At 41.5% G+C, this 121,702-nt stretch overlaps 15 protein-coding genes and 2 long non-coding RNA genes across 33 annotated transcripts; 7 read left to right on the top strand and 10 right to left on the bottom strand.

Annotated features, from left to right (window-relative positions):
• Positions 1 to 4,100: 4,100 nt before the first annotated feature.
• On the bottom strand, positions 4,101 to 12,657 carry mfn2 (mitofusin 2). Its single transcript, XM_049755138.2, has 18 exons — positions 12,339 to 12,657; positions 11,587 to 11,768; positions 11,327 to 11,462; positions 11,000 to 11,162; positions 10,790 to 10,914; positions 10,593 to 10,701; positions 10,370 to 10,477; positions 10,121 to 10,274; positions 9,478 to 9,545; positions 9,051 to 9,172; positions 8,701 to 8,827; positions 8,438 to 8,542; positions 8,227 to 8,329; positions 7,878 to 8,098; positions 6,660 to 6,815; positions 6,063 to 6,259; positions 5,822 to 5,956; positions 4,101 to 5,136 (listed from the first exon to the last, which is right to left on the bottom strand). The coding sequence occupies exons 2-18, from the start codon at positions 11,762 to 11,764 to the stop codon at positions 5,067 to 5,069; spliced, it is 2,277 nt and encodes a 758-aa protein (XP_049611095.1). The 5' UTR covers positions 11,765 to 11,768; positions 12,339 to 12,657; the 3' UTR covers positions 4,101 to 5,066.
• Positions 12,658 to 13,102: 445 nt separating this feature from the next.
• LOC125989117 (zinc finger protein PLAGL2) lies at positions 13,103 to 20,143 on the bottom strand. The gene is made up of 2 exons (XM_049755139.2): positions 19,983 to 20,143; positions 13,103 to 18,469 (listed from the first exon to the last, which is right to left on the bottom strand). Exon 2 carries the CDS (start codon positions 18,113 to 18,115, stop codon positions 16,811 to 16,813), a length of 1,305 nt encoding a protein of 434 aa, XP_049611096.1. The 5' UTR covers positions 18,116 to 18,469; positions 19,983 to 20,143; the 3' UTR covers positions 13,103 to 16,810.
• LOC125989118 (uncharacterized) lies at positions 20,049 to 20,503 on the top strand. The gene is made up of 2 exons (XR_007488606.1): positions 20,049 to 20,166; positions 20,285 to 20,503. It is a non-coding gene; the product is annotated as an uncharacterized lncRNA (long non-coding RNA).
• Positions 20,504 to 21,379: 876 nt separating this feature from the next.
• Positions 21,380 to 31,573, top strand: asxl1 (ASXL transcriptional regulator 1). The gene is made up of 12 exons (XM_049752738.2): positions 21,380 to 21,744; positions 23,359 to 23,441; positions 23,635 to 23,637; positions 24,235 to 24,352; positions 25,587 to 25,764; positions 25,899 to 26,059; positions 26,234 to 26,318; positions 26,574 to 26,740; positions 26,985 to 27,081; positions 27,298 to 27,403; positions 27,764 to 28,715; positions 28,797 to 31,573. The coding sequence occupies exons 1-12, from the start codon at positions 21,688 to 21,690 to the stop codon at positions 31,239 to 31,241; spliced, it is 4,452 nt and encodes a 1,483-aa protein (XP_049608695.1). The 5' UTR covers positions 21,380 to 21,687; the 3' UTR covers positions 31,242 to 31,573.
• A 302-nt stretch (positions 31,574 to 31,875) lies between these two features.
• LOC125988017 (myelin transcription factor 1) lies at positions 31,876 to 43,954 on the bottom strand. Of its 3 annotated transcripts, none has more exons than XM_049752734.2 (22): positions 43,722 to 43,954; positions 41,976 to 42,030; positions 41,863 to 41,905; positions 41,714 to 41,782; positions 41,409 to 41,632; positions 40,082 to 41,101; positions 39,870 to 39,989; positions 39,545 to 39,635; positions 38,887 to 39,000; positions 38,569 to 38,783; positions 38,024 to 38,226; positions 37,731 to 37,946; positions 37,476 to 37,633; positions 36,800 to 36,862; positions 36,407 to 36,475; positions 34,984 to 35,046; positions 34,828 to 34,911; positions 34,490 to 34,711; positions 34,281 to 34,372; positions 34,108 to 34,211; positions 33,513 to 33,656; positions 31,876 to 33,441 (listed from the first exon to the last, which is right to left on the bottom strand). In XM_049752734.2, exons 2-22 carry the CDS (start codon positions 42,028 to 42,030, stop codon positions 33,301 to 33,303), a joined length of 3,510 nt encoding a protein of 1,169 aa, XP_049608691.1. In that variant the 5' UTR covers positions 43,722 to 43,954; the 3' UTR covers positions 31,876 to 33,300. The 3 variants fall into 3 exon arrangements, with proteins under 3 accessions (XP_049608691.1, XP_049608690.1, XP_049608687.1); XM_049752733.1 differs by having other exon boundaries at positions 31,876 to 33,444; positions 43,722 to 43,953; XM_049752730.1 differs by having other exon boundaries at positions 31,876 to 33,444; positions 34,828 to 35,046.
• On the top strand, positions 36,002 to 48,670 carry LOC125988020 (uncharacterized). 2 transcript variants are annotated; one of them, XR_007488203.2, is made up of 4 exons: positions 36,002 to 36,269; positions 36,777 to 38,252; positions 45,853 to 45,955; positions 46,835 to 48,670. It is a non-coding gene; the product is annotated as an uncharacterized lncRNA (long non-coding RNA). The 2 variants fall into 2 exon arrangements; XR_011086046.1 differs by having other exon boundaries at positions 45,814 to 45,955.
• On the bottom strand, positions 44,551 to 49,787 carry LOC125988018 (protein-serine O-palmitoleoyltransferase porcupine). Of its 4 annotated transcripts, XM_068649377.1 has the most exons (13): positions 49,502 to 49,787; positions 48,879 to 49,021; positions 48,556 to 48,748; positions 48,172 to 48,215; positions 47,706 to 47,887; positions 47,504 to 47,634; positions 47,125 to 47,250; positions 46,847 to 46,947; positions 46,587 to 46,663; positions 46,198 to 46,261; positions 45,831 to 45,916; positions 45,536 to 45,643; positions 44,551 to 45,104 (listed from the first exon to the last, which is right to left on the bottom strand). In XM_068649377.1, exons 2-13 carry the CDS (start codon positions 49,012 to 49,014, stop codon positions 45,003 to 45,005), a joined length of 1,350 nt encoding a protein of 449 aa, XP_068505478.1. In that variant the 5' UTR covers positions 49,015 to 49,021; positions 49,502 to 49,787; the 3' UTR covers positions 44,551 to 45,002. The 4 variants fall into 4 exon arrangements, with proteins under 4 accessions (XP_068505478.1, XP_049608694.2, XP_049608692.2 ...); XM_049752737.2 differs by lacking the exon at positions 49,502 to 49,787 and having other exon boundaries at positions 47,125 to 47,283; positions 48,879 to 49,040; XM_049752735.2 differs by lacking the exon at positions 49,502 to 49,787 and having other exon boundaries at positions 48,879 to 49,040.
• A 189-nt stretch (positions 49,788 to 49,976) lies between these two features.
• suv39h1a (SUV39H1 histone lysine methyltransferase a) lies at positions 49,977 to 53,700 on the top strand. Its single transcript, XM_049754423.1, has 6 exons — positions 49,977 to 50,094; positions 51,272 to 51,417; positions 51,628 to 52,287; positions 52,471 to 52,617; positions 52,736 to 52,865; positions 53,024 to 53,700. The coding sequence occupies exons 1-6, from the start codon at positions 50,076 to 50,078 to the stop codon at positions 53,155 to 53,157; spliced, it is 1,236 nt and encodes a 411-aa protein (XP_049610380.1). The 5' UTR covers positions 49,977 to 50,075; the 3' UTR covers positions 53,158 to 53,700.
• A 171-nt stretch (positions 53,701 to 53,871) lies between these two features.
• Positions 53,872 to 57,309, bottom strand: lactbl1a (lactamase, beta-like 1a). The gene is made up of 7 exons (XM_049754422.2): positions 57,124 to 57,309; positions 56,882 to 57,047; positions 56,137 to 56,240; positions 55,919 to 56,076; positions 55,305 to 55,519; positions 55,078 to 55,183; positions 53,872 to 54,967 (listed from the first exon to the last, which is right to left on the bottom strand). Exons 2-7 carry the CDS (start codon positions 56,985 to 56,987, stop codon positions 53,989 to 53,991), a joined length of 1,668 nt encoding a protein of 555 aa, XP_049610379.1. The 5' UTR covers positions 56,988 to 57,047; positions 57,124 to 57,309; the 3' UTR covers positions 53,872 to 53,988.
• A 1,010-nt stretch (positions 57,310 to 58,319) lies between these two features.
• On the top strand, positions 58,320 to 83,710 carry vps13d (vacuolar protein sorting 13 homolog D). Of its 5 annotated transcripts, none has more exons than XM_049753057.1 (71): positions 58,320 to 58,596; positions 58,690 to 58,794; positions 59,390 to 59,568; positions 59,638 to 59,715; positions 59,790 to 59,980; positions 60,128 to 60,208; positions 60,465 to 60,581; positions 60,778 to 60,882; positions 61,182 to 61,352; positions 61,539 to 61,639; positions 61,726 to 61,894; positions 62,039 to 62,140; positions 62,257 to 62,449; positions 62,581 to 62,760; positions 62,871 to 63,001; positions 63,109 to 63,163; positions 63,279 to 63,461; positions 63,550 to 63,680; positions 63,761 to 63,893; positions 63,981 to 66,215; positions 66,276 to 66,424; positions 66,774 to 67,823; positions 67,993 to 68,083; positions 68,192 to 68,318; positions 68,412 to 68,592; positions 68,706 to 68,930; positions 69,245 to 69,359; positions 69,467 to 69,683; positions 69,773 to 69,944; positions 70,146 to 70,249; positions 70,445 to 70,669; positions 70,744 to 71,039; positions 71,196 to 71,329; positions 71,417 to 71,572; positions 71,651 to 71,807; positions 71,967 to 72,041; positions 72,119 to 72,325; positions 72,671 to 72,760; positions 72,993 to 73,133; positions 73,228 to 73,353; positions 73,575 to 73,649; positions 73,749 to 73,851; positions 74,000 to 74,152; positions 74,576 to 74,711; positions 74,811 to 74,858; positions 75,032 to 75,182; positions 75,295 to 75,511; positions 75,597 to 75,841; positions 75,916 to 76,107; positions 76,184 to 76,310; positions 76,650 to 76,792; positions 76,987 to 77,117; positions 77,408 to 77,583; positions 77,722 to 77,845; positions 78,081 to 78,316; positions 78,398 to 78,500; positions 78,660 to 78,817; positions 78,882 to 78,990; positions 79,337 to 79,507; positions 79,600 to 79,704; positions 79,840 to 79,989; positions 80,085 to 80,234; positions 80,334 to 80,430; positions 80,651 to 80,799; positions 81,035 to 81,169; positions 81,249 to 81,416; positions 81,538 to 81,670; positions 81,881 to 82,076; positions 82,189 to 82,320; positions 82,406 to 82,646; positions 82,849 to 83,710. In XM_049753057.1, exons 3-71 carry the CDS (start codon positions 59,472 to 59,474, stop codon positions 82,978 to 82,980), a joined length of 13,077 nt encoding a protein of 4,358 aa, XP_049609014.1. In that variant the 5' UTR covers positions 58,320 to 58,596; positions 58,690 to 58,794; positions 59,390 to 59,471; the 3' UTR covers positions 82,981 to 83,710. The 5 variants fall into 5 exon arrangements, with proteins under 5 accessions (XP_049609014.1, XP_049609015.1, XP_049609013.1 ...); XM_049753058.1 differs by having other exon boundaries at positions 62,578 to 62,760; positions 68,706 to 68,888; XM_049753056.1 differs by having other exon boundaries at positions 62,578 to 62,760; positions 73,752 to 73,851.
• Positions 83,711 to 83,998: 288 nt separating this feature from the next.
• rcc2 (regulator of chromosome condensation 2) lies at positions 83,999 to 89,388 on the top strand. Of its 3 annotated transcripts, none has more exons than XM_049753487.2 (13): positions 83,999 to 84,137; positions 85,376 to 85,591; positions 85,685 to 85,778; positions 86,597 to 86,740; positions 86,844 to 86,975; positions 87,089 to 87,177; positions 87,255 to 87,369; positions 87,495 to 87,661; positions 87,752 to 87,932; positions 88,025 to 88,130; positions 88,207 to 88,279; positions 88,365 to 88,442; positions 88,670 to 89,388. In XM_049753487.2, exons 2-13 carry the CDS (start codon positions 85,391 to 85,393, stop codon positions 88,772 to 88,774), a joined length of 1,485 nt encoding a protein of 494 aa, XP_049609444.1. In that variant the 5' UTR covers positions 83,999 to 84,137; positions 85,376 to 85,390; the 3' UTR covers positions 88,775 to 89,388. The 3 variants fall into 3 exon arrangements, with proteins under 3 accessions (XP_049609444.1, XP_049609445.1, XP_049609446.1); XM_049753488.2 differs by having other exon boundaries at positions 84,108 to 84,239; XM_049753489.2 differs by lacking the exon at positions 83,999 to 84,137 and adding an exon at positions 84,351 to 84,598.
• Positions 89,389 to 89,491: 103 nt separating this feature from the next.
• LOC125988372 (large ribosomal subunit protein eL22) lies at positions 89,492 to 91,784 on the bottom strand. 2 transcript variants are annotated; one of them, XM_049753491.1, is made up of 4 exons: positions 91,619 to 91,784; positions 90,591 to 90,701; positions 90,342 to 90,466; positions 89,492 to 89,677 (listed from the first exon to the last, which is right to left on the bottom strand). In XM_049753491.1, the coding sequence occupies exons 1-4, from the start codon at positions 91,628 to 91,630 to the stop codon at positions 89,533 to 89,535; spliced, it is 393 nt and encodes a 130-aa protein (XP_049609448.1). In that variant the 5' UTR covers positions 91,631 to 91,784; the 3' UTR covers positions 89,492 to 89,532. The 2 variants fall into 2 exon arrangements, with proteins under 2 accessions (XP_049609448.1, XP_049609449.1); XM_049753492.2 differs by having other exon boundaries at positions 90,591 to 90,698; positions 91,619 to 91,774.
• A 2,264-nt stretch (positions 91,785 to 94,048) lies between these two features.
• icmt (isoprenylcysteine carboxyl methyltransferase) lies at positions 94,049 to 96,694 on the bottom strand. The gene is made up of 5 exons (XM_049753490.2): positions 96,437 to 96,694; positions 95,945 to 96,033; positions 95,688 to 95,857; positions 95,387 to 95,604; positions 94,049 to 95,314 (listed from the first exon to the last, which is right to left on the bottom strand). Exons 1-5 carry the CDS (start codon positions 96,653 to 96,655, stop codon positions 95,135 to 95,137), a joined length of 876 nt encoding a protein of 291 aa, XP_049609447.1. The 5' UTR covers positions 96,656 to 96,694; the 3' UTR covers positions 94,049 to 95,134.
• Positions 96,695 to 96,941: 247 nt separating this feature from the next.
• Positions 96,942 to 106,738, bottom strand: rtel1 (regulator of telomere elongation helicase 1). 4 transcript variants are annotated; one of them, XM_049752239.1, is made up of 32 exons: positions 106,470 to 106,738; positions 106,017 to 106,215; positions 105,593 to 105,686; positions 105,226 to 105,307; positions 104,939 to 104,999; positions 104,769 to 104,844; positions 104,555 to 104,639; positions 104,281 to 104,346; positions 103,988 to 104,117; positions 103,745 to 103,783; positions 103,575 to 103,650; positions 103,381 to 103,478; positions 103,134 to 103,189; positions 102,808 to 102,882; positions 102,481 to 102,553; positions 102,210 to 102,342; positions 101,939 to 102,052; positions 101,655 to 101,695; positions 101,448 to 101,533; positions 101,282 to 101,359; positions 101,091 to 101,168; positions 100,616 to 100,768; positions 100,247 to 100,362; positions 99,873 to 99,996; positions 99,291 to 99,468; positions 99,078 to 99,220; positions 98,632 to 98,727; positions 98,120 to 98,327; positions 97,911 to 98,048; positions 97,727 to 97,801; positions 97,341 to 97,532; positions 96,942 to 97,241 (listed from the first exon to the last, which is right to left on the bottom strand). In XM_049752239.1, exons 1-32 carry the CDS (start codon positions 106,569 to 106,571, stop codon positions 97,105 to 97,107), a joined length of 3,402 nt encoding a protein of 1,133 aa, XP_049608196.1. In that variant the 5' UTR covers positions 106,572 to 106,738; the 3' UTR covers positions 96,942 to 97,104. The 4 variants fall into 4 exon arrangements, with proteins under 4 accessions (XP_049608196.1, XP_049608198.1, XP_049608197.1 ...); XM_049752241.1 differs by having other exon boundaries at positions 97,341 to 97,529; XM_049752240.1 differs by having other exon boundaries at positions 97,727 to 97,798.
• A 402-nt stretch (positions 106,739 to 107,140) lies between these two features.
• Positions 107,141 to 108,544, bottom strand: ndufb11 (NADH:ubiquinone oxidoreductase subunit B11). The gene is made up of 3 exons (XM_049752250.1): positions 108,245 to 108,544; positions 107,540 to 107,670; positions 107,141 to 107,356 (listed from the first exon to the last, which is right to left on the bottom strand). The coding sequence occupies exons 1-3, from the start codon at positions 108,527 to 108,529 to the stop codon at positions 107,227 to 107,229; spliced, it is 546 nt and encodes a 181-aa protein (XP_049608207.1). The 5' UTR covers positions 108,530 to 108,544; the 3' UTR covers positions 107,141 to 107,226.
• Positions 108,545 to 108,701: 157 nt separating this feature from the next.
• On the bottom strand, positions 108,702 to 115,242 carry tbc1d25 (TBC1 domain family, member 25). The gene is made up of 7 exons (XM_049752245.2): positions 114,761 to 115,242; positions 113,717 to 113,826; positions 113,464 to 113,618; positions 113,262 to 113,389; positions 112,990 to 113,178; positions 112,552 to 112,827; positions 108,702 to 112,430 (listed from the first exon to the last, which is right to left on the bottom strand). The coding sequence occupies exons 1-7, from the start codon at positions 114,803 to 114,805 to the stop codon at positions 110,832 to 110,834; spliced, it is 2,502 nt and encodes an 833-aa protein (XP_049608202.1). The 5' UTR covers positions 114,806 to 115,242; the 3' UTR covers positions 108,702 to 110,831.
• A 37-nt stretch (positions 115,243 to 115,279) lies between these two features.
• ccdc22 (coiled-coil domain containing 22) lies at positions 115,280 to 121,315 on the top strand. Its single transcript, XM_049752247.2, has 16 exons — positions 115,280 to 115,679; positions 116,120 to 116,297; positions 116,461 to 116,593; positions 116,923 to 117,029; positions 117,166 to 117,250; positions 117,687 to 117,856; positions 118,200 to 118,415; positions 118,511 to 118,669; positions 119,060 to 119,179; positions 119,255 to 119,371; positions 119,454 to 119,555; positions 119,660 to 119,767; positions 120,030 to 120,125; positions 120,260 to 120,319; positions 120,399 to 120,473; positions 120,629 to 121,315. The coding sequence occupies exons 1-16, from the start codon at positions 115,630 to 115,632 to the stop codon at positions 120,740 to 120,742; spliced, it is 1,890 nt and encodes a 629-aa protein (XP_049608204.1). The 5' UTR covers positions 115,280 to 115,629; the 3' UTR covers positions 120,743 to 121,315.
• Positions 121,316 to 121,702: the final 387 nt, after the last annotated feature.

The raw sequence follows: 121,702 nt of genomic DNA, 5'->3' as shown, positions 1-121,702 counted from the left end.
TCTTTCTCAATAGCTCAGTTAATTTGCGGTATCCCTCAAGGCTCGATTCTGGGTGCATTGCTATTTTCAATTTCCTCAAAACTGTCATCAAAACCCAAGTGTCCCAGACAGTTATCTTTTAATCTATCCGCATCACAACATTTTATTTTGGGCCTCGCAGCACAGTGGATGAGTGGTCAGCACATATGCCTGGCAGCTCTGAGCTTTGGGATTCAAAGATCAACCAAGGCCTTCCCATGTGAAGTATTCATGTCCTCTCTGTGGCGTTCTCCTACATTCTACATGAATGTTAGGTTCATTGAAGACTCGAAAATCATCCATAGCTGTGGTTGTTTTAATGTAGTCTGTGATTGGCGAGCATCCAGTCCAAGGTCTATGCATCCTCTCATCTCATCTAAATTCAGGGTCCAACACTTGTTTAAGAGAAACCAGCCATTTTAGAATCTTGGACAATGGCTCCTCTATAAGGTTTTGGGCTTTGACAATGGCTCAAGCTTCGAGACTCACTAAATTCAGAAACTAAGTCTTGGAGAGATGCTAGTCTGCTTCCTGGCTACTGTCGAGGTACCCTGGAGCAAGGAACCTTTCTCACTAATCTTAGCTCAAGAGGAGCAGCCTGTTTGTGAAACCCCTTTCCTTGTATGTCCCCATGTATGTGATCAGATTCACAGTGTGGTGTGCAAGACAAATATACAATAGAGTGTCAGTTGAATTTTCAAATGCAGGATTCTACACAATATAATAAAGACATTTCTATCATCTCAATTTCTGTCACTCGCTCCCCTGGTAACGTGCAGTGTCAAACGTACAGTGCTGAAATACATAGTTTTTTTTTTTTTTTTTTTAAAGCACACTTCTGCTAGGCAGAGGCTAAGCTGCACTGTTTTTGTTTGCAGAGTAAATCGAGTGGCTGCAATGCAAGGTAGTTACTTTTCTTGTCCCTTACCTAATATTTTCAGAGTTGAAACTCGGAGGCCTGATTGTCCCAAGATATTCAATATTTGAATTTAATAGTCATTGTTTCCTGCTGGTCTACAATCTGTTTTTGTAGGTAAGTGGGAATGCGCTAACTTATGCTAATTACAGTAAATCACAGGTGTCAAACTCAAGGCCGGGGAGCCAGATACGGCCCGCCACATCATTTTATGTGGCCCGCGAAGACAAATTGTGCATCAAATTCGTGTGTCATTACTAGAATTGCAAATCGTCTTCACTTTTAATAATATTCTTTTTTTTTATATATATACGTATATTTGACCAGTTTTTACTCGTCTGATTTGAAAATGAGTTGTCAGTTTGTTTTGTAGCTTTTACTGTTTATAATATGAGGTGCTCACACATTTATTTGGGTTGACAGTCATAATGGCCCTCCGAAAAAAGCTATGACTACAATGCGGCCCGTGAAAAAAATGAGTGACACCCCTGCAGTAAATACCGAAAACGCACAAATGGAAAAAGAAAACGGAAAAACTAAACTTAGCCTACTTTTGCAGCGTGACCCAAATCACCAAACTATGATGTACAACTTTTGAAACCATTAAATGCCAAGGAAACAACCTGTATTTTTTTTCTTCTTCATTAGCTGTCCATAAAATGGCCTGCGACCCACTTTTTGGGCCCTGACCCACCGTCTAAGAATTACTACCTTCGGTGTTCATAGCAACAACTTGGTCTTATCTTGTTTGTCTTTGCCTGCTTGTTTCTTTCCTCAAATATTCTGAGAGCTCACACACCATTTCCTCAATTAAGACGTTTTATTCTGCCGCCTCAGTCTATTGCCTGGGTTTCATGGGGTGGTCCATATTGCATATTGCAAAGCATGGAGATTGCTCAACAAGTGAAACACAAACATTAGCTCAAACACTAATACCATTTTAAATGGAGGTAATTTTTAACCCACCCCATATCATTTCAAACTTCTTTTACAAGTTGCGGGGTGTCACTGACAGTTTTGCCCACCATAGCCAAATCTCAGTAATCGAGATTATTGGCTATTTGCTAGACAAACACAGTGCTTAGCTTTGCAGAGGCCTTTTGCCACTTCTTTGAACAAAATCCAATGTGTGTGCCGAGCAATCGGAGTCAAATTGTTTTGCATCGTGGCCCCAAATTGCGTGAGCACAGAGGTTAAAGGGAGAAATTAGGCAGAACATGTGCTACATTGGTCAAAAGACGATAAGTCTCATCCATTTGTGATGCGCCTCGATTTAGCATTGCTCAACAAATCATTCTGAAGCCAAAGCGAATCACAAAAATAAAGATAGCCAAGACTTGTAGGCAATCCTGTGGAAACATGTCTAATTTCTCACGGTTTAATTCCTTTTTTTTTTATTTTAACTGTGTTGGGAGGCTGTGTAAAGCATCGCTAACTTGTTTTTCACAGGCGATTACAGCGGGAACAAGAAAGGCTCACAAGGCCAGCAGACCATGGGACCTTCATGAGGCTGAGGGCCACCTCCACGATCAATGTTGCCATTTTGTTGATCGGGTAACGCGTATCCACCATGCAAGATGCATTTTGTTTGCTAAATAGATGTGTGAAGCATCTATTCATCCAGCAATTTTTCACAGGAGTATTAGTGGATAGCATGATGACGATCAGGCTGCTGATTTGTTGAATGGCAAGTCTGCACGAGATACATTTGGTGCATTTGGTACAATGTTTGTATTATATGACTTCTTTTGGACAGTTTTTTCTTTTTTTGTAATGTCAAATATAATTTTAAACATCAAAGATATTTTGACTTTGTAGCTACAAAGCATATCATTACAAGGCTAATGTGGACGCCACAACAGAAAAATGAACTGATACAACTGCTTCCAAAAGATAAAAATACAAAAAAAAAGCAAAGCTAATAAATAGAAGTTTGTGTCACAGTATATTTAGGCCACATATCGCATCTTGGAAATAACTAAAGAACCATATTTAGAAGACCACATACTAAATGCTAACATTTCCGCTGATGGAAATTAGCCGCTAACGTTTTCCGCGATTAATCTCAAACTTGTTTGAAGAGAAAAAATAAAATCAATAAGTAAATCCTGGCGACCCCACCGCCCCTTCTCCTTTTACTTTCAAAATGTTCAGAGTGCAAGAATAAACATTATGATGTAAATATATAGATGTATTAGACCACCTATCACTAAATGATAATCTGGCATCATTAAATTATTTGATGCCCTCTTTAATTTTCAATTAATTCCCAATATTTTACAAAATTACAGAGTATGAACATACTGATGTAAATATACAGATGTATTAGACTACCTGTCATTAAATGATAATCTAGCGTCATTAAGTAATTTGATACCCTCCATAATTTTCAATTAATTCCCAATGTTTTACAAAATTACATAGGAGGAAAAAAAATCAAACTTAATTGATATACCCAAATTTGAGCCGACTGACTGGGTGGGGCTCTCTTAACTAAAGAATAATCTTCAACCACTAAAATGTATTTTCTCTTCAGGAATGCAAGCAAATGATATCTGATCACAGAATAATGTGGTTTACCTTGCGATAAGATAATGACCATCAGATTTGAACATATGTGCTGTATGTGTTCAAATGGAGCTAAAATAAAGAAAAGGTCTTGATCCTAATACATGTAAAAAAAAACCAATCCACCAGCATATAAAAGTGCCAGAGAGAAAATAATTAATTCCAGTGACCCAAGACATTCTCAAGTACCCCACAACCTACTTTCACTCAGCCAGCTGTGAGGTGTGATTAAAAGCAGACAAAAACTACTTGTCGTCAAGGCTTCTATTTGAGATGATAGGGTCACTTGTCTGTTTCCTTTCTAATGTGCCTTTGTATGTGTGCGTGCGTGCGTGCGTGTGTCAATGGGGTTCTTTGTAGGGATATGAATAGAAAGAAATGGCAAAGACTTGCAAAAACTCATTGAAGCTGCGCTGACAGCTTGACCAATGTTATCGCCAAAGGAAAGCAGCAGAACGTGCATCGTGACAAAAATACCTGCAAAGAGCTTCGTCTCGTGTTTAGACAAAAGACCAACGCAAGTCATAAAATAGGATAACGTGATTTCACGAACAGACAATAGAATTGGCTACCTCCAAAAACGGCACTGATACAATCATTTCAGAGTGGCATTTTAATTGTGGGCAAAATCCTTTAGATATGTGCCATATCATTTCATGTTGACATACAAGTCCTGTATTTTTAAATATTTCTACACCTATATACAAAACCAAAATAATGGTTGGAAACTCATCTAAGAATCCAGTGGGGAAGACAATACGCAAGGACAAGCTAAACATATCTGTCCAACCAACTTTGCATAAATACAGACAACAGGCAGGTGAAAGGTGGGAAACGGTGCGAAAGAGGCTCAACAGGTTAAGGAGACACTCAGGGGAAATATCTACAGTGCTCAACAAATTCATTAGCAATGGTACTAATCACCGAAATCATTTTTATGCTTCTGTAATGAGGAGAAGCTCGTTAACCAAAGTTGGTCTATTTCTTTGAATTCTTCAGATGCGGTCGAATGTTATGCTTAATTCAAATTTGTCAAGTCTGTATTAAAGCACTTTCATGTGCTCTCTGAGACAAATAACGATTATGGTCTAAAAAAAATTTGGTAAGCACTGCATTGATTTGAACTTAAAACATGTGCAGAGCAAAGTTCATGAGCATTCAGGATTGTTCTACGTTGTCCTTTAATAGTGACTATTATTAAATGGATGCACCCTGCTGCTTTTTCTTCTTGCACCTCATGTGGTTATTGTCCAATGACACCGGGCTCCCTTTCTTAGCGTTTCCTATTCCCACAAAATTCGACACGTTCTTTCCCTTTCCGTGTCTCATCATTTACATTTTTAACAAGTTGCGTTCCAAGCTAGTCCCGATTCCTTAAATAACTTTTAGCAGCATCACATTTGCCAACTAGACTGGAACTCATATCATAGTCACGAAAGTGTCCTCAATAAATAATCAAATGGGCACCCTTTCTTGGAAGAAATAAGAGGCAAACATTTTAGTAGATACGCCCAAAAATTCAGGAGTGTATTGTTCGATTTTTCAGGTGGCTGCTGTGTTAGCTTTACTTGCTTTGATGAAGGTACTGCTGGGTGAACATATTGAGCTCGCTGTCCAACCAGCCCGCCTTGTTCCTAACAACAAAACAAATACACACACACACGGTGGGAATGATGCAGTGACTTAATTTGAACCGAGTCATCTTAAACATACTGTGAAATTTGGTTGTGACAGCTTTTGGTTAATGTATGTCAGTTGTACAGAACTTCTACCGAAAGTGACAAACAGCTTGAAGCAACAACAGTTTGCTTCTAAATTGGTGAACTGTTAGTTACTCGATGAACTAAACACTTCATGCTCAGGAAGGCAGAAGAGAGGAAAATTGAAAACGGCAACTTTGCTGCAAGAATAAACAGCACACACAGTATCAAAGAGACAGAATTCGTGTGAGTGCCACTGCAAAAAAAAAAGGTCCAGAACATTAGGATTCGATGGCCTTCGACTTGAAGTTCGCACTGAAGGCATGATGAGTGCGAGCGTGCAAACGTAGCAGATCTGAATACCGATTTGAATACTTAACATGGATTAAATGTGCAAACTGTGAACATGGTTTGGGCTAGTCAAAGGGAAGAAGAAATAAAATTCCCAAAAATAAGCAGCATTGCTGTTTATGCCACAAGCAAAACGCTGGTTAAACCGTCACAGCGTATTGTCCGGACTTTCCGGTGACATGGAGGAATTAAAACACTTTCCAAGTCTCTTAATGACTTGATCATTTGCCCAGCTGACCTCCACGGGTGTTTCATTCGTGCTTCTTACCGTAGCAGCTTAGCTTTGCTCTGCATGGTATCCAACAGCTCAATCTTGCTATTCATGTCAGTGATCTCATCTTCAAGATTCTGCCGAGTCACGTCTACTTGCTGGCAGAGCTGTGCAAACACCCCGGCCAACTCTCTTGATGTCCGCACGCAGCACGCAAACAAACACATCCACAAAGAATGGTTAAAAAACAATCACGACTCAAACCACATAACTAAAAAGGGCGTGTTTGAATGCTCACTGCTGGACTTGGTGACTGCAGTTGGATCCGGTGTAGCTGACGATGAGCTGCAACTTCTCACTGGCGTAGTCAACAAACTGTTTCTTGAACGCACGCTCTTTGGCCTTTGTCGTCCAGGTGAGTCGTTCATAGACGAAGAGGAGCCCGTAGAGACCCACAGACAGAGCGATCAGACGCCAGCCCACGGCCTTCCAGATCTACACACACCAACAAAACTATTTTGACGCAAGAAGACTCAGCCAAATGTCCATCCAGCCATCCATTTTCTATCCTGTTGGTTGGGGTCACGGTTAAGCTGAAGCGTGACCGGTTGCCAGCCAATCGCAGGGCAAATACAGACAAGCAATGGAGTAATCAATAAACATTCTATTTTTGGACTGTGGGAGGCCTCAAGCAAGAACAGAGAGATCATGAAAACTTAGAAGAAGGACAGATCCCGGATTTGACCCCACACAAACAAATTTGATAAGACTTTAATAATATTGTATAAGCATTAACAAAGGCTATTATAATCGCTGTTTCTTCGCGGGCGGGGGCAGTTGTTCAATGTATTTGTTGTTAATCATTCAAATTAGTTTTGAGAGATTGTTTCCTCACCACACCACCAACGACAAGGACACCCATGGAGGTCCGTGAAGTGAGGGAGGCAAGTCCGGTCACCATGGAAACCATCAGCTCCTCCTGAGTCATGGAGTTTTGTGGAAATGGAGGCATGCTGGCGCTGGCAGGAGTGAGTGCCAAAGTTCGAGGGATCTGGAAGAGGAGCATTTAACGAGTTGGTTCCGAATAGTTAATTAATGGCAAAAACGAGTGATTGTCTGTGACTGTAACTGACTGGTTCCATTTTTCTGGACTTTTGTTCTGCTTTCCATCTATTTCCAACTGAAGGACAATTTTAGTTTCAACAACAATCTGACTCTCTTAGTTTGCGACCAAACTAAAGACCGTTGTGTCTTTTGTTATTTCCACTTTCATTTTGTCCAGACAAGGTTACAAATTTGAATGTGCTTAATAGTTTGAATATGAATGTAATGATCAAAATGTTTAAATCCATGCGAAAAAAAAACAAGAAAAAAATTACAAGAAAAAATAGCTGTGGAAACAAATGTACAACAATATTTAAAAGTATCCACTTTAACAAATACTGTGCTTTAACATCATTACTGCCATTAGTCTTAACATGACAATATTTGAGCAGCCTTCATTGGGAATAAAACTAAATATAAACCACAGAGTTTGCAACAGCAGTCAGCCGAGTGCTTGAAACTAAAATTTATGCCCCACCTGTGTACAAAAATGTGAGCACAGGATTTTCCAAATTCCAACTTGTAGTTCTTTATCAATTAGTTCTTCCAGCAGTCTGATGCAGACCATAACAGACAATTCAGGAGGACAGAATTGTCATACAACAACGAGTGTGTTGCATCACCACCACTGGAAAGCCTTGTCTTCTGATTCCTCAAATGAGGAGAGTGTAGAATGTGTCCAAACTCATTATTAGAATAGAAAGTAAATGACATCCATCTTTCATTCTGCCATGACTTTTTACACCTGGGAGAACGCCAGAAAATGAAGATAAGTCTTTACTGCCATCAAGTGGGAATTAAAAAAAGGAGCCCTGACTCCGAACAGTGTCAGATGATACTTTGTAAAGTGTTCCCCCTGCAGGCCAAGTTGTGCAATTAAACCTGTTTTTTTTTTCTATTCATTGCAAACTATTAAAAGTTTGTACATTTGACCTTAATTACACCTTACACATAAAGGCAGCAATTTTTTTGTGTACATTATCAAATGTGTGTTACTGTAGGGCGTTACCTGGTCACTGTAGCCCATGAGGGCCCGTCGAGTGTTTTTGGGCCCTAAATAGCGGTTGACCAACATCGTCCAGCCCAAAGAGAAGTGAAAGCTGATGTCCTCCTGGAAGTCACTGCAAAGCTTATCGCAAGCCAGGTCATAACTTAGACTGAAACACTGGCGAGGAACCAGCTTGTCCACCTGCTCTCTGGCTGGGTTGGGTAGAAGAGGCTTCAGACCCTCTGCATGACACACGGAGGATATAAATATTTCACTGATTAATGCACAAACAATGTTGAATACAGGCTGCAAATCATTCCGGTGCTATATTCTGTCATTCTAGCATTTGATACTATGGTATGACACTTACCTATCATTTCTGCCTGTGTGGTCTGAAGAGCTGTGCTAATTGTGGTGGAGCACCTGTCTGACATGTTCTTGCCCAGACACTCTTCTATGTGCCGGTGGAGCTCCTAGCAAAATATAATATTCAGAATAGAATATATTTGACTGTGTGGATAGGAGTATCCAAATTTGTTCACATTTCATCAATTTTAGGAAAGAGCTATGCTGAAACACACTTTCTTGTAGACTTTGAGAACAACTTGTGATGGGTGGAAGTCCATGTGAAAATCATCCACCAGCACGTGAAGCTTCCTGATTTCTTCTGCCATGCAATTGGAAACCTGGAGATAAGCAGGGAATTTGGCTTAGAAGTATTACATTACTTCCAATCGATGAAATAGAGATGCTCGCCACTTCAACGTAAACATATGCAAAGACAAAGTTAGTTCATTTAAAGTTTCCATTCGAAGCAAAGTGTTGGAAGCATGTTGGTGCTCACCTGTCTCTCCACCTCTTCTGTGATTTTCTTGATCCTGGACTTACAGTCCATAGTCAGAAGATCCAATTGCTTGTCTATAAACTCCAGTCGATCCTGACGGTCATCTTTGGTCTCAAGGCAGTAGACCCTATAATCATACACAATTCGGACCAAAAGCGTTATTTGTGTTCCAAAGAAATTTGCGTACATCTCAATATTCATTTCCACGAAGGGAGGACACCAAAGATGTCCTGAAAATACAACCGATTGTTATGCAACCAATACTATGTTTTACAATTGAACAAAGGTCACAGAATTAACTCAATGCCAACTCTACGTTTACAGGTGAGGGATTAAAATGCCACACGGACCTCTGCTCTTGTGCAGCAATGTGCACGGCGTCCATGATGTGCCGCAAAGCTTCCGAGATCTGCTTGGCCCGCACTGTATGCTGCTCAAACTTTGTCTTCACCGCTGACTGAGAGATACATTCCTACACACAATAGTCACGTCAGCATACAGCACTGATGATCACTGACTATTAAAGATGCAGTTGAAGTTTACGTCATATAAATGTGGTTTAAAATCGACTACGATATGAATTGTGACACTATGGTGTTAAAATCAATTTGATCCAAATTAGCTTAGGAGTGAAAAATAAATAAATATGATTAAAATTGCTTGGATTAGACACCTACATTGTTTGGAATATTTGACGCAAACATTTTACAGCAAGGCTCTTGAAGGTTTCCCCTTATGAAATAAATGCTTTTATGTGGTTACAAATTTTAGCCTTACCTCAAATCGCCTCTCAAAGTTCTGAAACTCAAACATTCTAGCTTGAAATCCATCAGCAAGAGCGCCACCTGAAACAGGACAACAAAATTCCATTTAATAGACAATTTGGGTCTGGGAAAGGCTTTTCAGGAAAATTACTTCATATTGATCACCATGTTGTATGATAAAATCATTTTTAAAAAACTGCACAATACACTTTTAGGCTATACATACAATTCTCAGTTGTTCTGACATTTCAAGGTTACAAAGACTTGACAATAAACTACAGTAGTAGTGACTTATGAGTTTAATGTGTTCCGTGAGCTAGCGCAATATTTGTATATCAAAATAATTTTCCCCATTGAATTGCAAATAATCCAATCCAGCACCCCAAAACACACTATTTGTTACATAATCACCGTAAAGAAAATAATGAAGAAAAATGCCACTATATTGTGCAAACACAAAAAGAATAGAGAGAAATAAACTGGCTGTATTAAGTGTAATTAAGGACAAGCTGAAAGCCACAACTGCAGCATTGTGTGTTTGCCTGTAAATGACATGTTCTCAACTCACAGTTAAAGTAGGGAACTCCCCACTGACCTTTAAACGGTTAATTGGAATAATTAAATCTGCCGATTTGTGAATAAATGTCCAATCTCACCCGTTTCAGGCATTCCTTGAGCTTTCTGCACACGTGCCTGGAGAACCTCCTTGGCAGAGACGAAGAAGATGCGGTCACTGGCCTGAGCTTGGTCCACAACACCGAGCTCGTGCACGAGGAAATTGGTACAGCGGTCCATATGTTGTCTCCGCACCTGGCAATAAAAAAATGATTTAGGAGCTGTGCACACTTGAGTAGCCATATTGTTTATACAGTGATGTGATTTTAACACAAGTACATCTGACTAACCTCATCCATGTATTCAGGTTCAGAGGCTGAGGCATCCCAACGGTTATTAAGGATAAAGACGTTCGGACTGGAAAGTCGTTCGTTGACTTTGTGGAAAAATGACTTCTCCTGCAGAGACATAGTTGACGCTGAAAAGCATGACCAAGGAAGAAAGGAAAGGAAAGGAAAGAAGGGACGGCAGGAGGCAGGGATTGATGACCAGACAGAGCTTGTCTCGTCTCACCGTCTGCATCAGTGTTGACTCAGAGTTTGCCACAAGTACAAACACATCTGCATCCAAGCAGAACTTGTCGATCCAGCTGTCAAGTTCTGTGGTCACGTCAATACCCGGACTGAATGTATATGAATAAATAAAAAAAAAGAAAAACATTAAAATGGCATACCAATTGATGCATGTCTACAATATAAGATATGCCTCACCTGTCCAACAAGACCAGATCATCCCTGAGCAAAGCACACTTGGCTTTAGGCCACATGACACAGACCAAGCTGCCTGCATCCAGGTCCTCATCCTGGTGGAGAGCGTGTGCCAGTTGGTTCACTGTCTGGAAATGTTGACACAAGCAAAGTTGGGTTGTGATGCCTACTTCCATTAAAAGATAGATAAATAAATAACTCAGTTCTCCCAACCTTAATGCTCTTCTTCTCCTCAGAGCCTTCAGTCAGAATAAAAGCTTCGTTCCCATCCGTTCCCTCCACCCTCAGGAAACAGTTTGTGGTGTGTCCAATACCAGAAGGCAAAACCTTATCACACAGCATAGCATTGATGACCGAACTTTTCCCATTACTGGTCCTAGAAAACAAAAATTAAACTGTAAGAAAAGAAAAATTTTGCATGCCTTAAAATTGTCAAATACAATGAGATGCCTTAGTCTAATGTCATAACACTTGAAAATTCACAGTTCTTAGAACACATGAAACAAGTTGTGATGTGAGCTTGTGAAAAGAGATACATACCTCCCAAAGAACACCACCTTCATGTGTCTCCGAGCGAGCACTTCTCCAATCCCTGCTACCTTGGTAAGGTAACTTCGAACCTCCTGCACCTGCTCTTCCGTAGTGATTGGATCCAGCTCTTCATTTTTGTGAGCATCTAGCAGAGTGGACAAAGAATAGTGTTATGCACAACTAAAACATCTGCAAAACTGTACACGTTTTCTGACTTGATAATCAAAGAAACAATCATAATGCCCAAATTACAAAAGAATCAAAGTTACCATCGAGAAATGATGAACTCTCCTTAATATAGGCCCCTAACTGTTCAAAGATCCCATTTATCTTCTTCTTCGCGGTGACAAAATGCTTGAGTGGCGACGCGTTCACCTCCGCCATTAGTCTCTTATCCTTCTTGCCGTGGACTGCGTTGGTGTTGGGTCGTGAGAAAACCAGAGACATGGCACTGGACGGAGGAAAAGCAAGTGAAACAAACTTGTAGGAATCATTTGTAAGCTGTCATTGAAAAACGGGCAAAACCTGAGTATATGTTAAGTTCGAGCACTTGACATTCCAAGTGTTTTTATTGGGCAAGTTACAATCGGAACATTCTGGACCTGTCAAATAGCATGCCTGTGAAATAACACTGAACATGCAGACACACACATTTGGAAAAATATTTGCCCACGTGAATCTGGAATAATTGCAACTTTCAATAAAGTTCAGTTGAAAGGAAGTATGCAGCGTCACAAATAAACTTTTCGTGACGTACATTAATTTGAATAAGCCTAACGCCATACCTTTAGACAATGAGAAGCTGGTCGTGCAGCCACAGCAAAAAAGAAAATATACAACAAGGTCTGACGTTTTAGTTGAAATCATACAAGAGATAAATATTGTCGTGTAATTTGCGATTAGTTTCTGAGGCCCAACACGCATGTCAATGGGGTGAATATTTAGAGGGCAAGCCGCAACTAGCAGCAACTTGATTTGCGTCAGACGGCAATTAATACTATTGCCATCCCGGCCGACTTACCGTAGATAGGGCTCTCACTTCACGAATAATCCACTTGCATCCTGGTCTCTTTACTTATCGGTGACTACGATGGATAAACGCCTGCCGATTTAGAAGTAGCGTTAGCACGTACGTCCGGGTATAAGCGAAACGGACACAAAGCTATTCTTGGCGCACAATGCACAGTGCTATCGGGTCCAGTCAAAAATAAGTTGGTGGGAGCCGGTGTTCCACTGCGATGCCCTGAAAGTGAACGATAACGCCACTTGTGTCACTTTTGCCGCACCTACACAGACGCCCCCTCGGCCTTTTCCGGGAAGGTTGTGTTCTCTATCATCCACCCATTACAAATGCCGCCACCTGCTGTTCCGGAGTATGAACTACGTACCCTCGTTTCTGTGGGATCATGGGAAATGAAGTACAAACACTCCTGCTTTTCGAGTATTTATATTTCTGACTTGTTTTACATGTTAACACAGATGTACTATATAAACATTTGAAATCTGCATATCTAGAGCCCATCGCTTCTGACTTTCGGGAAAAGCTCGAGTGAGCTGTTGGGCAGTAAACACGCATTATAGGCTCGTTTTAAAAATAATAAACTCATTATAATCCCAGGTTATTTCTCAGTTATGATGTATGAAAGTTTATCAGTTATGTTCCTTGAGTTAGTTTGTGCTCTCCAGAGTTATTTTTCAAGTATGTTGTCCCCTTTCACCCCAATCGTCTTTTGCAAAGCAACTCGTTGGCCCACACTGATCCAATTTAAAAACACAGCAACTTGGTGTAATTCTACATATTTATTTTGTTTTGCTTAGACAAGAAAATAACAATTAACCTTCCTTCCTTGGTCTAAATTGCTATGAAGTGATAATGCAAACAACTAAGAAAAATGAGAACGCTTTGTTCACAGCCAACCTTTTAGTATTCCAAAGACTAAACTGTATTTCACAATCACAGATGGAAAATGAAATCTGGCTCGTGTTTTTTACATAGTCAGGAGAAAGTAAACATGAGTTCAGTTGTTTACACACGTGACCATGGACCACAGTATGTATTGTTATACACAATGCAGACAGCTCAAAGTGTTACATGTTGGCATTACATAATACTTGAAATCCTTGCAATTTATCAAGTACAGTACCTCGAACCAAAGCCTGGTTGACATTCATTTGCTACATTTGTAGCATATTGGTGTACAGTAAGTGTACAATGTTCCTATTAAAATGACTTTCTGCAAGGACAGCATGACAAGTTTTTTTTGTTTTTGTTTCTAGCTTTCATTGTGTACATTCAAGACAACGAAACAATTTAGTTGTATGCCTTGTTAAAATGCTAAATACAACCAAACCCTATTAAAGGGTACTGCATTTATAACTGTTTTCACATCTGAAAATATTCTGTTCCTTTAGCTGACACAAAAATACTAAAACATGATTCAGTTAAAAGATGTGTAACACAGGTGGCAGTCATGTTCATTACAGGCATCGCCCACCGCGAATCCAAAGTATCTGAATTCTCCCCGCTTTACTACATGTAACAATTACATTTACAGGTTGATGAGAGGAAAACAGCCTGTACTTGATATTACGCTAAGCGGCACTCTCATTAATCTATGGAGCTACTGTACAGCAAACAAAACTTTAAATCCTAGACATTTTCTCCGCAGTTAGATAAGCAGTTGCCTGTCACTTCTGAGGTAGTAAATAAGTAGATATATCATTAAAGGCAAGTACACAGAACAATGCTTGATTCAGTGGACTACACCTCTGATCAGAGTGTGTATCCTGTCCTTCAAAGTTCAATTTCAACAATTTCGGTGGTAAAATGTCTGTTACAGCTTTAAACACTTTATGATATTGCAGAAAGATATGACAAGATAGAGGTAGAATGTTTATTATATAATAATAATGTCTGCCACTATATTAAAGTTAACTCATAAACGCTACCATCAAAAGTTTAAAACTAAATGGAAAAAGCGCCCAAACGACTAGAACTAAATCAAGAAAACCAGAAACCCTTATTTCTGTGTTTGAGGTATAAAACAAAATTTATATATAAGAAATGTCATAAGTGCTTTAACCCTGTCAAGAGATTAGACACTCTCTGAGAGAGACACACAGCAGTAGCATTTTGACATTGGTGCAACACCGAGGCTAGTGACAATGCTAGTGGAACAGTCAAATCAGCAGAGTTAACGGATTTAAAAGAGATAAATAAGCATTCTCTCTTTGCATGCCTTCATTCCGGTATCACAACAGTCGTTTTGACTTGCGGCAATGTTCGTGACGGGAGTTCCCACTACTGGAATCCCGCTTGGGATCCGTTCATCTCGACCGTGTGACTAGATTATAAAAGGAATGGATTGCTATTGTCTTCAATATGGAGGTGGGTTTAAGTCCCGATTTCATTCAAAGCTCCGGAGAGCCAGCAATTTGCTGAAGGGAAAATGGCCGACAATGTCATGAATAATATTAGAAAAGGCTACACATAAGTCTAGAATAGTTTTGCTGTGCTATGTCAAAACAGCAATGATCATAATTGCTCACACCAAGAGGACCTATATTCCTAAATTACACTTTAAAAAAAAAAAATCTTTCAGCTCACCTCAAATCAGTTTAAGCGCCCATTTTTTTGCCTCAAAACATATACAAATGGCAAACAGATCAGAATCTACTATAAGTTGTAGGGGAAAATTATGTAAAATCGAAGCTTCAAATCTTGGCACTTTAGAAGAAAAACATTCCAATGGGTTTGTGAGGCAGATATAGTTTGGACACTTCCAAATATCTAAAAGTACAATCCCTATGAAATCAAAATTTGTTCTTTAAACTTTGGACTGCTGTAACTGACCCCATGGCAGCTGTAGTTGGATGAATGATAGGATTTGCGAAAGAAACTACGCATTTTATTTTAAGTATCACTCAAGCTCACGAGGGGACCTTCCTGATTTGCACAGTGACCAACTACGTTCCCTGTAAGACATTTAGGCATTATAGACAGAAGTGTATAGTCACGCTATGGGCACGGTTGCTGGTTGCAAGTTCCCTGAAGGCTTGCATGGTCAGAGATGGAAAGGCATAGAACAGAAGCTTTAAAGTGAAAGTCAACTCAAAGTTGTCTATGTAATAAATTGTTCTGTCCAACCCAAATAGTCAAAACGCAGTGTTCTGATTAATGTTTTGACTGTGGAATATGATTTAAACAAGAAAAATCCACCTGTTTTTATCCATTTCAGGGGGGCAGCCATTTTGGCACTTGCTGTCGACTGAAAATGACATCACAGTTGTGCTCGGGTCACAACCAATCATGGCTCACCAGTTTTTTTAAGATGAGCCGTGATTGGTTGTGACCCGAGAATAACTGTGAAGTCATTTTTTATCGACAGCAAGTGACAAAATGGCCGCTCCCTGGGATGAATAAGAGCAGTTGGATTTTGCCTGTTCAATTCATATTCCACAAATGCAATATTAATCACAATGCCATGAGGACACATACATACCCACGTTGGGGTTGACCTCCTCTTTAAAGAAAATAAATACACGGACCGCCACTTAAAAGGTAATCGTAACATTATGACTGTTTGCACAATATGTTATCCAAAACAAGGACTGTATCAAATATTCTGCCAAAACCAATATAAAGTTCAGTTCAGTCACAACTCTCATTATGACGCAGTGCAACTGTTCATTAGCATCGCCCTTGTAAGAGTAGCATACAGCTCTAGTATTGGATATTCATTGCTGTGCAAGCGATTATAATGTTTTGGGTGGTCAGTTTATATTCAAAGGTATTTGGTGTCAAAGAATAACCATTGTAACTAACAGATAATCTGTCACTAAACAACATGGTCAAAGTCTGCAGAGAATCGAACAAAAATAAATGCTATGCCATCACTAATGCGAATTAGACATTTAAAATGAAAAGGTATGTAATGGTGAAAACTAATCTTAAGTGCATTCTATATTTGTGATTACAGAAACAAACCGTTACAAAAGGTAAAAGTATTTCAGTGGAATTTGTGTCACCATGCTGATGTGGCCTCTTTGAACGCAGTGCTTCAAGCTGACTTTACATGTGTGACATGTGTGAGTGTGCGCTATACTGGCTATTTGTTATGTTCAAGCAGGTCGCCACCACATAGCACATGTGATAACTGGATCAAGTGCATTAACTGTTGTAGATTTGAATGAATTACTCTGTTGATTGTAGTGAGATAGACAACATTTGTGCATTCAAGCTACTTTTTTTTTTTTTTAAATAATGAGGTAATACTGATGAGGTGATTTGTTGTGTTCACCAATAATCTATCAGAGCAACAAAAGGAGAAGACACATAAATGTTGTATAGTTAACTCATTCACTGCCAGCCCAGTTAAAATGGAACTTTGACGTCTATAACCGTCAACGGCAGTGAATGAGGTAATGATCTCATTTGACCTTTGACAGGAAAAAGACACGCAGGTGAAGAGTAGTTTGTGGACATAAAACCGCTTATTGCTGAAAAGCCTGGTAGTAATGAGGTAAGGAGCTAGAAGTGCTAACAGCAGAAGTGCTGTATGCCTGAGGTAGTTGGCTATGGTTGTGGGCCACGGGGCCCTGGGGCACATGAGCCTGAGGAGGCTGGAAGAATGTAAAAGGCCCTGAAGCCTGGGAGGACAACCCACTGGAAGAGGTTGGCGAAGAGGTGGCGGTGGTAGCAGGGGGATAACCCATCATCAGCCCACCCATTCCTACATGAGAGCTGTAAGGTGGCAGGCTGAAAGGCAAGAAGCCCAACAGTGGCCCAAGTTCCATGTTAGTGGTGCAGGAAAGCTCAGCTGAGGAGATAGCAGCATTCCTGGGCACTAGGTGGGGATCACTGCCAACAGGCATCCCTTCAGCGAGCATCTCCCTTTGAGGAGAGGTGGACGTCGAGGTAGAAGAGTTGACTGAGCTGAGGTGAGGAGGAGGGGCACCCTGCAGATCCAGCAGGAAACTGTCCACGTCAGTGCGAGGATATGAGGTAGATCCTTGCTGGTACCTGGGCATGCTGCCGTACGACTGCTGCTGCGGCGGCGCCGACAGAGGCTGCAAGTGATGATGGTGGTTGTGAGGAGACGGCGGAGGCATATGGCGACCGACGCTCATGCTTGAGGACAAAGACACCTGCATGAGGCCGTGCGGATGACTCATCCCGGGGACAGGGTTGGTAATGGGGTAGGAGTTGAACATGTCCCTGGTGAAGGTCTCCACGGGTTCCTTGGAGGCGGACGAGCTTCTATCCGAGGCTAAAGGGCTGGATTCCTTTATGGGACACTGGGTGGTTGTGGTGGATGTCGCCACGGGAGTACTGGCTGTAACCAGCGGTATCAATCCCGCGTCATGCGCGTGGCTCTTCTTCAAGTGACGGGTCAAGTGGTCTCTGCGGCCGAAGCGCTGAGCACAACGGGGACACAAGAAATCGCGCCGTCCTGTGTGCACCACGGCATGGCGACGTACGTCCTTGCGGGTGTAAAAACGGCGGTCGCATCGCTCACAGGAGTATTTCCTCTCTCTGACCGCCACGACCGCATTATTATTGCCCTCTGCTGGAGGTGGCCGATCAATATGGCCGGCACCCAGGTGCTCCAGCAGCGACGGTGTCCCTTCCGAGCAGGGCAGGCCCGCGCCGGCACTGTGAGCCTCCACCAGGTGGCGCCTGTAACCCAGCTGAGTGTTGTATTGCTTCCCACACTCCTGGCAGTGAAATCCAAGCTGCCTACTGGCTATGTGGCTATCCTGCAGCTGACCCTTTAGTTGTTCTTGCTGGTGGAACATTGTCCCAAGGGGACGATGCCGGTTGCGTTGAAAAACTGAGTGTGTAGGAGCAGATGTAAGCAACACTCATGAGGATTCTACAGGTCACTGGCCATCGACTCTCTGATCTCAGGCTGTTGGTTATCTCCGTGTGCTTGCAATAATACTAAGTGCAGTTTGTTGACTATTTAATGATCTCTTGTGACAATGACGTGTGGTCTGTCCTGTCTCGATGGGACAGGCCTGTGTCCAGCGCTTGGTTTCGGTGACAGCACCTGCCATAGCAACCCTAGTGGGCTGCAATTTGGATAATTTCTGCTGTTGACTCAAGAGTCGGTTGGTGTTCAGCAGAAGAAGCTCAACATCTTAAAAGACCTGAAATATAAAAAAATATATCCCCATATTGAGGAAATCACATTTTTGAAGTAGGGTGTGGTGACACAGTAAGAAGAATGCAGATTAACAGTCATCACGAGAGACCCGTCTATCTCCTAGCGGTTGTGATAGAGCTATGGTGCTTCCCATGCCACTTTGTGTATGTTCATACACCAAAATCTATCTGATTTAAAAAAAAAATAATAATACTTTGGCAATAACTTTTGATTACATTCAGAACAGAATAATTGCAATGCCTTCAATGAACTATTTTTGAGAATATATCACTGTCCTCAGTGAAAGTCAATTTAGCGGGACATTGCATAAAATTTGTATGGGTTGTTCTTTACGTTCAAACTGATTTTGTAATTTTGCACACACCAGTAAAATGTTGCAGTAACATTGTGATAGTATGACAATAATTGTGATGATTATTTGGGCCAGGATAACTATTTGGCTCTTTAAACATTGACCAAAATCATCATCCAATTTTGGCATTAATGTACTGCACCATTTACAGCAGTTGACACTGATCTCATTCATTATTATACATAAATCTATACCATGTCCTTGGAACCTTGTCATGAACTCTTTTGTTAAGGTCATTCTATGAACCTGCCGTTCTGCTTGAGTTCACAACATGATAGTGTCTAGAAAATCACAGATCCATCCCGCCACTCTAAACGTCTGTAAATGTTTGGACAAAAGTTGCTAGCAACACGGGTTTCGTCAAAGTTCACGCTCCACCTTTGTCCCATGTGTACTGTAAAGCAAACATTGAATTTGGTCTTCAATTTAAACACAAACATGGTGGATTGCATTCCATAAGTCTCAACCGACAAGTTGACAATTACTACTCGACAGGAATTTATCTTAGCCTAGATCTCAAATGCATGATTTATGCATCTCTAATAGGGGCAGCCTGGCCGCAATACTTTCAACTTTTTACAAGATTTACAAGTAGAAAAGTGAACAATCTCTATGAGGAAGAAATCAATTACAGCGCCATCCTGTGGAGACAAGCAGTGACGTTCGAGTTCACTTTCCTTGCCTCCGTCAAAAGTATGCAACTTGTGTTAAAACGATCGGCAACTATTATAGAGCACACGGGATAGGATTTCTTTAATAAATTTATGTGTCATTATAGCTGACTAGTGCTTGACTGGAAGGGGCGAAGTCCAAAGTTTCAGCGAATGTGTGACCACAACTTACCGGACCCGGGCTAAATTTGTCTGCTAACCGATCTTGTCTTCGTGAATTTCGGTGGCGGATGTAAGTTAGGTTCGCACTTCTGGTTGACGTGAAAAACACCACATCGAGTTACATTTGTGCAAACAAGGCTGTAGGTAAATGTCTAAAGTTTAACCGAGAGAGAATGACGAATTAAAAACAATAGACGTGCGCTTCACCAAGTTGTGTCGGAGTTTGTGTTGCGGGAGCTAACTCTCTGTATTAGTTTAGCAAAAGCTTTAAAAAGTCTTAAGTCAACATTTACACAGTGGATGTTTCTTACCGCCTGGCACAACGCCGCGATCTTCCACCGCGCTCCATTTGGCCTCCACGTGGACATTTTGGACAGATTAAGGCTTTAAAAGATGTTTATTCGAGTCTGGGCCTGGCCGCTGGCGCCGCGCTGGAAGCCGTGCATTCTGGGAGCGTGACGTCACACTCCGGGCCCACCGCAGCGCCAGCAGGAAGTACGACTTCTGGAACTCCGAAGCACGACTAACTTTTTCTTTCTTGTGTCAGTGCTGACAATGAAATTCTGTGATTTCACTTTTGCTTGTTTATTTAAGTGCGGTTAAATTCTTGTAGGAAGAGCCTACCAATGTGGTGCCCACCAGCAGTCTGATGGCCTGTCCCAAAAGTGATCTCACCAGTGAAGGAGCAATGTCATTTTATAAAAATGTTGAATACGTGATCATTTAAAAATGTCCAAACTGGAAAAAAAAATATTTTTAAAAGTGTTACATTCATTATTGTTGAGAAATCTATAACAGTAGTTAATAAAAATCACATATGATGATGATGAAACAGTGCTTCTCAGTTATTTTTCTATTTTGCCCATCCAAGAAGGAAGAAAGCAACCCTCCAACCGCCCTGCCATAAATATAATAGTAGTTTATAAAATGTTATGACTACCTTTTTGTAAACTATTTTATTATTAACATTAAAGAAAACAAAAAGAAAAAAGATGGAAAGCTCAATTTACAAAAAAAGGAAAACATTAACAAGTTTTCTCATTCTGTCAGAAAATATTTTAAGTCCATCAATTTGCCTAAAATTAAAAAATGAGAGCCCCACTGCCACTTACTGTAGTGGGTGTGCATTTACACTTTATATCTGTAAGATTGTGTTTAATATTGGTGAAAGTTGCCCAAATCTCAATGCGAAGGGACATTGTATATTTTAATGATAAATTGTTTATTTATAGCAAAAAAAAATATGAAAAGAAATAAACAGGTTTTATAAAGTGTAATAAAATGGATGAATGTACTGTAGAATGTATGCCTTTAAGGGGTGTGGTCGTGTGGTAATAGCAAGAGCTGAAGTCTGATTGGCCAAGTAGTTTGGAGCGAGCGTGAGCTGTGACCTACAGTAGGTCCTCAGGAGTGTTCTATTTTTATATTTGTGTTTGGCTGTTTGTCCTGCTCAGTCAAATTGCAACCGTGCCTCTCCTTGACCACATGCATCCAAATACCTTAATTCCCTGACACACACACACACATCAGTTGCTTATACCTCAAATTAAGGGGGGAAAAAATTAACCTAGTAACCCAACAAATTCAGTATGAATAGCCACGCCAGGAGTACATCAAAAACTAGTCCAGTATATGAACTGTTTTTGTTTTGTTTTGTTGTTGTTGCAGGCCTTGGGCGCTGCTGACCTTTGACCTGATTGTAGCGTTCCTGCAAGGCTTGTTGTGCCGCAGCACTCCACGGAGAGCCTTCTTTCCCCACAATCGCGCTGCCTTCATGCTGCATAGCCACAATGTGTGTTGCGCTTATATAGGAACAGCCTACGACGTATTTTCTTCATTAGCGACATACATCCGGACGTGGTAGGCGTCGTAAAGGGGCGACAGCACAAAAAGCACGCGTTTTGAGGCTCCACACACACGGCCAACCGAGATCTTCGTAGCCGTGTTAGCTGCTAGCTAAACCGCCACCGTCTTCTTCAGGGCGCTTTGTAGGCACGGCAGGCCAGTGCGGAGGAAATGAAGGACAAACAAAAGAGAAAGAAGGAGCGGACCTGGGCGGAGGCGGCTCGCATGGTAAGTCGTTTATTTTGAGGATTTTGTGGCTTGGGGGGAGTTGTGTCAGGATTTGTTTGAGGTGACTGCGTCGCGGTTGTCTTTGGATATTCCCGACTACACAAGCAGGACTTACATTGACGCTAGCCTTTGGTGTAGCATTGCTAACCCGTATAGCGATCTGGTTAAATATACATTATTGAACTCTTCTTTGCATTGATTGTATAGATCGAAGGCCACGAAAAAAAAAAAATGGAATTCCACCCACCGTGCTAACGATAGCCAAGATGCCAAATGTTGCCTGTTATGTTTAGAGCTCTTTGTTTGCTAGGCTGCATATTAGCCACTTAGCATCTCGTTTACAACCCGAGTTGGTATGAAGACGTGCGCTCGAGAGCATTAAAGACTAAGAAAATTAAAGAACGCTCTCTGTATTATTTCAAACACCCCTCCCTTTGTTTTACTATATTGCAGAGCGTCGTGTTCAAAGCTAACGGATGCGTTGTGTAGCAGCAACACATAATGGAGCAAGCTTTCAAATATATACTGCAGAACACAAACGAATACACCCCCCGTGTGAAAAGGTTTAATCAATTTCTCAGCGATCACGAGTACAATTTTAAGAATTTTGTAGCTGATCAGCTTGACCTGTAGTTAAATTCATGTCATTTACACATTTTGTTGTAGGCGCGTGTGTGAGAGAATCAATGACCCACATTTGTGGCACTATTTTTGTCGCATGGGATGCCAGAGAATAATTCTGAAAGGAAGGTTTTCTTACAAATCCTTTGTGTGGCGCAATCATTTATGTTGAACACTATGTGCTGATCAAATGTACAGCCTGATAAATCGGGTTTGCAAGTAACAAAAAGAATACTCAAATCAATCATTTTACTGATTGCAGAGAATTGCAACTATTCGACATGTAGTTTTGTTTAATTCAACGAATGTTCTGTAATAATATAAAAAAAATGTGAAAGTTTTAAAGACAAATGTTTACTTGGTTACACTCACTTGGACATATAGACCATTGATGCCCATTGAAATGCATTAAAGAGGGAAAATATTTAGAAACTGCCAAATTTCTTTTTAAAAGGTGATAGACATTCACCATGCGTTTTCCACTTGCCTAGTAGCTGGTCACTATTCACAATCCTTTCCCGTCCTTTGCTATTTGCCATAAATTTCTCTTATCACTGTTTTACTCTTTCTATAACACTCAAAGTCAGATGCTGTCTAATAATTGGTCACAAGGAAGTAGGTTGAAGTATCGAATACTTGAAGATCTTTGTAAGTTTGCATTGCTGTGCTGAGTGGCTATTGAAAGCCCAAGTTAAGAAATGGCGGGGATCTCATTTATTATTTGTGGTGGTTGCAAACCCTAAGCTCACTTTGTCTGCATTATTATTATTATTTTAATCATTTAAAATAAGTTTTCTTTAAGGTCAATGTGAGGCAAATTTGAAGTAATGGGAACTTGGGATCGTATAATTTGTGGTATCGTTAAAACCATGAGAAGCATTTTGGGTGTTTGCAGTTGCGTGTTTTTCCACTCTTTGGCAGCGGGGCCTGGTCATCCAACATTCTTGTGTGTGTACCATAGTTATGTATGGGCTTTTCTTTTTTTTTTGGCAGGTGCTGGAGAACTTCTCAGATGCTCCAATGACTCCAAAACAAATTCTTCATGTCATCCAGACCAAGGGGCTGAAGGAAATGCGGTCAGACAAACACACACACACTACAATTTTATCACATCACCTGGCAAGTTAAATTTTACCCAGGAATATTTTCACTTACAATATTTTACATGAATGAATGAATTATTGTACATGTGCAGCAATGTGTTTTTTTAAAAGTATTTTTTTCTTTTTCATGTCTATGGACTCTTCCACCCGCTGATGCACTGAGCAGAAGGTATGTTTTAGCAAAGTTTACATTCCGTGATTGTTCGTGCTGTAAAAGACGTTCAGTCATCATTTCAATACCATCGGTGACACAAAGACATCACACTAAACCTTAGAAAGTTCTCTGTTGAGAAACAAAACAAAATTTGCATACCTGTACTAAAGCTGCTTATGTCATCAAAAAAAGGCATCCGCCTTCTATTCTCAAATAATAAGAGATTCTATGAAGATGCAATGTTTTATTTATTTTTGTAGGCCTGCAACAATGTATTCATCATCAGTGAGGTCACCTCAGAAAGTAGATGGCAGGGCATACAGTCATGGCCAAAAATCGTGCTTTTGTCAGATAATGCGCCACTTCTGCCGGAAATGTTTTGAAATTACAAATTGTTTGGTCTTCACGTTTATTTCTTCTCTTTGCATTGGACCCAAAAAGCCCACCAAATGTGATCGCAGTTCTGACCGAAGCACAGGGGTGCCATATTTTGTCTTTTTTTTTTTTTTTTTTTAAGCATAAAGTGTATAGCACATTAAGGTTGAGTAGGTGTAGTTTTGCTCTTTGTATGTGCCGATACTCAATATATATTGTGTGAATGTTTCCACACAGTGGTACAGCACCTTTGGCCTGCCTGGTGACAATGCTTCACTCCCAGGTGAGGGGAGATCGGGTCAAAAACAGCATCTTCTTTAAGTTGCCCGGACGGATGAGCCTATTCACTCTAAAGGTCTGTATAGTATTTTTCAGACTATAAATTACACTTAAGTTCATAGTTTGGCTGGTGCTGCAACTTGTAAATATTAAATTAGAGCTCGGAGAGTGTATCATCTATGATCAATTTTCCAAAATCTGAAGACGAGCGTATTATCTCTCTCACCTTTTCCTTATTTACACAGATGTTTAAATTTTTTTTTTTTTTTTTTGAATGGCATCCAGCAGAATGTGTATCATCCAGGTTTCCCATCCCAAGATAAAACCTTTCGGACCAGAAAGCTATTTTTAACAAGCCAGTGCAAATTGTGGCCTCAATGTTGGTGTTCTTCGTTGACAGGAGTGGCACTCGATGTGGTCGTCTGCTGATGTGTTAGGCGTTCAGGCGTACTGCCTCGGTTGTAACAGGTGGTCATTTGTGAGATTTTCTATCAGCTTGAACCCGTCTGGCCATTCCCTCAGACCTCAGCCACTTGAAGACTGCTATTTACTGGTTATTTTCTATCTTCTGGACCATTCGCTATTCCGTAACCCTAAAAGTGGTTGAGTGCGAAAATCCCAGTAAATCAACAGTTTCTAAGACGCCCATACGAGCCCGTCTGGCACTAACAAGTTCATGCCACATTCAGCCACACAAATCACCTTTTTTAACTTATCCACTCTCAGATTGACCTACATTCCTAAGTGCATTAAGCTGCTGCCATGTAAAAGACTGATTTCATACTTGTGTTACTGTGATACTGCCCAATGTTGTCTTCTGTACAATCGAGTTGAGTTTTAAAAGTGAGTAAATCTCTAAATCTCTCTAATGTTGTTTATTTACAGACATGAAAATGCATTTGAGTGGCTCATTCTGTTCCAAAATTCAAAACATAAACAAATAATTGTGTATTATTGCTTAGATGCTGAAAATAAAATGGCCACGTCTTGGAGGTTCCCACATGATTAACAATCTAGAGCGACCGACCCAATTTTAAGATCTTAATCTTGACTTTACATAGCTATGATGTATGAATGATTATCAAGTTTGATTTTGTAACGTTGTTTTGATTTGGAATAGAATGTGCCGAATTACCAATGTTATAAAAATACATGTATTCCATGGATTTGAGATTTACTCACATTTTAAACACTAAAATGATCAATGTCATGTTTATACTTGTGATGTCTTTTAGCTTCAGAGAGCAGGTGATTCACTATCCCATTTCTCTTCCCCTACCCCCCCCCCCCCCCCCCTATCTGATCTGTAGAAGAATGCACTTCAGTGGACAAAGACTTCAGAGTCAGAAAGACAATCTGAGCTGGGAAGCAGCGCCGCTACCCCGACCTCCAGCACCAACACTCCCACAGAGGGTGCAGCCGTTGGCCCCTCTGAGACAACTGAGCAGGAGAGCTGCAACTCAACTGAGACCACTGCCTCCAATTTGGGTAACATTACACGTAATAAGTTTAGGAATCACGAGTTTAGACAATTGAATTAAGTGAGTTATGAGTCTACAGATTGCAGCAAGAAATATGGTATGTGCTGGCATTCTGAGTCTTCTCTTTACCTGACTTGACAGCCTTAGCGGATGAAACATCCTCCAGTGTTACCGGACCCACAGAGCTGCAATCTACCAGCCAGCCCCAGACCCGTCTCAGCAGAGCTGCAGGGTTGCAAGGACGGACTGAGCAGGTCCAACATGTTCCACACACCCAGACCAGACTGAGCCGATCTCGACAGGTCAGAGAGAAGCTGCCCATTTTAAAGTGTTTATGATATCAATTTTGACTGTCCGCTTGTTTGGACTTGGAATGTCAGATGGTCAGAAAGATGCAAACCATTTTAAATGTGGAATTTTCACTTCTTATTTCCAATCCATCACCATCGTCGTTATCATCATCATCGCTGCCACAGTCAGGACGGCAGCGGAAGAAAGCAGTCATGATGCCACGTGTTGTCCTCACTCCGCTTAAAGTCAATGGAGAGCACGTGCCGTCAGGTAAGCCACAAAATGTCGCTGCTTGCTACCAGGCTTAACGACATAAGAACATCTTGAAATAACATTCAATCGCTGATTAAGGGCGCTGAAGAACAACTTCAACCAGCATTTAGCTAGAGGCTAGCAGCACTTGTGAGAACTGTCAGATTACTCATCAAAGGCAATTTATTAGATGTAAATGACTCTGTGCACTTTCTTTCAACCATCATATTTTATAATGTACATTGAGACTGTTTTGGTTTTGCCGCTGTTTAGGACCGATGAAGAGGACCCGGGGAGGGGTGGATGTGGACTTTGAAACACCAGGCTCTATCCTTGTCAACACCAACATCAGGGCTCTCATTAATGTGAGAACCTTCTCGGCATTCCCAGCCCAGTCCCAGCAGCAGCTCCTGCAGCTTCTGCCAGAAGTAGACCGCCAAGTAAGCAATTCCCTTCTTAAGACTACCATATTTCCAAATGTAGTCATTCGAAACTAGGAATGCGCCGTCAAACAAATTTGAAAATGTCCTCCACTTCTTAAAGAACACTGACCACACATTGGCCTATTTATTTTACGGTTGGGTTACCCGTGCTGATACGTCCCTTACTTGATTTGATTTTATATGTCCCTTATTGGATTTTACTTTTTACGCTAGTGCTTCATTTTGACTGCTTTCTATTAAGGTTGGACCAGATGGAATGGCCAGACTCAGTAATTCAGCCCTCAACAACGAGTTCTTTACACATGCCTCCCAAAGCTGGAAAGAGAGGTTAGCTGAAGGTAAGTGTTGCCTCCTCAAGGGAAAGCAAATGCTTTATGTCTTGCAAGGAATCAGTGAAGGTTTTATTTTCTGCAAAGAATAAATAGAGCTGTCAAAATAATGGATTTTAATGCCACTGGTTATGAAAATGGTCCTCGTATAAAGTGCTGCCGATTGACGTTCGTGCAGTGTCATTCGTCGTACGGTTTGAGCATGTTTGTGCTTCATCGTTTTAGGAGAGTTCACTCATGAGATGCAGGTGCGATTCCGGCAGGAAATGGAAAAGGAGAAGAAGGTGGAGGCGTGGAAGGAAAAGTTTTTTGAGGAATACCATGGACAGAAGTAAGAACCAGATCAGTCCTGATTAGGGGTGTGGGAAAAAATGATATGCAATTTATTGTTTGTAGGAATAAATAATTGACGGCTGACTGCAAAAATCGCAACTTTATGATAACGAACTAGCACACCGCGCATAAGTACCTGTCAGTACCTGTTTGTGGGGTCACTCATCTTGTAAATAGGGGTAAAGTCGGCAAAATCTACAATGCCGTCTCGTTCACGATCACGAATTTACACGAAGGCAAACCAAGTCAGCCGACAATAACTAATGTGGAGATGTTCTCCTTTTGGGTCCACACTGGGCCTACTTTTGACATCAAATAAATCTATTTTCATACTATAATGCTGGATGTGTACCTGCAGGTCTGGCCTGACTAGAGAGGAATCCCTGAAGCTCACGATGGGTGATGCGAACGAAGTGGCAACAAGTGTCCTGGACAGTGACAGCGTCTCTGTGGTGTCAACCGGTGCCCCTAAGAGACGCAGTGTGGGTCGGCGAAGGAGAGATGGTCGGATGAGGAGACGCACTCGGGCCGATCTGCGTCGCCGGGCCCGTCGGCCCCTCTGCAAAACCAGCTCTCCGGTGGTGCAGTCTGCTGAAGCGGCTGAAGATGTTGCTTCTCTGGAAACCTCCACTGTCTCCATTGGTTCTCCCATGTCAGAAAGCACGGTTATTCAAGGTGAGGTGGTGCTGCAGGCTGAATGCGACGAGGAGCTTCCACCAGACCACGTCTCCATTGAGCCAAAGAGCCCCATACCTGAACCAGTCCTACTGCCAGCCCCCACTCCAACTCCAATTCCCAGCCCAGAGTCCACCAGCGATGACAAAGAACCAAGCATTTCAGGCTGTCTGCTGCCCGAGGAGGTTGCACCTGTATTAGCTTCCACCTCATCCCCGTCTTCATCCTCTTCTTCCTCTGATTCGTCACCTTCGTCCTCGCCTTCCTCAGCTTCTGATCAACAGGGAGCATTTACCACTGGCTTGGACTCTTCGTCATCCTCCTCAGTGTCATCTGGTGCCGCAATCACTACGGATCACCTGGATGACACTGCGTCTGCGGTCACCTCAGTCACCGGGGGAACTGCCACCAGCAGCCGTGAAAGCAGCCCCTCTGATAGCCCGGCAGGCACCCCTGCACCCAGCACTCAGCACAAGGAACAGAAACGAAGGCCCGATGAGACGCGAGCGTTCTCCAGCTTCCCCGAAAAGAGGCCACGGTTGAATGACCAGCAGTCCTTTCGTACCACAATTGACAGGGTCCATTCAGAGAAACCGCAGCCGACAACGGAGGAACCCAAGGTGCCTCCAATCAGGGTAAGCGCCTGCTCTATAGTCGTTAAAACCTGTAAGTGTATGTGCAACGTCATACTTACTTGGATTTTTTCTTTGCCGCAGATTCAACTGTCCAGAATCAAACCGCCCTGGATTAAAGGGCACCCCACCTACCAGATCTGCCCCCGCATCGTGCCCCCTGGAGAGGCCTCGCGGAGGTCGGGGACGGGGGGCGCGCGGACGCTCGCAGACATCAAAGCCCGCGCCCAGCAAGCCCGCGCCCAGCGGGAAGCCGCTGCTGCTGTTGCAGCCTCTGCCGACGGGCCAGGGCCGAACAGGGTCCGGCTGCGGCCTGCTGCTGGGTTACCGGATAGCAACAGTGGACAGCGAGCACAAGAACATCCAGGACCGATTGAGCCAGGAGGAGGAAGTGGAAGGGGAGGTGGCGGGACACAGGAACACGGAAAGACTTGTGAAACGAATCCATCTGGAGCACAGCTACAGCATCCCAATGTAGAAGGCAAAGCCCAGCCTTCGCCATCCCCGCCTGCTACCTCAACCACTGTGTTCTCGGAGCACCCGCAGACAACGAGCCCCTCTCAAAAAGCGGTGGGAAGGCTTCCTGTGGCCGAGGAAGGATTTATTCCAAAATCATCCGGTATTCAAACCCCTTCCGACAGACCTGCGGTCCAAGCAACTGACGAGACTGACACGGCGGCAAATTACGTAATGTCTTCTCGCGAAAGGCAAAACAAGATTACAGTGTCTGCGACTTCCCCTTCAGAGAGGCTTGAACCAGTGAGGGAAATTAAGCCGCTCGCGCCAACCTCCATCCCTGATTCCCTTCCCAGATTTGGGGCTCCGGGTGTGGTTGTTCAGAAGCTGGTCAAATCCGCGATGCCCGTGGTGGTTGAGCATGAGAAAGACAGAGGCCTTGGTGGTGTAATTCAACATGTTTCCCTTCACGAGGATTCCCAGGACACTGACACTGACTCGGCCATAACACACCAAGCAGAAGCGTCATCTCCTCGTGTGGACTCCTCTGGCAGGGATGATGACGCTGGGATGCATAGTGATTCCACAGAAACCGCTTCAGACTGTGAGAATGAGAGCCACCTGGATGAGCAGCAGCCCGACCAAGATTGGTGTTCCCAGATGAGAGGCTACCGAAAGGTCGTTTGTAGCCCTTCTCTGAACCACCAGCCGGTCATCCAAGCGCACGAGTCCGCTTGCCACGGTCAAACGGTCATTCAGCCGTGCTTTCCCAACGGTGTGACTCATGCTCCACAGAGCCGGACCTTTTCTCAAGATCGACGGTCTCACAACAACGTTGTTGTTAAAGTCGAACCTGTGGATGATTGCCGGAACACCAGACAGTGTTCTACGGAAGAAGAATATAATGGACGTAGTAAGCCCTCTACGTATCCTTTGAGTATTTCTGGAACCTCCAAGAAAGTGTCCACTTCCACTAGACCAGTGTCCAGTGTGGAAGCCAACAACCCTCTAGTGACACAGCTTCTACAGGGTAGCCTTCCCCTTGATAAAGTCTTACCCCCACACTGTGCCGACAGGCTGGAAGTCAGCCGACCCGCAGGACCCCAGCGAAGACCCTACAACAGGGCCGAGGCGGCAGTCCAATTACCTAACTCGGAAGGAAGCGTAGCTCCTCAAGTCAAGTCCCAGAAAAGCTACCCTGTATCGTGTTTAATGGAGACCCCAACTACACCACAGTATCAACCTCAGCAGGCATCCGGGGCCATCCCGGTCATCACCTCGCCGCCGTTCACCACGTCCAGCTCTAATCATGGTGTTGGGATGGTAGTTATTAAAGAGTCTACTGTCCACCAGCCCTCGCAAGGAGCTATACCAAACAGGAGTCAGTCTGCTCACAGGACCATACTGAATGGCCCATCGCCAACTCACGCAGACCCTTGTCCCACGGAAGTTGTGCCTAGTCTTAAAATCAATTGGCGATCCCCTCAGTCACAGATTCCCCTTGCCAACCACCAAGAGCCAGCCCCTGCTCCCAATGTAAAGACTGAAGTTGGTTCAAAGCCCTCTTGCCAGGCAATTGCTAAAGCATCCGTTGTTGTCACCAAGAAAGAGCCGCTGAGTTCTATGGATGGATACCCGAGTGGAGGAGCGATGGAGGGACTCATTAATATGGAAATGAATTTGTCTCGGATGGCCAAAAATGAGCTCAGCAAAGCTCCGTACCACAGTTATCACTCGTCGTCCTCCTCCCTCCCCTTCCAGCTCTACGGGAAAATCTCCAAGCAGGGCGGGGGTCTCGGTGGCGTCAGCTACACCGCCAACGTATCTGTGATGGACAATAGCAGCTTTTCCCGAAACATGACTGACGGCGTGCTGCAGCTGCGGCCTCGTTTGGCCACCAGCCAAGCCACGCTCAGCATCCAGACCTTTACTGACAGTACGGCCGAGGAGGTGTCGCTTAAGTGCTCCTGTCGCCTCAAAGCCATGATCATGTGCCAAGGCTGCGGGGCCTTCTGCCACGATGATTGCATTGGGCCCTCCAAGCTCTGTGTGTCTTGTTTGGTGGTGAGATAATGTGTTGAAGAGCTGCCGTTACCAGGTCAAATCCACACAGGAGTGGACAGACAGGCAAGAGTTGCCTTGTAAATTATAACTGGGCTGTTTGTTTTTGTTGCACATTTTCAGATTTCCTCTTTAGCTGTAATTATATATTATTGATATTCTTTTTATTGACTCTTATTATTTTGAGGCATGGTTGGTCATTTGCTAACGTTTCGGTTATCACGCCTCAAAATCATTTACCTCATCTTATTCCACCAGTCATTATTAGGTGGCCATTGTTTTTTGTTTCATGTTGTCTGCGCAAAGAAATATTTTTTTAACCATTAAAGGAGTAAACAACAGTATTATGGTTTCCATCATTTGAAGTTGTCTATACTGTATGTAGTGCCTGAGGAACCTCTACAATGCTGAATGCTAAGTCCATCTGACTCTTGTCTGTGTTCTACTCTTGTCCGGTAGGGGGCAGTGATGCGCATCACGAGGAACCGATACAGAAACCTAACCAAGCATGAAGAAAATATCTATCCATGTTTGATAGTTGTCAGGCTCCCCAGACACTCAACAATTTGTACCAGCAATTAAAAATGAATTTCCCCATAATATGTAATCAGCTAAAAATGTTACGTTTGAGAGACACCGTCCAAAATGTTGCTCAACGTTTATTTGAAGAACTAGCAAAGAGAATCCACACAGTCATCATCACACATTGACAAAACTAAATAAATATTCACCGTCACTTTGTTTCACACATCACTTTGTTCATCGACATATCTGTGCACTTCAATATTCTCAGTGGATTGCAAAATACTCAACACATGTATAGTTGTCAAAATCATAAAAACAAGCACCAATAAATTAATAAATAAAAGTCATCAGTAAATTATTTCAAAACTTTCATATACAAAATGTTCGCATTTCCTGTAAAAAGATTGCAGTTTTAAATAAATAACTTTATAAAACAATTCATAGGATATCTTAAAATATTTCCTTTGTTCATCAGTGCAGAGAAAAGTGTTTCCTATCATGTTTACTTGAGTTTAGTCTCCTGGTTTCAAATCTTCTCAAGTAACACGTTAAAAATAAATAGTGAATAAATAGTTAAAGACCCTGTAAAGTGAAATTAGCAATTTGTTTCTAAATACATGATACTTGCTTGGTTAATTAATAAAAATGTGCAAAACTCAACTGTAGTACTTTGAAAAAAGAAGTTGTATAGAGTGGAGTTGACCTTCAGCCACTATATATACATAAAAATGTCATGCCTTTGCTAATTTTCGCAATTACTAGTTATTTGATTTAATTCTACCACTGCAGCTTGCTGTATTTGATGAACTAGTAACTTTCCCTGAAGTGTCTAGTTAAGTGTTCCTATACCAAGGCCCACGGTGTCCCGTTCGACCACGAGCTAGCTGATCGCTAGCACCTCTCGGTGTAGCGTGGAAAAGCTTCGTGATGACCAGGTGGAATATTTTCCAAACATGTGTAGGCATTAAAACGACGGAGGACGTATAAATATATTTGAGCGACAACTAACATGGAAACAACCACATCTGAGACCTGAGAAGGGCTGGGTTGTTCATGATTTTGATTTGACTTTGTATTTTTTTTTTCTTTTCATTAAAATTCAACAGGTTTTTAAGCTGTCAAATTTCTGACATTAGTTTCACTTTACGGGGGCTTTAATAAATAATAGACAAACATGATAATACGCGCAACATGAATAAATATTCCATAATGAACCCAACAATTGCAAATGACAAATAGTTACACAGCAATAGTACCAATCAATATAGAAAAGACTAGTCCAGCAGGTGGAACGTCACTATGATCTTACAGAATACTACTAACATTATCGAGCGGACGTCGGATATGTTCTGCTACACACTTCAGTGTCATCACCTCGCAGTTTAACTGCAGTGTGTCATCATCCTCTCGTGTGTTCCCACTCTCATTGTCCTAAAGCAACATGCAAACAGGAGAAGTATACACAAGAACAAAGAAATATACAAAGAACAGATGGTAATGGGAAGATTCCTTCACTAACTATCTCTGGAGGACTTTCTGGGATCTCTCACACCTCGATTCCCTTGACTGCCTGGTTGATGGACTCGAGCAAAGCCCTGTTCTCAGGGTTCTGGTAGCAGTCCTTATTGGTGAACATCTGAGTGAGGGTCTCCACGTAGCTGTCAAAGTTTTGCTCCGACAACGGCTCCTGCTGAATGCAGACATTATAACAATTGGTTCTTTTTAAATCCTTAACTTCCATCCAACCGTTCATCTCACCATGGTCGGCAGTCGGATGTTGGCCAGGCTATGGATCAGAGCTTGGCTCAGGCCTGACAACTCCAGAAACAAGGCCTCGTTTTTCTCTTCAATTTGCTTGTTCTCTTCCTCCATGCTCTTCAGGTTTTTCTCCATGGAAGAAATCTACAACAGAGAAGAAATCTATAAGTCAACAGAAGATCTGGTCCAGATCACGCCGCCGTGTAGTAAATAAAGTGAGCCTGTCCCAGAAGAAGTCAAGCGAAATGTTTTACAGAGCTTCAAGATCAAATCTGATTTTCTCAAGACTTTATCCTTCACATCACTTTGGTTTATCTTCTATTCCATCACTCCACAAACCATCTTTCATAACACACTATCAAAGGACATCAATACAAAACATTTTTTCTAAATGAATTTGATGGATGGATGGATGGATGGATGGATGGATGGATGGATGGATGGATGGATGGATGGATGGATGGATGGATGGATGGATGGATGGATGGATGGATGGATGGATGGATGGATGGATGGATGGATGGATGGATGGATGGATGGATGGATGGATGGATGGATGGATGGATGGATGGATGGATGGATCAAAATCACTCACCTGAGTGTGCAGGTTCACCATGTCGGCCTCCATCTCCGAATTTGACTCGTTCAGATCGTTGATCTCTTCATTGAGTTGCTTGATATCTTCATCGTTATCCAGAACTTAATCCAAGAAATGACACGTCAGTACATAATAACTTTGGTTTTCAAAAATAATTTTTGAAGTCTTACCATCACTAGCTCTGAATTTGGCAGTGATATACTCATCTCCAGGGAACTTGGCTTTCTTCTTACTGGCAAGTGCTCTGGGACAACCAGACAAACTAAGAAAAAGCATATAAATTTCATAGTCGTACATTTTTATGGCATCAATAGTTTATTTGAACTAATCTTACGTAACAGGCACACAAATATGTCCGCTTTCGCAAACTTTGCGATACCTGCGGTGTGTCAGAAAACTCCCATTCGCATGACCGGAGCCATCACAGCCAGGTGTCGGACAAGTGGGGCCCTCGCTCTTGAAAGTCTTCCAGGAGAAGGGAGCGCCGTTGAGAAGACCCTCCTTCTGTCGGCGCGCTGCCAGGGGACAGCCGTAAGCGCTGCGGTGGGTGGCATACTTGCCACTGATGTGCCCAAGACTGTCGCAGCCAGGGACGGGACACCTTTACACAATACCACAGGAATGTAAAGAAAAATCATCTAGTAGTAACCCACCATGATCAATAATCAATAACTACTCAATGCCAATCAGCTTCAATCGTTGCGTTGGTTCCCTCACCTTAACAACTCAGAGTCTTCTTTGTCATCCTTTGTGGGGTTTGATTTGACTCCACCTTTCTTGGCTCGGGGGCATCCAGACAGACTAATAGAGAGGACCACAAAGGCATTAGCAGATGAAAGATCCAGAAGAACACAGATGAAGACCATTTCATACCTTCTATGTGAGGCATAGTTTCCTGTGATATGGCCTGATCCATCACAGCCGGGAGTGGGACACCTAGGATGTTCAGCGACCGTCTGACTTAAGTTATACGCTTTCATGATCTTTTGACACAACCTATTTGTCCTCCAAATTATCATTAAACTGAAGAAGCCATCAAATTGGATGGGATATAGAAAATGGGAAAATAATCATAACGTTAACTAAGCGATAAGAGGCATATTCTCCCATTCACGCTTGAGTCTTTTTGTTTTGTTTTTTTACACGCTTGCGCACATTCAAGCTGCAGCGATTCTCCCGTCTTGGCCTCCGACACACCCACCATGCGTAGCCTGTGAATTCCAGCGCAGTGCATCAAATTTCCCCAAAAAACAATGACAGGTCATTTTAAAGAAAGACCTATATATCCCAATATAGCATTTTTCCTTAAAATTGTTTATGATCTATTATTCTAATTTCTGCTTTCAAGATTCTGAGCAGCCATAAGATACTGGTATCGGCCTCATTTGCTCGTTATCTGGTATCAGTACTTGCCCTTCCCTACGTTATTACAATGACTGTATCATTTGTGATCATCATATATCCTCACACATAGTTAGGAAGTATATAGTATGGAAAGGCTGTGCCCCCCCCATTAGGCCGCATCCACGTGTCAGCACAAATCACCTGGTGACAGTCATCACCCACCATCAACGACTACAAAATGAGCCAAAACATGTACTATGACGCTTAGTACAACCTCCAGAGCGCGCAAGAGAAAAGATTAAGTCAACCCCAAAAATGTTCCTTGCAATATTATGTCAAATGTACCCCCACTAGTTTAAACATGGCATTCTGACTAATATTTCATTTGTGGAATATGAGTTAAGCAGCAAAATGTACCCCTTTCTCCCCTCTCAGGGGGCGGGACATCCATTTTGCCACTTGCTGTCGACTGAAAATGACATCAGAGTTGCCTCCAGGTCACAACCAATCACAGCTCAGCTTCAGGAAACTGTTGAGCCGTGATTGGTGGTGACATGAGACCAGCCAACTGTGATGTCATTTTCCATCGACAGCAAGTGGCAAAATGGCCGCCCCTGAGATAGTTCAAAACAGGTGGATTTTGCCTAGTTAATTCCTATTCCACAAACATTACTCGAAACACTGTGTTTTGACTAGTTGGGTTGTACAGAACATATTATTACAAAGAAAATCTTTGGGTTGACTTCTATGGGAGATTAGAATAGATTGGAAATAGATTCACCAAGGAATCACCAGAGTGCGGGCATTTCATGAAGGTATGTTAATTGGCACTCACTCACAAAGTACGCAGCAGCGCACCTTTTTTTTTTTTTTTTCCTTGACTTAAGCACATAGGAGAATATGCCCCTAGGAGAACATGATGAAGTTGAGAGGCAAAAGACAGCACACATACTTAAGTTCAGCTGTGTGGGCAGCCATGAGTGTCCGTAGTGATTTATCTGCAAGAGGACAGCCTGACAGACTGGAAGATTAGAGAGAATCTATCAGAAAACAGGCCAAGAGTAGGCTTTTTGGAACGGAAGACTGAATGAAGCACAGCCTCAATTAAACTAGACAGCCAGACAAGACAGAGAGAAACACGCTTGTCTCTTTTCTATCTCATCCCTTTTAGAGCAGCACTTGTTGTCGTCACAATTACAAGCATGCAAAACCTATTCAGTCATGATGTCATCAGTTTTAGCAAGACTGCGGACTGAGTTTTACGTAGCATGACACCAGGATATCTGAGAATACTGAGAATACCGTACCGATTGCATTCTCAGGCCGCTATCGCTCTCTGGCTTACCTTCGATGCGATGCGTAGTTGCCAGTGATGTGTCCGCTGCCATCACAGCCTGGAGTTGGACATCTACAATGTCAAGGAGGAAGGGAACAGGTCAGTGTCACAACTACAGCTAAAACATTCCCCAAATGAAAAGTGTTAGCTTTGATAGTAAGTTAGCTACACTTGACCTCAATGTGTGTGTTTGTGATGAGCCCATGTCATAAAGAATGTGTTGTATTAGTGTAACAATGCAATGAAATAGAAAAAAAAATCTTTGCGGAAGAAAGTTATAATCAACTCAAAAAGGTATAGGTAGTAGTCATTTTGATTTTAAGTTCAAATTTAGTCTTATAAAATGTATTTATTGTGAACTAACAACTTTATTCTTCTTCTTGACCTAAATAAGGGTGAGCAGATTTTCAAGTCAATGCCCTCATCATTATCCAAAAATGTTTTTGCTCAGTCCCAGTGATATATTTTTCATTGGCATAACACATTGTAAAATTGTAAAACGTGAAAAATAATGTTCATTCTGACTACATTTCCCATGATTCTAAGATACAAAAGCAGGAAGTAGTTCCCCTTCTGGTAGTTCCAGTTGCAAAAACATTATTTGGGCAAATTTGGGTGATAAATTGTGGGAACTTCCAGTGGTGGGAAAAAAGTGGAGCGGACAGTCATTTGCAAGCAAACTTACACAAGGATCTCCTTTTTGCTGTCTTTAGGCTGAAACTTGACTTTGAAGCTGCTGGTAGTAACTTCCCCAGGGTACTTCCTCTCCTCTAGGTTCTCCGGGTTCTCCTGGTCCTCGTCCTCAGCATCAGAAGACGTGTATGAGGTGGCTGTGTAATCTACCTGATGACAAGTTGATAAGACAAAATTCTCCAGTGTACAGTTTCCGTACATGATTTCTATCCAACGTGCTCAGTGAGTGACTTTAGAGTGGCTGTACCTCATCGTGGCCTTCCTCCTTTGCTCCACTTGATTTCGTAAAGTCGAGTGGCCCCTCCCACTCAGGCTGAGCGTGGCCCTGAGATGACACACCTATTGTGTGTTGAGAAGACGAGGAGGACGACGACGAAGGCTCCGGAGACTGCATGCTCTCTCGCTTGTTTTTTTTAATGCTGAGGTCCAAGGTGCCGTTCTCATCCACTTCGATGTCAGGCTCCTACACGAACAAAAGAGAAGCTTGTCAAAGAACAGCAACCGCCCCGTCGGCTGTAATGCGAGTGGAATCCGTCAAACCTCGGCGCAGGGCTCCCTGGGATTGGCGCTGAGGCTCTCCGGTCGTTCCCAACAGCGAGTGGACAGGTTGAGGATGGCCGTGGCTGCCATGTGAGCCGCCTCGGCGTCTTGACTGCAATCATACTCATTGGAGGACAAAGTGCTGTTGGAAATGCCTCCTGACCCTGTCCCGCTTGGGGAAGAGGCCTTAGGGAAGGATTTTGCTGTGTGAGGAAGTGGCAGAGCCGAGGTAAGCTTCAACATTTCTTCCAACTACGTATCAGTAAATAATGTACTGTAACAGACACATCACAGCACAACGCAATGATCTCCAGACAAGAGACACAATGTGAGAGTGATTGAGAGAGATCAGAGCAATCTCATTAGCTGCTTTGTAAAAGCTTTGTATGATGTCATTGCCACATGGTCAGCTCCTATGAAGAATATTTGATCAAATGTTAGCCCAGATAATGAATCTTTGACGATCAAGAAAATGTTTTCCTAAAATGGACCTCATTAACTTGTATTGCAATATTGTATTGTGTGGTTTAGGATGTTTCACTTACATTTGAAGGCTTTGGGTGATGTTTCAGTGGTGGTTGTCTTTGGAACAAGCATACGCTTTCCAAACACCTGGACATCAAAGCTTGCATAGTCAAAAGACACCTTGGAATATTTCTCCAACTCTTTGGCCAGGTTTGCTCGTGGTGTGGTGGTGACCGCATTGGGCCCGTAATTGCCATACTGAGGAATCTCCAGCTGTTTCACAAAACACATGGGCCTAGAAAGACAAAAATAGGAGTGACTAATCATTGCTCCCTAGCAAATATTATTGGATAATAATCATAATAATAATAATAATGATAATAATAAAGATGCCTGACCTGAGCACCCTGTCCGAGTTAGATGTGGGTTCACTGACTGAAGTTTGTAGATGGACCTGCTTGTCCTGGTTCTTGTTCAGCTTAGATGCTGCAGCAATAGGGCAGCCGGACAGACTGACAAAATTGACACACCCCGACGTTTAGACCATTGAAATAAATTAAAAAAGAATGAACTAATACAGAATTGATGACAGGTTTTCACGAGAGAACTCGCAATGCATATCTGCATGCAATTCCTAAAACTTCTAATTAAAATGGAAATCATCAAATCCCAAGATGACAATAACATTCTGCAAATCCGACAATACAAATTGTTTAACTTGATTCAAATGGCTGCATTTTTCTGCTAAAATCATATTTTGCAAACTTAACATTAATCAGAATACATAATTAGACTAGACTGGCCACATAGAAAATATTGTAAAGATTTTTTTTCCTTAGCAAAATCCTGGATGATAATCAGTTCAGCAGTATATGGTTAAAATGACAAACACAAAAATTAGATTTTCTTCTTGATACTGTAGCATGCATTGTAAAAGAGCTGTCTAAAGACTGTGAGTATGTGTAGTATATGTTAGTAATTTAATATTAATTGAAGCACCACGATGTCAATAAAATACTCATTATTCCCCGATATAAGCATACAAATATTAATAACCTGCGGTGTGTGTTGCGGTTACTGTTGACATGGCCTTGACCCGTGCAGCCCGGAGTGGGACACTTCAAGACGTTCTCATACATGGCCAGGACTACAGACACACAACGGATACAAACTGTTCAGTCTGGTTAAATCGAAAATCTGAAACTGTTAACAGGAATTAAGTAGTAGCACACACAACAGACAGCTAGTGGCATACTTAACAAAGTTAGTAGTGTATTAATTTCAGTAGTAGTGAATACTCTTCGATGCTAACCGGAATGTATAGTTCATGGTCAGCGTTGTAGTAGCAGATTAAAACGAGCGTGCGGTCTTGTGTTCTTACCCTCTGGAGGAATTCTATCCTTGTGAGGACATCCGGAGAGACTCCGATGGTGAGGATACAGTCCAGTCACGTGACCTGTCCCATCACACCCCGGGGTTGGACACTTCACTTCCTTCTTCTCTGAATGGGGGAAGGAGGGATTATATGAATCTGCACATTTTGATGTGAATATTAATATTCGTACAATCCCGTGAAAGAGAAACACGGGCTACCTTTGCTGTAGTGGGCGTTGCGTCGTATCGCTGCTTCTGCGCTTTTGCCCGGGCTGTTGTATGACTGGTAGTCTTGGGAGCTTTGGGCCTCCTGGCCCTCCTTGCCCTCCCCAGCTTTCAAGGCGATAGCCTTCTCCAGCAGCACCAGGTTCCCTCGAGTCATATCCCAGTTCTCAGAATCGTCGGTGATCCCCGAGCCCTCCGAGACGCAGTCGCGGTCGTCGTCGTCTTCTTCGTCGTCCTCGTCCTCGTCCTCTTCAGAGCGCACCTCGATCACCACTGTGGTCGGAGAGGCTTTGCTAGAGCATTGGTCGTCAACCCCGTCGTCCTCTTCTTCCTCCTCCTCTTCCTCTTCTTCTTCCTCCACCTCTTCCACTTTGCCTCCTTCATCCTGAGGCTTGGCTGCTTGGTTCTCCTGCTGCGTTTCGTCTGGCTCTTCCTCACTCGTGGGTGTGCAGACTTTTTCTTCCTCAAGAGACTCCTGAGATCCTTGACTGCGTGGACTTGCTGAGTAAGGCGTGTCACCCTCTTGGATCCTCTCCTCTTCTTCTTCTTCTTCCTCCTCCTCCTCTTTCTCCTCGCTCTTTCCCTGGTCCTGTGTTGACTCGTTGGCCTGATTGATGTAATGTCCAGTAGAGTACTGGTGATCCGAATTTTCCTGGCTTATCGTCTGTCTTTCCACTTCCCTATCCGCTACAAATCCAATTGGTTTTTCAATCTGCTCTTCTGCTTCCTCCTCCTCTTCCTCCTCTTTTGTATGCTCAAGCTCAGTTCTCTCAAAGTCTCTATGAGGGTCCCCTGCTGTCTCTCGCTTGTCTTCATTTTCCGTCGTCGTATCCTGTTTCGCCGCTTCGTCATCAGACGATTGTTGTTCAGTTGCTGATTTCTCATCCCTATCGGTTTCCTCAGCCACGACTTCATTGTCAACCTCCCAAGTGATGTTCTCCTCATCCTTGGTTGTAGCACAAACAACTGTTTCTGCGACCACAGTGTCTTCTTTTATTAAAGGGCAGTCGTTTTCTGTGAATCAAAAAAATTTCTGTTTGTCATTCTATAATGCAATATATACGTATAGCAGTTCATACAGTCTTCAAAAGTATAAGAACGGCAAGGTCCTTTTGTTGTAGAGTGGAGAATTGGGTTTCAGATCCAAAGAGACAAAAGTTCTGACGTCCAGCTTCTGTTTCAAGGCATTTATATTTAATGTTTTAAACAACTCACGACAGAAGAAAATGTGAATTGCATGATATAAAAGCTGGACTTCGGGACTTTTATACAACAAAATCAAAGGAATTGAGCCATCTTTTTTTTATACGCTTCGACTCACTTTTTGACTCTTGTCTGCTGCTTGAATCTTTCTCCTCTTTGAGGTCATCCTCCTCTTTCTCATTTTTCTGGTCCTTCTCTTCCTCGTCCTCATCGTTGTTTATGGATAAGTCGTCTTCTGCCTCCATTAATGTGGATTGACCCTTCTTCTTGGGAGAAGATTGGTTCTCCTCAGCCTCTGCCTCCTCCAGCTTTCTCTTCTTCACAGTCGGACATCCCAGTGCACTACGACATTACATAATGTCTCAAAATGACTCTTATCTGCCTTGGGCTCTGTATGACTTCATAGTGGCTATCCAGTCCTACCTTCTATGCCTTGAGTATCGTCCACTGACATGACCTTTGCCATCACACCCAGGGGTGGGGCAACTGCTACTGACAAACAACAAAACCGTAGTATGTCAACAAGTATTCACGTCAATGAAAATGTAGAGGGGAAAAAACAAATCACTCACGTCAGCTCATGCTTCATGTCATGTCCTGAGAGTTCTGTCAAAACTGAGGGGAAAAAATGTTGAAACATTAATTTGCCCGACACTGCCAAAAGTAATCAAAGTTATGTACTGACCTCGAATGCCTTTGGAGCGGGTTCGTGTTCGTGTCTCTGTAGTGTCTTGGCTCATCTGGACAAGAGAAGGACATTAGTGGTACACGAGTGTTGAATCCTTGCCCACATTCTACATAAACTTCAAATTCAATGAACGCTAATGTAATTAAAATGTAACAACTCCAACAAATGCTCATCAATTGTTCCAAACGTATTGCTGTACACACACACACGCACGCACGCACCCACGCACACACGACAGAGTTCGATCCTGAGCCATTGTGATCATGTCAAAGTTTCCTAAACAAGATACTGAAAACCCTGGCTGCTCCCGATATTGTTTTTTTAACTGTCCATAACAAGTTAGTTGCCAAAACAAGTCACTTAAAACATGTATATTCTATTTGCATAATCATATTGAACATTTAATGTGGGTCAATAAATTGCAGTCCACCCTGTCATTATGGGGTAACTGTCCCTTTAAAAAAAAAAAAAAAAAAAAAAAACTCAGATGTTTTTAGTGACATTACGTTGTTTTTCTTCATTGAAGGCCAAAACCAGCGTGGATGGTTCCAAGATGAATTTTTACAAATGTTTTGGAATTGTCATTATCTGTAGAAATAATATATTTCAGAACCAATGAAGTCACCGATGGTGAATTGCCTGACTTTTCTGCATTCACACTTCGTTCAATTCCAACTCAGTGATGTTGCAAATGTGAGTGTGAAAGCGCTGCAGTCTGCATTTTGCCTGAAGTCAGCTGGGATAGGTTCCAGCTTCCCCTGATCCTGATGAAGAAGCGGTACAGAAAATGGATGGATGGATTTCAGAACCGCTAAGGTCGACTAAAGTGTCTGCTCACAAGCTCGACTATAAATGTTGAACTTCTGCACGGCTTTACTGCGCACACAGAGGCGTCGCACCCACGGGGGTTGTGGGTGGTTCAATACACACTTTTCCTAGCGAAAGGATTCAACACCCACACATTTCCTCAACTCGAGCCGGACTAACGTCCCCCACACTTTTCCACGGATAGCTTCGCCTCTAAATGCATTTAAAACGTGTAAAATGCACATTTGTATTCGACAAGAATAGGACTTTTGAGAATGTTAATCTCTGATCATCTATCAAGTATGTCAAACTGCAATCGTGCTTGACTCACTTTACATTCACGCCGTCATGCGATAAAATTGAATTACATCCGGAGTGCTTCTTGATCATCTGAATGTGCGCACAACACTCATGAGAATCCGACATTTTCAAACAGGGCTTAAAAAGTGCCTTCCAGCTTGAAAGTGAATAGCAGTGAAAGAGCTGCATCCTTTTCAAGCATTCCTACGATTTTCCACTCAAAAGTCACAATCCAAATTTGACTTTGGCCGACAGAAATTGGTTGCTCAGCTGCAAACAGGCCCGTCTCCGAAACGAGCTATTTCCTGTTGTTATTTACGTCAGAGAAAAAAAAAAGCCCAAACCATTGCGGACCTACGTGTTCCGTGACAAACTATTAACTCGACTGGCTTTTGGCACGTAGTCGCCATTGTTGCCGCTGCACAACCATCAGCGGCAATAAATGTCGTTTGAAAAGCATCCTCGCGCGACCTCATGATTCGCCAGTCGCGTTGAAAAGTGGGTCGACCGACACCACGTTTGTCGTCCACGCTTAATGTAAAAGAACCGCTGGGAAGCCGAACCGGGCCTTCGGAAACGCAGCCAAATAGTGCGCTCCGTGCTTGGTCTTTGTCAGAGAGAGAAATAAAGCCTTACCTTAGGTTGAGACTAATGCCCTCCCCTCCCCCTCCTCGTCGACATCGCCAGCTTCGTGTAGCGATGTTTAATAAAGCGCTCGAGCGTGTCTTTACAACTTGGCCTCCATCTCTCAGCCAGCCCGGCAAGTATAGACCCGATCGCTCGGACCAACTCAGCACCTTGGAGCGAAAACACTTGGGTGGACAGTTCGAGTTCAACCTTCAGTACCATGGACAGAAATTCGTCTGCAACGCCCCCCTGCGAGCGAAAGGGAACTGCGGCCCAAACACATGGACCCCATTTAAATCCCGTGACAGCTACATTTAGAAAATAAGTGGTTTTGAAAATTAAAGATGACTGGATGGATAGTATTTGTAGCAAAGAAAATTGTCATTTGGTAAAATCACAAAAATATATTTGACGCCATTGTATCGCCAAGAAATAAAACAAGGCAACAACAATTCCTTAATCATTAGCGCGGTGCAAACGTGACTTTTGTGGTTGTTTTTGTTTTGTGTGACTGGCATATAATCATTTTCACGTTCATCCGTAATTTCATAATGAGGCGTTTGAAATATGACAAGTAGTCATATTTAAAAATATGACATACATACTACACTGCAGTTTATTTTATTGCTCTAAACTTCTGTTAAAGTGCATCACAACTTAATGACAATAAGAAAATATGGATTTTTGGCTGAGAAATTTTAAGAACAAGGAGGGTGACTACTGCTCTACACTAGAATGATTGTCCGAGAATAGTTTGGTTGAGAGAGAAAAAAAACAGATGTTCATTAATATGCATAGCTTTAATAGTAGAAATAGAAAAGCCAGTGATAAAACCAAATCATTTTAAAAACAGACGTTTATTAATATGCATACATTTAATAGTAGTAGAAATAGAAACGGCAGTGATAAAAACAAATAATGTTAAGGTTACCTTTTTCACATGTAACTAAAATCCAAGTAACTTCAACATGGACACTATATAACATTTGAATATATCACATATGAATAAATAAAGACAAACATTTGCTTACAACAGAGCAGATCCATATTCAACACAGTATTAATAATAGTTATTTTCAATGCATTTTGAAATGAATGTTTGATTCGAAATAATCAGGACATGTAGTGTGTGCTAACAATCATAATTCCAAATATGTATGGAAACATTAGTTCCTTGACTGCATCTTTTCGGACTTCCATCTCATCTTGGCAAAAGGTATAGACTCAACACAGTCTCCATCATCTAGATCACAGCTAGTCCGTGATCCTAGACAAAACAACTGACAAAAATCACAGGATTAAACGGTAGAAAATCCAGGAGGCAAATACAACCCAGTGGCTTGTCCAGTTAAGTTCCGACCACCTCTGAATGGTGTGGATGGCTGCGTAACCCTGCAGAGATGCAACAAACAAGCATATAGTATTGAGCTAGTAAAAACACTATAATTCCAAATGGTACATTTGGTCTAAAAACAAAACAGCATTTTCATTTGAAGTCAACAATAGTTTCAAATATTTCAGCCTATAATAATAAATAAATAAATAAATCAGTAAAAGTAAAAAATATTTTCACTGCCTTTAGAGCCAAAAAAATGACTTGCTGTCGACTGAAAGTGAAATCACAGTGCATAGGGGCTCAGCTTGCAAACATCACATGATCAAACATAATGTCTACAATTTTTGATTCTTTGAGTATTTGGATGAAAGCATGTCAAAGACACCCAAAAACAGTTTTAAATTGTGGGACACTAATTTGTCACCTTAATATTAGGCTTGTAAAATATATATATATATATCATGCTTTATCTCTGAGTAATTTTTACCTCTTCCACTTCCTCTTCAACACCCGGATCAAACATGGAGCCCAAGTAGGTGAGGTGGAAGATAGCCAAGAAACTGAAAACTAGGTTGAGCAGCATCACCCAATACCCCTGCAAAATAAAATGAGGAATGAGCACCGAATTAGACAAAACAAACATTATTCTTGTAATGAATTTTGCTAAGCGCTGCAGATGAACAACCATATGAACAAAAATGTATTTTGTGTGAATGCCATGTTGCCTTCAAAACTGAATACAATATTGTATACAATACGTGACAGTTACAAAGGCAGTGTACCTTCTTATGTTGATGGCTGCAGTCAGAGGGGCAAGGTCTGGACAGGACACAGGCACTGAAGATGGCAGCGAGCCTCTTTCTCAGGACTGAGATGAAGAAAGAAATATACACGCAGACCGTGTCACGTACGTATGTCATCTGTGCTTGGAAATGCAAGCGTTTGTTTATATGAGAGGGTGGACAAGTGTGTAATTCACAGATATAAATGTTCTGTTAGCCATGCATGCTATTTACTTGCTAATAGTAGAACGGCCACAAGTGGGCGCTCTAAGTATCCGTGACTAGTATTTGCAGCTTTTGTTAGAAGCCAATACATTAAAATAAAGTTTGTATTAGAACATTCCAACAGATAAGATAATACTCATACCGTGTTCAACATATGTGATGAAGCCTAAAGAGAGCAGCACGGCTCCTAGGTGGAAACTCAAACCCTGAGGATACACAAACCGCATATTTAGCTCTGGAAATGAGTAGAGTTGCTTTTCACCGTGACAAGACAGCCAAACAATTCGAGAAGATAAAAAAATATACAGCGATGGCTTTCAAGTTCAATTTGTTTCAAAACACTTGTAATTCAAAGAATATTTTCTCAAAATTGATATCAGATTGACACCCCTAATTTTTAAATAAGAGAAATTGCATTCTACCTTATTGTATTTTTGAAAAATGATTCATTGATTAACGGTACATAGAAGCATGACTTTTTCCATAAATTGTTAAACCGCCCATTCATTATTTCAAGTGACCTGTACTCACATGTAGTAGAGCGCTGGCTGTGTATGTGACCAAGATGGCGGGAAAAGTTCCAAGTTTCATAGCATTTTTGAAGACATCTGAACACAAGAACACAAAGTGATGCTATATGTGGACTAAACCATCTGCATGTTTATATGAAGGGCTTAAATATTGATTATTGTGATGTTGGGTGCTCACGCCCTGTTGAACGTTCTCACAAATTACAAGCTATAGGTTTTGACAATTTGAATGACACACCTTTGTTAAAGGAGCAGACTTACAAAATTTAAGCCACTGTGACATGGGAATATTCCAGGAAGTCACTACCATAACCATGGAGCGAGGCATTTCCACATTCAGGGGTTTGACCACTTCCATTTCCCTGTGTAAGTATAGTACAAAATTATGAAAACAAATTTGAACAGGTTTTGTACTTTAAACATTTCTACATCTCATCCACACCATGTACTGTGCACTTTCTCCACAAAATGAATCCTCTCTCTAAAACTGCTTTCATTTCAACAGCCTCCACCAATTTTGCCTTGTCTATGTTACTCACCACCTGATGTTGTCTTTTTCCTCAATGTGGCCAGCTCCTGCCAGCATGCTGGTGCTTTCGCTGAGGTGGCCCACAAAGTAGTTACTGAAGTGGAATGACAATGCATTCTCATAGGCACTTTGCCACCTACATAACACAAAAAGAAACTCACAAGTGTTCCTGGAAGCTTCCCAAGACTCGAAAACGCTTTATAGGATCATTTCTACTAAGCAACAAACCATGGATGATGTCCTTTTTGTAGCTACTGTTCTATAGATGGACTATAGAGACCTAAATTGGCTCCTATAGTATCATTCAATACACTAAGACCAATACAGCTAGTGCATGTTTTCTGTCGTGGGTAAATATAAAAAAATATATAAACAACAAATGTCCTCACTTGTGAATGACAGCATTTCCACTGATGGGGATGAAGAAAAGGAACAGGTATGGTGCAATGCAAGAGGACACCAGCAGACACATTTGACTCTTTAAGAGGCTGAGGAAGGAACAGCGCAGCCATAACCAGCTCTGAGGAAAGGAATGTTTTAAAAACTTGAAACGACGACAAATAATCACAGGCTTAAATAACAACTTCTCACCAGTTGCCTGCCAACAATAGCAGTCTTGTATGTTGAAAAACTGATCCAAGGCCCGAAGACTACGTTGCCCACAAAGAGAACATAGCCAAGAAACTCAGTTGGCGTGGGCAAAGCGCTGACTGCTCCTCTGTCCAGGTCAAAGGCCAGAGAAATGGCTTTCATGGCCACCACCATCTGACTGCCTCTCAAACAAACACAAAAATCACAATTTAATCAAGATGGAAAACAGTTAAAGCTTCAAAAATGTTTTTTGTATAAACAACTAAATTCCAAGTATTTACTACCAAGTGCTGTCTACTATTCCCCCGTGAATCTTCCCGTAAGGATTATTTAAACCTATTTTGGGACATGCCACAACCTCCACAAAAATTGAACCCTTTTAAGACCTTTTTGCATAGTTAAATAACAAACACACATAATCCAAAACATCAGCATTTGGCGGCGGTATGAAGAGTAAAACATTTACCTCTGATCTTATGCCAGGTTACCGTGTCAATTAAATGCAACTCTCTGAAAAAAGAAAAACAATGCTTCTTTTAAATCTACTGCATAACAAAACCAAACAAAGCATCAGAACCAAGAAAGAAATAGCCAAAATTCCAATGATGTTGGGATATTGCTTAAAACAGGTAAAAACAAACAACAATGATTCGCAAATACTTTTCAACCTATATTCAATTCAAGCAGCAATATCTGGATGCTGTCTGAGATATCCTAATTTAACAGTGTTTATTGTGACAGAACCGTACTCCATCACATCCACTCTTTGGTCTACCTAAATAAGGAAATCATACTATCAGAAACAGCAACCCCAACCTAGTACATATACATTTCCAAAATGTTTTCTTACCCAATGAGGAGGTAAATGAGAATGGCAGCGGAAAGGAAGAGGCCTTTGTTGCTGGAGTGTCGATTAAGAAGAAGAATGAGGTAGCAAAGCAGACTGAGTAGCAGCACCCACAGCATTTGCAGGTTAAAAAAGAGGAAAAGGCTGAAGATCCCCGCAAACATCGACACAACATGATTCACAGAGGACACGCCTCCTGAGAAAGATACAAAGGAAAGCATTTAGGATTACAATTATTGTGGACATTGGTTTGTTGTTTATAAGGCTAACTTCTAAATTGCCAATTGGAATTAATCGGGGAGGAGGAGGGGGGGGGTGATGCTTACCCAACCTGAACAGCAGCCTACTGAGAAGACAAATGAGCAGAAGCCTCCAGATTTGTTCAAAGCCCTGCTGGAGTGTGCTGACTCCACAACTTTCGGCCAGCTCTATCAACACCAGGAGCCTGTCGAACATGTCCATGATGCAACTGCACAAACACACAGCAATGAAATACATCTGATGATATTATGTGATTGATTTACTCGATTACGGTTTACATAATGCACGATTAGAAACGAAAGTGGCAGCACAAAAACTGCTCAATGGCAGGCGAGATAAAATAACATACTGTTAATGTTCTTTGAAATCCATGTGAAAAGAAAGTGCTTGTTTTTTCCAAAATTGCAATTTATGAGGGGTTTTTTTTTTTTTGGTAACACGTTTTATCTTGGAGTCTTTTCTTGATTTATTCTCTAATAATAAAAGTTGTCCTATGGCATCTTGTGTTACTCTCTCGTTGTTATACTTACATTGTCAAAATCTGCAGGTTCCACTACAGTACAAAAAGTTGAATGATCTATAACTTATATGTCAGGACTGCACTGGAATAATTTTGTTATTTCACTTGCACTCGCGTAAAAAAATAGTCAATAACATTCCGAACTTGTTTGCACATGCACACGTTTACCTTGCGTCAAATTTATTCACAAGGAACAAAGGAAAGCAGCAGACCAAAATATATCATGATGGAGGAATCCTTAAAAACCCGTCTTATTCGTTACTACGAGTATGCTGGATTATGAAAAACAAATGACTGCAACATTTGGAGCAAGCGCCAAGATGCACTTTAATTTTATGGAAGTTTCCTTAGAACTCTACAGCGCTCACTACTGGATTGGAGCGCTAGTCAAACATTCAAAATTGTCCTCTCCAAACACATATACGATTTGTGGAGCTATTTAAAAAATTCTGTGCTATTTTTGTTGGTTTGGTCTTCCTTAATATTAATAGTTTCGTTGTGGAGTTTACTGCACTTCACTTTTTTTTCCCCTCCGTCGGTGAGACGGCCCCTCACCCCCTCCTTAACAACACAATAGAAGAAGAAAGACAACGAAGAAGAACTGGTGGAGAAGGCGGAGAAAAGAACAAATGGACCAATGAGACGGCTGATACAAAGTCGTTTAACCAATTAGCAGCCGAGACAGTTGCCTCTGCTTTGGGTTCTCCCCTGCCCATGCAGTTTTGGCGGCTGCGAGTATATAATGGCGGAATTTTCGAAAGGTAAACGAGGAAAGGCAGTTTTTGAATTTCCATCTGTTTACATTCGTATTTGCTGCTTTTAAAAACGTATATTATGCACACCCGAATTATGTCTCCACATTTACCTGCGACACGGTGTAAGATAACCGCGTAAAATCAGTGTGGTTAAACGGCTCTCTTTGAGACATATTTGTTTAAATATTCAGTGCGGTTTAATTTGCGCGTTAACTAACAATGACTGTGTTCTCGGTTTGTGTCGTGTTTTGGATGTTAAAGTTGTGCAGGGAAACGAAACTAGCGTCATGTCTCGTTAGGTGTACTTCAGAGTGATACAACCGGACACTATTTGTGTTTATCTAATTTGTCAGAGTTCATTGATTTAGCAAGATACAGAATAGTTTTAGAATAATTTCGATGTTAATGCTAAATTGAGTATTTGTAACGTAGCTCAAACGGTTGCTAAGAAATTGGAACTGTAGCCACAAATCGTCAAAACTTAGTCCGAGAACTTTACGGAGTGGCTTTTCATAATTTTACGGATGTCAGTAGCGTCACAACAGTCGTTTTTTAAAACCACATTTCCATTTATTACTTTTATGTGTATGTGCAGAAGTTCTGGTCGTAATAATTTCATTGGTGACGCAGTACAGAGAATGGATAGCTGAATAAAAGTCGAATTTCAAGTGGTGTATTTGGGTTTTAGGTTGAGCTGTGGCAATGCACAATTCTATACAATCCACCAATTATCCTCCCATGATTTATGTACACAAACAAAGTTATAAATAGAATAGAATGCCTTTGTTGGCATTGTACAACAGGTGTTCGACGAAATTGGGTCGTAGGGGAAAAAGGATGTACATCATAAGTTGGATAGCATAAATAAATGGATAAAGAAGATAGTATAGAATGTAAACTTAGTCCACTAGTGCAGAATTGTACATTGAAGTTTGTAGAGTGATGTAAAAAAGCAATCACCTGCCCGTTGACACTTAAATGATCTTTAATATAGTATTATTGAAAATGAATGAATAATACTAATATAAGATTTGAGTAGATATATCTGGGGAAACATTGGTTATGACAGACCTTTTGACAGAGGAAAAAAAAAAAGTTAGCTGTACAGTTCCCCACTATGTGAGATTTTTCTATAAACTTGCACATAATGTATGACCAAAAAGCCCATTTTCTTCTTTTTCAGAATGCAGTGTGCCCAGTAAGATGTCATGGGATGCCCTTGAAGCCTTGTGTCGCCTAGAAGGGCTTCACTGTAAAGATTTAGGGATAACCAAAGCTAACGTCAATGAGTATGAGGTGGAGTTCCTCTGTGACTACAAAAAGACTAAGGTAAGGTACCTTTTTAAATTTCCTGTTGGCTTAATCCAGAGTTTCCAGACAATAGATGTCTCTAAAATGTACTGAAAATGTTCATATGTTGTTATTACATGATGTTTAAGAGTAGACCCACAAAGAAGCTCCTGCCGTTTTTTCTGATTGGTGGACGTTAGAACGACTTGGGTTTTTGAGTTATAAAATAATTTGGGATTTTTGTTCTAGATGGAAGAATTTTACCTGGTGAAATGGAGAGGCTTTCCAGAGTCAGTCAACAGCTGGGAGCCCAAGAGGCACCTCAAATGCTCCAAACTAATGAAGCAGTTCCACCAGGACCTGGATCAAGAACTGAGTCGCCAGAAAATACGTTCTATCCCCAAAAGGCTGGATAGGGAAATCTCAACATTTATAGTTCGAAAAGCCGAACTCCGTCAGAAACTGCAGAGCTGGGAGACTCAGTTGAACCTAACCTGCAACCACCCCGGTCGCATCTTTGTCATGAACGATGTCGACTTTGAGGGTCCACCAAAGAACTTCACTTATATCAACAACTACAAAGCAGGCCCGGGCATCGTTTTTACTGAAATGGCTGTTGGCTGTGAGTGCAAGAATTGTCTCGAGGAGCCGGTGAACGGCTGCTGTCCTGGCGCGTCATTGCATCGGGTTGCTTACAATGAACACGGCCAGGTCCGTGTAAGGCCAGGACAACCCATATACGAGTGTAATTCTCAGTGCCTCTGCAGCCCAGACTGCCCCAACAGGGTGGTGCAAAAAGGCATTCAGTTTGACCTGGCTATCTTTAAGACGGACAACGGTCGGGGATGGGGAGTCCGCACGCTGCAACATATAAAGAAGAACTCATTTGTCATGGAATACGTGGGAGAGGTAAGGGTTCGTCTTCTGTGTAATCCTTGTTGAAGTCGAAGGAGGCGCTTGACAAATCAGCCCTTTTTGAGCAAGCGGTTTTGTAATGCAATTGTGTACCATTTTGCTGGACCAATTTTGGTACCATGAGACTGTTCAGCACCAGGTCTGGAATGCGAAGCACTTTTGTGTCGTTTCTGTCAGATCATCACGTCAGATGAAGCAGAGAAACGAGGTCACATATATGACGGCGAAGGCTCCACATACCTTTTTGACCTGGACTATGTGGAGGATGTATACACAGTGGATGCTGCCCACCAAGGCAACATCTCTCACTTTGTCAATCACAGTGTGGGTACCATAAATGATGGCTTTCTCTTTTTGCTTTTAAGCGATGCACTGCATTTTGATTGCGATGGAGTGGACATACAATCATTTGTCACATTTACATCTTTTGTTGTTTTTCCAGTGTAACCCAAACATGCAAGTATTCAATGTGTTTGTTGACAACATTGATGAGAGGCTCCCGAGAATTGCTTTATTCTCAACACGGTCCATCCGGGCAGGAGAGGAGCTCACCTTTGACTACAAAATGCAAAGTGAGTGCCGACTGTTTAATCATGTCGATCTTTTTGTCTGTAAATCAAGATTAAGTCTGTCACTTAAAATGAACATATTTGACATGGGTTTCAGTAGTTTTTGTATGCATGACGTAACAACAAAATAGGCGTTTTATTTACTCTCCATTTGCTCCCAGTTGATCCAGTCGACACAGAAAGCTCTAAGATGGATTGCAGTTTCACCTTAGCTGGTGTCTCCAATTCGCCAAAGAAGAGGATGCGAGTGGAGTGTCGGTGTGGAGCAGACTCGTGTAGAAAATACTTGTTCTAATGAGGAACTGGTATGACTGGAAAAACAATGCAGCTCGTTGTACAATATTTTGAACATTGTACATATTTGTTTCTTTTTGAAAGCGCTCCAAACATCGCTGGCATTCAAACATAAATTTGGACATAAGGTCTTTGTTTTATACCTCATCAGAAATTGTTTTTTTTTTTTTTTTTTTTAAAGTTTTTTATTTTAAATGTATGTATTTCTAAAGTGGTTTTAGCATGGTCAAGCACAAATTACAAATTAATGTAGTAAATGCATGCTATCCAAAGTTTAATGTGAAGTGCCGCTGAATGAGAGCAAGTCAAGTGTCAGATTTGAGCCAATTTTTTTTTTTTTGTACTTGTCCAGTTTATTGTAAATGAGGTATGTTCACGCAGCTTTTTATTTCACTCTTTCACTGCCGCAACCAATGATGGTGTTCTTTCAGTATTCTGTCAAACCTATGAAAAATACCTGATTGAGATTCACTTTTGTCACTACAAGGTGAATTCATGCTGTGACTACGGTGAAGTGAAATACACAAATGTTTTGTTTTTTTTATCAGCTTTTATATTGTTTTTAAATTGTTGCATTGTATATTTAATCAAAGTGTACATACTAAATTCACATAAGATGAAGTTTTTACATTATGGTATGAGGGGAGGGTGCGGTAAAAGTGAGTTAACAGCAAATGTTTAGAAAAAGGAAGGAAAAAAATTGGACACCCCCCCCCCCCCCCCCTTGTTTAGGTTGTAATCTTCCTTTTGCCCTGAATCAAATACATAGATGAATCATGTATTTTTTGGGGGGGGGAAGCAAGCCAATACAAAATATGTTTGCATTCACTTTTCATGTTGTAAAATACGGTTTGCCGGCTATCCTCATGACTTTGTAAGTGTTAAGTCCTGGCGAATCAAATCCTGGTGACACACCTTTTTTGTTGAAGAGGTAAAAGTTAAAGAGCTGTCTGTCTTGAGTCTCCAAAGAGACGGAGGCACTGTTGACCTTCAACTTACAAGGGTATGGGTTCTTGAACGCCACTCTGAACACCCTATCCTGAAGATACTGAAGGTGGATGGTTTGGTAATTGTCTGGGATTTTGCTATCCATCTGTGGTCCAAACTGTTGCATGAGCAGGGCCCCATGTGACCCTACTTTAATCTCATAGAAAGTTATATTTCTATAAGTAAAAAAGCCTACGTATGGAGCTGGGTCAGGTGGCGGTCTGGGTGTCAGTTCAGCATCCCTGTAAGCACCTTCCACTGCAGGAATGAGGTGGCTGTATATTTGCCTCACTAAATCCTGCCCTGCGGGTCGTACCCCAGCCATCAGGCCCACCATTCCTAATTTGAGACGTGGCACCAGTGACAGAGAGGCCGCAAAGCCGTCCAAGTCACCATCCTTTCTCACGATATCGTAGCCCAGTTGCTGGTTGATCTCCCATGGTGTGCCAGTGTAGCTGGCAAAGTAGCCATTCTGGCATTGGAAAAGTGGGGCCAGCATAGTGTTAAGGGTGTCTTTTCGGAGGAGTGTCCTTCTGTATGATCCCAGGAGAGTCATCACAAGTTTTGCCATGTCGGCTGTCGTGGAGTACATCTGACCCGCAGGTCGATACCAGCCCAAGTTGTAGAGGGGAGCCGGCTGACCGTTGCTGTAGACACCCATTGCCATCTGTCTCTGAATCATAGGAGTCATATTGAAGCCGGTGTTCTTCATGCTGAGCCGATCCAAAATATTGCGGGATACCCACTTTTCGTAGCCCATTCCAGTCACTTTCTCAGCCAAGACGTTGGCCATTAGAGCAAAGGCGACATTGCTGTAGTGGCATCTATAGATAAAGACAGCAAAGGCACGTCGATAACATCTTAGCTTGCACTCATAGCAATGTGCTCATTTACTAACTGTCGTTAAATTAGAACAAGGCAGGGAAAACCTTACTTTGTTCCTGGATCAGCAACAAGGACATCATCCTGCAACTCATGAAGGGCTGATTCTGTGTCCCCATCCCAAAGGAGATTAGTTGACCTTAATCTGCGGGGTAATCCTGTAAAACCCCATTGTATGGGCTCCATTTATATTTTGGCACCAGGTTGATTTTCTAATCTGTTTTTAAATACTACCGTTAACTATCTTCACTAAGTAAGTGAATGATGGTTTAGTTTTACCAGAAAGGTGACTGGCCATTCTACGTAAGGTAATGGCAGCTCTGTTGAAGGTCCTGCGTGTGGTGGACGCCGCTTCCCTGTCGGTTCCCAGTGGGTTCTTGATGGTGAAGTTGTCTATGTACTTCTCCACTGAGTCATCTATTGAGTCTACAAGGCCATCTTCCCACAGCTTGTACAACATCAGGGAGGGAAATATCTTGGAAAGGCTTGCAATTCTGTAGATGCAATCATTCAAATCAATGTGATACAGTAAACATATCGGTATTATTTATCGGTACACCGCGTCAGCAAAGACAAAACTTTTTTTTAACAAGGCATGCTGAAACTTGAACATATCGTGTCCAGTACTGTACATATTACTGACACTTTTTCACAATGCAAAAAATTTGCTGCCTATATTCCTGCTGGTATGAATATTATAAGACTAGCGTTGATAGAAATAGCCTAAGCTAGCAAGGAACTGCTTTTATCCACTACCATTCTATTTTTGTACTTTGACTAATGCAGCCGTATGAAAGCTGTCTGGCCTTGGCCAGACTTTTTGCTGCTCCACAGAGTGCTGGGACTATCCAAACAGACAAATGGATGGATCCTCCCAATGTACGTGAGCTTACCTGTAGACTGTGTACTCATCGGGTGGAGGAGATGTTGGTTCACTAATGTTCTTTTTGCCAAAATTACCAATCCAAAGAACAGAGTCATTTAAAACTATAATGGCAGATATTGCTGGAAGCTTGATTCTGTCAACACTGCTCCTCAGGAGTAGGTCAACCTGGTGGGAGAGTAATAATAATGATAATTATATCCAGAATGATAAGGAAAGAAATGTTACCTTTTCTAAAGCCACTCTTAGAGATGTGATAGGATGTTTGAGGGGCACAGGCTCGGGATACCGTGGGCACATCTCCTCTGCTGCCGATTCTTTTATAACCACTTCTGGGTAAAGAGAAATGCATCTTTGAGTCAGTCTTGTTTGCCTTGTGCAAAGAAACGTTCTCAGATATTTTTGCATGTGATTAGTCCAGAATTAGATACCCCTCCATTCTCCCATTTCCCCCCAAAACATGCATCTTAGGAAGACTAGAAATTCTAAATTGTCCATAGATGTGAGTGTGAACGGATGTTTATCAGCATGTGCCCTGTGGTAACCAATTCGGGGTTTAGCCTGCCTCCCAGAATGTCAGCTGTTATAGACCCTATCTCATTTGTGACCCTAGATTTAAATAAGGAATATATACATTTATGGGTGGACAGACGTTTTAGAAAATTCACTGTGTTGATTTAGTATGAAGCCAAATCAGCCTGTATTACAAATTCATCGTCTGCATCACAAAACCTCCCCCCCCCCCCCCCCCCCCCCCCCCCCCCCAGAAGTTTATAATCCTGTACCAGCCTTTTGTAAAGATCTAACACACTTTGAGACTCCTATGGAAAGTAAAGTGTATCACAAATACAATGTATTATTATTATTACCCATCCATCCATTATCTGTACCATTGTCCCCCCACTATTATTATTATTAATAATTTAATAACTCGACTAAAGTGATCCAAAACTCTACTGTATAGCTATGTTACCTGTCTTCAACTTTGGTATCCTGTATTGCCATATGAAGCAGAAGGTCATAACCACAGAGAGTAGGAAGAAGACAACCATGCCCAACATGGTCCATTTTACCTTCATCTTGCTGATTCAAGATTTATGTGGCAAAAGATAGGAAAGTATGCAGGCAGAGATTCAATGCTGTTGGGGAAAAAACACTAACACTTAATTACATGAAGTAGGATATTTGACCTCAATTAGAAAAGATAAAGCTTACCATAGGTCAGAAAAGCAGGCTTCATTTGTAATCATCTTAATATTTTTGCTTGATACTTTTTATAGAAGAAAATCCATTATAACTCCTGTGCAGTAAGGGTGAGTCCTGCAGGAGTGTTGAATTGAATAATGAGGCTGTGCCTTAGTTGTACCTTTTTTACACAACCGTTACCTCCATGGGAACTAATCTTGACTGTGATCCCTTAATGGTCATTAAAACCCGATAGTGACATCATAATCTGTAAGGAGGCTGCCACACAGTCGAATCCTCTCATTTCTCTGAGGTGGTCTACTGGGTAGGAAGGACAGGTCAGTGGTCACTGGTCACTTATGAAGTCAGGTAATATATTTAATAAATATCTGACATAATGATGGAAATCAAAAACTGTAGTGATCATCAGGAAAATCAGTTGATGCCTTTTGGGATCCATCCATCCATCCATCCATTAGCTATACTGCTTGGCCCACGGGGGTCACGGGCGTGCTGGAGCCTATCCCAGCGGACATCGGGCAGTAGGCGGGGACACCCTGAACTGGTTGCCAGCCAATCGCAGGGCACATAGAGATGAACAACCATCCGCACTCACACCTAGGGGCAATTTGGAGTGCTCAATCAGCCATGTTTTTGGGATGTGGGTGGAAACCGGAGTACCCGGAGAAAACCCACCCGGGTACGGGGGGAAAATGCAAATTCCATACTGACTGTGAGGCGGACGTGCTAACCAGTAAAATGAGTCATGCTCTTGTGCTAAAATACTGGAGAAGAACCAGATGGACCTTGTCAGCCAAGGTCAAATAATTATCACCATGTCATGTTTGTGGCGTTTATATTATTTACATTAAAAAAAGTATATTATTGGAAGCCACTGTAACCTTAATCATAGTTTTAACTAACGCTATGCTGGAATGTAGGAAAAGGGCTTGGAAATACTGATGACAACGAACAGTTCTTAAATTCAAATGTGACAAAAAGTTACTGTGCAAGAGAAAGATGTGTGTACTGTTTTGTGGCGTAACTCCCTTCTACCACAGTATATTATATAAATTGTTAACGTATTTATTAAATGTAGTATGTATACTTTTATATGTATAATTTATATTTTTTATTTGCGGCTCATTGAAATGCGTGAGAAAAGTCAGTCACACTCCATCATAGAAGAAGACAACGACGAAGAAGGTTTGTTTTGATCACGTGACAGGAAGTACAAGTTGGAAGTCCAATGGTTATAAAATCGTGCGACACAAACCTCAAATGTGATCTGTGTTTATTTGGTGTCGAATAACTGTGTTTTCTATGAAAACGTAATGCTTTTGTAATATATAGTGTTTTACTTCTCCGGCCCAATGATTAGTTGATTTGAGGGTGGACACTATCTTCTTAAGCTACTTTTAGCTTGGTAGTTAGCTTTGGCGTGCTGAGTACAACCTTGCCCTTTCCTCAGCCACCTTGGCTTTGGAGTTGTCTTTTATCTCTGTGCGTTTGGTTTGTCTCGGCTTTTTTTTTTTTTAACCTGTCCTCCTTTGTCGGTATCTGTTTGTCTTCATGCTGTGTTATTTGTCACTTTAGTGCGTCCTTGTGTGAGCGACAATTCTGTCAGCTCCTTGACACTGGCATTCATCAATATGGACCAGCGAAGGAGCAATTGATGGAAAGTAACAACTTCACTCAGGGGTGAGTTAGTAATACCGTTTTGATTAACTTCATCATTACCTGTTACCAATCCAAGGTGTAAGCAGGACAGGCTACGATGCGGCGTGACAGTGAGCTAACTAAAGACTCGGAGCAAATAAGAACTAACTCGAAGAACTCGTCTTTTTGGCGGCATTTTCAACATCTTTCCTGGGGTTGTTCCTCGTGCAAGGACACGCTAGGACGTTCTATTTGAAATTTATTTGATCGAACACGCCAAATAGATATATTAAGTGTTCATTTGTAAGATGTATAACTATGCCTGCCGAAGACGACATGCTAAAAAAAAAAAAAAAAAAGTAGATGGATAATAAGGAGGCTGAGATGGCAGGATTTTAACGTAATATCCTCATGAAGTAGCAGAAAAGTGGTTCATCGCAATAAAACAACAAATCACTACAAGTATGTTCTTCTGGTGTGTCCTTTGTGTTGTTGGGTGGACAGAGAAACTCGAAGATTATAGACATGTCCTATGTTCTGCTACAGTAGTTTGAACAGTCTATTGTTATAAATGTATTTTCAATCAAATATCCATTATCATATTTGATATTGATGTCTTTATCTTTCCGTTTGTCAGACATTTTGCCCCTTCCCCCTGAGAGCTGTCATTTTGTCTACATCGACGTTTTTGGGAGGAGCGGCATCCCTGAACCAACAGGATGTTGGAAGGCCTTGTCGCCTGGGTGCTAAACACATATTTGGGGAAATATGTCAGCAACTTAAACACAGATCAACTATCTATAGCCTTGCTCAAAGGTATTTGGATGTCACAGTTTGTATTCACCCAAATGGCAAATGTGAACGATGCTTATTCCTGCTTCTTAGGCGCAGTTGAATTGGAGAACTTACCTCTGAGGAAAGATGCCCTCAAAGAGTTCGACCTGCCCTTTGAGGTTAAAACAGGTGAGGTTTATAGTGTTTTCCTTTGGGTTGCTTTTGAAGGCTCCACGATCACCGTGATCTTTCTTGTCTTTTAGGCTTCATTGGAAAGATCACACTTCAGATCCCTTTCTACCGGCCTCACAGTGACCCCTGGGTCATCTCCATGTCCCAGCTAAATCTCATTATTGGTCCCGCCCATTTGCGGGAGTATGACGATGAGAAGGAGAAAGAAGAGCAGAGGACACGCAAGAAATATCTCCTCAAGACTCTTGAAGACAAATTCAAAGTATTAAAGATTTTGATGATTTTCGTTAGATTTTTTTTTTTTTCTTTCTCCAAACTTTTTTTCTATGGAGAGAATATTCTGAAATTCCGAAATGTATCTTAATTTAGTTGAATATACTACTATATATTTTTTCTGTTCTTCCTTTAGAGTGAGTGTGAACAAAAAGGAGAGTCTTACTGGTACTCTGTAACTGCATCAGTGGTGACAAGGATTGTGGAAAACATTGAGGTACAGTAAACCAATACAAAATCAAACTCTACCTGATGCTTGTAATACAACATAATAGTTTTAATTTACTTATTAAAAAAACCCATTGGCATAGAGATCAGCGGCAAAAAATGTCAGTGTTGAGTGTTATCTGTAAAAAAAAAAAAAAAAAAACTTCTGGTACTAGCTGTTGGCACTTCAGCAGAAAATATACACAATTAGAGTTTATTTTTTTATTTTTTATTGGACTACTCTGTTTTTCTGATTATTTGTTTAGCTGAACATCCAAGATGTACACCTGAGATTTGAGGATGACACGTGCAATCCAGAGAAGCCCTTCTCCTTTGGAGTATGCGTCAACAATATTTCTGCTCAGAATCCCTCCAAAGATAAGGCAAGTAGTGTTTGATTTTAAAGCTTGCTATCAATCCGGCTGTTATACTGCAAATGGCTAAAAAAACTGTCTTTGGCTCTCCTTTCTCAAACTCATAAAAAGATTGCTTTAAAAAAAAAAGATATGGAATATGTCATGATTTAGTCCTGTCTGTAAAAAAAAAAAGTATAAGTAATGTATGTTCCCCTTTTCATAGGCATGGACTCCGTTTCGGCAAAAGCAACTCGAGATAGAAGATTTTAGAGTCTACTGGGATACAGAATGTGAAATGCTTGCAAATCTCCCGGTGAATCAGATCCAGGTCAGATTCCAACCAAAACACACAAACAAACGTTTTGGTGTTGCAAAGGGTTAGAAATCGTCAGACGTTGACTTAGGTTGGCATTGTGCCAGAGATTAACGTTTATTTACTAAGCAGCTTTACTCTGTCTCGTATCTGTTTGGAGTTCTTAGATCTGTGTGTGCTCTTTACCTTACTCTTTCTTTAACCACGCAGGAAAGAAATTTTTTTCACAATGATATAGTACGTAGTCACATATGGAATACACTTACCCCACCACCTCCCCCCCACGTGACAATTTATGTTTTGGGAATGTGCAGGAAGCTATGACCCAATGTATGAAGACGTGGGAGCACCAGTACATCTTTGAACCAGTGTGTGCCTCCGTATTGCTCAGAAGAAATGCCTCCAAGGAGCCTCTGAGGTTCCGACACACCCCACGGATTCAAGGCCACGTTCAGCTGGAAACTATGTTTCTACACTTATCTCAGGTCGGCATCATTACATTACCCGGCTATATGTGGTGTACTCACTTTACGTGAACATCTACAAAAACCCCAATTTGCAACACTAGTCTTTAAAATATTCCCAGGCGGTCTCCCATCAATGCAATAGTGCTATAAATATAAAATGCAATGTCAGCATAAACGTGATGATCTGAATGTGTGTCCTATCAGGTTCAATACCAACAGGTCATGGCATTCCTCAAAGAACTATACCGCCGGGAAAGGGAAATGCTTTACAGAAAATGGAGGCCCAACTACTCCGTCTCTGGAAAGTAAGACTCAGAGACTCCGTGCGGGAAACCGTTGGCACTAAAGCAGTAGATTCTGATTTGTTTACACATTTAACTTTTTCTCCAAGCTGCAGACAATGGTGGTTGTTTGCCATTGAGGCAAACCTAAGTGAGATCAGGGAACAGCGCCGTCGGGGAAGTTGGACTTTTGCCCTCCAGCGGGCACGAGATGCCCAGACTTACACCAGCCTGTACTTCAGAAAACTCAAAGGAGTCCCACTAAGCCCCCAAGAAGAGGTACTACACCTTAACCGACAGTCCTCTAAAATGTCTGATTAGTGTAAATATTTAGCACTCTACTGTAAAAGAGTGTTGTACTATCAAAAGTTGTGACTCAGCTGCGCTTTGTATTTTCTGTATGTACCTGTCGTTATCAATTAGAGTGAGATTGAGCGAGTAGAAGAAGAGCAGACCTTGGAAGAGCTCCAGAGTCTCAGAGAAATCGTCCACGACTGGTTTCGAAAACAGGAAGAGATTATTGAGGTAAGACTAAGATGATACCACTGACACAAGAATTCACAAATATAACAATATAAGTGACATTTTTCTTCAAAAAATGTTTTCCACTGATTTTTTGTTTTGTTTTTCCCTACACACAGAATGTACGAGAGACGACTAGTGAACCCCTGCCCTGTCCACCCACTCCATCCATCCCCAAGAGTGGGAGCTCTGGTATGATCCAGTACCTGCAGTCGTGGTTTCCGGGCTGGGGGGGCTGGTATGGAGATTCTCTGGACCCTGACAGAGGCCCTGAGGTGCTTCTCCCAAGCCCATCCTCCTGGGATATTCTGGGTGAGATATGAGCTTTTTAATACCTGCCATCGTGGCCATGTCCTCTGATAAAGGGAATAACGATCGTCGTCATCCATCACTCGTAGAACTGAACATGACTGCTGATTCCGATCTTCTATTTTCTCCAGCAGAAACAGACGACTTGTTTGATCCACTTGAGGACTCCCACACTTTGAACACGTTTACCAGGAGAGATTACCTGTTTGCTCGTCTGGAGTTTTTACTGGAAAAAGGTGGAATTACACTCTTGCATCAGGACACTAAAGACAAAATACCACATGAAAGTGGAGTCATCCAGCTGGAGGTTTCAGGTAAGAGAAAAATGTGAACGTAAAGTGGCGACCCCCAATTATTCTGTGCTGATTTAGAGCAACTACAGCAATTAAATCATCACCTCTGTGCTGTCATGACTGTTTCACAGAGGTGAAGGTGGTTGTGGAGTCTTTGCCTCGCTCAGAGTCTTCTCTACTGTCTGTAAAGCTGGGTGGTTTATTCCTCAGAGACTTGACCACCCATGACACCGTCTTCCCTGTACTGGTGTCTCCAAAAACGGTAAAAAAAAAAAAAAGCTAATGGAGGAAACCTGGCAGAACACAATTTGGGTGGGTTTCAAAATGTACTTTATATTTTTGTGCATGACATGATTTTGTGTTTTGCAGGACAAGGTTGTCATTTCTGTTAACCAGACATCTGGGCAGCCCAGCAGCAATTCGGGTAAAGCCTAGGTTTCGTCTAATTTAGTATAAATGTTTGAATGAAAGCGTAAACTAAATGTTTAATTTACTCTATACTGTGAATTCAATGTTGTTTTTGGGGGTTTTCTTTCCAGGGAGTTCAAATGCAGAGAGCTTTTCCTCTCCAGTGTTTGAAATGCTTTATGAGCGTAACCCTGTAAGGTGTAAGTTTGAGAGAAGATTGGAAGTGAACACGAGCCCACTAAACATAATCTACAACCCACAAGCAATCAAAAAAGTGACTGAATTCTTCTATAAAGGACGAGTTCATTCCTCTGGTAAGTCAGTGATACCTACATTTCAACATGTATACTTTTTTTAATGATGGTAATTGAATAATGTAACAATATATTTTTTTTCCCCTAGGTTTTGGCTATCAGTCAGAGTTAGAGCTGAAAGTGGCAGAGGCTGCCAGGAGGCAATATGACAAGTTAAAAAGACAGACCAAGGCAGAAATCCGACAAACTATTGATCAGCTTCTTGTTGGAGAATTTATTGTAAGTCTGACACACTGCCGAGAGTTGTGACTCAAAAGACAAACAGATTATTTCAACGTTGTTGTTGTTATCTTGTCTAGGAAAACAGTAAACGTTGGACTATGAAACTGGACATCTGCGCACCGCAGGTCATTTTCCCAGATGATTTCCAATCAGGAGATCCAATGTTAGTTATTGTTGATCTAGGCAGGATTTTGCTTACCAACTCTCAAGGTAAGTCCACCAATTATTTGACGCTATATCACTTGCTTCTAATTTAATTTCTAAATAGTTTCATTTTTGCATATCTGTTCTTTGAAGATGACTCCAAAGACTGCAAAATAACCCAACCTGAAAGGGAAGATCTGAGTGATGAGGAGTACCAAACACCCTTGGCCACTCCACCAGAGTCTCCTCCTGAGCTTGACGTGCCTTTGAAAGACTGGCTAAAATGTCCTGAACTTCCCAGCCTCAGATCTCCTGAGAGTACAAAAGCCTACAGTAGAAAGCTTTACGAAAGATATTCATTGTCCTTCAAGGATCTGCAGATCATGGTCGGTCGCTACAAGGACAATTGGAAAAACCTTCAAGAGAGCGAAGTAGGGCCGACTCACGTGGTGGAGAAATTTAATGTGTTGTTACAACTGGAGCAGAGATTGCGCTATACGTCAGATCCCCAGCTCCCGGGGGCTGTGCTGTCAGGAACCCTCCCAGATCTGAAAGTCCATATCAACCTAGAGAAGATGACAGCTTTGAGGAGTTGTCTGGCTAGACTAAGCACTCCCGATGGGAATTCAGACGAAGGCCAAGATAAGGCGTCAAAGTCTCCCGACCCGCTTACTCTTCGCCATGAGAAAATCTTTCAAAGAGAGGACAGCTCTTGGAAGATCCAAGGTTCAGCCAAGAACTTGACGCAAAGCGTCATGACTTTAGAGCAGCACACAAGGGAAGTCTTGGTAGAATCCCGTCTACTGTTGGCTGAATTCAAAATAAACTATATGCAGCTTGGGGTGGAGAGCGATGGCCGCTACATATCTGTTCTCAAGGTCTTTGGCACCAATGCCCATTTTGTCAAGCGTCCTTATGATGCAGAGGTCTCGCTTACTGTCCATGGTCTTCTTCTTGTGGACACTCTACAAACCTATGGCTCAGACTTTGACCTGCTAGTGTCATCTCATAAAAATCTCAGTTTTGATATCCCCACTGGCAGTCTTCAAGAGAGCCAACCATCTTCCCCGATGTCATATGAGAGCAGATCTTCAGAGCAACCGAGTCATCTCACTGAGTCATGTATGCGCACAGATCAAATTGCAACCCTCAGTTCCTTTCTCAAGGATCAAGAGGCCCTAATTAAACTCGAGTACCAGTTTGTGAGCTCAGACTGCCCTTCCATGAACTTGGATAGCTCCCTTCAGGTGATAACTATGCAGGTCAATAACTTGGACATCATTCTGAACCCTGAGACCATGGTGGAACTCCTTAAGTTCCTTCAGAAATCTTTCCCAAAGGAAGAAAACGCTTGGACATCATCACAGCAACCTGCAACACAACCCTACCCTGAGGAAGAAGATGGAACTTTTCAATCAACATATGACCAGAACAAGGAGCTTACTGTCGAGATTCATCGACTTAACCTTCTTCTTCTTCGAACTGTCTCAACGGGCGCCGTCTTGGGTGCTGAGAAGAAAGGTTTGAAGATTGCCACTGCCAGCATCACCGGCACCAAGGTTAATGTTTCCTTAGGTAGTCGAATGGACATTAATGGGTCACTTGGAGCTATTCAGTTGGTAGACTTGACCCAGGAAGGAGGTCGAAGCCAGTTTGTCGTAAGCATCGGCAATGCAGAAGATGTCTCAACTGATGAAGTTCTAACTTTGCTTGCTGACAAAGAACTTTCTCCATCAGAAGCTCTGAATTTTCACCTTCTAGAGAATTTCCAAGGGGACTGCACTTTAAATCTACATATGGCATCTTTGCATTACAACCACTCAGCCAAGTTCTTGACGGAGCTGAGTCTTTCTGCTAACGAGGTGGAAGACAATTTCCGCTCAATGTTGAAAAGTGCTGCAACCAAAGTGTCAACAGTTCTTGCCACAAAGACAGCAGAGTACAGTGGCATGTTTTCACTCTTTGAGACTCCCTCGCGAAGAAGCCGAACACAGAGTTGGTCTTTTCCATTGGAGGATGAAGAGGATATTTCCATGGAGGAAACTGAACCCACCATAGACACATTCTTTGTCAAGTTGACCCTAAATATAAACATTGAATCACCAGTCGTGTCCATTCCTCGCAAACCTGGACACCCTGAACTGCTGGTAGGGCACTTGGGTAGCATAACTATCCAGAATTTCAACACTGGCCAACATTCTGACGGGGAGAGACTCCAAGTTCTTGTCAAGGACATTCGGCTATACTCACTAAACACAAGTCCTTTGGTTTTGAAGAAGATGCAAAGAGCGGGAAAAAATGGCAGCATTTCACCATCCCATACTAGAAGTCACGATGAACCGCAGTTCACACGTCATGACTTTTTTGAATACCTCAGCCAAGGAAAAGGTAACTGTTAAAACTAAAAACTTCAATGGAATCTTACTAATCTATTTTTTCCCCCACTAGCTTTCCATATATTGAAAGACACCACCATACAGTTCACACTGGAGAAGGCCCCCATCAATGATGACATATATACTTTGCTCAACTCCAAAGAACCATGCAAGAGCACCGCCTTGCTGAGAGTTGAAGGAAAATTTGTCAAACCTGTTCAGGTACATACTTCTTTAAAAGAAACAACAGTGGTATGTCGAAGGTCGACAACAATCCGTTCTGCAATCCAGGTCTAGCTTATTCAAATACATATTGTGCCTGTTATGCATCTCATGAATCATCTTATTTTAGTTTAAATATAAATCAATTATAAGGGTAATATAAAATGTTAGGATTAGGCAATACATATTGTATAAACTAATTATCATCCAAATGCTTTATTGATATTATTAGATGAATTTCATTGTGAATGGGTCACCTTGAAAATATAGAATGATAATACAGAATTTTGCTTTTGATAAAATATCTTGAATTTATTATCTCTATTAAGATTTGATTCTTTGCTTGTAGGTATTCCTTTGCAAGGCAGTGTACGAACAGGTCCTCCAGACACTGGATAATTTATTTCTCATCGAGGAGCAACATGTCACCCCCAGTCAGCCACCAACACCCCCGCCACCAACTCCTTCCTCCACCAGACCTCACCGCTTTCCCGACCCCCATGGAGGACTCTTTGCAAAGGATCCTCCCTACCTCAGTTTATCACACTCAATCCTCTCCTCTCCACTGCCCCTACAGTCTCCAAAGCCAAGTTCTGACTCTCCTGCATTTACTCAGCTGAAAATAACTGTTCATGTAGCAGAATTGCAGGTCCAGCTTAGTGCTGATCTTACCCAGGGCTCCCAAGGCTTAATCAGTCTCCAGTTCCGTGACCTGGTGGGCGACTTCACAAAAGAGCATCCGCATTTGTTAGAAGTCCAACTGATCCTGCGTTCAGTGCTCATGGAGGACCTCCTGGAGCAGAACCCTGAGCATAAACATCTCATGGTGTCCCGTGGAGCGCCAAAGCCTTTCACATTCAGTACAAAAGAGTACCTCTCTCAAAGTTGTCCATCGGCGTCCAATGCCTTATACCCAGTGATGCCTCGCTCTCTTCCATCCCACATGGAAGAGGCCCAGAATGTCTTCCAACTTTACCAAAGGCATGCCGGTACTCCTTCAGCAGGTCATCGCAAATCTAAGAAAGATCCAGACTGTCCCAGCACTCCACCACCCTCCCCTACTCATCCCGCATCCACCCCACAGCCGACCTCCGAATTTGATGAGTCATTAGTTCACATCAACGTGTTGCTGGTTGACCAGAATCACCCAGAGTTCAAAAGCCGCTACGGCAGCGTAGGGCGAAGCATCGATATCGACTTTAACTGCTTGGACGTATTAATCACATTGCAGACCTGGGTGGTCATCCTGGATTTTTTTGGAATCGGCTCCACGGCCAATAATCATGCAATGAAGGTGCCTCCGAGTTCCCCTCAGTGTGTGCCAGGACATCCTCTCGATGAGTCAGACATCATTGAGCAGGACCCAAACGAAGTTGTCAACACCAAATTGGACCTTAAGGTATGCCGATAGAAATGATGTACATTTGATTGACCTTCATATACGAATTAGACAAAAGAGTAGATATAATAAATAGAATCAAAACATTGTATTTGTTAATACTACTGCACTGGGCAGACCCCCCCCCCCCAACCTCACATGTCTTAACAGTATGCATTTGAATTTGCAGGTTCATTCCTTGTCTGTTGTATTGAACAGAGAAGGCAACGAGCTTGCGCGAGCCAGTGTGATAAAATTATCGGCACATCTGGAATTGTTGGGTATGAAAAACTTAAAACGATTCATTCACTGAAAGATTCCCAATCCTGTTTTAGTGGTTGATTATTCTATTTTTTTTTTTTTTTTTTTTTTAATCCTCTACATTTTAGAGAATAACCTGGTATTGACAGGCAGTTTGGGAAGTTTGTCCTTGAGTGATCTAACCCCACATGGCGAGCTTTACCGGGAACGTTTCACCACATATGGAGGGGAGGCTCTAATATTCAATATCCACAGGTAAAGTACATATCAAAGTAGCACCATTTCTTTATACAGTCCTTAAATTCATTAGTATTGGAAAGGTTTGATCACCATTGAATTTTATTTCAGATATGGTATGCCAGATCCTTACCTGGAGCGTGAATATGACATCAAGGTGTCTTTGCTGATGGCTTCGGTGCAGTATGTCCATACGCAGCGCTTCCAGGCTGAGGTGGTGGCCTTCATACAACACTTCACACAGTTACAGGATGTGCTCGGCAGACAGAGGGCAGCGATGGAAGGCCAAGCTGTAAGTATCACCTGTCTTCCATCCCAACAATTCTTTGTGATCAATCATGGTATTACTGTGGGTTAAGTAAAAACACTGAAAACTTTCTGACTCTTGTCTTTCATCTCTTGCAGGTACGGGACCGTCCACAACGGGCATCCAGAGTTCTGCTAGATATAGAAGCTGGTGCCCCAGTCATAATCATCCCGGAAAGCTCGACTTCAAAAAGGGTCATTGTAGCAAATCTTGGCCAGCTGAGGCTGCAGAACTGCTTCTTACCCGCTGGGGCCCGTGGCACTTTCTCCGCCCGAGACAAGGTAGAGAAACTGACCATGGCACATGCCTTTTTCCCGTCTCTGGTGAGTCAGTCCTCAATCGTCGATCCAAGCATTTCCTCCAATTCTAACTCTTGACTGACCCCTACATATGGTTGTTTCAATAATGGACCTGACATCTTTATGTGCATCCTGTTTGAGCATGTGTGTGTCTTTCAAATGAGTAAGTGTGGCATGAAAGCAAAAAAGTCCACTCTTTGGGGACTACTATAGTTTTCTTTGAACCAAATTTCAAAAGCAATTTTCCATTTGGGTTCTGGGTTTGACCTACTTTAAGTTATTGACACACAACTTCATAACTCAGTTTTCACCATCACTGTTGTTTCATTTTGAAAAAGGAGCCTACACAAAATGCGGCTGCATGGTCTTATGAGCAAAAAGGACAACAAAGCTCCCCCAGCAGCGCACAGCCTGAAGGAGCTGAGGAGAAGGGTAGTAGCCCCATCGCTTCAGGTAAGCATCCCTGGTTAGTTTGGAAGACAGCACTTTAGTTAGTTTTGGCTTTATTGCCTTTCTCTGGGCAAATCAAACCAAACTTGAAATGTTTTTTTTGTCTTCAGAAGCCCATGTGTGTCTTTTGGATTGCATTGCTCTGGACCTGCAGCAGATGGATATTTTTGCTGCAGAGCATCTGCTCTGCCAAACATGTGACCGAGGTTGTAATGCCTCTGAAATCTCTGATGTTATTTTCCCATCGTACTGTGTACGTCGGATGGGAGGAAATCTGCTGAAAGACTGTTGTCGCCTCCAGCTTAAAGTTGAACGCAACCTGGACAGGTGATTGCCACTTAGCAAACCGGTTTGACCAAATCCTGAAGGATAAACTAATGTTTTCAACCTGTGCTTGGGTTACTTGCTATTTAAAGTGAGCTGAGCCACGCAGTTCCCGATATGACTATCTACGGTAGCCTGTCATCAGTACAGTGCTCTCTAGATCCAGAACACTACCAGCTGATTCGAGGGCTGCTGGAGAACAATCTTGGCGAGCCCGTTGAAGAATTTCTGCGACCTTTCAACCTGCAGGACCCCAGTAGCTATGTAAGACAGCAGACATATGCACAAAAGTATTTTTTCATGATGACATACCTGAAGTGTCAACAAACTGTCAGTGTCCAAGTTAACTTTTTGTCAGCTGACTATTTATTTATTTATTTATTTATTTATTATTTTGTTACATAAAGGTTATCTTAATGCGGAATGAACATGACGGAACTAATCATAGATGGTGTTTCTCCTCAGACGGTGTTAAGTGGAGATGTCTTCACCAACTTGTCAATTCTGGTGGATATGATGGATGTCAGTCTGGAGCTCATAGACAAATTGCACAAACGCTCACTAGCAAGGTTATTTTTTACAGTTCTATTATTGCTCATTTTGAATTATTGACCTACTTAATTTTTCAGAGCTTTGGGGCTGTAAAACTGTTATGAATGCATACAAATCTTCAATTTCTTTTTTTTTTTCTCATTAATGACCACTTTTTAGGCTTTGGAAGAAGTTTAAAAGCCATATTTAGTTGCCTTTGTTAATTATTTCAGATTTAACTTCATGAAATCCAAGCTGCTTTTTGAGAAGTTCTCCAATGACTCCAAATCAGTCAATCTGGTCTCTCACTCAATACTTGCATACGACACTCGGAGCACTGGACAATACGAGAGCACTGGTGGTCCCGACGGGACCAGACACAATGTATTCGACTGCATTCTCCAGCCTTCTAAAACTGGCACAAACCAAGCTTCTCTGCAACTCGAACTGCATTACAGGTACATAACGCTAATCTAAATAAATCAGAACTGAAGACATTTTTTTGGTGTTCTAACATATCATGTTGTTACAGATCAACACGAGAGTCATCCTGTTTCACAGTTGTCCTGAACAACTTAAGAGTCTTCCTCATCTTTGACTGGCTGCGACTTGTGCAGGAATTCCTGCGGTTGCCAGTAAAAAAGACGACAGGCGGTGCTGAGAATCCTCAGTGTTCAAATAACGTCAACGTTGACCTGGAAACAAATACTAATTCCTTCACAACTGGGGCTGTCATACCGAAGAGGGTCAAGAGTGGTGTGGTTACCAAAAGGTCCACAGTGCCCGTTACCAACAATCGCTGCCTGGAGGTTAAGGTCAATGTTACAGGTCAGTCATTGACGTGGAAATATTTACTACTTGATGAAAGATGCAGCCCAAATCTGCATTTCAGCATAATACAATTGCATGATCCTGGGCATTCATCCTCATACTGTATAGTCATTGATTATGGGAAAAAAAAAAAATCTCTCTCTCTCTCTCCAGGCACTGAATTTGTCATCGTAGAGGACTCAAGCTGCCTGGATACCAACGCCATCATTTTTAAGGGCACCACTGTTCTCACCTACAAACCTCGTCTGTTGGACAGGCCCTTCTCTGGAAGCCTTGCCGGCATAGAGGTAAATGAAAGTGTACAACATAAAAAATAAAAAAAAATCTCCATGTTCAGAGAGTTTGTTTATTCTGAGCCATTCCTCTACTTTCAGGTGTTCTCATGCCGTCTTGGCAATGAACAGGAGACTGCATTGTCCATAGTTGATCCAGTCAACGTTCAGGTAGAGCTGTGTGGCAGCCCCACTTACCAAAGTAGCTCAGGTTTACTTGATGCCTTCAGCGTGGAGGACATCCCGCCCTTGCTGGAGGTCAGAAATTAAGTTTCAACTTTGCAGAGTATAATGACTTAGTTCTGTTGGCATAACAATTGGTTTGTAATCTCGCAGATCCAGTTTCCTGTTCTGGACATCCGACTATCTTACAATGACATTCAGCTGTTCTTGGCCATAGCCAAATCCATCCCAACTGTAAATCCTCCACCAGCCACAGTGCCTCTTGATACACCCAAAGACTCTCACAAGAAGAAAAATGTTGCCCATATAGGTATGCAAAATAGCGTTTCAGTTCACTTTTTTTTTTTTTTTAAACTGCTGCTATAATTATTGGTATGAATATATTTCGCTCAATTTGTAATGAATCAGTTGGTTTAAACTGCGAACAGATTTCTGTATGTCATTTTGAAAATGTATTTTGTTTCCACAGAAGGACAGCTGATTCATTTACAAGATCTTGGGTTCAGGAAAGAGGACTGTAAAAAGGCCCTTCTCCTTTGTAAAGGTGAATTTGACCTCTGAGAGATTTGCTAACCTTGCTTCAGCGGCGTTCAGGCTAAAAACTCATTTTGTGTCTTCTAGGTCACCTGGATCTTGCTGCAACTTGGCTGCTAGAGAATGCTGACAATATTGCAGGCCGGTCCAAAGAACGTTCCAGAAGTGACTCTGGTTCTTCCAGCCAGGCTGCTGCTCTGTCTGGTGTAGAAGTAAAGGCAGAGAGCATCTGCATTTGTTTCATTGATGACTGTTTGGATTGTGACATACCACTTGCTGAGCTCACCTTCTCTAGTAAGTCTTAAGATACGACATTGTTGAGTAGCAGCGCGTCTGTCTTGCAGTCATGTGGAGTTTGCAATTTTTCTCCAGTTGCTTAAGCGTCCATTATAAAAACGTTTACATTTAATTTGATCTAAAATCCGGATTGACTGGCTGTTATCCAAATTCAGGTGGCATGGGCCATAAATCACATCTGCTACATAAAATGGACAGATTGATGTTTAAGGATAATAAAAAAATTGTGAAGTGTATGTTGCACATCACACACAAATGTGAAAAGCAACGTAATAATTATGTACCTCACACCTTAAAGGCTTCAAGTGCAAATTGTCACCTGCATGCCGTTTGATATTACAGGGCTTAACGTTTTGCAGCGTATTGGTTCCTCCCAGGAAGGCACTGCCAGCTTTAGTCTTTCAGGAGACTATTACAACAGAGAACTGTCAGGTAATTGGATCATGTTTTTTAATTTTTTTTTACGTGTCTGTGTTTTAAAAGCAAACAAGAAGAATTTTGGATTGAATACAATTTCGACCAAATCTTTTAAAAACAAGTCTGAGTGAAAGTTTTATTGTCAACATTCCTTGTTTAGCATTTTAGAGTTACAGTGCAGCTGTATGGACTATTTAAATATTAATTGTGTGCTAACGTCAAATGGCTCATCTGTTGTGTGTGACAGGCTGGGAGCCCTTCATCGAGCCCTGGCCCTGCTTCCTGTCCTGGCAAAAGCAAGAAGCAAGCCGATTGCATCCTCCCCGTCTCAAGATGGCTGTTAAAGCCAAGCAGCGACTTGATGTCAACATCACCTCTGTTCTCCTGGGTGAGTCACAGCAATAGCTTACTGATTATTAAAACTAAATATTTGAGTTGCACAAACATGTTGTAATTTTTTTTCATTTATTTGGTTGATACAGAACAGTACAACACAACCAAGACCTCCTGGATAGCAGACTACTGCAACAAGGAAGCACAAAGTAGTCAGTCTTCACCCACCTTGTCCTGGATAGGCTCCTCAGTTGACCCGCCTACCTTTGGGACAAGTGAGTTAAAAGGCAATGAAATTAAGAGGACAAGAAAAAGAATGTTTTAAATCTTGTGTCGGTTTTATCAGTGTGATTCCTCCCGCATTCTCCCAAGAATTCTTCACGGAATCCTCCAAATTGTCATTAGGATTGAACCTAACCCCAATGAAGATAAGCAATGAAGAAAATGGATGGATGATGTCTATCTTTGATCATCTTATCTGTCTGTCTTTTCCCAGGTGCTCCACTTTCCCACCTTAGAGCTCGTAGCACCGCCAGGTTGACCAGCTTTGATCAGCAAACTGACTCCAATGGTACACTTCGCAGTTTATTGACCCAGATCACTACAAGCAATACTTTAATGTACGCATTTTACATTAATGTAATGCACATGCCATTTTTGTGTACAACAGTAGTAAAACTTTCCAAGAAGAGGCAGCCATTTGTGCCATATGCTCTGCGCAACCATACAGGATGCACTATGTGGTTTGCAACGCTGACTACAACCCCTACAAGGTTGGTGGAACTACTCCAAGTGAATGAAACAATGAAATGCTATTCAGTTTGTTTTTGGAGGCTCCAGTATATCCCAGAACTGCCATGGAGAGAAGACTTTTTACTAATCACCCATCCCCGGCTGAAGTTCTTGACGTGTTTCTTTCAGAGTGGCACTGTCTCACAGCAGTAGTGCAGACTCTATTGGAGACATCCACGGCCCTGGCAATGATGATAGCCACAATGTCAGTCAGTGGCGAGAGGTGTCCCCCGGTGAGGAGATTCCGTTTGAGTTTGAAGCACGAGAGAAACTTCGCCATAGGTACATTTCAGCCAATATTTGAACCTTCTATTTACTGCTATTTTTATGACTGATAAATTGATCTTGAAATGTAAATGAAATTACAAACAAACAAAAATATTTACACATATAATGTCTGAACATAAATGAATGATTTGTTTTTAATACACTGCTGTAATGGGTATCTCATGTAGAAAAAATAATTACAGAAAAAAGAAATCATAAAATATCCCAAAGTCAATTAACCTGCTGATTTCGGGTTTGGGGGGAGGGCTAGTTCAGCATATCGACACCTTTAATATAGTCGGTAGTTAATATTGACACCCTATTAATATAGTCATGAAAATGTTTGGTTGCAGTCGTTAGCAGTTTACAGCCCCTGCAACGTGGTTGTCCGTTTTGTACAAGTCTTCATTTACAGGTTGTCATTATTTCCGTATGCAGGCACACTCACGAGCTGAAGCTGCACCAACTGCTTGTCCGAGTGTGTGGATGGGAACAAGTCAAGCCTGTGTCTGTGGACAAAGTGGGAATTTTCTTCCGGTATGCAGGTCCGGATAGGAACAACGCCTCCAACATTGTAAGCAAACATTAGGGCCTCGGAATCAAGTCTAGCTGGAACATTTTCTTTTTAAATTGGAAACTCTAACCCCCGCCCCACCCCCATGCACTTCCACAGGTTGGCAGTCCTATCAGCAGGACTAACATAATTCATCCACATGTCTACGTAAGTCCAATGTTTAGTCACTGAGTAACTTTGTGTATCACTAACTGACTGCTGCTTTAGTTATTGTTTGTGATTGACTTTGCTTTGAATGTCTATTCTTATATTGATGAGTGGTCCTATGGCCATACCTATGTGTTCCATCACATGTTGTGAAAATCTCTACTTCTGCTCAGTTCTCAGCACTTCCTCCGGTCCGAGTGGTCTTCTCCATCACGATGGAGGGAAGTGCCAGGAAGGTTATAACTGTGCGCTCAGCTCTCATTTTGAAGAATCGTCTTGATGTTCCCATGGAGATCAGACTTGACAGCCCCTCTGCTCCTGACAGTACGCTACCGCTGCTCCATTTTTCATTTACTGTACTCATTTTCACAGCCTCTACATATTCTAAAGTATTCTGTTTCTTGTCCTTCATTCTCTTAACAACCTTTGTCTACAGAACCAGTGGTATTGCCTCCAATTTTGCCCGGTCAGGCCCTGGCAGTTCCCCTGCACCTGACGTCATGGCGGCTCCAGGCACGGCCTAAAGGCTTGGGCTTATTTTTTTGCAAAGTTCCAATCCATTGGACCACTGTGGAGCGTCCCGGAGAGATCAGCAGCAGCAAGAGGGATTGCCAGTCTGCAGACTTCGATGACACTGTCAAACGTAACTTCAGGTAGATTGACTGACTCATACCTTTTCCTTAGTTTTGTTTTTCTCTTGGTTTACTCATGTCATCTAATTTCTTTGCACCTCTTAAGGTTTTGTGTGGTCATAAAAAAGGAAAACTACCCAGACCAGCAACCTGCCAAAAAGGTCTCCAGTACCAATCAGATCTATCGACAGCCAGGTCACATAATCTATTTGTTGCCCACCATGGTGCTGGCCAACCTGCTTCCCTGTGACCTCAACTACTATGTGAAGGGGACAGCCATCAAAGGCACACTGAAACCAGGAAAAGAAGCTGTGCTTCATGCTGTGGACACCTCACAGAACATGGAGCTAGGTCAGAGAGGAGAAGAAAAACTATTTACCGTAGTCCATTTTCTCTCTTACATCCCTATGCTGTCTGTATTCCAGGTGTCCTGTTAGAGAACTTCCCTGTGTGCAAAGAGCTGCTCATTCCTCCCGGAACTCAGAATTATGTTGTAAGGATGAGGCTATACGACACAAACAAGCGTCTTCTTTGCCTAACCATTCGAATCATCCTCCGGGCGCACGGAGCTCTGAAAATCCTGATTTCTGCTCCCTACTGGCTCGTCAACAAGACAGGTTAGGCTTTTAATTAATCCAGAAAGTCAGTCATGTGCAAACTTGCTCATTTACGCAAGTTATTTTTCTTTTTCAGGCTTGCCGTTAATTTTCAGACAAGACAATGGCAAAGTAGATGCAGCAGGCCAGTTTGATGAGCATGAATTGGCGCGAAGCCTCAGTCCTTTACTTTTCTGCTACACTGACAAAGAACAGCCCGCCATGTAAGTTTGTATCAAAACACCAGCTTATGTATGAATGTAAAACAAACACAAATGCAGTTTTAGTAGCAACCGTCATTTTTTAATTGTCGCTAAATGAGTCTTATTTTTAAAAAAAACATCAAAATCATCCAAAATACTTTGATAGTATGGATTGTGCACATATGTCTTAATAATAAATCATGTGGAAAAAATATTTTCAACATCATTAACTGCTTTGTAACGAAACACAAAATGCTTCAGTTGTTTCAAGACGCATTTGAACAGCTATCAATCGCCGAAATATTTTACTACCATATTTATCATATTGATTATTAATTTCCTTCTTTCGCCTAAACCCAGGTGCACTATGCGTGTTGGGAAGGGGATCCATCCAGATGGAGTTCCAGGGTGGTGCCAGGGTTTCTCCTTGGATGGAGGGAGTGGAGTAAGGGCAGTGAAGGTTATCCAACAGGGTAACAGACCTGGACTCATCTACAATATTGGCAAGTTGTTGTAGACCCACTTTATCAATTACAGTTGTAACTCTAAGTTAAATATAATTGAATACATTGATAGTAAATACATATATTTCAGTACTCCGTATTTGAATCTGATGTCCCTAGGAAACATGCATTTAAAAAAAAAAAACTATGAATACTAATTTATCATGAATTTATTGTTTGTCTTTGCAACATAGGTATCAGTGTGCGCAATGGAAAAGGACGATACAGAGACACTCACATTGTGACTTTTGCCCCCCGCTACTTGCTGGATAACAGCTCCTCACACAAACTTGCCTTTGCCCAGAGAGAGTTTGCTCGAGGAAAGGTGAAGAATTTACTGGTGTTTTTGCCTTTCTGTTATTCCCATATAAAACAGATGTCTCCAGTGCTTGGAGATTTAATTTAAACCTTTTGAGCACTTACTCTTGGGTGTTTTTCTGTATGAAAAAACAAGCTTTAAAGAAATGTTTTTGAGGTGTTGGAACGGATTAATGGCATTTCAATTTGTTTCAGTGGGGAATATTTATTTGAGGTTTGTTATGTTAGGAATTAAGCTTGTAGGCCTATGTACTACTTTATTATAAATAGTCCTTTTTTTATTGTCCTTATTCCCAGGGTACAGCCAACCCAGAGGGTTACATCTCCACTCTACCAGGCTCCAGCGTTGTCTTTCATTGGCCTCGAAATGACTATGACCAACTGTTATGTGTGCGCCTCATGGACAGCCCGACATGCACTTGGTCAGGAGGCTTTGAGGTCAACAAACCCAAGTCCTTCCACGTCAACATGAGGTAAGAAATATTTTGGTTTACAGATCAACTGTAAACATTATAATACACTTTAGGTTCATCCTGAAATTTCACTGGAACAGTGTATTACATTTGTGTATGCAAATATAAAGTGTTTTATTTGAATTTTGTTTTTTAAAGGGACACCATGGGGAATTGCTTCTTCTTGCGGACAGAGATCACCATCAAGGGAGCAACCTACCAGATCTCCTTTACTGACACTGATCAGCTGCCACCTCCTTTCCGTATCCACAACATCTCTGAGGTAAGCTCTTGCTGTGTTCGATGGCTTTTTGCTTTTTGTATGAGCAAGTACGATAGAAGCAAGGTGAACAATTGAGAGTTACATTACCTAAACAACATCAACTTCAGGAAGAACATTTAACAGACTTAAAATGTTAATCAGTGTCAGCAAGATGGTGTTTCAGTTGTGTACCAAATTGGATTTTCAAATATGGTTTAACATGGATCTTTATTCTCTCAAATTTGTGTTTCTTCAGGTTCCCATCCAATTCTGGCAGCATGGGGTGGTTGACATCAAGCTGCACACCGAGGTGAAGGCCGACTCCGAACTGGACTACGCCTGTGACGAGCAAACACTGCCGCCATACCTGACTCTGACTGTGAAGGGAGCCGGCTCATCAGAGGTCACAGCTGACATGAACTTCTTCAGAGAATACAATAAGCTCTATTATGAGAATTTCATCTACATCGCTGCCACGCACACCTTCTCACAGTAATGATTCTTTACATGAAGCCTTTTTTTCATCATTCAAGAGTGAAAGGCATAAGAAGTAATTGTTATTCTTTGATAAAGGAGTGGGGTTAGGAGGCCTGTTGGCAAGAAGCATCTGGTAACCCGTGCTGAGCTGGTGCTTGATGTGGACACAAAGACACAGAGGGTCATCTTGAAAAAGAAGGTATTATTTTTGGGTCGACTAAAAAGTAATTATTGGGTATTAAGTGGATTCCACAAAAATTATCAGTGTGGATTACAGCGACTTAACTGAGCTCTTGACTTAAAGCTCACTGTATGATATATAAAAGTAAAAAAGGACGTATGAATTTTTCCTTGGCAGGAGCCTGGGAAGCGCTCCCAGTTGTGGAGGATGACTGGTACTGGTATGCTGTGTCATGAAGGCTCCTCACCACCTCAGAGCAAACCCGCTCAACCACGTCCAATGGACTCCTCTTTGGTTTTGGACATTGCTGGACTTGCAGCTGTTACTGACAACAGGTTAGCGCTAGTTGAAGATCTGTATGAAGAGATGTCATTCTTAATTTTTTCTGTCTTAAAACAGTTTTGAGCCATTGATGTTAAGGAGACCTGACCCTCGTCGCAGCACAACCCAAACATGGTATTTCAGCTCATGCATGCTGACCTGTGGCCTTCCCCGACTAGTAGTACAGGTGAACACATCAACCTTCTTTCGCTCTCTTTTTTTAAGCAAGCATTTATCATTTATGTTCAAGTTTCATTACATATATTATGTTGTGTATATTTAATATATATATTTATAAATTTTATCATTAAAACCAAAAACTATTCTCTGAGAGAGCATGTCAAGCATGAAAATGATGGGCTCCAAGACTGAACCTTGAGGAACTCCGCAGGAGAAATGTACAGACTGATGAAGGGGAGCCAACAACCACAGAAAAAGATCAATTTGATAAATAGGCCATCAGAGAAGAGACATTTTTTTTGGTGTGATTGGAAAATTGTAGCCAGTTATTGACTTTGTTTTCCTCCTTTCAGGTAAGGGGTGGTATTGGAGGTCTGTACGATGGAGCAGAGGTGGTGTTGGGACCAGATTCCGGACTTTTAGAGCCTGGTCCTGAACAGCAGTTTATCAACCAAAAGATGAGGCCTGGTTCTGGCGTATTGTCTGTTCAAGTTTTGCCAGACGGACCCACACGTGTTCTCCAGGTGAGAACCAGACCTGCGTGTGTTTTGATTGCAGCTATATTGTAGCTTTCTGTTCACACCATGCTGTTTCACCTTTCTGTTTTCATCAACAGATCAGTGACTTCAACCAAAGGAGACTGATCCACAAGTCACCAAGTGCTGAGCTGGACAAGAACAAAGAGGATTTGAAAAAGAAAGAAATTGAACAGGAGCTTGAGGTAAGAACATTAACAGACACGCATGCAACCTCAGATCATCAAGATCGAAGGGCTGTCATTATCGCATACTATCATGTCTCACTCGTATGTACTATTAAATATGGACCTGACGTCCCGTGACATCATTCATACTAGGTGATAGTCAATTTGGAGGAAGGTATTGGTGTGTCTCTGGTCAACAAAGTTCCAGAAGAGCTCGTGTTCGCCACACTGTCCGGTATAGATGTCCACTTCACACGTACCGCTGCCAATGAGGTGTTGGAATTGAGCATTCACAACATTCAGGTAAGATCCAGATGGCTCACAGTCGAAAGAGATTTGTGTGAAATCAGGCAGGGCGCGGCAGATTGTTTGAGTGTTCGTATTCTTTTGGTTATCAGGTGGACAACCAGCTTCTAGGAACCACACAGCCAGTGGTGCTGTGTGTGACCCCAAGCTCCGCAGATGGCATTGTGAGCGAGAGCGGTCCATCCTTGCAGGTGAACTCGGTCAAAGTTACGAGCAGTCTGCTGCTTACTGATATCTTCAAGGTCAGTAGCAAAAACACTATCTTGACTCTCTGCATGAAAAAAAAATCGTAATTGTGTATGCAGCCTTTCTTTTATGATGGTGTAACTTTGTGTCTACAGCATCTCATGGTAACAGCTGGCCGATTCACAGTCATCATTGAAGAAAAGTTGTTGCTCAAGCTGCTCAGCTTTTTTGGTTATGGGCAGACAGAAGCAGGTTGGTCAACTGTCTCTTTCACAAATTGATGTTGCTACTTTAATAATTGAAAATGAGAAGACCCTTAAGCACTAAGATGAACTGACCACCTCCTATAATCGCTAACGGATTGTGCATTAATACACCACACTTGGATTTAGTCCCATCATGTGGAAAACTGACTACAGTAAAATGTTCGTGTGTGTATCGACTGGTAAAATGATCCATGTAATTGATGTAGAACTGGAGAAATTGGATGAAAACCTTCATGAGAGGCCCAATCAGGATGCTGGACCACCCAAACGCTACTACTTTGAGAACCTGAAGATCAGCCTGCCTCAGGTCAAGCTCAGTGTCCTCACCTCTCACAAGCTGCCTGCTGATCTGAAGGTAATTTTCCATTTTTTTAAATCTTCTCAGCTGCTACTAAATGATGCAACTTAAAGAGGGGTAAAATGTTTTTTCCTGTTGTTTGTCTGACTACTTTGCTGACTTCATCACTTGAGCTAAACTGTGAGGGTTGTCTTTATTGCAACTGCATTTGATGATTGACACATTTATATACTACTGTTAACTCATTTGCTTTTGCAAACAATTAGTCTGTTCTGCACTTTTTTTGCGGCAGGCTTTGAAAGGTACCTTGGGCTTCCCATTGGTTCGCTTTGAGGATGCTGTTGTTAACATGTACCCATTCACTCGAGTGCACCCTTATGAGACCCAGGAGATCATCATCAATGATGTTCTCAAGCATTTCAGAGAGGTAAGAGATGTGCAAAGGATGCTAACTTTATGGCTTGTAGATGTAATGCACGGTGTAATGTATATTTTTTTATATAAAGGAGCTGATCAGCCAGGCAGCCCAGATCCTGGGTTCCGTGGACTTCCTTGGAAATCCAATCGGACTTCTCAATGATGTTTCTGAAGGCGTATCGGAGCTCATCAAGTATGGCAACGTGGGCGGCCTTATACGAAACGTGACACACGGTGTATCCAACTCTGCTGCTAAGGTACAGTACAAATTCACTCAGCTGTTTAGTTTTGGCAACTTTAGATGTTTAGCTGCGTCTCATACTGAAATAGCAAAGCTAAATAAAAAACAAAGAAATTAAAAAATGGATGAAATTGCAGTTTGCAGGAACTTTATCTGATGGGCTGGGAAAAACTATGGACAACCGGCACCAGACGGAGCGGGAGTACATTAGATATCACGGAGCCACCAGTGGCGAACACCTGGTCGCCGGCATCCATGGACTCGCTCATGGTATAACTTTCTGTTACATTTTAATCATGCTGTCGTCTGAATTCACATTGATGGTAAATTTCATGGAACTGTTAAGCAACATGCTTGTGCTTACTAGCAACACATATGAACTCTTTCACCTCTTAATGGATTTTGTTCATGTTGAGGAATTTAAAAGCACAACCGTGATGCAAAAGAAAAGTGTTGCAGTGATTTTCTCTGTTCTCTCAGGTATCATAGGTGGCATGACGAGTATCATAACGTCAACTGTGGAAGGGGTCAAGACGGAGGGTGGTGTCAGTGGCTTTTTCTCCGGCCTGGGCAAAGGTCTTGTCGGCACTGTGACCAAACCGGTGGCTGGAGCACTGGACTTTGCTTCAGAGACGGCACAGACAGTCCGAGACATGGCGAGTCTCAGTAACCACAGGTGGGTAGAACCGCTAATTCATTTTATTTTTGTAGTGCTACAGCTTCCTTATGGAAGGAGTTATAACAATTTGGGGATGTCACTCTGTCCAACCGTGATCTGTATTGTGCAGGCTAAGCGTGTCCCGTGTCAGGAAACCTCGCTGCAGCAAAGGTCCTCAGGGTCTTCTGCCTCGCTACTCGGCCTTGCAGGCTGACGGCCAAGAGCAACTCTTCCACCTCACAGACAACATCCAATCTGAGTTGTACGTCAGTTTGCTGGTTTTGTACGCACAGCTTTAGCACATTGTTCCATCGTGTCACACACTTTTCTTTCCTGGCTGCCGGCAGCTTCATCGCAGTAGAGCCCATTGACAGCTACAGCGTGCTCATCTCCTCCAAAGTGGTCTACTTCCTTAAGCCTGGAGACCATGTGGATCGTGAAGCTATTTTCTTGGAGATCAAGTATGATGACCTCTATCACAGTCTGGTGTCTAAGGATCATGGCAAAGTCTATGTGCAGCTCACCAAAAAGGCTGAAAGCACCAGCAGTGGTGTGGCCATTCCTGGCCCCTCCCACCAGAAGCCCATGGTAAGACTTTGTCTTGACTGCAGCTTATGATGTCATTCACTGTGTCATGCCTTAAAGGTGCATGCTTTATTAAAAGATACCCCCACCAACATCTTAGAACTGATTCTGTTCTGGTCACCTCATTTAGCCATGCAAAAATCACGAGTTCCAGATGTAAAGTTTCTGTTCTTAAGTTCTAATTCTCTGTATACTCACTCCACAGGTCCATGTAAAGAGTGAAACTCTGGCTCTCAAAATCTCCCAAGAGATCAACTACGCCAAGAGTCTATACTATGAGCAGCAGCTCATGCTACCGGCCAGTAACAATGAGGACTGCTTATTGCTTGAGTCGTGATCAAATAGAGATGAGGGGGGTTTCTGAAGCCCCCTTAAATGAAGATGTTTAATCCACTCTGCGATTGACCGGCGGCCACTCTAGGGTGTACGCAACTGTATCATTTTGAGAGTCAGCTGATAAAGGCTGTAGCTCAAAGCTGCCTAGAACATTATTGGATGGATTAATCATGACTACGGAGAAAAGGGGATACTCAGATAGTCACATGATCGTTTCAGTCACATGACCTAACATTGCTGCGTGTATTACGGAGTTTTAATTTCATCTGTGTATATTTGTTACTCTGACTGTGTTTATAGCACCAAGTGTACATATTCTGCAGGTCTTCCACAATGATTGTGAATAAGGTAAAAATGTAAATAAGGATATTATTTTGTGTGAGGGATGAAATATAAAAAATTGCACTGACACATTTGAGTATGTGAAATGCCCCAAACTCGAATCACTTTAAGCTGCCTTCCCCATCTCTTTGCCGGGTACAACTACAAACCCACTGTTTTGACATTTCGGTAGCATCACTGTTTGTTTCTCTTCGATGTGACTGACTTTCTCATAAACTAGCATCTATCTTCCAGGCTGGATTTTTGAAAAGTCAATGAAGTGTCAGGACTTTTGGTTTAGTGTCACATGCTGCGATGAGTTTGAGCATTTGGGGGGCATATTGGGACATGTGGATGTTTTGTAAAATGCTTTCACATGGACAAATGCAAATAAAGGACCCCTGATTTAACACTTTGTTTGCAGTCTATTGAATCTTTTGGTGCCATTAACTTTTGAAGAACCACCAAAAGAAATCTATAAATAGCATTGATAAGAGGTAACCACTTGTCTTTTTTTCCAGGTATCTGTATTGTAATGACTAATTTTCTAGTAACTACTTCATCAAAATAGGCTGCAGATGATGACACTAAAAAAGATAGATAGATAGATAGATAGATAGATAGATAGATAGATAGATAGATAGATAGATAGATAGATAGATAGATAGATAGATAGATAGAGACAGCTGATGCCGATACAGAAGTGTACAGTGTGTATACTGTATATGATGGCGTGTGGGCAAGTGATCACGTGATGCGGAAGCAGGCTCCAGCTTCTTTTGTTCACATCAATCAAAGCGGACACGGACGGAGAGCTGCTGAATCAGGAAATCGTTGGTACATGATTTATATTTCACTCTGAAAATTACAAGTAACCTTTTTTGAGAAACCACATATATAATTGTCCTGCACCGCAACAAACGATGTCGTTTTGAAAATGTTTGTAAAGTTTTTTTTTTCCACTTCCTCCGCTTGTCGCGGTATTGTTTTACGTACATGTCTTTATTAAGTATGCGTTAGCTTAACGCGGAGGTAACGTTAGCTTAATTATTCCGAAATGTGCATGCATATTCCAGCGAGATGACAGACAGAAGTTGTTTAGTTTGTAGGAGGCACAAACTTTAGCCTTATGTGGATGTTCGGGATAAAAGTTGACGAATTGGCGGCTCGGTTAGCTTGCTAGCCAATCTCCAAGCAAACAAAGAGCGTCCGTCGGTGCTTAGCTTCGTGCAGCTAGCGGCTACACGGACACACGCGCTTTTGCTTTGTTTCGTTTTGTGGCGGTGTGCTTTTATGTGGTACGTATTACAAAACCGACTTTATTGGCCTTGTTAATCACGTGAGTGTTTTAAAAAAAATGTTGCTGGCTATATAATTTAGGGACGAGACTACCGCAAAGTAAAGTCGGTGAAAGTGTCAACTCTGTCGGACACTTCTCTACTTATCACTTCTCTACTTATATCTACCAAAATGTTAAAACATTCTGGCCGAGTTTCCAATTGTTTGGCTTCTAAAACCCCATTAAATGTTCTTGACTTTTCGCCCACGTCAGTGACTATTACACTTGAGAAGTGTCAAAACCAAAGTTTGAAGCTCAGCTACAATTTATAGAGAATTTTCAGCCTCAACTTAGGTTTGTGTTCAGGCTCTTACATTACTACTGTGGCATAAGCTTCCGTCCGAACCGCTTTATCCTCTCATGGGTCGTTTAAAAGAATTTATTTGCATAGCACTTAATCACAAAAGTCTTAAAAGGGCTTCACAAGCCCACAGCTGGCTAATATTAACATCTCCAGAAAAAAAAACATGGTGCCCACTTCAGATCATGTTGGGTCATTATCATCTAGCTCGGCCTCCGACCTGGGGAGGAAGTAACAGGAATGTACCAAACAGCTGTTCTTGTTCTTGTTTTATGATGCCGTTACATGTGGCGACGTAACACACGTAGGAACGTGCCGTTCTTTTAGTACAAAGCGTTACTGTCGGAGGACTGTCATAAAAAAAAGACACCCCTTAGCGGTGTCTCCAGTTTGTGAATTACAGAAATGTCACTCCTGACCTCTTTCCCCTCACAGCTCTTTTGACTAAAAATGCCACGCAAGAAGGTGACAGATGTCTCTGGAAATGGATCCACGAAAAAGAAGAAAGCCAGCGGCAAAAGGAAAGAGCGAGACTTCAGCAGTGATGACGAGTTTGACTACGAACAGGAGAACAACAAAAAGCCGGGGAAGCCCTCCCTCAAGTCCAGCCTGCAGCCCGTCACGGTGGCAGATGATGTGAAAGAGAAAATTGTGAGTCTGCAGTCCTTTATTGAAAACAAAACAAAATGGAAGCAGCTTGATTATCAGACAGAATGACTCCGCATTGGCATTTCCTCCCGACAGAAACTTGAATGTCCAAAGGTTAAAGGTCAACTCGTCATATTCGGAGCCACTAACTGGGATTTGATTGGAAGAAAAGAGGTCCCCAAACAACAAGGTACGTTTTTTTTTATTTTGTGTGAAATGTGAACGTAGTATGTTACTTACCTGGTTCTGTTTTGTTTGGAAAATGTATTGGTCCCAGAATGGGGAAATCTGCAAAAATAACAGCAGTCAACAATATTCATTCTGGGAAGACCCCACAAAAATCTTGAGCCCTGCATTCATACAAAATATTGCTGTAAGAGTAAAACTGGCACATTTCTCAGCACAACGCAAGAGTGTATGGACTGCTCTTTGTCCGAATTTTGATTGAGACGACAGTCGTCAAGGAATGACAAGTTTGCATGAGCGTACATGGAACATAGAGCGAGTGCCGAGCCATTGAGTGCTTGCGACACTAATGTCTATTCATACGTATGCATATGGTGCACCCCTCGCTCCCTCCCCTCTCCCCTGCAGAGGCACACGCTGATAAATGTGCTTTGTTGCAAAGGGATTTCTGATTGCTGGAGGGGGGGGGGGGCAAAAGCTTTATTTGCAGCAGCCGTCTGTTGGAACAAAGATCATGTTGGGAGGATTCATATGCTGCACCTGCATGTGTCAAATTATGGCTTTTGCCTTCAAAAAAATATACTCATCTCCCACAAGGGAAGAATTGCTTGCCGTTGTACAGTCAATTTAGTTGTTGTTTGAATTTAGACCTTACAATCCATCATTTTCACAGGTAATCTGAGTAAAAAGTAGTGCGTGATATCTGTTTGATAAAGTCCTAAAAAGTTCGAGTTGTTGCCTTCTTTCAACTTTAGTGTACTCACTCAAGAGCTATACAATTAAGGTCAATTAAGTTGCCCCTCCCCCCCTTCTTTCTTCCAGCGGCGTTCCGCAACCTGGGCCAGAATTTGTGGAGTCCGCACCGTTATGGCTGTCTGAACGACGTGGTGGTTAGCTGTGTGATTTCTGGCCCATGTGCGGCTCACAGCCTTCTCATCACCACTGAGGGCAAACTGTGGAGCTGGGGTAAGTCCCAAAATCCAATCCAAAGTACTTTACTGTTTTCCTTTTTTTTTTTAAATCAAGCTGAACATGCTGCAAATCTGTGAATCTATCCATATTTGGGCAGGTCGCAATGACAAAGGTCAGCTGGGCCACGGAGACACCAAACGTCTGGACGCTCCAAAATTGATCGAGGGCCTGGCAGACGTCACGGTCGTGGCGGCGGCCTGTGGCCGTAATCACACCTTGGCGCTCACGGGTACGTGAGGAGCCTTAATTTGGACGACTTGATCCAAAAGTATCTTGTCAAGCACTATTAATCATAGCATACAAACTGTACCAGAGGCTTTTGTTGACAGTTGTTTGCTTTAGACGATGGCGTCGTGCACGCCTTTGGTGAAAACAAGCTTGGTCAGCTCGGCCAAGGCAGCCAGACGGACGCCATTCTCAGCCCGGCACCCGTAAGTGGCAACTACAAATCACAGGATGATGCAGAGGGCGCAGGAAAGACCGAAGTTGTTGTCTTTGGGCTGCCTAGATTTCCTACAACGGCCAGCCCTTAGTGAAGGTGTCGTGCGGGGCCGAGTTCAGCATGGTGGTGGACTGCAAAGGGAACCTCTATTCTTTTGGCTGCCCTGAGTACGGACAGCTCGGTAAAACGGAAGCACGCTGGCAGTCGTGTTGGGTTGAAATCCACACGGTGCCACTTTTGGGGTTGCTGGTTTCCACTGCCAAGTGGATTTTGTGCCATTTAGCCTCTTCTCTGGTCTTACCGCAGGCCACAACAGCGACGGCAAGTTCATAGCTCGTGCGCAGCGCATCGAGTTTGACTGCGAACTCATCCCTCGCCGCGTTGCAATCTTCATCGAGAAGTCCAAAGATGGCCAGGTCACACCTGTGCCCAACGTGGTGGTTCGAGACGTGGCCTGCGGAGCCAACCATACGGTGAGCAGTCAGGAAGGAAGGATGCATTTATTATCTATTTGTTTTTGGTTTCCATTTGAGTATTGAAGCCCATCCATGTTGTGTGTTCAGCTGGTGTTGGACTCCCAGAAGCGAGTCTTCAGCTGGGGGTTCGGAGGTTACGGGCGTTTGGGACACACCGAGCAGAAGGACGAGCTGGTTCCCCGCCTGGTGAAACTCTTTGACTTCCCTGGTCGAGGAGCCAGTCACATCCATACTGGCTACCAGTGCTCCTTTGCCATCAGCGAGAGCGGTAAGACAACACTGTGGCGCGCCTCACTTTTCAAATCCAGTGATACTTAACTTGAGTACGAAGCAAACTGAATCATCCAAATGGTAATGCAGGGAGTCTGTTCTTCTGGGGGGTGACCAACACTTCTAGAGAGTCCACTATGTACCCCAAAACTGTGCAGGATCTGTGCGGCTGGGAAATCCGCAGTCTGGCCTGCGGGTAGGTCCTTGGCTGACGACGCCTCATTGTGTGATCCGCTTGAGGAGTGACTTGAGTGTGTCTGTGTGTGAAACAGGAAGAGCAGCATCATCATCGCTGCAAATGAGAGCACCATCAGCTGGGGTCCTTCACCCACTTTTGGGGAGCTGGTAAGGGAAATTGCATCATTATGACATTCTCAACTTGTGAGGCACAATTGTTGCAAAATGTGCCCGACATGTTTGATTTGCGTAGGGCTATGGCGACAATAAACCGAAATCCTCCACCACCGCCCAGGAAGTCAAGACTCTGGATGGCATTTACGTTGAACAGGTGCACTGAATGGCTGGCTCTGATGGGTATTGTTGTCGACAGATTTTGAGTTAGAGGTCCAACGCACGCAGACAATGCATTGCACGATTGGCGGGACCTCGCCGAGCAAAGCGTCGGAGCGCCAGCTTTCCTCGAGCCGTACGCTCAGATATTGCATGTTTGCGCCTCGGAAAAGCACCGCCAAGGAGCGAGATTGCTCAAGCGATGGCGTTCATCTGCGTTCCCAGGTGGTGATGGGTTACTCTCACTCCATGATCATCGCCAGGCAGGACACGCCGGCTGAGGAGGAGAGACTGCAAAAGCTCCCTGAGTACAACCCCCGAACAATCTGACGAGTTTTTGAGCAAGAGGCCCCAGTTGGCCAAAGGAGGTGTGTCGGCTTTGCACACTTCTCTTCACGGGGCGTACGTTCCAATAATCTGGAAGTTCTGATCACAACGAACTGTTGAGACAATGTCACTTGAGTGAAACCTAGTTTACGTCAAGCACTTCTGCCTCTTCTTTCCCAAGACGTGCTTCCTTTCCCCTTTTGTTACACGCTCACTCATTTGTTTCATTGTCTTATGTGTTGCAATATTTGAGAAAATGTCCAATTTACGGGTGCTACAGCATGACCCCCCTCACCTCTGCAGGGACAGATGCTCCATACGAGTGCCTACATTTTCCACGGCCCTGTTATGGAAGTTGTCTTGCGTGGTCTCAACTTGATAACATTCCTTCAGTTATTTTTCACATTAGATCAATGTTGAGACTGTCTTTAACGATTTCAATAGGGGCCAATGCTGTACGTTCAAAAGTATTTGAGCTGGGGAAGGTGGGACTTATTTTTTAAGTTTGTTGTTTTAATCAGGATATGGTGTTTTTACTTCCACCTTTCACTGATCTTAATAGTGTGCATTGTTCTGGTTACATTTTCATTCCAATAAATAAAAATGGTGTAAATTGACGCCCAGTTAAAGTTTCGTGTGCGGTTGTAGGCAAGCACGATTCCAACATGCTCACACTGAGCGACAACAGATTTGAGTTGCAAAAGAAAAAAATAGCACCTGTCACTGAAAACAGTTATTTATTGTACAAAATCAGCTGGAATTTAATCTTCGTCTTCTTCCTCCTCTTCATCCTGGTTGATCTGGAAGTAGCGCAGTTCATAGCTCTCCTTGGAGTTGGCCACCACACGCAACCAGTCACGAAGATTATTCTTTTTCAGGTACTTCTTGGTCAGATACTTTAGATATCTAAAAGACATCACAAACAAATTCATTTATTCACATGTCAAAGCATGTAGCCCGGAAATCCACCTACACTGCAAAACCATGACTGATATTAACCATTTGAGTAAACAAAATAATGCTAATTTGATCATGTAAGTTGCTCCCCATGTTGTCACAATGAATACAAATTTATGTGAATGCCGAATCTGGTTTTTTAGCTGTGGATTCATTTGAACCTATACGATAGCCAAATTGAGAATGTCAATGTCAGGAGCAGCAATTAACGCATGTCCCATTTTGGTACCTGTATGTTACCACTAGAAAACATCAAAGGATCATGTTTATTAAATTTAATTCGGTACAATACAATGACACAGCGTCTTAGAGAATGAAAATGTTTTGAAACCTAATGAAATTTTTCCAAACAGTTGTGTATTAGTATAAAGTTTACTTTTGGTTCATACTTTTTACTTAATGAGTAACACATTGCTTTTCTTTGTTTTTACCCCGAGGGGAATAATTCCTTGATTTGACCTCACCACCCATTTTACTAAGCTCTTTCTGATCACCACCTTTGTCACATTATTATCCATGTGACAATGTAGCCACTTACAAAATTACACTTGGATTTTACAAGAAGCTAATGGTAATAAATAAATGACAAAAGCTTGCTGGGGTGAAAGTTTACCTTTTGGAGAAGGGCACCTCTGAGGAGATGGAAATCTTACTCTTGCTCCTCTCGATGGACACTACACCACCGCCGAGGTTGCCCGCTTTGCCGTTAACTTTGATGCGTTCTTGCAGGAACTGCTCCTGCAAACACACACAAATGTTTGAAATTGGCAGAGCAAACTTGAGCGCAACATTGGCGTTTTATTGAAGAAAAAAGTATTCATATTATTTGATTAATTGTTCCACCAATAGACAAGTGACTTACAAAGTTGGCGGCGTCCATGATACCATCTTCAACAGGATGGGTGCAGTCCAGTGTGAACTTGAGGACCTGCTTCTTCTTCTTCCCACCTTTCCCAGTGTTGTGCTTCTTCTGCTTTAATGACAACACAACTTTGGTGTTCTTTGGGGACCTTCAAGTTGCACACTTTTTATCACATTTGTACATCAACACAAAGCCTACAAGAAAATGAATACAAAAAAAAATGTTTCTCACCTCACCAGCTGTATGCACCTAATCGTTCAACACCAGTTTTCTTTTAGGCTATATTTATATTGTTTAATCCAACGACAGCAATTGATTCACACAATTTTCTGTAATTAATATTTTACATTAATGTACATAATGAGCATCGAGTAATGAACCTTTAGCTGAAGCAAAAGTAATTCAGGTGGCTTCATTTTGACAGTCACTACTGACAACCACGGATCAAGGGCATGTCGTTCCTCATATGTTCATTATTGAAACTGTCATTTTCATGCTAACAGCCTTTACAGCAATGATCAAATAAGTATAGTTGCTCTTCTTGGTTGAAGATATAACGCTCAAAGCTATACCACCCAATTTGTGACAGGCGACGGCGGTATATTCCTGAAAAATGTAATTACTCGATTAATGGTAGCCGACGTAAGCTTCACGTCGTAGTCTAGCACCCCATACGATTTGGAGTAATAAAATAAAGCAAACAATTTTTAACAGTGAGATAAGATCACTGCCAATTATTGGAGCGATTGAAAAGAGGCGTTTAATTAATCCGGTTGCTCGTGTTTGGAAACAAAAACAAGCCAGTCGAGTAAAAAACGTGGTGAGTTTAGCAAGCGGAAGCTAACGTTAGCAATAGGCCGCAAAAAAAACTGCACTATTTCATACAATCATTTAACAGGCCGCCTCTAAGTCTATGTTTGGACAGTGGGCATACTAGATAACAAAGGCAGAGGCCTTGTCGTCGTTATTCACTTTTAGGCAGGACAAACAACAGTTTAAACAGCTTGTTGACACGCGATTCTACTTACAATGGGCGCCATGGCGAAGAAGCTCGCAAAGAGAGCGAGCGTGGAGTGCGCATGCGTTAGTGTTGGCTCGTGAGTGAACGACTTGTTCAAAGGAACGAATTCTTTCAGTGAACGAGAGTGAACGGATCACTTCCTAAAGTGATTCGTTCATTTTTCAGTTCATATGACTTCAACCAGTAAGTGTCAGTAATGCGCATTGAAGCTGGTGCCACCTCGCCGTAAAACAAAACGAAGAAGAAAATGACGTAACTTCCCGTTCATAAACGAGTCGTGTATTGCATTTCTTCCAGTTCATCGCGAGAACGGATCAGTGAGGGAACAATCCTGACTTTCCCGTTCGCGAACGAGTTAATAGGTGAACTACCTTCCTTCCCGTGCATCAACGGATCAGTCAGTGAACGTGTTGCGTCTCCCTCCTGGCGTAAACTATGTAAGCCAGAATGTAGATTTACGATTTGCCAAGGAAAGAAAGAACCACTCACTTGAACACCACTTCTTTTATGCGCGTTTTCGCCAAGCTAACGGCTAACTTTATTGCATGAAGGGATGCGCCGTTATGCAACAACGGGGAGATTATGCTTCTCTTTGGGTAATCTTGACTTTATAACACTTATAGTAGTTTTTAAATAACGTGTATACATCTATACGCCTAAATATTGTTATCCAATATATCTACTGCAGTTTCACCTTGGATTGCTGGTTTGAAATGCACTTTTATCAGTTATTATTTTAATAAACATTTATGTTAAATCTTGTCTGGTGTTTTATTCCTTGTTTTTATATTCGCCAATTAAAACGTAAAAATCAGACATTTGGTTAACTGCTTTATATGACAACATGTGTAGGTACACCTCATGGACACTTCAATAGGTATGCTACACGAGGTAAAAAAAAAAAAAAAAAAGATAAATAAATAGTTAATTGCATAATAAATGCACCGTCGCGTACCTGGGATCGATCCACGATCTTACCGAGCAAGAGCCGGCATCACTAACCAGTCGGCTGTTTCGGCATGACGGATTGTGATCGCATGCACTGTTTTGTACTAGTGATGTGCATCACAGGCCAATCGGGAAAAAGCTTAAGTGAAAAGTGCCACACCCGCCCTCATCCCCACCTCCTGATTGGCTGTTTGATCTTTGACGTCACTTGGACACTCCATTAGGTACACCGTCATTTTCAAGTGTACCTAATAACAGGCCACTTTATTAGGGAAATATCATGGTCAAAGGTCACAGGTGTCAAGCTCTAGTCCTTGGGGGCCGCATTCCAACATGTTTTCCAAGATTCCCTCGTTAAGTGCACCTGCGTGAAAAGTTTTAGCTCCTGCAGAACGTGAAAATGACCAAAATCTTTTTACGCAGGTGCGTTTAACGAGGGTAACTTTGGAAAACATATTGGAACGCAGCCCCGAGGACTAGAGCGTGACACCTGACCTTTGACCATGATATTTCCCTAATAAAGTGGCCTGTTATTAGGTGCACTTGAAAATGGCGGTGTACCTAATGGAGTGTCCGTGAGATTCCCTCGTTAAGTGCAGGTGCGTGAAAACTTTTAGCTCCTTTTGAACGTGAAAGAAGCTAAAACTTTTCACGCACCTGCGCTTAACGAGGGTCACTTGGAAAACATGTTGGAACGCGGCCCCTTGAGGACTGCAGGTCGACACCCCTAGTTCAAGTGAAAAGTGCCACACCCGCCCTCACCCCCTCTTTCTGATTGGATGCTTGATCTGACGTCACTCGGACACTTCATTAGGTACACCGCCATTTCCAAGTGTACTTAATAAAAGGCCACTTTATTAGGGAAAAATCATGGCAAAAGATTGGCTGGTTGATCTGTGACGTCACACGGAAACTCCATTAGGTACACCACCACTTTCAGGTGTACCTAATAACGTTATGTATTATTTGTACGTGTCAAGTTTGTGGGGGGGTACGATTCGTTTGAACAAATCTTTTGAGTGAACTGATTCTAAAGATTCAGTTCACTTATAAGAACTGGAATGCACATCACGAGGGATGCGTTGCAATCGCTGACAATTCAATCGTCGAATCATCGATTCGACCATCGCATCATCGATTCGACCGTCGCATCCGACGACATTATTTTTGTGTACCACCTAACCCTATTCTAAGTGTTTACTGTTTTCAAATTACCAGAAATGTGTAAACGTACAGGGAGCGCACTAGAGTAGATATAGACATCAGATAATAAAATTGTATTTATATCATTTAAAAAGTGGTAACTTCTAATCTCAAATATTCATCAACACATCTTCAAAAAAGCGAGAACTAAATTTGAAACAATTCACATACTAGAACACTAATAAATCAAAGTGGATATATGAATACTTTTACACCAAACACGAAATATAACTATGCAAACAACATAATTTCAGTATAGAAAGCTGTAAAAAAAAAATGGCGGAAATTACTGAAATCTCGAATAATTTAATGATACAGTATATTATACAGCAATTAAACTATACAAAAAAAACCTTAGTAGGTACGAGGCCTACTTGTCAAAAACTAAAGTTAACTTCGGGCTGGTTTTTAGCCTGAGTGAAGGTCATACGATGGATTACACGTACAGAACAGTGTTTGACTCAACATTACAGTCAATTTAGTCTCTGAACATGTGACTATTCTCAATGCAGCATCACCACCATTTATTTCAACAGCCCAACAGTTCTCTGGATGGTATGATTTGACATAATGGGCACAGCCATTCAGTAAAAAATAAAAGTTGTCCTCTAGGATGATTTTTTTTTAATGTTGCTACATTTGTGAGGTCCATTTAAAAAAAAAAAAAAAAAACATCCAAAGAAAGAGGGCAGTGCTTAGCATCAGCTCCACAGAGCATGATGAGGTTGGAGGTTTGGACCTGATGCTTTGATGCCTTTTAGTTGTCTCACCATGAAGGCTGTGCACGTTAGACTGAAGTGTCATCTTCCGATGTAGCCCTACAGCCATTTCAGGCTGGAAATGTCACAACTTTATAAATGTCGTAAACTGTGCAGAAAATGAGTAAAACAGAGTGGGTGATAGAAGCCAGCTACAGAGGTAGTAACAGCATCCGATACAGTTCTGTGGAAACCGGACGGCTGTTACAGTGGAAATAAAATGACAAGTCAGGAACATGTAATAGCAATCTGACTTGACATGCTGGGGGAAGTGTGTATGAAATCCCTTTTTTTGCCAGCCAACTAGGGTAATAATTGGATGTCCCTAAAAATTCAGCCGGAGCTGCTTCTGCCACCATCCGCTCTCTACCGACACGTGATTGCTGTTCAACAGCTCGCATGCAAACAAAACTGCAAACAAGTGCTACTAGAGTACACGCAACGACGGTGAAATGTTTTGGTCTCTCTAATTGGCTTGTAGAGTTTGGTCAAGTAAAAGCAGTCCACTTGCTTGCTGGTCTGTGCTAGCTAGTGGGTCAGCTTGCAGAGTTCTTTGCGATCGCCCCGTCCGATCTGCTTTGAGTCAAGTAGGATCCCTCAAGCGTTGTGCGCTACTAGTTGACCCGGATGCCTGAGATGAAGGGCAGCCCGGTGTGAACCCGCTTCTTGTACTCCACGTATTCCTCAGCAAAGAAATTGATGAGGGAAATTTCCTCTTCTTCGATCCGCTCTCGAAAGAACCTCCAGCTGGCGATGGTGTAGCCCAGTGTGCATACTGGGTTGCACAGCACCACCTAGAGTGGACACGTTAGTTTACATTTTACCCGATAAGGTACAATTTGCAGTATTGATAACAAATTTCAGACCTGTGTTCCTATGCTCCAGTAGAACCAGCCCACATAAGAGGGATGTCGAAAGAAAGCATAAACTCCACTGGTGACCAGCACGTGACTGTACGCTTTTTCATTCTGGACAATGTGGTTGAAGTTGGAGCCGGCCGTCAACATGGCCGCCTTGCGGAGGGCCTCGCCGCAAAGCACCATGAGCAGACCCATGAAGCTCAACCACCTCAGCTGCTTCAACTCTGAAAGATAAGATGAGGCATGTCAAACAACATTTGAAGAATTATAATGTTTAATAATAATTTAAAAAATCTCGCCAACTGACCTGGAAATGTTAACTTTTCCAGGGTGAACTCCACCCATGAAGAGACAGCCGCCAGCGTGTATTCCAGACTGTGGTTAAGCAGGAATGAGTCCAGTGACAAGCTTTGAGGGTTAATGATGGCCGTCACCAAGTACTCAGAGTAATGGAAGAACGCCAGCGAGCACATATACCTGCAAAGGTGACAGTAGTACACATGTGACATTTTTTCAACCAAGTTTTCAGGATAAAGACACATCACATTACATTCATTTACATACCAGCCAAAATGTGTCCAAGTGGTTTCGGTGCAGCTTATGATTAGACCACACCCAAAAATGACTCCCAGAAAGCAGGCTCTTACAGCAACCTAAAATCAACACATACCCCGGGGGCTTAGAGTAGAAATCGTTTCAGAGATGATTAACATCCCTTACCCGGAAACAATCACATGCTCTTATTTCCTCAAGCTGCAATTTCCTATTTCAATATCTAGACGAGGAGAGCACGTACGCGACTAAATTCAACATTTGAAAGCATGTGAGACATTTACCAAGGGCTTCAAATTCAAACAAAAAGTCATGTTTGTAGGTCAATGCAGACGATGTTGTTGTCTCGTCCTACTTTAGCTAATAGGATTACCAACCGGTCGAAAGTGTGTTACGTAACACAAACTCCCATTGGACAATATTTTATTTAATTCATCAGTCATCACACAAGACATTACTTGAAAGAAACTTAAAAGTTCGCTAGATTGTTGCGTTGACGCTTACCTTGTAAAGAGGACCCCTGCATATTACCAACAGGAGGCCATTGATAACAGCAATATGAAGACAAATTGCTATTTTCCCCGGAGTTTCCGTCAGGTAGTCAAAGACCCAGTCAAGGTGACCAAAGCAGGTTCGAATCAATGGTATTATGACAACGCTGAGGCCAAGAAGAAAGCTCTTGATACTTACTGTACCCTCAAGTACTAACTTACTGCCTGCCATGATGGAAAATGATTCCACAAAGTATCGCGAGATCACATCGGAAAGAGGATTCCGGATGCTGCGTTCGTGGTATGATAGGATGTAGGAATTTTTAATGTCGGTTAGAATGGAAGTTATTGCGACTTTTTGTATAAAGTATAATATTATTTGAATTTAATATAAAGATTTTTGGAAAAGGTCCCAATGTATAATAATAATTTACTGTGAATGAATATGGCTTTTAATTGAGGTTTTGTTTTTAGGGTGTGTGAGAACTGTTCAGAGAATCCACCAAGAAACAACTGTCTAATATTTATAAACGTTCCCTTTATTGAAAAAAAAAAAAAACTCCACAATAGTTTTGTAACCATAACATTACTGAACACACTGTACAGTATATACTAAAAAAGTTTTCCAAGGAAACTGAAATCTTTTGGAAAGGGTGCAATAGTAACTTATTGTAAGTAAAATCATGCAGTTGATTGCCTGTTCTCAGTTTCTGTCTGCTCTCTTGAATCAGGATCAGTGTTAGCAGACAGACCCATCAACTCCTTCAACATCGCTTTGTACTGCTTCTTATGGTGAGGGCGAATGACATTGGTGAATTCTTCAGATGAGAGAAAGAAATTTGATAAGTGAATTAAAAAAAATAAAATTAAAATAAATGAAAAAAAGACAAATGTCAATGTGATGAGAGTGCACTTACTGATTAGAAGGCTGAAGTCTTCATCTTTCTCTGTTAATAAGGCTACGGCTGTAGTCACCAAATTTTCATAGTTGTCCGTTATCTTGTAGGCGTGAATAGCTCGATAGAGTTTAACTGATCCGTCTGGACCGAGTGCTCTTCTCATATCAGTCAGAAATACAGTCCGGTTTCTCTTTTGTAGTTCATCTTCTGCTATAAATAGATAGTTCAATATCAATTTGGTATTGTCATTCCAAAATCACTGTCTTCTGGTGAAGCCATCTTTTTGTGTGTTTTTGAAACCATTCATAAACCCTTCCACCTTAAGTAAAAAAAAAAGGCTAAAGCAGGGGTTTAACAATTTAGAGTTGGAACTTGATTTAAAATGAGCATTTGGTATGACCTACCGGACTCAGTTTCTTTATCTCCTTCCAGTTTGGTTTGCTCTTCATCCAGCTGCGCTTCAGTGGGTTGGTCACCTGCTGGACAGCAGAATAAAGCAGACGATTGAGATTTTGAATGTACAGCTACAGTCATCTAGAAGGACTGAAGAAATTAAAGACTCAATCATACAGTACCATGTTGACCTACCACTATGTGACGCCCCTGAGCTCTTTTCGTCTTTGCGTATTGAGTGTTTCGGTTCGTAGCCACAACTAGTACCAGTCAGCTCCCGGCATTTTTCGTCAAATGCCTTCCTGTGATGTGGTCGCACAAAGGGGTATAAACCTGTGACAAATTTGATGATGTTTATATCAATTACTAATTCGGGAGTTACATTTTTGGTTCAAACGACGTACCCCGGAAAAGTCTATAAGTATGAGGGTCGTGGATTAGCAGCGATGTGCCGGACAGCAGATTGTCCAGATTGTCATTCTGCTTGTAGGATTGCAGAGCCTGGCGAATTTGCTCAAAGCTGACCTCGCTCAACGATGATTTCATGTCTACCAGAAAGCACCTCGCGATGCTGGTCTTTCTATTTCCGGTAGCCAAGCCAGAAACACTTGGCTTTGTTAAAGAGAATAAAGAGAAAAAAAACAAATCTTAATTATAATGTTATAATAACAGGGACACATAGAGACAGATACATGAGCTAGAGTGGACAAAGCTTGCTTGTTTAGTAACAAAGGTTCTTGATCGGGTTGAATTGTAATCGTACTTATACTTACGATCATTTTTAAAACGGTTTTAATTTGCCCCAAAACAATGTATGTTTCACTCTTGCTAAAGATGAAAAAAAAAAAAGACAATAAATCCTGACTGAAATAATCAAGTAGTTGTTTCACTGGAAATGTCAAATACTGCAGGCTACCTGTTCTTGGACCAAATTGATTTTGCGTTTGCCTCCACGCATCATCTCTTCCATTCTCTTGTCGTTTTGAAGCGAAAGTGTGGACAAATTGCTTTGCTAGAAAAGAAATGTACGGAATTCAAAGTTAAAACGTGTTTATTGATCTTTTATACTGCTTATTCACATTGGGTTCGCATGTGAGCTGCAGCCCGCCTAACCCAGCTGACTTGAGGACAGAGACCAGTCCAGGGTTTACCCTGGATCTATTTTGTCTGTTTTCTAGTATGGTATGAGATGTTTTGTTTGGCCCACAATGTCAAAAATCAGCCTCCTTGGTAACAAAAAAGACACTTCACAATCATATAAAGAAACTGTTGCTGTTGCTAAATAGTGCTCATCATATTTCCACTTTTTCATCATTTTCTTTCTAGACGAATCAAATATAAAATACAAATAAATCGACCTACCATCTCTTGTCCAAGAGCACTTCTCCATTCGCTTTGGCGCTCTACTCGCTCAAGGGCCTCAAACAGGTTGGTTGGTTTGATTTTACTCTTTTGAGTCTGAACCCCGTACTGTTTAAAAATACTAGCATATTCGGTATCTTCATCTAATGGAGGAGAGGAATAGAAGAACAAATTTAAGTGTATTGAAGTGGTCAAGCTCAAATAAACACTCACCAGTTCTCCTCCTTTTTAGAGTGGAAGTGTGTATGTCTAGCATTTTGGCCTTTTGAATGGACGGCATTTGGCAGGGTGCGTAAGAAGTCGCAGCAGAGCATTGAGGAACTGATGACTGACAACTGCCTGCAGGAAACACAGACGGATCGGGCGCAGGATTCTTCTCCATAACAGGCCTCTGGTTAGACATTCCAACAAAACAGGTGTCAGTTCATGTACTGTTGTAGCCATTATGTGAAGTATTAAAACTAATATTTTAAATATTCAACCATTCATTACATTATACATAAGTACAAGGACAACTTAAGTACAGTTTATTCTACATATAGTACATATGTAGAATACGGTCTGATATGTATATATAGCTTATTATTTAGCAATAGCATAAAATAAAGAAATTGGGAGGCAATTAGGAAACAGTCATCACAAAAGATCCCCTATACAGTTGTGATCTTTATCACATTCAATAATGACTGATAATAATAATAACATTGACAGTCCATCACAAATTATAACTTGTTGCTTTTGTCTCTTTTTATGTTAACAATACTTAGCAGTAGCAAGAGTCAAGAACTGATGTACCATTTTCTGCGCAACCCTGAAGAACTGACAGACATCACGAACAATGTTCCCAAACTTGTCATAAGACCGCACATAGGGCCTCACCCATGATGGAAGCTGAGATTGGGCATCTCTGCTTTTAAATCTGTTTTAGAAAACAAATTCCCAGGAAAATCAGATGACTGGTAAATTTTCATTGGAGCATAGTAAAATAACGATGTCATAAAGAACGTAATTTAATTGTTTTGACAATGACAAGAAAGTCATTTAAAAAGAAAAAAAATCATAGACACTGGGCATGCTCTAGTGTTGAGATCAGAATGACATTTTATACATGTCTATTATTTTATTATCATCAGACTGGATTAGAGTGTATGATAAGCATTGTATCTGACCTCTGATCGCAGAGGAAGATGGCTCCATAGTCGTCCTTGTGGCGAATGACTCTGCCGATAGCCTGATTGACAGCTCTGAAAGCCTGCTCTCTGTACCACTCTTGCCCTGTAAGGAGCTGCAAAAGCACACCCACACCCCATACACAAAACTTGTCAAAGCAAGACTAACACCCAAATCTAGATGTCATTTTACCAAACAGGAGTTCCAGAATGCTCTCAGAATGCCAAACTCCAAGTTAGAGTCATTGCATATGGCAAGTAAATACAATAAGTCAAGATGGCAATTGTTGCATCATACCATATACAATATACGTATACAGATATGGTATTGTCACAATAGAAGCAAAACATGAATAGAATAAAAATCACCTTCTGGCCGGGTACCGCTAATTGCTTTCGGTTCATCTCGTCTAAGAACTGCATCTTCAAAATGATTCTCGGGTCCATCTTCGGCGGAAATGGGAGTCCGGTGACTATAACACCACGACCAAAGGTATTTGTAAAATCCAGACCTTCGCTAGCCTAAAGAAAAAACAAATGTTAAGAGCTTCTGGGACATACAAAAAAAAGATCAAAACAATGTTGTGATCAATTTAAAAAAATATTCATGTAATCATGACCAAAATAAGTGGTAGAATATTGGACACCTTATTGGGGGACTGTCCATAAGGGTTAATTAACTGGTTGGTCTACATATGCTCTGTGGAGGAAAAAAATCTTTTTGTCCTATGGGGCTACGAGACACTGGACATGGAATGTACTGGATATATGTAAAAATTCTACATTTATGGAAAACAGCAAAGACAAAAAAAAATAATGAAATGCGCAATCCATGAACATTCACCTTCCCCCGACACACTGCAGCAAAGATTGCACCTCTTGATTGAAAGTCATTCACTTTGGTGTAATAACCCTCGATGGCCTAAAAACATAGAATAGCTTGGTTAATAGTCAATATTTTTGCAAAACATTTTGTGGCAGATAATTCATTAGGTCTTTGTATTTAAAGTTCATAAAAATGGAAAACACATTTACCTCAGCAAAAGCTCCCTTCCCTTTTGGTTCCACAAATATTGGCTTTACACTTTCAATCTGATTTGCGTGTCCTTTGTCCTGATGAAGATGATTGCAATTTTTCAATAGATATATTTACAATTTAAAAGCCTAAACTATAGTAGAAGTAGTATTGAATTGAACTCACTCTCCAGAACTCCAAAGTTTTATCCATCAAGTAGAAGGAGGGAAAAAACAAAAGGAGACCATTGGGTACAATCCGGGTCAGGTTTACTGAGGAGACAACAAAACTTAAAACATACTTTAGGCTCTTTTTTTTTTTTTTAAGAATAACACTGTGAGGGTAAATGAGTAAAAATTAAAAAAATAAAATAAAAATGCAGTTTGTACTTACCCACAGTGTTTCCTAAAGATGACATGTTTTCAGGATTAAATCTTTAAAAAAAGAAATATTCAACCTTGTCAGCATTAACTTACTATGTTACCCATAGGTAAAAAAAGTAGCATTTTATATGTTAGTGGCAGAGTCACGTCACTTCAATTTAAACGACAAATTTTACATAGAGTTGGCTGAAGCTGGACACACGTTTTCTTCAGTTAAGGAAACGCACTAAAAACAAAGTCAACAGAGGACATTTGTTTCGTTGAACTTACAGTGAATATACTGTATGTACTGACCTTCTATCAAATGCTGAACTCAATGGTACTCTATCTGGACCCTGGTCGATGACACTAACAAAGATCTGATCCCGCTCAATCACATGGCTGTTTTCCAAAGAGACAGAAAAGGGTCTGCGCATGAAGAAAGAGGAAAAAGCACATCGGTCAACAGAAACACTTTTTATACAGTTGCCACCATCTATTTTTAACATACATGTAGTGTAGTGAACTATTTTTGTCAGTGATGCATTCTGTGAAGCGCTGATGGGTTAGACTCTAATATACGTACATCCTCATCTCTGACGCAAAGGAGCTCAGGGGAGAAAGGGTACCGCTGGTCAGAATGATGCAGCGAACACCTTGACTCTTCAAGTCCTGCATGCTGAAGCCCGGAGAGAAACACCAATAACTCAGAATGTTTCCTAGAAGACACATAACAAAGGAACAAACACATACTCAAGGCTAATAAATTACACTACAATGGTTAGTTAATATGCTTCATAGCACTGAATTGGCTTTTTATCCTCTTAAGGACTGAATATTCAATTGATTTACGGTACCTGGTTTCTTTGTTGATAAAGCCCATGGGTCACCATTTTTTTGTTTCTTCTGAGTGTCTTTGTGGATGTGAACCTACAGCCAACAGAGAAAATAAAATTACTACTCTTGGGGCCCCGGGAGGGAGATGAAAAGCTGCAACACGAAAATGGCTGAAAAATTCATAACAAAACATGAACAAAGGAAGAAAGAATGAAGAAAAACAATGTGTGGGTGTAGCACACAAATTCCAGGGGCACTGGTTTAGACCCTAAAATTATGCACTGTATGTAAATGTATAGCAAAATCTCTAAGAAAATAAATTGCATTTATGTGGAAAAACAACTCACCTTAAAATGAGCAGTATTGGTTTCCATGACCATTTGCCGATCTTTCTGTGCTAATTCTTTACCACAGAACACCAACTATAAGAGGGAGTAAAAGAACACCTGTTTCTACTGTTTCTTCTGCCCTACATAATCAAATGAGTAATCTTATTAAATCCATGACAATAGTTGTAACAGGAGATTAGGAGGTGCGTGTAGATGTATGCTCTTTAAGTACAACATTTGTTGCTTACAATATTAACTGTGAAATTACAATCCTATGCATAGTGTATGCGTGGCTTATATAAATGTACCAATTTACCAAACTTTTAACTACTTTGACATACTACCTGTATGATATCCAAGAGCTTCTGCAAGCCACTCGTATTGAGGAATATCCCTGGCTCTGTGAAATACATGTCATACATTTACAATAATGGCAATTCAAGTTTAGGGCTATCTGGCTAAGAAAATGACTTAAATGTGATGCCGACTGAAATGTTATTCATCAACAATATTTAGGTAACTGATGTTATAGGTTGTAAAATACAGCGTGTTCAAAATAGAGAGCAGGATAAGGACTTGAGCAATACTTACGTCCTGCTAGATATCCAATGATCTGCTCCAAAGCTTCAGACATAGCCTCTTTGGTGTCGTATGTCAAGTGGGCTTTCTCTAGCAGCTCATATATGAAACTGTGAAGTACATCACAAGTATTACAAAAAGTAATCTATTTTGAAGTGTGATTAAGGGGCCATCTATTGTGCACAACACTTTGAGGTGTCACTTACATTCCAGGTCTCGTTATGCCTTTGTCGTCCGAAACCTCAAAGGAATCAATAGCTGCCTCCAGTTTCAACACAGCCTCTGGAAATAATGACAACAACGGTTTTGGTACTAGAATAATAAATTAAACACCATAATGACAAGTAAATAGGGATTAACACATTGAAATACTAACCTTTGAGTTTAGCAACAACTTGTATGTCTGTTTTTAAACCTGAAATGGCAAAAAAAAAAAAAGCGCTTCTGTAATTGAACGGCAACTATAGTACGTATAGATTAGCTTTATTTATTTTTTGTTGTATTATACATTATGTGTGAAAACTTCATAGCTAACGTGGAATGGAACAATAATCCAAGCAAATCAACAACACAAGAGCCAGCTATTTTGTCAAGAATTGAGGCATTTTACATTCCAAACCTTGAGACGAAGTGTCCGCGAAACTCGCTTCTTGAACATGGTCATTTAACAATCTGGTAAGTGCATTAATGGCTGAGGCTAGATCATATGGCGTCATGTCAAATGATGTTGACTCTTCACACGTCCTTTCCTGCAATTGAGGAAATATAACTTGCGTCAGATAAAATGCGTCATTGCTAACATTTGCCCCTCTAGACAGAAAAATGTCTAACGCTTCACACGGAGCAAGCTGCGTAGGAAGCAACCTCATCTATACTATTAATTAAGAGTAATATTGCAGAGGGCAGTCTTACTACATTATGAGCCTCATCAAAGATGACAACAGATCCAGCCAAGTCGATGCTCTGAGCTCTGCGGCTCTGTGGAAAGATAAGAAGCAGAAAAAAAATGGTATTTATTTACCAAAGAAAATAAAAACACCATTGCCCACTCTTGTCTAAGGATCTTTTTTTCCTAATCAGACAAACGTTCAAGGATACAAAGCCCTAAAAATGTGTTATGCTGTATAGCATCACAGATTTTTCTACGTTTCAGTACAAGCTAAGCTCTATCAAAGCTACTGCTTACCTTGGGATCTAGCAGGTAGTTATACGGCATGAAAATGATATCAGCCTGCTGTTTTAAAGAACGTGAGAGATAATACGGACAAGACCTGTAGAAAAAAAAAAAAAAGAAACAGACAAAAACTGAGGATTCCTTATAAATAAAATTTCAATCATCTTTAACATAGACAAATAGATCAGTCCTAGTTTGAGTAAGCGTAACAACATGAATGTCATACCTATGTTTGTTGCCAAATTTGACCAGGTCTTCCACATCCACAATTTGCTCCACCAATCCTTTGTCAGTGCTTTTCTCTGAAGAAAAGACATTGCCAGAAGTTAATCAAGTGTTGACTGAATTACAAAAACAGATTCAAACCACCTCAATATATTGTCATGAAACTATTACCTTCAACGTTGTTGTAGAAGACACACGACCTTGTGGAGACTTTCGCTCGACACAAATGGACCTTAAAAAATAAAAACAGGTAGTTGCATAGAAATAAACATTTATTATATCCTTTTACACCAGTCAAAATAGCTGTTTTTGCTTTATTGCTGATCTAACATTTTCTATGATCTCTCTTGAACAATTTATTGTGAATATTGCTCCCTAAAAAGATAAGCACTTTCTTAAAATGGTTAATGTCATGCTTTTTTTGGGGGCTTTTTATTACAGCACACAAAAAAACATACCTTGATATGGTTGCTTTCCTGTCGCATCACTTCTGGATTGATACACAGCTGCTCTCTTGATCCCAACACAGACACCTTAGGTCTGAATCAAAGACAAAACACAATACTTTCACAAATGACTTTCCCCAGACTCCACATTAGACAGTTCCCCTCGCAAATGTTTAATTCATTTTTCATAAACTCTATAAAGTTTCAAGGAATCATTTGAGGAGATGCAGACATCAGCTTTTGATGTGAAACTGACAATAAACTTGCTTCTCCTCAATGAAAATGCGACTGTATTTTTTTTATTTTTATTTAATGGAATCAACTTTAGGCTAATTATTTGATTACTGAAATTAACTGCTATTGAAATAAGATATCTTACTTGTATGATGTGTTCTTTAACTCATTAACAACTTGGGTTAGCTGCGAGTGTGTCCGTGATGCATAGATGATCTTGGGGACATCAGTGCAGGAGGCTAAAAAAAACAACAATAAATGGATTTACTCCCAAAAAAACCTCTCTCATGTAGAAACACACAACTAAAATATCTCACACACAAAACGGTAAAAAAAAACATTTAAAACACACTACCCAAATAAATATTTAAAACACACTACCCCAAACTCTTAACAGACTAAAAACAAATTGCATTTTTTTGTGTGTTGTGTGCATTTACTGTCAAAAAGCTAGATCACGTGTGATGGTTTTGCAGTCTTCAGCACAAATGACTTTCAAAATAAACACTGTTAGTTTGTAACTAAAACAACAAGGTACTGATTTTAGCAATATTGTGGGATGTACATACTTGGCATTGAACCATCTTCTGAAGATGCCCCCCAAGATTCTGGAAAATTATCAGCTGAGGTATTGTTCTCCTTCAACCTTTCTGCTATTATACGTCCCAAGATGCCATCTTTGAAGTGCTCCCTCCATGCCAAGGTGGCACATAGTAGACACAAGGTTTTCCCAGTGCCTGTGGGACTCTCCAGGATTCCATTAACCCCCTGCAAAAAAAGAAAAAAAAAGTGTACAGTGCAATGTTCATGCGTGCGCAGTTTTCCTGTATTCCAAACACTAAAGAATGGCACGAAATACAAACGAACTTAAATGTATAGTGTCATGTTGTGAAGAGAAAGGGAATCGTGATTACATGGACTAAAGCAGTTATAAAGGCATTCAAGGAAAGACAATAGGGCAGACGAAGTCATATTGGCAAACGAGTTTTAGTCTCGCCTGCTTGTCGAATGTTAACACTCACGTTCTTTAGACATTCAATAACTTTCATCATGTAGTCCTTCTGACATTCATACGGGGTGAAGGGAAACTCCACTCTCACTCCGTCCAAAGTTAATGAAGGCATGATTGGTCTCGAAATGTTTCAAGAAACTTTTACTGTTAAAGGGGGTCGCAAAATAAGGTAATCAACTCCCTGGTCATTGGAGGATAGAGAGAGAAAAAATAACATTCATTGTCGCCAGAGAATGACTGTCAGCTTATTTATTTGCCGCCAACGACTACTTCCGCCTCAAGCTTGCTTCTTTGTCTCTTAGTTGAATGGCATATTACGACTCTTTGGTACATACTGCCACCTACTGTGCAGGAGTTGATACTACATCAACTGCTTTTACGCATTGTAACTTCCAACAAAATCCGATTAACGTTATCGATTGCACAGTATTTAATCGATTTGAAAATTGTTGTATTATCAATCACATTAATGTGCATTATAAAATCATGACACAGTCGTGTTTTTCGGTGTAGTATACTTAATAGTGTGATGTAGTGACCTGTTTTCTTCAATGGGATATCATCAGTGTAGGCCTGTAATGGAAGTGACAAATCCTGAAAATTGGCTGAAATTATAAAAAAAATATTTTGTTTGAATCAATTCAGTTCATCAGAATCATTAAAAAAGTCACACTCCACATATTTTCAAAGAATCCAACAATTATCTTTTATTCTATTTTAGTGGAATACAATATTCATGAAATACATTAAGTGGGTTGTTATTCACTCTACTCTTCTTCAGTACTGGGCAGAATAATTTTGCTGGGGTCGTAGTAGTTTTCATCTATCAGAGGCAAACCCTCCATCTCTTTCTGCAGGACCACACGTTCTGCTTCCCTTCTGGCCCACTGACGCATCCTGGAATACAAATGCAGAAGAAACCAGCTGAATGTTAAGGAGGACAGGTCCATGCTGAGATACCAAGTGTTTTTCTACTACAACACAAAATTTTGATAAGGGTCGGAATAAAACTGCAATCTATGATCTTACGTTGTGGTGAACATGATAATGCAGAAGGAATTAAAATACAAAGGAACCTACCCATGGTCTGGTAAATAGTGAAGGAATGTTCCACCAATGACAAGACACATGGAGATGCCAAAGAAGAAGCCCACTCTCATATTCCATTCATCAACCACCGGGTCAGTGGAGAAACCATGGTAATCTGGATTCTGTGGTTGGGGGGAGAGAACATGATGCAGTGAATGCAAATGTCATCTCCCATTTTTCATGACTGCCAAACTAAGTATTGCCCAAATTGAATGCAATACTGCAATATGACAAGACTGTGCAATGACAATAAACATTCTAATATATATATTTTTTAGTCAGTCCCCAAGGGAAAATGGTTGTGTAAGACACTGATCAATAGGATAAGTATTGAGAACTGCAATGGTATGCTTTTACTAGTCATTCACCATGTACAGTAATCAAAATGAATGTCTGATTTAATTCTATGTGGGGATGGAGGTGCATTAACCGATGTCATGCACCACATTATACACATTATTCGACAACTGTATTTCGGTGGTTAATCAGACAGAAAAGTGACATCAAGCTGAATGTGGAACAATGTTTATATTTACCGCGGCCTCATTTATGTCATTCGTAAGAAGAAAAAAATAAAATAAAAACACAGTCAACAAGAAAGTAATGAATAACTTAGAGGAGTCGTATGGTTATTTCCACTAAGCGCAATGTAATGTAATGTCAAATGTATTAGAAGCGCGCAAAATCACAACTCACCTTGACATAGGGGCTGACCTCACCATGGCTGCCACTCGGTGCAGCTTGCTGCAGCTCGGTCACGGCAGTCGCACCGGCTGCACCACTCGGCTTCGACTGGGACACGCATCGAACGGGTACACGAGAACTTAACCGGGGAAAAGCTGTCCCAAGCCGTGACAGCGGGCCTAACATTTTTGCCTTGTTCGAGGGAGACCTGGTTGCCCCGGAACGGGAAACAACGACCGTGGCCTGCAGCTCACTTCTTCGTTGACGAACAATGAATAGCCAGCTGCTCACATTCATCGATGTCACATTACTGCCACCCTGTGGATTTACACTGCTATTGCGTCTCATTTAGCTTCACGTAGGTTAGATACGTTATTTAATTTAGCAGTTTCCCCCAAAATTGGATAATAGTCTCGTAAAACATATGCTTTTATTGAACTATGCATTAATGTAAAACATTTTCACCACATGAGTTTCAGTATTTATTTGTATCAATTATGCAATCATTTGTACGTATAATTAAAATGTATAACTGTTTTGTAATTCTGTACTGTAATTGCTTTTTTTTTAAACAAATGCACAAATCTCTGACTCACAGTCCAGTCAGGTACTCTTTAAAATATTGAACATGATAATCATACATGAAGGGTTTGAAGGCAAGCGCAAATGTTGGCGTAGTAACAATAACAAATAAAATTCAAATAAGACAAAACAAAGGCCTCTCAAAATAAAAACATTGAAAAAAATATCATACTTCTGAAATATGCATTAATTCAAGTAGCTCACTGGTTGTAAAAAGGCTCTTTAGACCTCAACATCGTGTACATATTTTCAACTTCAATACAGTTTAAAAGTGTATGCATACAGCCCAAACTTTTTGGCATACAGTGTCATGTGCTCTACGTTCCAAAACCAAACAAAAGTGGAAATAACTGGCAGACGATCAACAGGATTAAAGGCGACGCTTAACATGTCACTAAGGGACTTTTCCATTTTATGTGTATAAATGTATTGTTAGCTCAACATGTTCATACATATATCAATAAGGTTGTATTGTACTGTATATCTTGATGAGAAAAAGCAAGTAATATTATAGCCCCAGGATACAACAGCGCATAATACGTCCTTCTTTGTTGAAGCTGAGTATACATTGACAGATACAAGGCAAGTTGACCGGAATGGAATAGAATAATCCTGAAATAAATTGTGTTGTTTCTTTTTGATGGTAATTTAGGAGAATGTAGTTTCAGTCTCAAGTCACACCGTATCAAATGGCCCCAAACAGCAGTTCACAAAGTTTTTGGCGGGCTTAATTTGTTCGTGGAACTTAACCGGTTCACCAGAATGCTGCTGAAACACAGCGTGTGTTATTTATTACATCAATCAGAAGGGAAGCAGTTTCTACATCATAACAAGAGATATTTTTAGCACAGATGAAAACATATTTTCCGACGCTCAAGAACGAGGCACTTCTCTAATAATGCAGCTTGCAAATGCTTTTTACAGTTCAAACCATAATCTCACAGAAGCAAACAACAGCGAAAACATTGCTGTAGAGCCGCGACTCTGTCAAGATGTGACATCAGAAATTATACAGTACATCAACACATTGAGACACATAAAAGAGGTTCTTTTGTTCAATCCAACTAAACAGCAAAAGTGCAAAATTGTTTCATCTCTTGAAATATTTACCGGACCGTATAATTACATAGTTGTCAATTATTCATAAATATTGTGATAATGTCATAATTCCCTGGAGGTTGACTGGAAATATCATTACAGTTTGCTTCGAATGTTAAAAAAAAATCTCATCAAGTTTACAGCCCGTCTCATTTGTTGAAGGATTTTATATTAAAAAGCACAATTTCCTCTGGCTTTGTAAATTTATAAAGGCAACATACTTATGATATAAAATAGCCACTTAAAAATTGTTGACATAGATCCACTCAGCCTTTGCCATATCTGTAGCTCAGGGGAAGAAAACAAGAACTCATGGACACCATTTTGTATGCACATTCATATGCATGAGCACTTCAAACAGCAACGTCAAAGCCCACTGACTAAAAATAGAAATAATAAATCATAGGGGGAATGAGTTTAAAACAGGCTAAACTGAGGCAATATGACAGCCAGAAGACAAAGTGGAGTTTACCATTGCTGAAAATTTTGTCATTTTCTCAAATGCAATTGTAGGGGTAGCTGTTCTCATTTTTGGTTTTTAGTCTAATGGTTAGTTTGATTAGTTTATTAAAGGATTTTGGTGTTTTTATTCCTTTGTTCTTTGTCTAGGCATCACTTGAATTTAAATACAATCGAATAAAGAGGCTTAAATGGGTGATTTGCTTTACATAGCTCAAATGGATTATTCAGCCACACTGTTTAAAAAAAATAAAAAAATAAAAGACTGTGCATGCATTATCAAATTTGAAGGATGCAGGAAAAGCTCTTTTCACTTCTTTCATACCTCTAATCAGCGGCAACAAATGTAACATGTTTATGATCAGTACTGGACTCATTCATATAGTTGAGGCTGTTTAAAACGGTCCACGCCACTGGTGAGAAGTTAGTGAAAATGTCAAGTCTGGGATACTTGTGCAAATCAGGACACTTGAGCTGTTGGTGAGGGAATGGTGCTCGCCAGGTTGTAGGTCGAGTTCCGAGATGAAGACTGAGGAGACGATAAGGGGCTATAAAAGGTACGAGCAGAGATGGATAAAGGTGGGGAGTACTGAGCAGCGGTGGCTGACATCGGAGAGTCTGAGCTCACCTCATCCCCCTCCTCCGAGTCCCAAACTTCACTCTGCAAGTAGTCTGCAAATAAGGCCTTGGCTCGCTGCAGGATCCTGCTCAGGTTGTGGCGGCGCACGAGGCGATCAAAGTGCATGGCGAGCTCGTTGTAATCCAGGCTGTTTTTGATGATGTGGTCCCGATGTTCCAGCAAGATGGACAAGCACAAAAAAAGCATGAAGGGATTACCTTTTCCAAACTCTTGGGGAGGTGGCAGAGAACATGGCTTGATGCTGCTCTCCAGTTTGGGGGAACTGTCCGTGTTAGTGGTGCTGGTGCTTGAGGGCTTGTTGCTAGGAGAAGAAGGATTGTTGGAGGATGATCTGGAGCCAGGCTGCGAAGAACCTCTTCCAAAAGGCAAAATCGGTGACGAGAGAAAAGAGCGATTTGGAGCAGGGCCATGAGATGTGGTGCACGTTTTTACCGAAGGGTTTGTCAAGTTCAACCCTGTACTCCTGAGCAGTTGTGCAGAAGATGTGATGACTTTTGGGACTGTTCTAGATAAGGCCTCTCTTCCGCTGGTTGCGAAACCAAATGTTGTTTGTGGGGTAGAGTCGGGAGTAGCAACTGACCAACTGGAAGGTATGGTTGAAGATGATTGAGACGCAGCATCACTGTTGCAGATTGGCGATGGTGATGATCCCGGTGAAAAGCCATTGCTGTAGCATTTTATAAGCGGCGTTCTTTCTCCAGGATCCTCCTCGCTATCGATGGTGGACTGACGTCTCGGAATGCGTGACTGCGAATCAGTCAAAACTTGTTGCTGCTTAGAAGCCTTCATAACAACGCCATCTTCATTCTGGGCAGTATAATACTTAAACTCCCCAAAAGTCTCCTCAATAGGAGTCACAAAATCTGCCTTGCCCACAACCGCTTGAGACGTACTCCCAGGTCCAACTTTCGGACATTCTTCTGTGACAGCATTCCAAGGGACATCGGGTTGTTCTCTTGATGGTCGAAGCATATGTTGTCTACGTTGCTTCTCTTTTGTTTCCCAGTCTCGTCCAGGGCGACTGTCTGTGAAACGTGTTTTATCCGTCTGCAACGGTGGTCCGAATAGCTCCACTTCAGTTTCAGGAGGATCCGGGGGTAGGGAACTCCAAGTCACCTCAAGCATCCTTAGCGCGTCATCAAAGGCAAACTCTCGCTTCAGCTCCAGAAGTAACCAGCGGTAACAAAAGAAAAGGTCATCAGCGCCACGGGAAACCAGATAAGAGTAGAATTCATAATCGGAGTACTGCAAGAGCAGTTTTAGATGATGGAACTTAATAGACATAAGTTGTCCATCAGGGCGGAAATTCCCATCCAAGCGTTTCATAATTCCGCAAAAGCAAATGAAGGCATGTGCTTCATTATCCATCACAGCGAGTATAGGGGACGCAATATCACTCATTCCTTGACAGTACGAGATCTGAAAGGCAAGAAATACACAAAGTTCATCCATCCATTTCAAATATTACATGAGATTTTCTTATTTACAGAATTGAAAATAGACACGATCAATATGAAGCAACATTGCTATAATTAATCACCTGTGGGTGTGTGATGGCGAAGGTAGTAAGCAAATCTGTGAGAGCAGTCAAATGTGGACTGTCTTCTGAGCCTGCGTAGTAGGGATGAGCACGGTCCGTCCTTAAAACGTCTTTCAGTACATTTCCCCGGATGAATTCAAGATCCTCGTGACTGACGTGCGCCGTCCATTCTTTCTTCAACTGGTCATACTCTCTCGTCTTTCGTTTCATGTAGTCCATACGTTCTTGGCCACTTAGACCGTCTGGGTAGACATTAAGGAGATATCGCCAAACAACCTGAAAGCGGCAAGAAAACATGTTCATTTTCGAAAAACGAGAGTGCCATGTCGTTAAGGCTGAGGAGGCTCTAAAAAGTAAAGAGGCCAGCAAGAGCTCTCCAAAACTCTTTCCACTGGGAAATCTTTGCTAATGTGTTGCAACAGATAAATGGAGCTGCACCTTACGCAATGAAGGTTCAACACCACCATGGTAAATCCGCAGCCTTAGCTCCTCTGGTCGTGTCAATTGTCCTTGACTATTGAGGTAACTGTGAAACTCGGTGTCACTCAGAGGCGGTTTGAAAGGCTTGATCTCCTCCCCATAAGACCAGCTGAATGCCTGCTGGACTCGTGTCAGTGTCCGGCCAACCTAAAGAGAAACATACGTGAGAATCACATGAGAACAGAGGCAAACGTAAGTTAGAGGAGAGTTTGGGCTAGGTTCAAATGTACCTGGGACATTAAAGACTGGGTAAAAGGAAGTGCTGCAGATGCCAAAGACTTGGTCCTCTCTGCAAGAAGCTGCTCAGAGCCAATCACATCTTTGGGGCTGATGATGTCCCAGTCCTCCATCACAGGACCTAAAATGAATTATGAATTTATTATTAATTGGTGTGTGCGGAAGGATGTGAAGGGCTGTTATTTGTGTTCTTACTGTCTTCGGAAGGTTTCACATCCATCTTGAGTTGTAGATATGGTTTGGCTGCACTGGCAAATGCAGCATCCAAATCCCCATCAGACGTCAGAGACAGGTACATCTCTGCAACGCTTACACCTCGAGACATGTAACTGATCTCAAAATTTCGCCTCCTAGTTTATGAACACAAACAACATTTTGCCACATTGCAAACAGATTCACTTGATACTCTTCAAATCAAAATAACTTTGGTCATGGGGACCAGACTTACCCATTCAAATCAAAAGCTTTGATTAGAATATGTTGCAACACTTCCAATGATGTAATTTGAGGATCAACAGCAAAGGAGCGAAACTCCACAGGAAGTGCTCCATCACATTTCTGAAATTAAAGTACATCACAAATCCGTAACCAAACGATCACAGGCATGTACATATCCTGCAATACATTACCACAAAAGTACAGTCGTTTTTTTTTAAACAACAACATTAAGGTTTGTGGGGCTTTAAATTTCGTACTGAAGAGCTGAGAAAAGTACTCATTTGGATAAACAAAAAGCAGGCAAAGTGTTTTGTAAAGACTCCTTTACATTGTACAACTAACTGGCTTAGAATAATATTCGTCTTGACCAACAATATTAATTTGCCATTTAAAATTGTGTTTTTATTAAAGAGATACAGTATAAGTTGGTACTAACTGGAAAAACAAGTTCACAATATGCTGCGGTAATAATGAAACAAAAAAAAAAAAGGTTGTCACATATTTTGGAGTGATAATAATGGAAGAGTCTGGCTGGTGTTGTTTGAATGGCGTCCAGAACGAAAAACATTTACAGACGAATCGAAAACTGACTCATACGCCTTCATTCAATGACCACAATATTATTACTGCTGCAGTTTCTTCATTATTTTGACAAGAGACGCATGCACAGCTCGCGTGCACACGCTTGTTGTTGTGCATACTAGATGACGTCATTCTGGTCTGCTTTGACGTTTGAGCTAAAGTAGTTTAGATAATTCTTGCTGCACGGTTAGGTACATTGGACAGATGCTGTCGGGCACGTTAAGGTGGTAATATGGTCAAAATAACATGATATCAAATCACTCTGGCGATTTCAACAACAATGGTGATCGTTAAAAATCACGAACAGTTTCGCCAGATGCGAGACACGACTTGTCTCTGACATGTAATTGAAATGATTGAATATAGTTTACATGTAGTCCCACGATATGTGGGAAATACAAAATTTACCCCCCCAAAAAGAAAACATTTTTACACAAAGTGTAGAAAGATTGGTCCTAATTGCCCGACATACCTTGACTTTGACTCGAACCACCCCTCTCTCCTCGTCGCTTGCCATCTTTACAGTTCCGTTTTGGATCAAAGTGGCTCTTTGAAAAATGCTCCTTCTCCCATCGACAGCTATAGAATGATCAATAACATGATCAGGTTAGCCGAGTGGCACCGCTGGTGGTCTTCTTCGGTTTTCTTTCTATAAAAGATCTGCACAATGCAATACTGCCATCTGTTGGTCATTTTCTATACTGTTGTAATTTTTCCAAACGCTTATCGAACTTTTTCGAAAATGAAGAAGGGTTAGATTTAATCTATTTTCTAAATTACTTTGACGATACACAATTTTCTTCAAACATCAATTATTTACGTAAGCATTCTAATCCCCCAAACGTGTTTCAATAATTCCATGCAAAAACCATTCCGCAACTTTTGTCACGAGACCGAAATTTTGATGCACACTGGGAAATGAAGTCCTTTTGCTATTTGCTTTCATACTCATTCGTGCAAAAAGACTTCATCTCCAAGAAACCCATCTTGTTCTTTTTCCCCCCCCCTTATTAGCTCTCTATTATCTTTACTTTTCAACTAAAGGAGGCGTTCACTTGTCAAAATTATCTTGTTTTGCAGTCGCATGACGTTCATTTCAGTCCGTCTGGAGCATATTTGTTAAGGATGAATAATACGCCTCTTTCGAGCAGAATGGACTCAGTGAGAGACGAGCTTCCGCCTGCAAACAAGTAGCTATATGCTAGCCGACTGTGGCTTGTTCTACTGTTTGGCTACTATGGAAAAGCCACATTTCACACTTCACCCTTTGACTGGTTGGTCTACAAGCTGCACGTTTTAGATGCACTTCTTGAATCCTGTGCGTTGATTCAAACAACCGACATGGAGGAAGTTGACAAAATCTTGATCCTCGCCCTAAAACAAGTCGGCACGTAAGTATTTGCTGTCATTAGGGTGCCAATGACAGACTGATCGATGGATGGATGGATAGACAGATATATACTCTTAATTATCCATAAGGTAAATTTACTGTCCCAGTAATTCCTATAATGAAAACAATACTAAGCAAAGCAGGCATGTAGTTTTGGAAACCAAGAAAAATGTAAAACATCGTGGCATCTATACAGATTTTCAAAAATAAAATAACACAAGAATCAAATGTATAATAAGGTCTTCAATAAGCAGGCGCTTGGTGACATGAGAATCTGATTGTAAATAAATCTGACATTTACTTTGATAATTGCTAGTCATCCATCCAGACTCTGTCAGTATGTAATGGCCATCATATGATCAAACATGTGGGCGTATGACTGTCAGCTTGCTGTTGGAAAAAAAAAAAGACATTCCAATACATTTGTTCTGCTTCTTGCAGCGAGCTGAGCGAGGAGGTTTGTAGTGTCAAAGACTTCACCAGTGAGCTGATAGTGGAGGCGGTGGTGAGATGCATCCGGGTGATCGATCCCGGCTTGGGCAGCGCAATGCCAATCTCCCTCCCGCCTGGGATGTCTGCTCGCTTCAGGGTGGGGATGAGCCTGGCACAGGCATGTCAGGTAAAAAAAAAATATTGCCTTGTTGAGCAAGATTATTTGGAGCGAAAACCCCCAAATAACTGATATTGCTAAATAACTATGTCCTCTAAAGTTAGACAAGAGTACTAGTTGACAAGTAGTTAGAATACCTACCCTAATAATGAAGTGGCAAACTTGTTTTCAGGACCTTGGTTATAAAGGCGAAATAGGTTATCAAACCTTCTTGTACAGCAGTGAGACAGAGATCCGCTCCCTGCTCATGTTCCTTGTGGAGAAACTGCCCAGGGAAAGTGCTGAGGCCTCCGATCAACCATCAGGTACAGGATCACTGCTATCGTTAAACCTTTGCAATACGAGCTTACAAGTATAAAAATAACCTAATCTATATAAGCCTCTACAACCTTTGATGCACGAATGACTCATGTGGTGCAGTAGGGAAGTCGAGAGACAGAGGAGCTTGCTGGCGACTCTCAATACAATATATATATGTTATATATATATGAGTCAATGTGTTGCTTTCGTCTAGTCTAGACAGTAACATTAGCCTTATTTTAAAGAAACAACGTGGTTGTGTTCTCAAGCAACTACAGTCAAGTGTTTTGACATTTTGAGGAGTCCAACAATTTGTTTTGTCCCCCCTTTACAGGCAAATCCACCATTCGTCAGAGAGCTATTGCTGCTGCTATTAAAGCCCAGCTGGCAGCACCTTGGCTCCCTCCAAACTGCAGGCTACCACTGCATGGTGAAACACAAGTAACTCTTAAAAATTGTACTTTAATGTCAGGTTTGTAGTTTAAATATGGTCGGGTCATCCCTTTTTTTTAGGCATACCTTTAAGAACTCAGAAGCATATTATATTGTCCCCTAATGTGTGCTTTTCTGTCCATAGAGTTTAGGTGCAATGCACAGCTTCCATGTGCAGCCTCTCAGTTTACCTTACTCTATCAAAGATCCAGGGAAGGCATCACTGAAAGGTAGGAACAAAATGTCACTAGTAATTGCTGATTAGTCATCTATTTCTATAAAGTCGACATCAGGGGTCAACAATCTTTATGTACTCATAGAGAGATTTGGACTGTCTCCTATAGAAAAATGAAAATTCACCAGTTGACATAAAATGCTTTTTTAATTTTTTTTCTCTGCTTGTATGTATCCAGGCTGCTTCTAAAGGGTGGCATTTTGCTCCTAAAATTTGAGACTGCAAGTCATTTTATTATGTAGTCGCACGTGCGACCAGCAAATTTACAGTTTGTTTGATTAAATAACAAACTTCTGCCATCACTAATACAGTTAAAATATATTTACCTAACAAGTCTGTCTATATTTCTATGATGCTGACCTGTGCTCTTATTTGCTATTTTTAGTTCACCATCTATTGCAATTAAACTGAAGTGTGTGCCATGATTTCAGAGATGAAAGACTACCAGCGAGATTTTCTTCCTCCTGTGACTGCTCAGCTCACTCATAATGCCACTGTGGCAGCGTCCTTACTGGAGCAGCACACAGTTGAGCTTAGTGCATCTCAGGAATGGGACAATGAGTGGAACAGTCAGGGTCTCCTGTCTCGCCTTACTCCACAGGTAAATATTGCTCCTGCAATTCCTGCAATCAAGTAGTTGCACAGTTAAGATGTTGTAGGCACTTCTATATGAGCAGATTGCAAACTAAACATCCTTAATAGGGTTTATGGAAAGCATTTTCTCACAGGTATGAACATGAAAAAAAAAATGTCCATGATAAACATAATAAATAGGCGGCTAACACTGAATGTTCATTCCACTGTCAAAAGACTATGCCTGCACCACTAATCTAAACAACAGAAAAATATGTGTGACATCACAGTGAAAAGGTTGTTTATATAAACATTTCTGTACACTCTCAAGAGTGGTCGTAAATGCTTAACAATTGTCTTCTTTCACACAGGACTACAGGGCCCGAAAACTGACGCGGCTGCGTAAACGTATTGAGGAGCAGTTGCGCTCTGCTGCCCTTCCCCCTGCGGAAAGTGCCTTTGGCGCTCTTGGCGCTACCTCGGATTTGTCTGAAATACTACAATCCTTCAGGGGGTCCGCTTCTTCTGACCACAACCTGACCAAGGGCTCTCACTTCACCCACTCCCAGAAGTTCACTTTTACACAGGTGCGTAGGCCTGATGTTGCAAATGCAAAATCAAAACAAGAAATAGTGTGTAATTATTCAGTCCTGTCTGCCTTTGTTTGCATGCATTTGATCAGGAGATAGACGCAGCGCCATCCTCTGTGCGGCAGACAAATGATAACCATTGCAGTCAGCAGGAGGAGCTAGCGTCTTTGCAGCAACAATTTCAGCAGCTGTGCAGTGATGTCGACCAACTAACTACGGAATTGAAGCACCTGAGTGTCACTCATGCTCAGGTAGCACCGACCGGTTCGGTCTCTGACCCGCAATGGATTTTTTGTTAATCTTGTAACGACATCATCCACCCTGTAATGACAGACAACACATGCCTCGAAACATTACGATAGTTTTTTTCTTTGTCTGTCAGAGCATCATCGAATTTGTCATATGAGTAGTGATGAGAAAATGAAGCTTCAGATTGGCTTTATGAACCAGTTAAATGTTTTATTCCTCTAATTGGCACTCTGTGCAATATTTGACTGAAAGCACACAGACCTTTCTTGAAACCCACAGTGCCATCTAGAGGAGTGATAAAATATAGCAATTGGTTCATGAAGCAAATTTGAAGCGTCATTTTCCTATCACTATAAACTCTTTTACCACATATCCAATGCCCATCTTTGTAGGCACTGGATGAGCTCAAACAACGGGAGCGGCAGAACAATGAGCTGGAGGAAAAGATCCAGCTGAAAAAGAAAACCATTGATCTTTTACCGGACGCTGATAACAACATAGTGAAGCTTCAGGTAAGCGAGATGAGTCCAAATGGATCTCTTTAAATGCGGCGAGGTCTTCAAGTTCATCTCAGCCTTCTCCTGCAGGCTCAGGTGGAGGCCAGTGCCCAGCGGGTGGTGAACCTGGCCTCTCAGTGGGAGAAACACCGTGCACCGCTCATTGAGGAACACCGCAGGCTTAAAGCCATCTGCAGTAATCAGGATGTAAGCATGCACAGAAAACTAATAATCATTCCATTTCAAATTATTTTATGTACAGTCGTTAATTCCATGCAATTTTATTCAGATGGAATCATCCAAAAAGCTGTCTGAAATCAAGATTCTACATGACAAAATCCGTTTATCAACAGAGGAGGCCAAGAAGAAGGAGGAAATATACAAGCAGCTGGTATAAGAGATATTATAATATACAGTAAAACAACTCTCAAGTCCATTTGCATTACAGAGTATATATGCTTTTTTTCCTTAGGATTCTGCCATTTCTCGTTCTAGGTAACGGAGTTAGAAAGTCTTCCCAAGGATGTGTCTCGGGCAGCGTACACACAGAGGATACTGGAGATTGTGAGCAACATCAAGAAACAGAAGGAGGAAATCACCAAGGTAAGAAGGAACGCTAAGCCAGATTCAGATCCATCAATTGCTTGCTAGCTTCCCATGTCCTAGATGCTTTTAATTGATGTTCGCCCTCTGGAGACATTCTTGGTCCAGTTTTGTCAAGCCAGAGGAATCTAAAAAAAAAAAAAAGATATTTATCGATTTAATAATATTTTAACGTCTCCTGTCTTCAATTTAATCAACATTCTCTGTGAATTCATTTACCCACCTTTTTGTTTATTTTTTTATTTTTTGCTCCTTACAACAGATTTTGTCCGACACTAAAGAACTGCAAAAAGAGATCAACAGCCTCACAGGAAAACTGGACAGGACTTTTGCTGTGACCGATGAGCTTGTCTTTAAGGTCCCTAAAACACAAGTGCTTTCTTTAGTATCTGTCTCATCATTCTATTAATGACTCAAAGCAAATGACCAAACTCCAGTGTCACTTGCACTGCAGTGTTTGATGCTATGTTATATTTTTGTTATCACTGCCAGGATGCTAAAAAAGACGAGTCGGTCCGCAAGTCCTACAAGTATCTGGCTGCTCTACATGAAGTACAAACATCCTCTACTGCATTTATTTCCCTCCCTACCCTTTGCAATATATAACTTACTGTTTCACTGTCTTGTGTAGAACTGCAATCAACTAATCCAAACCATTGAGGACACTGGTACGATCCTAAGAGAGATACGAGATCTAGAAGAGCAGGTAGGATTTTAGATGTTGGACTCAATCCAAGACATCATGTAGCATTTTAATGCTACGTCCAATCGAACATTTTCATATTTCAAGCTCTTTATAATGTGTATCCAGCAGTATAAATATTTTTCTTTAACAGTGATTAACAAATCATTTGTCCACAGATTGACACAGAAAATACTAACAAATTGGTGGCTAATCTGGAGAAGATCCTAGAAGACTACAGGGCCATTCGACAAGAGAATTCTGCACTTGCTGCCAAGGTTAGAGACGGCTAACTTTGAGGCACCTACTGATGGCCAAGCTTAAAAAAAAAACTGTTGTTGCTCTGAACATGACTGAAGCAATTGCAATCGGAGAGCAACTTTTCTTCAAAAAGCTCAAGCGGTATTTGTACCACGGTAACTGAGCAGGCATTTTTGATATGTAATATTGATCCTAAAGCCTGATGGGTTTTTTTTGTTTTTTTTTTAACGTTAATCACAACAGCGGCTACACATGATCTAAGTTTCTAAAACCCACACTGGTTACTGAAAAAAACTTGAGACAAAAATGATAATAAATGAAAATGTACTGAATGAATTAATGAAAGTCCGGCAACAGCAATTTTGTTCACTTGTTTTGATACGCCATTCCAATCCTTACTGAAATCAAAATCGACAGCAAAAGGTAATGCCCATTCTGCCTTCCTTTCTTTCTCATCGTTGAGGGAAAATAACATATATTATTAGATCATCTTTTTTCTTGAATACAACAAGCACCCTTGTAATTTTTAGAATGAGCCGTATTTGAAATGAATATTGAGTGAATGTCATTTAGATCTATTATTAAAAAAGTTATCTATTGTTTGACTTTAGAATGTTTATGACCAGATCCCACACGAATATTCAAATTACACAATTTATAACCTCATGCGCCATCAAAAATGTGATCAACCGCCATCACACGGCATTCTGCTCCAAATGTAGAGTTGGGGCTCAACAATGATGTAGCTTGCATGATGTCACAGCGGTGGATGTTGAAATGGTGTCATGTGGGTACTCAAGATTACTAGTTGTGTTAGTTTACTCACTCAAGTCTTAGTGAAATTAACCCACCGTGAAAAGTCATAGTTTTGTTGTCAGTCGAACCTTAGAGATAATCAGCCATTTACACATCTAAATAAATGCCCCAAAAATTCAGAATTTTTTTTAAGAGATTTTTTTGATTTTAGGGAAAAAAAACAACAACTTATCTTT

Source organism: Syngnathus scovelli, chromosome 2, assembly GCF_024217435.2.
Source record: "Syngnathus scovelli strain Florida chromosome 2, RoL_Ssco_1.2, whole genome shotgun sequence".
In the NCBI taxonomy this organism is placed as follows: domain Eukaryota; kingdom Metazoa; phylum Chordata; class Actinopteri; order Syngnathiformes; family Syngnathidae; genus Syngnathus; species Syngnathus scovelli.
The sequence above is the reverse complement of the archived record's forward strand: the minus strand, read 5'-3'. Positions and strand labels throughout refer to the sequence as shown.

Excerpts from the sequence above, each read along its gene's own strand:
- mfn2 (XM_049755138.2), bottom strand. The coding sequence starts at position 11,764 with ATGTCTCTGGTTTTCTCACGACCCAACACCAACGCAGTCCACGGCAAG. Across the intron at positions 9,546-10,120 it reads TCAAGGAATGCCTGAAACGG|GTGGCGCTCTTGCTGATGGA; the intron begins GTGAGATTGGAC and ends GTCCTGTTTCAG. Across the intron at positions 6,816-7,877 it reads TCATGGGCTACAGTGACCAG|ATCCCTCGAACTTTGGCACT; the intron begins GTAACGCCCTAC and ends CTCCTCTTCCAG.
- LOC125989117 (XM_049755139.2), bottom strand. The coding sequence starts at position 18,115 with ATGTTCCACCAGCAAGAACAACTAAAGGGTCAGCTGCAGGATAGCCAC.
- asxl1 (XM_049752738.2), top strand. The coding sequence starts at position 21,688 with ATGAAGGACAAACAAAAGAGAAAGAAGGAGCGGACCTGGGCGGAGGCG. Across the intron at positions 24,353-25,586 it reads TGAGCCTATTCACTCTAAAG|AAGAATGCACTTCAGTGGAC; the intron begins GTCTGTATAGTA and ends TCTGATCTGTAG. Across the intron at positions 26,060-26,233 it reads GACTGAGCCGATCTCGACAG|TCAGGACGGCAGCGGAAGAA; the intron begins GTCAGAGAGAAG and ends TCGCTGCCACAG.
- LOC125988017 (XM_049752730.1), bottom strand. The coding sequence starts at position 42,030 with ATGAGCCAAGACACTACAGAGACACGAACACGAACCCGCTCCAAAGGC. Across the intron at positions 41,783-41,862 it reads GACATGAAGCATGAGCTGAC|TAGCAGTTGCCCCACCCCTG; the intron begins GTGAGTGATTTG and ends GTTGTTTGTCAG. Across the intron at positions 39,001-39,544 it reads AACCGCAACACACACCGCAG|TCTGTCCGGCTGCCCTATTG; the intron begins GTTATTAATATT and ends CAATTTTGTCAG.
- LOC125988018 (XM_049752737.2), bottom strand. The coding sequence starts at position 49,014 with ATGGACATGTTCGACAGGCTCCTGGTGTTGATAGAGCTGGCCGAAAGT. Across the intron at positions 47,284-47,503 it reads GGAAATGCTGTCATTCACAA|GAACACTTGTGAGTTTCTTT; the intron begins GTGAGGACATTT and ends GGAAGCTTCCAG. Across the intron at positions 46,664-46,846 it reads GTCACAGTGGCTTAAATTTT|ATGTCTTCAAAAATGCTATG; the intron begins GTAAGTCTGCTC and ends TCTTGTGTTCAG.
- suv39h1a (XM_049754423.1), top strand. Across the intron at positions 51,418-51,627 it reads GTGACTACAAAAAGACTAAG|ATGGAAGAATTTTACCTGGT; the intron begins GTAAGGTACCTT and ends TTTTTGTTCTAG. Across the intron at positions 52,288-52,470 it reads TCATGGAATACGTGGGAGAG|ATCATCACGTCAGATGAAGC; the intron begins GTAAGGGTTCGT and ends CGTTTCTGTCAG.
- lactbl1a (XM_049754422.2), bottom strand. The coding sequence starts at position 56,987 with ATGAAGGTAAAATGGACCATGTTGGGCATGGTTGTCTTCTTCCTACTC. Across the intron at positions 56,077-56,136 it reads TAAGAGTGGCTTTAGAAAAG|GTTGACCTACTCCTGAGGAG; the intron begins GTAACATTTCTT and ends CTCTCCCACCAG. Across the intron at positions 54,968-55,077 it reads GTTGCTGATCCAGGAACAAA|ATGCCACTACAGCAATGTCG; the intron begins GTAAGGTTTTCC and ends CTTTATCTATAG.
- vps13d (XM_049753054.1), top strand. The coding sequence starts at position 59,472 with ATGTTGGAAGGCCTTGTCGCCTGGGTGCTAAACACATATTTGGGGAAA. Across the intron at positions 61,640-61,725 it reads AACTACTCCGTCTCTGGAAA|CTGCAGACAATGGTGGTTGT; the intron begins GTAAGACTCAGA and ends TTTTTCTCCAAG. Across the intron at positions 67,824-67,992 it reads ACACCAAATTGGACCTTAAG|GTTCATTCCTTGTCTGTTGT; the intron begins GTATGCCGATAG and ends TTGAATTTGCAG.
- rcc2 (XM_049753487.2), top strand. The coding sequence starts at position 85,391 with ATGCCACGCAAGAAGGTGACAGATGTCTCTGGAAATGGATCCACGAAA. Across the intron at positions 85,592-85,684 it reads ATGATGTGAAAGAGAAAATT|AAACTTGAATGTCCAAAGGT; the intron begins GTGAGTCTGCAG and ends TCCTCCCGACAG. Across the intron at positions 86,741-86,843 it reads GGGCAAACTGTGGAGCTGGG|GTCGCAATGACAAAGGTCAG; the intron begins GTAAGTCCCAAA and ends ATATTTGGGCAG.
- LOC125988372 (XM_049753491.1), bottom strand. Across the intron at positions 90,467-90,590 it reads TCATGGACGCCGCCAACTTT|GAGCAGTTCCTGCAAGAACG; the intron begins GTAAGTCACTTG and ends GTGTGTTTGCAG. Across the intron at positions 89,678-90,341 it reads GAGGTGCCCTTCTCCAAAAG|ATATCTAAAGTATCTGACCA; the intron begins GTAAACTTTCAC and ends GATGTCTTTTAG.
- icmt (XM_049753490.2), bottom strand. The coding sequence starts at position 96,655 with ATGGCAGGCAGTAAGTTAGTACTTGAGGGTACAGTAAGTATCAAGAGC. Across the intron at positions 95,858-95,944 it reads ACTTGGACACATTTTGGCTG|GTATATGTGCTCGCTGGCGT; the intron begins GTATGTAAATGA and ends TCACCTTTGCAG. Across the intron at positions 95,605-95,687 it reads GGAAAAGTTAACATTTCCAG|AGTTGAAGCAGCTGAGGTGG; the intron begins GTCAGTTGGCGA and ends CTTATCTTTCAG.
- rtel1 (XM_049752239.1), bottom strand. The coding sequence starts at position 106,571 with ATGCCTTCATTAACTTTGGACGGAGTGAGAGTGGAGTTTCCCTTCACC. Across the intron at positions 101,169-101,281 it reads GGAAGGGAGCTTTTGCTGAG|GCCATCGAGGGTTATTACAC; the intron begins GTAAATGTGTTT and ends CTATGTTTTTAG. Across the intron at positions 99,221-99,290 it reads TCTAAAAAGGAGGAGAACTG|ATGAAGATACCGAATATGCT; the intron begins GTGAGTGTTTAT and ends CTCCTCCATTAG.
- ndufb11 (XM_049752250.1), bottom strand. The coding sequence starts at position 108,529 with ATGAATGTGAGCAGCTGGCTATTCATTGTTCGTCAACGAAGAAGTGAG. Across the intron at positions 107,671-108,244 it reads AGGTCAGCCCCTATGTCAAG|AATCCAGATTACCATGGTTT; the intron begins GTGAGTTGTGAT and ends CCCCAACCACAG. Across the intron at positions 107,357-107,539 it reads CACTATTTACCAGACCATGG|GATGCGTCAGTGGGCCAGAA; the intron begins GTAGGTTCCTTT and ends TTTGTATTCCAG.
- tbc1d25 (XM_049752245.2), bottom strand. The coding sequence starts at position 114,805 with ATGGCAAGCGACGAGGAGAGAGGGGTGGTTCGAGTCAAAGTCAAG. Across the intron at positions 113,827-114,760 it reads TGGTTCGAGTCAAAGTCAAG|AAATGTGATGGAGCACTTCC; the intron begins GTATGTCGGGCA and ends CTTTAATTTCAG. Across the intron at positions 112,431-112,551 it reads TCGCCATCACACACCCACAG|ATCTCGTACTGTCAAGGAAT; the intron begins GTGATTAATTAT and ends CTTGCCTTTCAG.
- ccdc22 (XM_049752247.2), top strand. The coding sequence starts at position 115,630 with ATGGAGGAAGTTGACAAAATCTTGATCCTCGCCCTAAAACAAGTCGGC. Across the intron at positions 119,180-119,254 it reads ACAACATAGTGAAGCTTCAG|GCTCAGGTGGAGGCCAGTGC; the intron begins GTAAGCGAGATG and ends CTTCTCCTGCAG. Across the intron at positions 120,126-120,259 it reads CCGATGAGCTTGTCTTTAAG|GATGCTAAAAAAGACGAGTC; the intron begins GTCCCTAAAACA and ends TATCACTGCCAG.